Genomic DNA, 144,179 nt, shown 5'->3' with positions numbered 1-144,179 from the left:
GGCTTTCTTTCATTATAATGTTTCTTGAACAAAATGAGAAATTAATTAATCAGTCCACTCTTCACCCAATAAATTCACAATTCACATTGGAGTTATTAGTTGTTTATGACTGATTCGTCTGTTTTTTCCTTTTCAGTTTCTTTTTTAACTCTTTATTAATCTACTGCTGAGTTTTTTTAATTTCCTACTAACTCCAAATTTAGGTATGTATCTGTCCCGCATTACATGTAAAACATTTTTAAACCTGTTCCACTGCTCCTCGACTCTCTCCACACTTAAAAGCTTATCCCAGTCTATCCTCTTTAGACTTTGCCACATCTGCTCAAAATTTGATCTATCAAAGTTAAACTTAACAGCTTTTGTCTTTGCATTCACACTCTTACAAAATACTTAGAACTGTATTATATTATAGTCACTTGACATTAGTGGCTCAATCACCTCTATACCCTCCCTCAATTCTATCCTGATTATTACAAAATACTAAATCTAGACAAACTTCATTCTATGTTGGTGCTTTAACATATTGTGTTAAGAATCAAAAACTCCTGTTCTTGTACTCTGTTATTTGCAAATATATCCCAGTTAATATTGGGGTAATTAAAGTCCCCCATGACTGTACTATCTCCATGTAACTTTTTAATATTACACAAAAGAAATTGCTGTCTGCATTGGGTGGTCTATATAACACACTCCTAAAATAAGACCTCTTTCCCTAATAAATATTCCAGGCGAAGCCACACGTCCTCACTAAGATGGGGCTCATCATCCAACTAAAGAGGACTTACATTTAAATTCTGTTTGACATAAACAGGAACCCCACCTCCTTTTCTGTTCTGTCTATCCTTCCTAAAAATGTTCATCCCTCTATGTTATAGTAATAGATCATTTTCTATTGTCTTGTTTGGTCCTACAGAGGCTTGTGCCTAATTGGTGTCTTAATACTTTGAAGTCAAGTGCTGCTTTTCTTTGTTTCCCCCACTAAGGAATCTCTGTTTCTGTTACTTATAACTATTCGCTGCTACAACGCTAGTTATTTGCTTACAGAGATGCCAGTGTCAGCTACTGATGCTTACTGCTCTGCCTGAAAACAAATAATGAGAACAAGTACACTTAACATGTGACAAGTAACTTTTCCAAATATTCCCCCAAACACTCGGCTGCTTTTGCTCCTGTGTGGGCATCAGAAAAACAAAAAACCCTTCAAAACAAAAAAAAAGCTTTAAAAATTCCCACATGGCTCCTTAGAGGCAACCAAAACAGAGGTTTTTGGGAGCAAAATGTATTTTTTAAATAACTCTCACACCACTGGAAACAACTCTCAGCTGCTTCTCTCTCGTTTGCAAAGATGGCATCAGCACTCACTGGGCATGAATGCAATTCTGCCTTGTCAAATTGTTTTATATATTTGTGTTTTTGTGCACTATATTATTTTTCACAACTAGTTATGTAATGAGGCAATGGTATCAAGTGTTTTATACTATGCAATTAATTGTATTTACTTTTGTTATACGTATGATGTAACATCAGAAGAAATTCCTAGGAACTATGCTATCTGGAAATAAAGTTCAATTCAATTCAATTCAAAATATATTAGCTGGAAATAAAATGTTGTTCACTCCTTTCATTTAATTTTTTCAAAACTACATAATCAACAAAACAAGCAAACAATTTACTGAGTGACTACACTTGAATAAAACTGTTTAGGTTTGAACAATCTTCAGAAAAAGACATTTAATAAAATCATTTAATTTAATTAAAATATCCAGTGTATTGCAATAGGAATAAACTAATCATGTCATCTTCCCATCTGCTTTCCCTGGTGATGGTCACGGTAGCAGCAGGCCAAGCATGTCATCTCAGACTTCCCAGTACTCAGCTACATATTCCAGCTCTTCCTGGTGAATTCCAAGGCTTTCCCAAGCCAGCCGAGACATAAAATCCCTCAAGCGAGTCCTGGATCTGCTGCAGTGCCTCAAACCTGTGGGACATGCCTGGAGAATCTCTAATGGGAGCTGCCTGGGGGACATTCTTACAGCAGCCCCAAAACATTTTTACTGGCTTTTCTTGATCTGGAGAAGCAGGAACTCCTGAACTGCAGAGCTTCTCAACCTATTAAGGAATTTCAGACCAACCACCCTGCTAAGAAACCACTTTTTTGCCACTTGTACATAAGATCTCATTATTCTGGTCATTATCCACACCTCATGACCATAGGGTGAGGACAGGGATGTAGATCATCTGGTAATCTGAGAGCTTTGTTTTTAGAATCAGCTTCACCTTCACCACCACAGACCAATACAGCAACTGCAAAGGAGCTCCAGTCTGCATGTCAGTCTCACATTTCCTTTTTCCACCAATCTTGAATAAGATCCCAAGATACTCCTCCACTAAGGGCATTTGTTCCCCCTCAATTGGAGAGAGCAATCCACTTTTTTCAGAGAAAGAATGATGACCTAACACTTGAAGGTGCTGATCCACATCCCTTCCACTTCACACTGGGCAGCAAATTGCATGAGTGTACTCCGAAAGTCACACTCAGATGAGGCAATGAAGATAACACCATCTGCATCAAACAACAATGCTACCCCTAGCCTTGTCAACTGGACACTCTCACATCCTCAGCTGAGCCTTGATATGCTGTCCATGAAAACCACAAACAGGAGCGATGATAAGATACAGACTTGATGGAGTCCGACACCCCAGTGAATGAATTTGACTTAACGACACATTTTCCGGACACAACTCTCATTGCGTTTATAGAAGGAATAAATAGCATGGAAAAGTGGCCCTGTTTCCACATATTCCTGCAGCATCTCTCACAGCACATGCTGAGGGATACGATCATATGCTTTTTCCAAATCTGCAAAACACATGTAGACTGCGTTATCATACTCCCATGCACCTTCCAGCAACTGTTCCAGGGAGCAGAGCAGGTCTACTGTTCTACAACCAGGACAGAGTTGCTCCTATATCTTTGGCTTATCCACCAGATGACTTTTTTTCTCTAGTACCCTTGCCATTGCGGAGGACTGTGATCCCTCTGTAGTTGGAACATGCCCTCTGGTCCCCTTGTTAAATATGGAGACCACCACATCAGTCCGTCATTCCAAGGGTGCTTTAATCGTCTCCCATATAACATTGACTAGATGTGCTAACTACACTATACCAACATTGCTGAATGTTTTCAAAAACTCCGGATGGATGTCATCCATTCCAGCAGTCTTACCACTACAAAGTCTTCAGACTACCACAGTGACTTCAATAACAGTGATGAGATCCCACCCACTGATAGGAGGGCATGTCCACCAAATAATTCCTCAAAGTGTTCCTTCCACCACCTGACAATTTCCCCAGAAGAGGTCAGCACCTCCCCATTCATGCTTAATAGAGTTTGGACAAGGTCACGCCTTCCTCTAATAAGGCGTTGAATAGTTTGCCAGAACAATTTCAAGGCCATCTGATAGTCTTTCTCCACAACCTCACCAAATTCCTCCTGTGCTCAAGTGGTTGGTACTTCGCAAATGAGTAAAGAGATCCCACAGACAGCATTTCCCAGAAGGCAACCTTCTTCGGTCTGACAACTTCCCTCCACTCTGGTGTCCACCATCAGGTCCTATGCAACGGAGGCTGGCTTTGGGAATTTGGATCAATGCCCTTTACAAAATAAAATTGGTCACCAAGGCATAAATAAACAAAAATGTTATTATTTTATAATGTAAAGAAAATGATAAAGAATAAGGCAAAGCGGTAAAAAAATGCAAACTTTAATGACAGAAATCTCCCAGTCATGACTCCAGTACAGTATGATTTATTTCTAATTTTCAGACATTTTATTTTTGTTTCAGTTTTAGTTTATAGAATTATTATTTTGTAATTAATAACATATTTCACTTTAGTTTTTTGTTAGCGAGAAAAAGTCTGACTTTAAACATGTAAATGTCTCCAGATGAGCAGTGTGCAGGTAAAGACACTTCTCAAAATGTCTTCATTGCTGTTGAATTCGAACAGTTGTACATGTCGTGTCCATGACTGAGGTCTTCGCTCTTTCTTTGTGTTTGTTTTTTTGCTTTACAAAATTCACAGTAGCGTAATTCAAGCCATGTGGCTGCAAGAGAAGCAATAATTCATTGAAACATTTAGAATGTTATCCATTTATGAGCTTTAGCTTTTTTGACACCTGTCCAGCTTTTCCATATTGTTTTCCTATTGGAGCTTTAAGAATAAATACCTATCTTTAAAAATGCATTAAACATTAATTGTCCTTGGTCTTGCTAGTGCGCATATGAGGCAGCTTACAAGCTCTAGTAAATGTACTTACCCACTGAGCCAAGGGTTGGCACTGTTTTCTGATCCTTTCTGTCTTTCTCCCTGTGCATACTGGGTAATTGACAACCCTACCATTACTGACATCATCTCCAGTGTCCGCCTTCCTAGACCCGCCCCTTCCTACCATCTTCCTTCATAAACCAGCCAACCAGTTACCTACTTGGGTTCTTTTGTACTTGTGTCTGTAAAGACATCACCGCAACTGATTGTGTGTTTAATCTACTCAACTTTCAAATTATGTGGGGTTACCAAGGTGGAACCCCAAATCTTTATCTGTGTTCTTTGTGTCATTTCAGACCTTATATAATTGCTTTTTTTTATATAGCATCCCTTAAATAGCAGAGAACAATACCAATGTCAATAACATTTTGAGGCATTTCACTTTCCAGTCTGTGTCAATTAAATCTGTTTATGTGAGGAAGCCCCTGAAGTGATAGTTTGTCTTTAATGCACACTACCTGAACATAGTCTGGCCCATCAGTCAGAGATGTTTCTTCAGTTTTCTGTGTACCATTTCCTAAAATGAAAATTAGACAAATAGAATCAATTGTAAACAAAGTGTACTTGTGCAGAGGTTTACTTTTGTCACTCATAATATTCAAATTCGGCACTGATAGTATTTAAATGATTTCACTTTTAATATCCATCCATCCATCCATTATCCAACCCTAACTACAGGGTCACGGGGGTCTGCTGGAGCCAATCCCAGCCAACAGAGGGCGCAAGGCAGGAAACATACCCCGGGAAGGGCGCCAGCCCACCTCAGGGCACACACACACACACACACCAAGCACGCACTAGGGACAATTTAGAATCGGCAATGCGCCTAACCTGCAAGTCTTTGGACTGTGGGAGGAAACCAGAGTACCCAGAGGAAACCCACACAGACACGGGGAGAACATGCAAACTCTACGCAGGGAGGACCCAGGAAGCGAACCCGGGTCTCCTAACTGTGAGGCAGCAGCGCTACCCACTGCGCCACCATGCCACCCCACTTTTAATATGTAAAAGTTTAATACTTATCTACTGTCCATATGAAGGCTACTGCATATCTAGTCATTGTCCCGTACTCTCACTCTCATTGGTTTTGTCCCCTTTAACTCTTTGAGGGCTGAATATTTTTGGGCTGTCTTCATGCAGGCGCCGGCCGCCTGAGTTAAAGGAGGATCTGATAAGACAGCGCAGTGAATGTGCAAAGCAAAATACTCCGTAGACAACGTTTTGCATATTATTGTTGAATTGGACTCAGACGTACCACACTCCGATTTTGATACAAGTGATCAGGAGATCAAAAACGTAAGTGATGTACTAGCATCAGCTGATCGGTCCTTAGCTAATCGTTGTGCTGAACACTTTTCAATACTACTGTACGTCATTATATGTTGACACCAGCCTCGAAAGAGTTAATATCCCTTACAAGCAGTACAGCCAGTATGGAGATTCCAATTACCATATGTGCTATAGAAGAGACTATTGTAGGCTGAAGGTGAGAACCTAGTGGGGTTCACAATGTTTTCTGTGGCCTCATATGCACAGTTATAGCTGAAGAAGGATCACTGATGAAATATACGGTATTGTATATTGAATACTGCAGCAAATGATCTTAAAATATCCATCAGTTTAATGACCAGCTAGCTACAGTTTTGTTTTTTTCTATCCTCCTGGCCATCAGAATTTACTTTATTCTTTGTTACTTAGTATTGCCTAATGTTATTTTTATATTTTTCTTTCCTCATCTTGTTAAGTACATCATTTGTATGAAAACATGCTATAGAAATAAATACAAATGTTATACACTTTGTTTAATGAAGATACAGGTATACGAGAGATGGATTTATTGACAAGTCAAGTCAATTGGCTTCATTGTCATCCATACACCATATTGCAGCGTACAGTGGCATGAAATAACGTTCACCATGATCACATTTCAATATTTACATAAACACAGGACAAATGCAAGACAGGTAAAGAGCTATGCTATGTTATAAAAAGATACATAAATAAATAATAAGTAAGTGAATAGATAGCAATAATTTGAAATAGACAGTAATAAATAAATAAATACCAACAACAGCAGTACTACATATAAACAAGCTACTGGTAGGAGATCTGAGGGCAGGGGAGCAACACAGAGTTCAGAATCCAGACAGTCAAAGGGCAGCAGCTGTTTCAGGGCTTGCTAAAACTGGTTTGGATGCTGCAGTGCCTTCTGTCAGATGGAAGTGGGACAAAGAGACCTTGGGGGATAATGGGAGTGTTTTTTTTTTTGCAATGCTAAGGCCTCTGCAGATGGTTCACTTTATAAAGATTTTTTAATGGAGGGGTGAGAGATCCCAGCGTTCTCTTCTGCAATGTGCACTTATCTATTGTAAGAACTTACGGTCAGAAACACTGCAGCTCCCAAACCAGACAAGGGTGCAGCTAGCCAGGATACTCTCATTAGTGCCCCTGTAGAATGTGGTGAGAATAGTGGGAGGTAGAAGGAGCTGCAGAATGAAGAAGAGATGCTGCTGTGCCTTTTTGGTTATGAAGGTGGTGTTAATTGATCAAGTTGGGTCAGCGCCAGCGCTGGAATTTGGAGCTCTTGACCAATTCAACAGTACAGCCCTCAATGTTCAATGGATTGTGGACAGTATGGGCCTTTCTGAAGTCAACAATCATCTCTTTCGTTTTGTCCACATTAAGAGACAGATTGTTGCACTTGTACCAGTCCACCATTCGTTGTATTTCCATTCTGTAAGCTGACTCATTTCCATTGCTGATGAAATCCACGGCCATTGTGTCATCTGCAAACTTAATGATGGTGTTAGAGCTGTATGGAACTATACAATAGTGAGTCAGCAGAGTGAACAGAAGCATGCTGACTACACGGCCATGGGGGGAACCAGTGCTCAGCGTGATGGTACTGGACATGATGTTTATGACGCCGACTGTCTGGGTTCACTTTGTCAGGAAGTCCAGGATCCAGTAGCATATATCAGACTCAACTTCTTTATGAGTTTCTGAGGGGGACTGACTAGAAAATGTAGTATAATTCATTGTTGTCCATGTGCATCCCTTTACGGTCACAGTATGCCATACTCCAAAAGGATAATGTGTAATCTGACAAAGTACACATTACCAAGTGACTTCAGTTTACTCCAATGGCCTAACGTTTCACAGATCGCAAGCCAATAGAGCACCTTTGCAATGATGTGGAATGAGAGGTTTGCAGCATGAACATGTGGCTGAGAAATCTGCTATCAAGTCAGCTTGGATCATAACTTCTAAAAATCATTTTTTTAAAGAATAAAGGCAGTTCTTAAGGCAACATTGGTGTGTGTGTGTGTGTGTCATACCCTGTACAAGGTAGGTGAACCTAATAAAGTGACCGCAGAGTGTATGTTGTTTAGCTGAGAAGCTACATCACATTGACTTTATAATAATACAAGCACAGACAAAATGTAGAACACAATTATAGAATGTTACCAATGATGTCCTTTGGTGCGGTGACCCCCTAGATTGCATGTCCTCAGTCTGGCTACTGAAGTCAGAGTGCAGACTACAGCTATCTTAGTCAGATGAGCTAAATAAGAACTTCCCCAAATTAACTCATCAAGATGGCTCTACTCAGCAATCTGAATCCAGCAGTCCAAGTTTAGGTCCCAGTGAGCACACACAACTGACAGTGGTGAAGTTTTTGCCAGTGACTTTTAGGGGCTCAGACACAGAAGGGCAAGCACTGTGATGCTAAAATGGACAAGTATAATAAATACTTTTCTTGTCAATGCCACCATCTCCATCCGATACAACAAAGCTGGTCTCATTACCATCCTGTAGACCTTCCCTTTCACTCTTTCTGATATCTGTCTGTCACAAATTACTCCTGACACTCTTCTCCACATTTTCCATCCTGCCTGCACTGTCTTTTTCACCTCTCTTCCACAATCACTGTTACTTTGTACTGTTGATCCCAAGTATTTAAACTCATCCACCTTCGCCAACTCTACTCCCTGCATCCTCACCATTCCACTGGCCTCCCTCTCATTTACACACATGTATTCTGTCTTGTTCCTACTGACCTTCATTCCTCTCCTCTCTAGAGCATATCTCCACCTCTCCAGGGTCTCCTCAACCTGCTCCCTACTATCGCTACACATCACAATGTCATCAGCAAACATCATAGTCCACGGGGACTCCTGTCTAATCTCGTCTGTCTACCTGTCCATCACCATTGCAAATAAAAAAGGGCTCAGAACCGATCCCTGATGTAATCCCACCTCGACTTTGAATGCATCCGTCACTCCTACCGCAGACCTCACCACAGTCACACTTCCCTCGTACATATCCTGCACAATTCTTACGTACTTCTCTGCTACTCCCAACATCCTCATACAATACCACAGCTGCTCTTGAGGCACCCTGTCATATGCTTTCTCCAGGTCCACAAAGACGCAATGCAACTCTTTCTGGCCTTCTCTATACTTTTCCATCAACACAATCAGTGCAAACACTGCATCTGTGGTGCTCTTTCCTAGCATGAGACCATACTGCTGCTCATTAATCATTACCTCACTTCTTAACCTAGCTTCCACTACTCTTTCCCATAACTTCATGCTGTGGCTCATCAATTTTATCCCCCTGTAGTTACTGCAGTCCTGCACATCCCCCTTATTCTTAAACATCGGTACCAGTACACTTCTTCTCCACTCCTCAGGCATTCTCTCACTTTCCAAGATTGCATTAAACAATCTGGTTAAAAACTCCACTGCCATCTCTCCTAAACACCTCCATGCTTCCATAGGTATGTCATCTGGACCAACAGCCTTTCCATTTATCATCCTCTTCAAAGCTGTCCTTACTTCCTCCTTGCTAATCCGTTGCACTTCCGGATTCACTATATCATCCAACCTCTTCTCTCTCTTGTTCTCTTCATTCATCAGCCTCTCAAAGTACTCTTTCCATCTGCTCGACACACTCTCCTCGCTTGTGAGTACATTTCCATCTTTATCCTTTATTACCCTAACCTGCTGCACATCTTTCCCTTCTCGGTTCCTCTGTCTAGCTAATCGGTCCTTTTCTCCCTCCTTAGTGTCCAACCTCTCATACAACTCATCATATGCTTTTTCTTTAGGCTTTGCCACCTCTCTCTTCACCGTGCGCCTTATCTCCTTATACTTGTACAAGTACAAGGAGATGAAAAAAAAAAAAAAAAAAAAAAAATATATATATATGTTATAAATTTGTGTCAATGGTGTGATGTTCGCTTCTGGTGAAACACCATTGATGTTCAAATTCACTTCTGTTTGGCGTGAATCATTTCACTTGTCAGTTCAGTTTATGCTAATGTAACACGTATGAATGAGTGAAAACAATTATAAAGGGTAATTAAATGTCAGACCTTCAGCACATACTCAAGTGATTTGTGTGAAGTGGCTGGGGTGAGTATCAGCACCTCCAAGGATGAGGTCATGGTTGTCTTTCAGAAAAGAGGGGATTGCTTTCTTCAGAAGATGCAAGAACAACTGCCCTTAGTGGAGAAGTTCAAGAATCTTGGGATTTTTTTCATGAGTGTTGGAAAAAGTGAATGTGGTACAGACAAATGGATGTGGGCAATGTGTCAGTCTGTGGTGGTGAAGCGATAGCTGAGTTTAAAGACAAACCTCTGAGACAGATCACAAGTACAAGCAGCAGAAATAAGGTTTCTCTGCAGAATGGCTGGGCTGATACTCTAATAGGGTGAGAAGCTCAGTGATCTGGGAGAGCCTCAGAGCAGAGTCGGTGCTCCTCCAGATCGAATGGAGCCAATTCTGATGGTAAGGAAGCCTTCCCAGGATGCTCGTCTTACAGCTGCTCCAGATACATCCCACTGTGTGGGGACCCTCCTGCAGATCCAGGACATGCAGACAAGATTACATCTTTCATTTGGCTTGGAAACACTTGGAGAACAGTTATAATGTGTAGCTGGGAACAGGGAAGTCTGAGCTTCTTTGGCTGCTGTCACTGCAACCTCACTAGAAAAAGTGGTTTTAGAAAATTAGGTGAGAAAATTTAGAAACATATCAAACATTTTGTGAGAAATATTGCTTATTTTATTTACTTTTCCTGTTTTGGTAGCATAGATTAATTCCATTCAATTAGGCATTTCCTTGCCTATTTAATACAAATTCAGAGCCACTAGGAGCTGGATTGTTTTCTGGAAACATCTGGTAGAATATAAGAAACTGACCAATCTGGTATCGCCAGTAAACCTAAATTTCAGGTGTTTTGGATGTGGGCTGAACTCTGAGTAACTCGGGAAACACGGACATGAGGTAACATTGAATATCAAATCTTGTCCAGTGGAGCAATGCTGACCATTATGTTATCATAATGACCTCCTATGTAGAAATGAAATAAATAATTAAGCAATCTTATTACGCAACTGAGAATCCTGTGGCCTTATAGACTGTTTCAAGAACAAATAAAAATCACAGCTTACTTTGTAAATAAACATTACAGTCAAAATAAGGTCAGTCATTGTCAAACTCCCCTAGTTCTAACAGGGTCATGTTTTATCAGCGCTGGAGCCTATCGCAGCTAGAATAAGGAGGGCACAAGTTAAGAACAAATCCTGGACAGGGTGCCAGTCTATTGTAGGGCAAACACACACACATACACACACACACACCCACACCAAACACACATTAGGGCCAATTTAGTATCACCGATCCACCTAACCTGCATGTCTTTGGACTGTGGGAGGAAACCGGAGCACCTGAAGGAAATCCACAGGGAGAACATGCAAAGTCCACACAGAGAGGTCCCAGGGCACAAACCCTGGTCTCCTTACTGCGTGGCAACAGTGCTACAACCGCACCATCATACCACCTCAACAAAAGGGGGTGAATTTAATAACAGAAAAAGTAAACTGTATTCAAAAATTGAAGTGCTGACAAAAAAAAAATATTATATTTTATGGTAGCATTGTATCCTGTAGCCTAGGGCAGTAGTCTGACCCATGTTGTTGCGGAGTTTGTGAATTTTCCCCATGTCTGTGCTGGTTTTCCTCCATCATCCTGAAAGACGTGCATTAGGTTGACTGCAGATTCAAAACTGGCCCTATGTGTGTGAGAGTGGTTTCTGACTTGTGCCTAGTGCTGCCAACATAGACTCTGTGTCCTTAGCACCCTGAATTGGACTGAGAGTGTTTGACATTAGTTATAGTTTTGTGAAGGAAAAAGATCACAAGTCCAGGTGTTGAAATAAAGAAGCGTACACAGTACGGTCAAACTCACTGGGATACTTGAGAGTTGTTACAAAATGGCCTTATCTTGAATCAAAATTACTCACTTTTACTTTTCCATTGGGATCTCATCTTCTTAGTGACACACACAATTAGTAAAATCACGAGGAGAATGTTGGTCATGCCCAGTACCAAGACCACAGGGTCAAGTTCAAAAAGATTGCTTTGATCTGTCAAAAACATTAAAAACCGATACTAATATTTCAGACATGTTGATAATGACAAAACTCTTGCTCTGCATAACTGATTTTCCCAAGAGGATATGCATTTTGGTAACCCTTTCTTTCAGTCAACTGGTCTATCAATTCATTCTGGATGGTTACCTACCAGGTAATGCTTGTGGTTGGTCGGCTAGTCAGCAAACATCTGCCACACAGACTATGAATGTAATAATCTGATCTTCACTGTGTCAAGTAAGTGAAGAAGCCGCCATGGCGAGCGTCAGAGGCTTTGCCTCAGGTGCTGATGTCAGAGATTTGATCCCTGTAAGGGAAAGCAAAAGTGCATAGGTCCAGTGAGCTCCAATTAAGGCGAAACATGTGTTGTGTACTCTTTGTGTTATTTGGCAGGTGCTGTAACACATATGTATGATCTGCTTCTCACAACTAAGGGGATATGCTGACTGACCGGCCAACCAACCACAAGCATCCAGACAATCAGAATCTGATTCAAACCTAGGAAAGTCTCTGTTTTCTTCTCCAGCCCATTGATCACTTCTCGCATCAAGCGCAGGACCTGGAATAGCAACTGCACGGGCTGAAGGCCTTCCTCCAGCTCCCGTACAGCCACCAGTATAACCAAAACATCAGCCGGCGGTGGACTTACAGTTCGTTCGGTCCTCACATCTGGCTATGAGCCGTGGAGCTCCTGCGCATTCTCTGTTGGGTCCTTGTCCGTCTCAGGATTGACATTTGTTAGTCCCGCCCTCGGCCAATCTTCATCTGCTGTGTGGGCTGCCTCCACAAAATTATTTTTTGTTAAATTATTTTTAACACAGGGTCCTCACCTTTTAGCAGGTGGGGCCCCACGTTGGGCGCCATTGTGGAAAGCCAGCCCCCAGACACAGACAGACAGACAGACACCAGAATGTCCAAAACACTTATGTTTATTATTTTCACAGTCCACACAATGCCCTATCACCAACAACTCTTCTCTCTCTCTCTTTCTGTCTTTATTTCCTTGACCTCCACTCTCCTCCTCACAAGCTCCATCTCCGTCCCTCCCAAAGCCAGCTCATCTACTGGAAGGAGGCAGCCCCTTTTATAATAACCCGGATGGGCTCCAGGTGCTCGGTCTGACGACACTTCCTGGTGTGGCGGAAGTGTCAGATGAGCACCTGTAAGCACTCTGGGTGCCCCTGGGATTTCTTCCAGCAGCACTTCCTGGTGTGGTGGAAGTGCTGCCATCCAGAGTTCTATAGCTGTCAGGGCGCCCCCTGGCGGTGGCCACGTCCTCCCATAGGGATGAGCTTCCCAGCTTTGTTCCAGTGGCCCCCAAGCAGACCAGGTTGGCTGCCCTCTCGTGGCCCAGGGAAGGTACCGTCCCTCTCATGGACTGTCCAGGCGTTCCGGCTGGGTACGGTCTCCAACTGCCTGGCACAATATACTTTATATATTAACCTCTTGATATTTGAGTTCCTGGGTCAGGGCCTGATTGGCCCATTCAGAGATTGATGAGTGACCTTTACATGGTTTTTAAGATGAATTGGATAAAAGCAATTGTTAAATGAGACTCTAAATAAGTAATAGTAATGTAATAATGAATCTGTTTACAATCTTCTTTATCAGATATATTTACCTGTAAATTCAGTTCCATTGCCAAAAATGACTTCTCCACATGACACTACAGCACAGTAGTACATTCCGTAATCTTCAGAGCTAAAGTTCTGCCTTTGAAGACTGTAGACACACTCCTGGGAGTCTTCAGCACAGGTTATTTTATTTCCATGAGTATTTCTTATGCTGTGGTAGGTCCCTTCAACAGTCCAGTGAAGCCAGTATATCAGATGCACATTTCCAAACACAGCTTGGTTTACTACACACTCCAATGTAATGCTGTCTCCGTACTGTACAGGTTTCAAAACTGGTCTCTGAAAGATTCTTTTTACATTTTTGTTGCCTAATTGGAAATACACAAACATTTAACATTTTAATGACATCCATAAGATGATATAATATATATACAATGAATGGCCAAAATTTATACATTCAAAACACTAAACCGTGCTTTGCAATTGACCAAGTAAACTGATATACAGTACTTAAGCAGATGTTCATCCATCCACCTCACGTCATGTTTAAGAAAGGTGACCAGAGGGTGTGTCCCAACTACAGTGAAATCACATTCTTCTGCCTCTGAAGAGGGGACTCCATCTGATGGTTGAGGCTAAGAGACAGGAGGAAAAATGTGGGCACCGTTCTGGCCATGGAGCATTAGACCGGTTCTTCTCCCTAGGACAGTTCCTGAAGGGTGCGTGATAGTATTATTTCCCACTACACAAGTGTTTTGTAGATTTGGAAAAAGTATATCTGTGTCTCTCAGCATGTGTTGACTGAGGTGCTGCAGGAAAATGGGGGAAAGAGGTTGGTTTTGCTTGCTATTCAATCCCTATATGAAAACAGAGAGAGCTATGACTGAAAACCCAAATTCATTCACTGTGGGTCAACACCGTGTCTTGCCATTGCCCCTGTTGTTGATTTTCATAGACAGGATACCAAGGCGCACCTGAGGATATAACCAATATTGTTGCTTCATACACATGATGTTCTCCTCTTTGATTTATCTGGCTGTGACCTTCGGCACTCATTCGAGAGATTCATTGCTGAGTGTGAAGTGGCAGGGATGAGAATCAGCTCTTCCAAGTCTGAAGTTATGGTTCTCTCTAAGAAAAGAAAGGCCATATAGGACCAAAAGTGATCCTTGGGACAACTCCTGAAAAGGCTTCTAGTGAACAGCATCTAAATCCACTGCTGAAAAGGTTTTGCCCACAACTTCTCTTCCTAAAAACATGCCCTCAATTTCCTCCAGTCTGTATATTTCAAATGTTTGGGGCTGCATTGTTCCATTATAACTAATATATTAGACAGATTTGTAAAATAACTATGTAAGGACAGGGACAGAGAAAAAGAAACTGAAAAAAGACTTGATGCTGAAAGTAAATTAAAATCTAAAATTGCTGTTGTCTCATTCAAGGGCTCACTACATGGCATAACAACAGCAAATTAATAAAATATTGTGGACCATGTATTGCACATACTACATCTTAAAACAGTGCAATTATGTTCTTGTGTGGCATATTTGGTATTTCCAATTAGACATTCATTTTATTATACTTTAATTATTCATTTAGATGTGCAGTCAGAAGGTGGGTTATGCGCAGCCTCGCCTGTGGTAAGTAGTTCTGCTGGTGCCAGAATTTACAGTGGTGATGGACAGGTTGACAGACGAGATTAGACAGGAGTCCCTGTGGACTATGATGTTGGCTGATGACATTGTGATCTGTAGCGATAGTAGGGAGCAGGTTGAGGAGACCCTGGAGAGGTGGATATATGCTCTAGAGAGGAGAGGAATGAAGGTCAGTAGGAACAAGACAGAATACATGTGTGTAAATGAGAGGGAGGTCAGTGGAATGGTGAGGATGCAGGAAGTAGAGTTGGCGAAGGTGGATGAGTTTAAATACTAGGGATCAACAGTACAGAGTAATGGGGAGTGTGGAAGAGAGGTGAAGAAGAGAGTGCAGGCAGGGTGGAGTGGGTGGAGAAGAGTGTCAGGAGTAATTTGTGACAGACGGATATCAGCAAGAGTGAAAGGGAAGATCTACAGGACGATAGTGAGACCAGCTATGTTATATGGGTTAGAGACGATAGCACTGACCAGAAAGCAGGAGACAGAGCTGGAGGTGGCAGAGTTAAAGATGCTAAGATTTGCACTGGGTGTGACGAGGATGGACAAGATCAGGATTAGAAATGAGGACATCAGAGGGTCAGCTCAAGTTGGTCGGTTGGGAGACAAAGTCAGAGAGGCGAAATTGTGTTGGTTTGGACGTGTGCAGAGGAGAGATGCTGGGTATATTGGGAGAAGGATATTAAGAATAGAGCTGTCAGGGAAGAGGAAAAGAGGAAGGCCTAAGAGAAGGTTTATGGATGTGGTGAGAGAGGACATGAAGGCGATGGGCGTGACAGAACAAGATGATATGGACATGAAGAGATGGAAAAAGATAATCCACTGTGGTGACTCCTAACGGGAGCAGCCAGAAGAAGAAGAAAAAGACTGTTTCAGGTGTATTCAGTTTAGTGTGACAGCATGCATAGTTTGAATGCACATTTTACTTTTAATTTTTTCATGAATGTAAGCAGCCAATCCACTGAACTCTGACTGTATCATAACAGTCAGCAGCAGACACCACATACCGCAGGGGACAATGCAGTGATGGCTTTGCATTTCAAAGTATAATCTGGTTTTACAGAAAGATTTACAGGTTATGCTTTTTTATAGAGTTCTCTGCACAGAAGTCACACTTTTATATGTTTACCAGGGGCCCTTTTAGTAGTCTCTTCAGAGTGGCCTTTGTTTTTATCACCTATTATTTTATTTCTCTTATTAATTGTTTCTGCACATTACTAAAATTATGTTGTGGTGTTCAATATAAACCCCTAAATCCTTTTCAGAGGGGTCTTCTTGTAAGACAGTGTCTCCCATCTTGTATTTTTAATTCACGTTTATATTGCCTACATGTAGCACGATGCACTTTAAACTGCATTTTCCAGACATTCACCCACTTCTGAAGATTGTACAGGTTTTTTAAAAATAGTTTTGTGTCTGTTATCCCTTCAATTTTAGTATCATGTTTTAATTTGGAAAGTTTGCTAATCATCATCATTAATATTAATTAGAAAAAAATAACAATCCAATAATAGACCCCAAGTGATGATTTTACTCTACATGGAGAATTCACCTTTTATCTGAATTCCAGTTTTGTTAGTTACCCTTAACCCAATAGCTTTCAGTTTCTTAGTATTCTCTACAGCTTATGGCCTTTTACCCTGATTTACAATCACATGTGAAGTAAAAAGAAAATTTACAAAATGCCAGATCATCCTATTCAGAGAAAAATAATTAGGTTGATTTCTGGCCTGAATGATTCAGATGGAAACTTAAGGGTACCTTTCACACAAAGGTTACAAAGTTTTCCTTCACACCGAGAACCATAGATACAGTATATGTATATATATATATATATATATATATATATATATATATATATATATATATATATATATATATATATATATACACCGGGGTATTGAACATGCTTACTGAAATTTATTTAATACTTAGTAGAAAAGCCTTTGTTGGTAATGACAGCCTCAAGATGCCTCCTGTATGGAGAAACTAATTGCATGCATTGCTCAGATGTGATTTTGGTCCATTCTTCCATACCAACTGTCTTGAAATCTTCATGTGTTCAATACTTATTCCATGTGTCATTCCACTTTATTACACATAACTTAATTTATAGACTTATTTGTTTTGATTTCTTTGTAAGTGTGGATTACTCATTTTACTCGATTACTTGTTACCGACATGTGGTGAAACTTTCATGTCTATAGCCCCATTATTTTCCCCACTATATATATATATATAATATATATATATATATATATATATATATATACACATATATATAATCACTAATGCTGCTCTTCATTGAAAGTGAATCAAGCCATCAATCTGTTTAATTTTTTTTTATGACATATCTTTCTATGATATTCTATGTATTTTCATTAACTACATTTTTCTCAACTTCATTCCTATTACTTGACCCTTATTCCTCGATTAGAACATGTCCAGCCTGTTTCTTGTTTTGATGTAAATTTACACCTAGTAAAGGCTCTCCAATACACACACTAATAGTGTAATTTACATTAATTTATTAAAAGCTCCTATTACTGTATTCTATTAGTAAAAATTCTACTGTCACCCTCCTAGAAAGAACAGCACTGATTGAGTAGAGTCTATTGCACTTTATATTATTATCAACACAATAGAGGGAGTTTCTATTATGATCACGTAGTACTGATGGGGGATTTTAAGGTACACATTGATGTGGAAACTGACACTTTTAGCAAATGTTCTACTTATTTGTTAAATTCAGTAGGATTTTGTCAGAATGTCAAAGGTCCAACTCATAATCATAACCACACATTAGATTTAATTATAACTTACAAAGCTGAAATTCAAAATTTAATTATTACTCCATTAAATGAAGTTATTTCCGATCACTACTTAATTACATTTGATTTAGTCCTGCCCTTGCCAACACACTCCTAGATTAAAACAAAGACAGTGCGACATCTAGATTGTAATTCTGCTTCAAAATTTATAGATACTTTGAGTAAGTCGAGTGTAATTGTGGAAAACCATTTAGATCAGTTAACATCAAATGTAAACACGGAAAACAATTTAGATCAGCTAACATCACATTATAATGTGACCTTGAGAGATGCTCTGGACACAGTGGCTCCCCTTAAAACAAAAGTGATCAAAGCACACAGAAACTCTCCCTGGTTTAATGAAAACACTCGAGCTCTTAAATTAGAGTGTCGAAAACTGGAGCGCAGATGGAGAACAACAAAGCTACATGTCTTTTTAAATTGCATGGACAGAGGGTGTTAATAAATATAAAAAAGCCTTCTTTAAAGCTCGGTCAGAATATTATTCTACATTAACAGATAGCAATAATAAAAATCCTGTTTAGAACAGTGGCTAAATTAACAAATGGAAATTCAGATCAACAGTGCAAAATACCAACAGACATTAGCAGTACAGACTTTATGAACTTCTTCAATGAGAAAATTAAAAATATAAGATCCCAGATCTCTGCATCACAGTACAAACCAAATACTAGCTTAGCAGACCCTGTCTCACATTGCACTCAGCACTTTAGTAATTTTAATCCTGTAACTGAGCAGGAAGTATTAAGTTTAATTTCTAAAATGAAGCCCACTACTTGTTCCCTAGATCCAGTGCCAACAAAACTAGTAAAAAGTGCAATGGATGTTTTTGCAGCGCCTATCCTAAACATTATCAATAGTTCATTATTGCATGGCACAGTACCTGATACACTAAAAGTGTCAGTCATTAAACCATTACTTAAAAAGTCAGACCTTGACCCACATATACTAAATAATTATAGGCCTATTTCAAATTTAGCGTTTCTCTCTAAAATACTAGAAAAAGTAGTCGCCAGTCAGCTTCAGACACACCTTATGCATTACAATTTATTTGAGAAATTCCAGTCTGTTTTTCGCACTGGTCATAGTACAGAAACGGCACTAACACGGGTTGTAAATAACATTCTGATATCCTCTGATGACGGAAACTCCACTGTAATTATGTTGTTGGACTTAAGTGCAGCATTTGACACCATTGACCATTCTATTTTACTGCACAGGCTAGAAAATGATGTTGGGCTTACAGGCACCGTTCTCGCTTGGTTTAGTTCTTACTTATCAAATCGATTCCAATATGTACAGAAATGTGCTGACAGTAGTACTCCTTCATTATACACAGAGGTTCAATATGGTGTCCCGCAGGGCTCAGTACTGGGACCTTTACTGTTTTCACTGTACATGCTTCCACTGGGATCTCTCATTAGGAAACATAATGTTAATTTTCATTCGTATGCAGATGACACCCAGTTATACCTTTCATTTAAATCAAATGAAGTTTCTCCAATGTTGTCTTTAATTAGTTGTGTTAGCGAAATAAAGGAGTGGATGAATGAGAACTACTTGTGTTTAAATACAGATAAAACAGAGATGTTAATTGTTGCAGGGAATGATGCTGATCACAACAATATTTTGTCATCATTTAACTCAGTAGGAATCCCAGTCAATTTTACTGAATCAGCCCGCAATCTAGGAGTTATCTTTGACTCTAGCATGTCATTTAAAGCGCATATTACAAAGTTGTCCAAAACATGTTTCTTCCATCTTAAAAATGTTAGGAAATTAAGGCGCTTTTTAAATAAACAGGATTCTGAGAAACTAATTCATGCATTTATCTCTAGTAGGATTGACTACTGCAATGCGGTGTTCACTGGATGTTCAAACTGTTCTTTATACAGCCTCCAGTTAATCCAAAATGCGGCTGCAAGAATTATTACAAGAAAATACGAACACATAACTCCAGTTCTTAAATCCTTACACTGGCTCCCGGTTAAGTTTAGGGCAGATTTCAAAATCCTTCTTTTAACATATAAAGCATTAAATGGTCGAGGTCCGGCTTACTTGTCTGAACTTATCATGACTTACAAACCAGAGCGCACATTAAGATCTCAAGGTGCCGGTCTGCTTATGATTCCAAGGATTAATAAAATAACAGTGGGAGGTCGAGCTTTTAGTTACAGGGCCTCTAAACTGTGGAATGGTCTGCCTGCTACTATAAGAGATACCCCTTAGGTCTCAGCTTTTAAATCCCGGCTGAAGACTCACTACTTCAGTTTAGCATATCCTGACTAGAGCTGCTGATTAACTGTACAGACTGCATCTCTGTTGTTAGTCATTAGCACTTAAACATAAGTAACATGACAGTTATAATTGTATAATAACCCTCACTTATTCTGTTTTTCTTCTCGGTACTCAAATGTGGCACTTGGTGCCATGGCCCACCTGCCAAGTTGTTTTGCCTGCCTAAGGAAAAGTCATCCCAGATGGAGGATCGCAGGAATCGTGGGAAAGAGGGGTCCTTTCATCGGATTGGCTGGCCCAGCACTGTTTCAGCCATGGAATGGCCAAATGGGGGAGGCAGCTTGAAGGATGAGGTCTCCAGGACTCTACACAAATCCAAATCTTATTATGGGATATATCATCTACTGTTAAATTCTGCTCTGTACTTCTAAAATTTATATTTTTTATTTCTTACTATATTGAGGAATTGTTCTGTTCTGTGTACTGCATTGTATTGTATTTTATTGACCCCCTTCTTTTGACACCCACTGCACGCCCAACCTACCTAGAAAGGGATCTCTCTTTGAACTGCCTTTTCAAAGGTTTCTTCCATTTTTTCCCTACAAGATTTTTTTTTGGGAGTTTTTCCTTGTCTTCTTAGAGAGTCAAGGCTGGGGGGCTGTCAAGAGGCAGGGCCTGTTAAAGCCCATTGCGGCACTTCCTGTGTGATTTTGGGCTATACAAAAATAAACTGTATTGTATTGTATTGTATTTATGGCTGAAATATACAGAAATATTTTTAAAAATTATTAATTGAACTTCAAAATAACCAATATAATTTTAGTCATTGTCTCATGCATAAGCAACACATACAATGTATTTAACAACTAAAACCAGTAACAAGCTCCCCTTCACTTTCCTATGCTTTGGCCACCAGGCACCCCATTTGTTAACAATTCCCCAAGTAAAATCTCATGTAATGCTTACTTTTTAAGCAGATCTCAGTTCCATTACCAAAGAGTATGTTCCGCTGTCTCACGACTCCACAGTAATAGGTTCCCATATCTGTGATCTCAAGGCTTATGATGGATAGACTGAAGAAGTTGATGCTTTTCTTCACTTGATAGCGTTCACTCCGATTAAATTTATCATCATAATGGATATCATCATTGAAGTTACCTGACCAGAAGGCAATGTTTTGAGGTGCTTCTCCAGGAGATTGTTTAAACCAAAATAAAGTGTACTGATAAGATGGCTTTATGGAACACTCAAGGCTTAAAGAATCCCCTAGCTGGGCTCTAACTGTCTGAAGGTGAAGGAAATCTGCAAGAATTACATCTGTAAAAAAAAAAATCACAAGGAACATTTAAGGTGGGTGAAAGATACTGTGCAAAGCTTTGAAGTAATTAAAAAAGAGCCACCATCGTAATATTTACAATATTATATCAGTAATCAACATTCAAATCTGTTATGATAAAGGCAGGCAGCCACTAAACCCCTATTGTGTCCACTACACTATGCTTATGTTATTGTGCCATGTACTGTATTTTCACTACACTTTATATTTTGTGTGCCTGTGCATTGCTTTCTGAAATCTATGACCAGCTCCTTAGTTTTGCTGATATTAAGAATCGGGGTGTTGTTCTGGCCCCACAAAGACAGCCATCTCATCATTGTTAGTGATCAGGTTTGTTGGTGTCATCAGCCAATGCACACATGCAAAAGACAGTCGGTTAAGAAAATCCATAATCAAGCTGAAGGCACTGAGTTCAAAACTGAGAAGTTTTGAAGTCAACCTTGACTGTACAACAGTGTTAAATGCTAAGCAGTGGAATATAAACTGGCATTACAGGCTGTCGTGTTTCAGGGTCACACTCCAGACATTCTAATAATCGTAGACCATTACAACATATACTCACGATGATCGATTTACAAAGCTAGACATCCAGTCATTTATTATAAAGAAGATCAAGATTTTGTTAAATGGAGGTTCACTCTCAGAAAGTAAAGATTACACACTAATGAAGCTCTGTCGGTATTAAAGCTAATTTATTTTCAATTGTTTGTCCTTAATCTAATTAAGCTTTAAATTAATAATAAAAACCCCATACCATAAAATCACTTAGCCAGTGTATGTTCAATGGACAATAATATTATAGTAATACTTTAGTTTAGGCATCCATTTAACAGTGCCTAATTAACAGTGTTAATGTTATAAAACATATTACACATATTTTAACATGATAAAAAAATTTTTGTATGGAAAAGAAAAGTAAAATGTGAACAGTATTATTTATATAAAATATAAATATTAAATAGATACATATAAATATTAAATGCAAAATATTATTTTTGCAGGTTGTGCTATAAATCTGATTTCATGCAGAACGTTTGTACCAGAATTATAAAAGTGTTACTATGTACAACCCTCAAATGAAAGTTAATAAGAATTATATAAAGATAACAAAATTTATTGCATATTTTTTATAGTTCTTGAATCGAAAAAACAGGAAATATCTTGAAACAGGTTTCCCCAATGAATACGTAATGAAAAGTAAGCTGATACTTACAGTGTCTGCAACACAGCATCAAGAAGATGGAGTACACAATCATCTTAGCTCCTCGTCTGATCTCAAGTGATCTCAAATCACAAAAAGAGACGATGGAGCTCCTCACTTCTAACATAAATGATTACAAAAAAAAAAAAAAAGTGGGTGGCCAATAAGCATTGAGCTTTTTTGTTGTTTACTGTACAGGAAGTTGTATTCAACCAATATATAAATTAATCCATAGTAAGCCTACTTACCTATTACTTCAGTACGATTAACAAGCTCAATTAAAGCCTATGTAGCACAGGATCAAGAGGATTAAAAAATAGAACTAAAAATAAACCGCTTTAGTTAACAAAATTTCTATAATAGGAACTGTTTCAATACACTTTTTTATTGAAACACTGGAAAAACTTTAAGTATTGAAGGGAGGTCCTAGTAGCAGTTTCCAATCTTCTCGTCCTCTGTTGCCTAGTAGCATACAAAACATGCATTATGTTTACTAGTTTGAGAAATTGTTGAAGGATGGAAAAATGACGAAAAAAACATGTGAACTTTATAAGCAGCAGTTAACAGTCTGTTCATATTTTCTTAGTCATGCCATTAAAATGAACAATAAAAATAAAATATAATATGACAGTAAATACAGGGTGATTCAAAATTATGTTAACATTTGAATGGCAGAAACAATTAATTCACAAAACATATTTCATATGTGCAAGATGATTTACAGCAATGTTCTCAGCCTGTTCGCCATCATGTTCAACACACAAAAACCAGTGAGCAACAGTACCATTTAAAGCCTGGTCACACATCACGCGGGAAATAGATGATACCACAGTCCGTATTCTGTCCTTCAGGTCATTGTTATCACAAACTTTCCTGCTATACACGCACTCCTTCACCATACCCATCTGGTGTAGCGGGTCCACAGCTCAAGTCAACAGGGACACTTTTTAAATAAATAATCGCCACAGTCGCGGCTTAGTGAGGGGGTGTGGTAGTGTGACCGGAGCAGGTTCCTGGGTGAATTTGTGATTGGACGGTCCTCACTTAAGTGCACAGGTGAGTCGTCCGCATCCGAAATTAATGCCGGGTGCTGCTGATTGACACACCTGATCCACGTCCCCGTGATAAACAATAGAAGCGCAAGGTGGCTAAGGGAAAAAAAAGAAGGAATGAAAAAAGAACGTGAAGGGAGGTTAAGGGAGAAGGAAGCAAAAAGGAGAGAGGCGGTGCAGGAGAGCGGGAGTGAGTGAGCGTGCACAGACTCGCGTTGTTTGCAAGCAGCTGGGGAGAGGTGAGCCCGAGTGGGGTGTTTGGCTGGCACCCGAGGGCCGACGCTCCTGCTGAGCGCTTGTTTGGAGCAGGAGTGACCGGGGGAAGGTTGGCTCACCACAGCAAAGGCAGCAGGAGTCAGGGAACTTGGGAAGTCGAAGCCCCAGCGTGAGCATCCTGGTCGCTGTGGAGCCCAAGTCTCGGTTTGGGTGAGCAGAACCGGAGCCAGGGATCGGAAAGGCCACTAGACCAGAGAAGTGAAGAAGGTCAGCTGCAGGTAGGGTGACTCTCCTGGCGCATACCTCCAACAACCCAGTAGAGCTGATTTGGAAAAGAAGACTATGCTGGTTTGGCCAGGTGTGCAGAATTCATGAAAACTGACTCCCTTATCGAGTTCTATGGAGAAACTGACAAACAACCTGAAAGGTACAACGAAATGCACCCAATTAAACTTGGGCACGTCAAGTTGAGGATGACCTCAAACAAAATCAACTCAGCCTAACGGAGGCCTGCTGGAAGCAAATCGTGTGGGATGTCCAAAACCCATCAGCAGTTATCGTAGCATACTGGATCCGAGGACAGCCTCGACTGGGTGCCCGCTAAAGGATTGATGAGGCTACCAAGCTGGGCACTAATAGATTGAGGAAAGCCTGAACTTAGCTTGTGTTATTGCATATGGCAAAAATCATGAGCCATTGGTATTTTACAGATCTGTTACCATCAATTCCTGTTTATTTACTGTACAGATCAAAAAAACTAAAGGTTCTTTCTAGGACTTTTGGGAACCAAAAATGGTTCCCCTATGGTATTACTCTGAAAAACCGTTCTGGCACTTTTATTTTAGTTTTAAGAGTACAGCTTGGTGTTGGTCACAAGTCTGGATAAATAAAGAGAGTTAGCGTCAGGAATGGCATCTGGCTGTAAAGCTTTAGCCAAAACCATCATGATGGGATCAATCCAGAAATTATTGCATGTTTAGAAGACATAATTCTCAAACCAACTATTTCCAGCTTACACCAACAGAACTGAGAACAAGACAGGAACGTACTCTGGACAGAGTGCCAGTCCTTCGTACAGCCCATTCACATGCCCACAGGGCCAATCCTTCACATCTTCTACAACTCTGTGATGGCCAGTGGGATTTTCTGTGCTGTGGTGTGCTGAGCTGGTAACATCACTTCAGTAGAGGCCCATCAAATTAACAAACTAATTAAAAGGGCAGGCTCATTATAGGACACACTCTGGACTCCATCGAAGTGGTAGAGGAGAAGAGATTGAAGATAAAACTCAATGCCATTATCCATTATGAAGAATGCTGCTCCTCATCTCTCTGACACACCAACACTGAGGACTTTCAGACGACAAATTATTCAGCAGACGTGTGTCAAGAAACGTGACTGGGGGTCCTTTATAGCAACAGGAATACGACTGAATAATGTCTCACTGCCAAGTCAGAACTTTTTTTTTCTTACTTTGAGTCATTATGATGTATGTTTAGACCAAAGTGTGTGTGTGTTTAATTATTCATTACTTACTTATGTATGAGTTTATGTATGTACTAGGGGGGCAAGCCCCCCTGGCATCTTGGGCGCCCAACTCCCAGTTTCAGCCAGAATATTAGTAAAATCTGTAAATGTACAAAAGAAAAATGATTATTTATTGGAGTCAAAAATCATGAAATTCTATAAATATGTAAAAGAAAAATGTATTATTTAACGGAGTAAAAATCATGAAATGAGAATAAAATATTTACTCTCTTACCGACTGGAGTATCCCCGTTAAACTGAGGTCCACTATGCTCAATGAGTATTTATAAGAGACTAAATAAATGATCCATTTGTTTTAACTGACATTCTTATAGATAAAAAACTTTTTTAAAAAAATGACTCATTTAAATAACAGGAAAAATCAGGTGAAAACTAAAGTGGTATGCAATGGGTCATCGTAACTTGACCTTCAGCTAACTACATCACCTAAATACAAACATTGGTGTTATGAATAGATACATTTTTTTAATAGTTTGTTCCTGTGAAAGAAGATTTATTCGATCAAAAATCGAATTTCTTGATATTTTAGTTTATAATTTAAAAATGGAATAAGGGTCTGAAAATCTGAATAAAAGGTTTTAAAATAAGTCTGATTTAAAGCATGACAAAAAACGTCACATAAAAATGTGACATAAAATTGTTGCACTTTTAGGCTTAGGATTTTATATAGAAAGAGTAGATTTGTTTAAAGAGCTTCTGTAAAAACCCAAATTGCCCTCTAGGGATAAATAAAGTTTGATCTATCTATCTATCTATCTATCTATCTATCTATCTATCTATCTATCTATCTATCTATCTATCTATCTATCTATCTATCTATCTATCTATCTATCTATCTATCTATCTATCTATCTATCTATCTATCTATCTGTCTATCTATCTATCTATCTATCTATCTATCTATCTATCTATCTATCTCACAGCTAGGTGTGTCATGTACTCTAAATAGCACTAAATCTTCCATACCACAAATAATGATAATTTATACTTTTAATAAGTTTCTTTTTAGTCAAATAGGGCACAGATAACTTTTAATGAATCCAACTTACTTAGAAGTTCTGTCATGGCTGCTGTCTACTAAATTGTAACTTGAAGGGGCGTCATACTTAAGCAATTCACTATTTTCTAATCATTTTACACCACATTGCAGAAACCTGTTTCCACCTTGATATTAAAGGGAGTTTTTTATCATGGAAATTAATCTGTACTTTAGTATAGCTGCTTTATAGTAACCCACGTGGAGAGCCTTATCTTCGCATGGACAGCTGCTTCAAATAAACAGACTTACTAGCTCGGCACAAACACACCTTTCTACTGAAGACGTCTCTTCTCAGCTGCACACTCTGCGAATATGGCAGCCACCCACAGTAGGTGAGTTTTAAACAATATACCGTACTGTGCCTTGCTCCAATTACACAATACAAAGTCCATATTACTATAAAGCAAAATTAATAAAACAAGTAAACCAATGGTAGCAAACATAGTATTTGACAAGAGTCTGAAATAGTTAGGAAATGTATTTGAAAAGAGTGTTTTCATGTCTGGGATCGGAGCTGCTTCAGATTTTTGTTCAGTCTGCAGACGTTTCGTCAGGGTGATGATCTTCTCTCTTCTCTTTTCTTCTTTCTTTTTTGTTGTTCAGAACTTACCCCACTTAAAAAGATCTGTCTTAACATAGATTTAAACACTATTACATGATTAATCAATAATCTTAGAACCATTGACATGTTTACATTACAGCAATGTTCTAATCCTAATTACTCTGGGTTAATAAATTCCAATAATATATATCATCAAGCTTTGCATATTTAACTTTAGCGACTTCTTTTATTGAATTTATTAAAAGCAAGTAACATTGCATACAAACAAGTAAAACTTAACAAAGCTAAATTTAATTCAAATTCCACCCATGAGAAAGAGAGGAAAGCCAACAGCGAGAGCAAAAATTTAAGAGTAGAAAAGAGGGAAGAGAATCCTTCTCCGCAATTTAAATGCTTAATCTAACATGTTATTAATCAGATCCTGTCACATTTTAAAAATGTTTTGCACAGATCCTCTAAGTGAGAATTTGATTTTTTCCAATTTCAAATAGTATAAAACATCAGTAGCCCGCTGATTTAACAGAGGATGGACTAGAATTCTTCCAGTTGAGCAAAATAAGTCTACGTGCCAATAGTGAAGTAAAGGCAATCAAAGTTTGTTTGTCCTTCTCCACTTTAAGCCCCTCTGTGAGCCCACCAGACACAGCTGTTAATGGGTTAGGAGGGATTGTGGTATTAAGGCTGTGTGAAAGGCATTTAAAGATTTTGGTCCAGAATGATGCTAATTTGGTGCAGGCCCTAAACATTTTTGCCTTTGCATTGACAACTGCACACATTCACAGGGTACACAGCAATGTGCAGTAAGAAGAAAAATGAGAGGCGCGATGTGCACAAATTTGGAAAGCTCTTACCATCCTATTGGGGCTTCACCGGTTTTGTTCACCGTATATTTGTAAAGAGCTCCAACGCATTCATTGCATATTGTCATTGTTTGCTTAAAAAAGTCAAACTTTGTGTTGCAATTACACTCCCAAAATGCAGTGTAAGTCATTCGGGATCTAAACCCAAGCTTGCTAAGTAAGTGATAAAGCTTAGTGGGAAAAGTTGCTAGATAAAGTTCCATGCTGGAATGTTGGCAGCCACTGTCAGCCATGAGTTTGGTGTTAATGAATCAACAGTTCATCATATCCACAAAAGGAGGAAAGTAGAAAGTCAACTCGCGTCTGCTAAGCTCCCCTACACTGAGACCCTGAAAGATCTCCAGTGGTGAATGGAGCAGACATCATTGATGGATTATTTCAAGCCATTGTTTCCTTCACAATATCCAATGTCATCCTCTAGCTGTGAAATACAGAGTGTTGAAGGTGATGTCAAGATCTCACCAGTCCTTACGTCTTCCAAAAGATTGTTTTTTTTTTTTTATTGAGATGTTAGCACAAAACATCACAGAATTCTAGGAAATGACTAGCAGGAAAAAATGTTTTTTCATTTTACCAATTTTATTTTATGTACTGCTCTGTATGGGATATTTCAAGTGTACTGTGTAAAGAAAAGTGCACATAATCAGAAATAATGTTTTGTTATAAAGAAGTCTATACAGAAAAGTGGATTTTGAGCAATCTCTAGCAAACGATTACAGTTTTTGGTGGTCACAGGAACCTATCCCCCTGTTTCCTATAAGTCTAATGTATTAACACTGACGTTTTTGACTTTCATGCCATTTTCTAGCAAACGCACGCCCGTGAAAGCTGAGGATTGACTTTCTGTCTTGCAAGCTGTTTTTTAGGATCCTAAAAGAATAAGCTGAAAGATACCAGCTTCAAATCTGTAAAGATACACAGTTTAAATCAATACAAAGCAGTCATTTAAGAGATATCTAAACAAAAGAGTTTGTTTGAGATAAGATTCGGAGTCGTGAGTTCAGTGTGGAGTGTTTGAGAAAAGCTCAGACAAGCTTTGTTGAATGGTCCGAGACGTTTAGTCAGTGTTACATTTCATCACACAGTTCACATTTGATTTGTTTGCAATCTTAAAGTGTTTTTTTTAAATTCGTAGTTCAGTAATGTGAGTTTAAACATTTATTTTTCATATGACTTACTTACTCAATGTCAAATGTCAATGTCAAAAAAGTCAAATTAAATCCACTGTAATTCAATTTTTTACAATAAAATGGGAAAACTTCCAAGGGAGTTAACACTTTTTATGGGCACTGTGTCTCTGGAAATATTTATTATATAAATAACTTCCAGTGTCCATCCACCTAGACCCGCTTCTCCCATCCTGAAGCAGTTACACTTGCACCTGTGAAGACATTTCTTTTTTTTTGTTTTGTTTTTTTGTTTCTTTATAACCTGCATTTTATTTTCTAATCACATGGAGTTTGCCTAATATTTATGATTGTTTGTGGTGTTTTATTACACAAAAAATATATATAGTCATGGGTGTGTGCATGGGAGACAGATGAAGGGTTCTGATGATAGCAATTACCCACCAAGGGGTTGGTGCTGCATTCTAATTCCTTTTATCTTCCTCCTTTTGCAGAAAGGAAGACTGACAGCCATTTCACCACTGACATCACTTCTATTATCGGCCCTCCTGGATTTGCCTGGAACACAGATGACCAGATGTTCGGCCATTTCAAATTCAGTTTAATTCTGCGCTCCCACTCGAAAGGACATTATCTGCAACTTGTTGAGTGGTTTTTCATTACTTTCTTACTTCAGTTATACGGGGTCACCATACTGGTGCCCAAACACTTTAACATTATTTTGTTTATTCCTTAGAATATATATTGTATATATATGAAACATCTTTGTGGAGAAGATAATATGTAGAAAGCCCAGATCACTGAACACATCATTATAAATTATTTTTAAAAGTCAGCATGATGGCAACATTTGTCAGGCAGTCACTCTTCTGGGAGATATCTAACACAAGTGTAGGTTGTGCTGGTGTCATCTTTGTCTATCATTCTTCTTGGCTTCCTTTTTCTTTGACCAAAATCCAAGACAGAATAGTTGACTTCCTGACACTGCAAACAAAAATGAAGGCACTTTGAAACAATTGCTGTTTTTTCCATTTCTTAGGATAGCTATTTCTTTACTAAGCAAATGCATTCCTTATCATAGTATTCAATTATAATGGAGCCTTTGTGTTCCTATTTAATTACTTTATTAGTCTATCACATTAAGATGTTAGTTGTGTAAAATATAGAGGAACTATAAAACATTTCCTTAAAGTACTTATTTTAAAATGTCACTGAATGTGCATGCCAGTAGTGGCCAAAGATAGATAGATAGATAGATAGATAGATAGATAGATAGATAGATAGATAGATAGATAGATAGATAGATAGATAGATAGATAGATAGATAGATAGATAGATAGATAGATAGATAGATCTGCGGTGGGTTGGCGCCCTGCCCGGGATTGGTTCCTGCCTTGCGCCCTGTGTTGGCTGGGATTGGCTCCAGCAGACCCCCGTGACCCTGTGTTCAGATTCAGCGGGTTGGACAATGGATAGATAGATAGATAGATAGATAGATAGATAGATAGATAGATAGATAGATAGATAGATAGATAGATAGATAGATAGATAGATAGATAGATAGATAGATAGATAGATAGATAGATAACAGAAGTGCAAATTGAGCAATATATCAGCAAGCAGGCAAAAATTCCAAGCCAAATACTAAAACCAAATGTATTTGCTGAAGATACTGGTTTTCTTTCACCAACAAGTACTACAGTAGATGAAATGGTCAGATGAGAACAAACAACGCAATTTGAGCTTACATGCACCACATGCACTTTCACATGAATTGAAACTACAGTCCCATGGCAACGACGACAACTGAATAGCCACCCTGGTGATGTTACCAAAATAAAAAATAAAACAACAACTATCTATCCTTTTTCTTATCTAATTTTCTGATTACAAATGTGGTTTACATTTTGACAGATCCGGATTTCTCTACTTGCTCCTGACAATTTACTTCTCTCCACTTTCGGTATCAACATCACCATTGTCACTTTTCCTCTAACAACATCATCCAGTTTTTTTTATTCTTACTGAATCGTCTGATTAAGATATCTATAGGCCTATCGAAGTCACTACTGTAAGTACTTAGAATTTGAGTTTGAGAACATTCTTGTGCATTATTATACCTCGTTAGTTATGTTATTAGTATGATTTAACTTTATTTTGTTGTTATTCTGAAATGCTGTTTTTTTTCTTATTGCTATATACTGCCTGTGTAAGACAAGTTGAAATCTAAGAAATCAATGCAGACCTCATTGTTCACATTTGCAGTGCACCATGTATTTAGAATGTATTTTGTAATTCATGTACTAATAAAGTGCATTGCATTTATCATTCCAACAGATGGCACATCAGAAGCATTAGTAGTAATAAAATGCATTGCTACTAATATTGTAATGCGCCATCTGTTGCACTGCCAAATGCAATGCACATGTCTCTGTTATATACCATTTGATATGCTATTTATAAAAGCTGTGTTAATATTTGTGATGTGCCATCTGTTGAAATGACAGAGACATGGAACTGGATGGACACTCTGAGATATAGGCTCACAGAACTTATCCTTTAATTAAGGTGGTTATTTGGATGTTGCCATTTAGTAGCACACATTTCACAGTGACGGCCGTTTTGTTTACAATAATGAAGTCTACTGCTCTGCGGTGGGTTGGCACCCTGCCCGGGATTGGTTCCCTGCCTTGTGCCCTGTGTTGGCTGGGAATGGCTCCAGCAGACCCCCGTGACCCTGTGTTCGGATTCAGCGGGTTGGAAAATGGATGGATGGATGGATGGAAGTCTACTGCTAGATGTGTTAAGCAGATGTTGTCACTGTGCATGATGTCATCATGAAGAGACTATTTAAAATGGTGACATGAATTTTAAGGAAAAATAAAAACTGGATTTTTTTTTGAGCTGCTTTAGGAATTACCTGAGGATTGTCTGAGACTTCATTAGAACTTTGGTGACATGATGAAACATTCAAGTCATCTTTACCTGGAAACATAAGAGAAAGAAGATGAGCATGAAGGTAGTTCTATACCATACGCTGAGAGTTTAAGGCCCATTTTGATCATCTAAAGAGCAATTTATATTCAAAGGATCTCATACTCTGTAATTGGAATTACCACAACAAATGGCCAAGATTTGAAATCAACAACAACAACATTTATTTATATAGCAAATTTTCATACAAAAAAGTAGCTCAAAGTGGTAAACGCTGGCATGTGGCACTGCTTGCCCCTGTGTTAGTGTGCCATATTTGGATGTTGGCAAAGCCAAAAACATTTTACAGTTTTTCCAAAAAATGTCCTACCAGGAGTAGCAAATGACCATTTTCTAAAATCTTTGTTAACAGATAGCTTCTTTAGGGTCTGAAACTTGAAGCAATTCTCTTTCATGGAATGAAGTAGGAAAAAGAAACAGGAGTGAAGTAACATGGGTGAGTGTCAGTAGGTAAGACTGCCTGCCTGCCATCTTAGATTCTATCAGCTCGATGTCATTACACGTCATAACTTCAGTTAACATGGGGTAGCAACAGGGTGTCAACCCCAACATCAAGATGGCAGCCATTCAAAATAAACCAAATGCTTACACCAACAATATAACAAAACAAATTTTACTTAAAATGACAAAATAAATGACAAATATATTTGAAAATGAGATGTACACATTCCAAAAGACTTCAGTAATAACAGTGGTAGGTCTGTGTGAGTTTTCCTCAAAGTCAGTCTTTCTTCCACATCGAGAAGAAATGCAGATGAAGTTACTTGTTAACTGTGTGTATGTGTGCCCTGCAATGGCCTAGCACTCCATCCAGGATTGTATCCCAGCTTGTGCTTAGTGCTGCAGTAATAATCTCTGCCTTCCTCACAGCCCTAAATTGGATTAAGCATGGTTTTCTACACGGTCCTCCCATTTTAGGGCACCATAATGTTTGGGATGATTGGTGTCACAGATGTTTGTGATTCCTCAGGTGGGTTTCATTGCTTCATAAGATACCTTGGCTTGCTTCTACCCTTTGGAGTCTGTAGTTGTCATTGTTCCACATTAAGGAAAAAAATTTGGCCAATGTAAGCCAAAGAAGCCATTATGAGGCTCAAATACAAGAATAAAACAATTAGAGACGTCAGTAAAACCTTAGGATTCACTAAATCAGCTGTCTGGAATATCACAAAGAAGAATAAATGCACTGGTGAGCTCAGTAATCACAAAGGGACTGGTAGGCCAAAGAAGTCCTCCACTGCTGATGACAGAAGAATCCTCACTATGGTCAAGAAAAAGCCTCAAACACCTGTCTGACAGACCAGAAACAGTCTTCAGGAGGCAGATGTGTGTGTGTCAGAGATGACCATCTACAAAAGACTTCGTGAACAGGAATATAGAAAGCACACTGCAAGATGAAAACAACTAGTTAGCCACAGAAAAGGATGGCCTCACTACAAAGTGATAAAACCGACTTTAAAGAGCCTGAAGAATTCTTAAATAAGGTCTTGTGGACAGACGAAACAAAGATGAACCTGATCAGAGTGATGGCAAGAGCAAAGTGTGGAGACCAAAAGGAACTGCCCAAGATCCAAAGCAGACCACCTCATCTGTTAAACATGGTGCTGGTGGGGTTATGGCTTGGGCATTCATGGCTTCCACAGGTCCTGGCACACTTTTCTTCATTGATGATGAACTGCTGACGGCAGTGGCACAGTGAATTCTGAGGTATGTAGAAATGTTTGATCTGCTCAAGTTCCAATAAATGACTCCAAACTCATTGTATGGAGCGTTGTCCTACAACAAGATGACAATCCAAACATACTGCTAAGGCAACACATGAGGTTTCAAAGCTAAAAAATGGCCAAGCCAATCGCCTAATTTAAATCCAACTGAGCAGGCCTTCCCTATGTTGAAGAGAAAACTTAAGGGGACAAGCCCCCCAAACAAGCAGGAGCTAAAGATGGCTGCATTAGAGGTTTGGCAGAGCATCACCAGAGAAGATCCTCAGCATCTGGTGATGTTTGTGAATCTCAGACTTCAAGCAGGCATTGCATGCACGACAAAAGTCTTAATATGATGGCTTTAATAGATCTGCCATTGCTGTTTCATTATGGTACCCTGAAAAAAAGAGGGCCATGTAGAAAAAGAGTTGTCATTTCCACAAGGTGTGACAGAAATGTATGCAAATCCCCTTAATTTAAAATCTTCAATGTGTACTTCAATCACATCTGAATTGTTTGATTTGTAATTTTAAACTGTGGGGCAAAGGGGGAAATCAAGGAAAAATGTGCCTTTTCCCCAAACATTTTAGAGGACATTGTATGTTAAAAGTTGTGTGATTTGTCTACAAATGTATATTTCAAGCAATTAAATATCATCAATATGCAGTATTATAATAACCAATCAGCAAACATTTTACTGAACTACTTACAGAATTTCAGAGTCGCTGGAGCTCAACCAGCAGAGTGGAGCACACAGTAAGGACCAACCCTTTGATTGGGTGCCCATCCGCCACAGAAACAATTTAGACTTGTAAATCAGCCTAACGTGTGAGAAGAAAACAAACGTAAACCTGCACAAATGGTGGCTATGATCTCAATGCTGTCTCTTGGACCTGTGAGACATTAGTACCAATCTACAGTGCCACCTTATCAAATGTTACATGAAAAAAATATATAAATATAAGGATGTACACTATTATAACATATTTAACAGTGCTTGTTGCTGACATGCTTTATAAATATCCAACATTAGCACTTAAAGTATTTTGTGAGTTAATACAACGTTTAAATATTCATGTTACAAAGATATATTTTTAGGTGAGAACTCACTTTTGCTGTACCCACAGGGGCATCCTTTCTTCACGGCCAAATACACAACTGACACCACCAAGATGGCGTTAATTAGACCCAATATAAGGACAGCCGGATTCATTCTCAAGCGGTAATCATTTCCTGGGAAAAATCACATTTGGGAATAACAGCATGTATCATAAAACAGAAAATCTGTATAACAGACTTAACTACTAAGATGTTTTCTGGGTTTATAAAGTTTTTTTAGGTAGGTAGAAATGAAGTCAGTTGGTAGGCAAGGAACCTGGTAGGTTTTTAGGCGTTCTTTCCTTCCTTTGATCTAAAGAGGTTGGAGATGAGATATTAGTACACTTTGCCACCCTCTGAGTCAACTCTTTACCCTTAGTTAACACTAGAATTCCTAAAGTCAATGAACAAACTCATAATACAGCTTTTTTTTGTAAATGTGCTGATCAGCACAAGCAGCAAGGAACCTTCTATCCCATCCCCTGCCTTGATGGAGCTCAACTCGGGGGAAAAGTTCTCCCAGCTCAAACCAAGGCTCCTTATCTGCGTGTGAGGTCAGGTGCCCGGAGTCGTATAGGGTAAATAATACAGTGTATCGTTATTTGGAACACATGCATTTCATGTGTGTTCTGTGTCTACAAAGATGTGGGTAAGTTTAGGATGAAGGGAAATGCCAGACAAGAAATGCTGAACACATACCTAAAACAGAAAGTTTTTCCATGTTATACTAATAATGATGTGAAGTGTATAATGTGTGAAGACTTTAGTCCAAATATCAAATAAACACATGCGCTTTTATTCAAGAATGTGACCTAAGGAAAAATAAATTCAATTTACATGTTTGTGTCAATGGTCCAATGATATACTGTATTATTTACCCTGTACAACTTCAGGCACCTCACAAGCAGAAAAAGAGCCTTGGCTTGAGCTGCGAGAACGTTTTTGCCTGAGTTGAGATCCGTCAAGGGGGGTGGATGAGATAGTAGGCTACTTGCTGCTTCTGCTGATAAACACATTTACAAAACAAAAACTGCTGATGGAGAGGTGCAAACAGATTTAAGGTGGGCCGGGATTACAAGTTTTTTCATTGGCTTCAGGGATTCCAGTGTTAAGCCCCTTGAATGCCTCCCATACATACGTGTGTGACAACTTAATATCCCAAGATGGATCTGCACTGGTATCTGGAAGGCTGCCAGTTCAATTCCTGTTACTGCATACTCCGTTGAACCCTTGAACAAGACCCTTAACCTGAAAATTGCTCCAGGGGCACAGTACAATGGCTCACTCAGTGCTCTGACCTCCAAAAGGTCATGCAGAAAAACAATTTCCCCTCAGGGATTAACAAAGTGTATCCAATAAACTAAGTATATCCAAGACCAACTACCGGTAAGGAGCTCATACTGTTTACATGTGTGCAGGAGCACAAGTACAAGGGGCCTTTCATGGACTGATTCTTTGTAACGAGTTTGGAGTTTCATGCTATTTTGTTAGTGTCTGGTCAATATCAGAATAAGCGGGTTTAGAAAATGAATGAATGCCTGCAAAGACAAAAAAAACAGATGTACGAATTTTTTTTAGGGGTTGCCAAGTTTAATAAGCGTACTGAAGTTTGTTGCAAGTCTATGCACTATTGAAGGAAGGATCTATTTTATGATGGCACTGCCAAAGGCACTGAATATAATATAAATCATCTACAACTCACATTCCAGGAGAGCCACAGTGGGTGCAGAGTTTTTTGTTTAACCATTTTGTAATTAGAAACCAATTATTGTTGAAGAAGAAGTGAGATGTGGCAGAAATTAGAATGTGGAGATGGATGTGTGGAGTTACAAAAAAAGATAGAATAAGAAATTAGACAATCAGAGGTACAACAAAAGTGGGAGAGATATCTAAGAAAGAACATGAAAACAGGTTGAAGTTGTATGGACTTGTGATGAGGAGAAACAATGACTACTGTATGTGGGCAAAAGAGTGAGGGGAATGGTAATACAGGGGAAAAGAAAGTAAGGGAGGCCAAAGCAGAGATGGATTGATAAAGAAAAAGAAGATCTGAAGGAAAAGGGTCTCACTGACGAGTAGGGGCAGGATCAAGCTGTACGTAGAAGGAAAGTCCAGGAAAGTAGGGAGCTGAATGAAGAAGGAAAGTAGGTTGAAGTGGTATGGAGAAGTGACGAAGAGTGTCAAGAAACATGTGGGCAAATGAACGATGGGAATTGAAGTACAGGGAAGAGAACGTGAGGGAAGCCAAAGTGGAGATGAATGGATAAAGTAAAAGAAGATCTGAAGGAAAAGGGTCTCACTGGTGAGTAGGGGTAGAATCAAGCTGTTCATAGAGGGAAAGTCCAGGAAAGTGGGTAGCTGAATGGAGAAGGAAAGTAGGTTGAAGTGGTATGGACATGTCATGAAAAAACCCTATGAATATGAGGGTAAAACTATGATAGGAATAGGGAAAAGCAAGTGATGGAGGATGGGTAAAGTAAGAGAAGATCTGAAGGAAAAGAATCTGACTGTGGAGGTGGTGGTATAGGATCGAGCTGAATGGAAAAGGTTGATCAAGCACATCTACACCCCATAGAAGTGGGAAAAGATGAAGAGGAAGAAGAAGCTTCCAATTAAGAAGTTATTTGTTTCTACAGAAACTGTTTAAATTTTAGACCACCAAGATACCTGGTCATCATTTACCATGATTAACATCACCTTATTGTTAAGAAAATGAGAAGAAATAAGGTCTCTGAAGTCAATTAAAAATAAGTAAAAAGAAATGTGCTCATTAGCTCCGGTAACTGGATACTAATTAAGAAAATGGCTGGAATGAAAACCTGCAACCGCTTGTGGCCCCTAAAGGATCTGAGTTCTACACCCCTGACCTTCAGTGTTTTTAAAAAAAAAAATCAAAAATACCCAATAAATCACTCAGTCAGAGCCACAGAGGAATGTTAAATGAAACAACATGGCCTATGATGACTGAAGATTAACATTTAAGAAAAACGTGAGAAATCAAGGGAGAATTAATGGATATAAATAAATATATACAAATAAAATGAAAATAACAAAATGGATGGTGATTTACTCAGTCACCATACAAACCTCTACAAATAAATCAAACTAAATGTCATTAATTCCCCAAAAAAGAAAAAGTAAAACACTTGCAAAAATACTTTGCTTTATGAAAAGTAACTACAAATATATTAGTATATTTAATATGTTGCATTATTAAGTGCATCAGTTCATGTCATGCATGTGAATCCCTGTCCGTGTGTCATGTGGTCAGCTGAGAGCTCTTCTAGGGATCATCAAGTAAGCAGTCACAAATTAAGGGTACACATAGTATAGTGTTGGAAAATTACTTTTGTAAATAAATGACATTATATAAACATGCATGCATTGTATTCATGTATATTTATGATAAAATATTTTGCTGTTTTTTTAGATATTTAATATTTGTTTTGTTACCTGTGAGTTCTGTTCCGTTTCCTAGTAGGATTTCTCCACACTGCACTAAAGCACAGTAGTAGGTTCCAGCATCCTCAGAGCTGTAGTTCAGCTTTTGCAAACTGTAAATGCATTCTTGAGAACTAGTATCACATTTTATTAGACTTTTTTCTTTCGGGTTTATGATGCCTTGATAAGATCCTCCCAAGGTATGATGAAACCAGTAAACGTTGTATCTTTCTTTGAGACCACCGCTCTTTATTACACACTCTAAAGTAACATTGTCTCCTTCCTGGATTGGTTTCAAAACAGGTGGCTGACGAATTCTTCTTCTCAACACACTATCTGCTTGGAGATATATTGGTTATTTAGTATTTTTACAAGGTGGTAACAATAGGCTTATATTTAAAGAGGTACAAGGAAATGAAAGGAATTAACATTTTCAGTTTTCTTTTGATATTGTTCTACTGTCATTAGACATGCACATAAGAATGTCACTGTACACATAAAACAAAACATGAACTTGAACCTCAAGATTATAGAAACCCAAAAAATCTCCTTTTATAAAGTCACCAGACAAGCCCCCTCTAATCTTGGGTAAATATACAAAGTATACACTAAATTGTTCACTTTCTGTCTGTTTTTCCTGATAAAGGTCAGAGTGGCAATATACTAATCTGGAAGATCCAGGCTTCCCTATCCTCAGCAACTAATTCCCGCTTCTTTTTGGGAATTCCCAGGCAATCCTAAGAAAGCATGACCCTACCCGCATGTTCTGGGTTTACTCTTGGTCTTCTCACAGTGGGTTTTCACTGGTAAACCCACCATTGGAGGACATTCATGTCCATACCACTTCAACTGACTTCACTTGAACTAGAAAAACAGAGTTTCTACTACATTGCTAAGATTCTGAACCCATAAAGAGTGAGTTAGCATCTTTGCATAGCAATATAATTTTGGTTTCCCCTGAAAATCTCTTTCTTTTTGGACCTGGCACAGAGAAGGAGAAGATAGAAAAGCAGACTGAGTCACAGATCAAAGGTTTAGCTTGAGGACTTAGTTCTCCTTCACCACCATTGACTGTGTGGCGAGCGGCTGGGGGTGGTACCCAGCCGGGACGCCCGGAAGGACCAGAGGAGGCATTACGCCTCCTCCAGACCACGAGAGGGCGACCACCCTGGTGGCTATGGGGACCACGGGAAAGAAGCTTGGAAGCTCAACCCTATAGGGAGGCGTGGTCACTGTTAGAGGGTGCCTGGATGCCTGAGGAGCCCTGGCCCTCAGCACTTCCGCCACACCTGGAAGTGCTGGGGTGGCGAAGACCAGGGACACCCAGAGCGCTTCTGGGTGCACAGCTGGCACTTCTGCCACACCAAGGATTGCCAGCAGTAGCTCGTTGGGAGGCACCTGGAGCATAAAAGGGGCTGCCTCCCTCCATTCGATGGCTGGAGTCGGGAGGAAGAAGGACAGAGCTCGGGAGGAGAGAAGTGGAGACGGACCTGAAGAGAGGCATTGCTGAGAGGCCTGGACTTTGTGGGTGAGAGTACAGAAGTACTGAGTTGTGTGCTGTTTCGATGTAAATATGTTCAATAAACGTGTGTTGGTGTTCGAACCATCGGTGACCACCTGTCTGTGTCCAGGCTGCTTTCCACAACTGGTACAGTGTCCATTTAGCTTATAAGGCTCTTGATTTACATGTAAATGCAGACAGTGTAACAGAATATTAGGCCATGTAGCACGATATATAGAGTACATGTAATGGGAAGTTATAATTAAGGTTTATGACACACTAGCGAGGCTTTGTGTACAGGTTTGGTCTCCATATGACATAAAAGGTACAGAAGTGCAAGAGAAAGTCAACTTCAATAGCATTTTAGAATAAGCATTCATTTCACGGAAAGGATACCCTTCTTTTCTTGCTCCTTTTATAAAGCAGCTTCAGTTGCTGGCTCTTTTCTCTTTCTCTTGGGTGGGGATTGAATTTTGCTTTGATTTGTTAAATCTGACTTGACTGTATGGAATGTTATCTGTTTCTAATTAAAACCAATAAAAATATAAAAAAAGAGAAAGTTCAAAGAAGAGCGACTAGGCTGATTCCACTCCTGAGAGGTATGAGCAATAAGGGAATGAAACTTTTCAATTTAAGCAAACAGAGATTAAGAAGTAACATGACTGAAGTGTTTCAATCTATGAAAGATATTATTACTCCAGTAGATTCCACTTGTTACTTTAAAATAAATTCTGCAACAAGAACATGAAGACTCAGTTGTAAACTTGCTGAGGGCAGATTTTGCACACAAGTTAAGAAGAGTTTGCCTTAGTCAAAGAATTATTGACACGTGGAATTAATTACCTAGCCGTGTGGTGGAGAGTAGGATTTTGGGGACATTCAGATTACGACTTCATGTTATTTTAGTGAATGTAGTTGAAGAGGATAGACAGACTTGTTTGGGTAAATGGCCTGTTGTCACAATTTTTGTAACGTTCTAATGATCACCCCTAGCAACACTTGTAAATGTCAAACACAGGAACTTGAAATCCTCTCCTCTTGCTTGTGAAAAAGAAGCCACTCTCATCTAGGAATGGACCATGGCATACAGTTTGGTGGTGCTAATCCTCATTTCGACCACATCACACTTAGCCACAACATCTATCAAACGGACACCAGAAATCACAGATGAGACTAAAAGAGCATTCATTATCCACAAAATGCAGCAATGTAACCTTTAAATACCCTTCCTGTAGAAATTATCAAGAAATTATATTACATTTGGGTGGGCTGTCCTCAATGGGTGGCTCTCCAGCAACTTTTTTCAAGTCAGATTTAGATTAGTAAGTGCGCATTTTGTAAAAGCATGGAATACTTAAGCGCGCTTCACACTTGCCACTTTGCATATTTGCCGCTTGCGTTGTGAAGGGGGGTGCTGAACACACGCTAAGGAGATGCGGATGGATCAGCTGCTGTTACCAAGCTGAGTGATCTGCATGTCGCACTGCACGTTGATCATTTAAAAGCCTGTACAGCAGCTGTCCTTTTGTCTCACTTCCTTGTCTCATGGAACGTTAAAGTGTCTCAGAGAAATTGTTTGTAAGTAGGGCATGACGTGCAAGTAGTCTCGCGGGACTTCAAAGTGTCTCTCCAAGATGATCACGTCTCAATCCAAGATTTTTTTATATAATAGATAGATATATACTGTATGTGTGTGTTTATAGTACCTATAACAAATATTATATACATATATATTTATACATGTGTATGTATGAGGGGCTGTTTAGGAAAAAAGATTGTATATATTCAAACTAATTTTTCTGAACCACTACTGTATATACAGTATATCTGAACCCATTTATATTTTTATGAACCTGTATTTTTTCTCGTCCATTCATATGTGTGTATATATATTATATTATATTATATTATATTATATTATATTATATTATATTATATTATATTATATTATATTATATTATGTTCTAAGTCCAATTCTCTTTAACATCTATATGCACCCATTAGGTGAGATTATTCGCCAGCATGATCTAAGCTTCCACTGCTATGCATTACGATCATCGGACGCTAACTTACTCACTGTACCTAAATACAGGTTAGTAACTATGGGTGGCAGAGCTTTCAGTGTGATAGTCCCTAAAATTTGGAATGCTCTTCCTCTCAGCCTTCGCAAGGAAAATCTATTATTCATTTCAAACTCCTGTTAAAAACACATCTCATCAACAAGTATTATTCATTTTCTTGTATGTAATTTCTACCCTCTTGTTAATGTGTGTATTGAATTGTAAAGTGTCCTTGAGTATATTAAAGGTTCTATGTAGATAAAACAACTTATTATTATTATTATTATTATTATATTATATTATATTATATTATATTATATTATATTATATTATATTATATTATACTGTATTATATACACACACATACTGAGTAAATTGTTCAGTCTATTTACTTCATATGTGTTATCAAATAATTTTGATTGGTTGAGATGGTAGACCATTGCTGAGCTGGTACAGTTCAGTATGTTCTCAAACCAGGTCCTTTTACAGACAGCCATAAGCATGTCTTTGAAATAACACTGGAGCACCAGTAAAAATTCACGGAAGTCGCATTAAATATTTAACAAAATACTACATTAATAAACATTAAATATATAATCCATGACAAAGTAAAAGTTATTCAATTTTCCTGTTACTAAAACATCCCGACAATGACATTTGTTACATTTTTAGTAGAGAGCTAACAATTTCAATTTCTATAAATTCTATCTGCAAAGCTCAACCGACATATCATCTAACTACTTTGAAAAGAAAAGGGCCCCTGATATACTTGCATTTAATTACCTGTGAGGCACAGTTCAGTTCCATTACCAAAGATGACATTTCCATATTTTACTACTCCACAGGAATAGATTCCCGTATCTGATAGCTCAAGGTCAGCAATTATCAGGTTGAACGTAGTGTTGTTTTTTACGATGTGATGACGAGAGCTCCCAAGAAATTCATTATGAAACAAAACCTCATCTAAAAAGCCAAAAGATGAAACTATGTATCGAGGAGACTGGCCAAACTCCTGCTTAAGCCAAATAAAGTTATACCGATGACTTGGGTTTATAAAACACTCCAAAGTTACCGATCCCCCCACTTGGGCAGTAAGAGACTGATGAGGCTGCACAACGATACTTGCAAGAGTTACACCTAGAAAATAAAAAGATCATGAAAGTGCAACAATTCTTCTTGCACATCTGAACTAGTTCCTAAATTATTACTTTAATTCTAAAGAAATGTCTGAAAAAAATAAAATGAGTCTTAAAAGTTATCAGAAACCTTCCATTTGTTTTATTTATATTAATGTGCATTTTAATTTAGAGAAAATAATAGAGTGATATGTTTAGCTTCAAAAGGTTATTATATGAAATTTAAAGTAGTCATTTCAGTATTGAGGAATTAAATGCTGTTTGGAAACGTATTACTGAAATGCACATAAAAATATATATTTTAGTTTGTATAGGAATATATAAAGAAAAGGCAGCTATGATGCCAACAATTTTCTAAACCAGCTTAGGGCTGTAGAGAAAAAGAGTTTTAAATGGGGATTACTTAGCACATGGCAAGAGCCTTCTCTGGAAAGGTCAGTATTATTAAACAAACAGTAATCAAAAAATCATACAACGTTAATACTAGGTTAAAAGAAATAGCAACTAGACAATTACAAAGCATAAATGATATTTTTTAACATGTTCATTTACATAAAAAAGGTTTCATCAAACATCTGCAGCAAGGCAGCTCTAAATTATTAAGGAAAGTATCAACTTACCACTTATAATGAAAAGGTTGCAGAGAATTTTCATGTTTTCGGTCCTCTAATATCAGGTCTCTTATGAGAAAAGGATCATTTTAAAAAATGTTACATCCTGTCTGTAGCATGAATGTCTTTTATATTACATTTGGGTGGGCTGTCCTCAATGGGTGGCTCTCCTGCAACTTTTTTCAAGTCAGATTTAGATTAGTAAGTGCGTATTTTGTAAAAGCATGGAGTACTTAAGTAGAACATTATGTAAAGAATCAGATATTGGGGGGGGGCAGGTTGATTGCATTCATTCTGTTGTTCTAAACTTTAGAAGATAGATAGATAGATAGATAGATAGATAGATAGATAGATAGATAGATAGATAGATAGATAGATAGATAGATAGATAGATAGATAGATAGATAGATAGATAGATAGATAGATAGATAGATAGATAGATAGATAGATACTTTATTAATTCCAAGGGGAAATTCACACAGAAGCTAGTGACAGTACAGTAAAACACCTGACTAATTTTCATTTTTCATGTTTATGTGTATATCCATAAGTAATACAGACTGATAAAGGAGAACTGCAGTATTTAGACATCATGTCACTCTTTTAAATATCATCAAATGCAAAATGTAGCACTACAGAAAGCAATGCTATAAAATCTTACAAATAAATTGTGCAATGAATGAAGAATTCAATTTTAGAACAGTAGAACAACCTAGACAAGAACAAGCTATTCAGCCCAACAAAGCCAACCACTTCACAACTGAGGAGAATTTCTGTGGACAGAAACACCTTCTTAATGTGAAAGGTCAGTGGACATTTTAATTGTCCTACACAGACAACTTTCGGTTTGTTCCTGCCTAGAAAACTATGACTAGGCTGTATCCATGGTTGAGTCATTTAAAGCGTTAGGGACCACCATTACCAACAGTCTAAAGTGGGAAAAGAATATCAGCTTCATAATTAGAAAGGCACAGCAGAGATTCTTAATCCTACAAAAGCTTAGGAAGATTGCCAATTCTCTATCTATCCAGCAGAATTTTTTCATTTGGCTATCATCATCGCTGTAAACTTTTCTGTCACAGAGTGGTTTTATTCCACCTTGTCCCTTTTCTAGACAAGACCACAACAGTTAGTTTGAGATGTCAAGAAGACCATTGGCTGTCAACTTCCATCAATACATGAGTCTACTGCTATTGTTAAGATTAAGAATAGAGCGAGGAAGACTGCAGCAGATCCCACTAACATGGGGTGCCTCTTAGATATCTCTGTAGTTTCCTTCCTATATCTATCCGTCCGTCCGTCCGTCCGTCCGTCCGTCCATCATCTATCTATCTATCTATCTATCTATCTATCTATCTATCTATCTATCTATCTATCTATCTATCTATCTATCTATCTATCTATCTATCTATCTATCTATCTATCTATCTATTATATAGTGACTTTCACATATCTATCTATCTATCTATCTATCTATCTATCTATCTATCTATCTATCTATCTATCTATCTATCTATCTATCTATCTATCTATCTATCTATCTATCTATCTATCTATCCAACCCGCTATATCCTAACTACAGGATCAAAGGGATCTGCTGGAGCCAATACCAGCCAACACAGGGCACAAGGCAGGAAACAAACCCCGGGCAGGGCGCCAGCCCACCGCAGGGCATGCACACACACACACACACACACACACACACACACACACACACACACCCCCTAGGGACAATCTAGAATCGCCAATGCAGTGTCTGGTCTCACCATAGCTGCCCATTCCAGGAGAAGCTTTGTTATCTCCATTCCAGATAAAAATCACACAAGGTAAGTACCATTTTAAAAAATAAAATAACAGTTTTGGGTGGTAAATTTGACAAATCCCAGTGGCACCTTTTTACCACATTACTTGGGAATTAGTGCCACATGTCATATTTAGAAATAACTTATTTTCTTTACTGTATATAGTATTAAAATATATGGGAAGACCCCATAGAAAAAATAAGCAATTTTACAGGATGTCATTTTGAGTTATCTTGAATTGCATTTAGGGATATCTCGTAAGGGAAAAGAAAGTGTTTGAATCTGCCTGACTGTTTCCAATATAACATTTAACTTTCTGTTTTGATAACACTTTTCACATAAAAAGTACTTCTTTCTTATACTTAGGACTAACTAGTTTGGGACTTCTGTGGTGGGCTGGTGCCCTGCCCGGGGTTTATTCCCTGCCTTGCACCCTAAGTTGGCTGGGATTGACTCCAGCAGACCCCCGTGACCCTGTAGTTAGGATATAGCGGGTTGGATAATGGATGGATGGATGGATAGTTTAGGACTTTACAAAATACTTAATTCAGCGATGTATTTCTGGAGTATACCATTTATCTAAAGCTGATTGGTGAAAATTAATATATTCAAATATGTTATGTAAATAAACCTAAAAGTAAAAAGGAAGTGCTCCATATGATTTCTTCATTCTGCAATGCTGCATTAGCAAGAGCACGTGGGACACCACCTGTAGGTGAAAAATAAAGGATGTCCATGTTTGGAGTTCATTTATAACAATGGCTCAACACTTTTCATTCATCTAAAGTTTTTTTTTATGCAAAAATCTTAAAATTTGCACAGGGTCATTCTAAGATGCTGCAAAGAAAATTTGAGATCTCCTAAAGTACATTTTGGACATCTTCTAATAGATATAGCTTCTCATATCCATAATTCATTTAAAGAAATCTTAAAGTTAATTTTGAGATGTCTTTAAACCTGGGGTAGGGTCCTAAATGACCATTGTGGCTGCAAGTTGTTGTCTAAAATGACTGTTTAATTAGAAACCAATCCTTGTTAAAAACAGTTCTTACTTCATTTTATTGGTTGCCAGTGTTTTAATTCTGCCATGTTAATCAATTCTTATTTTGTAAACAAGGGGGCTCTGCTCGCCAACCCCCTGGCCGGTGCTACACATGTATGTACAATTTAAACAGATTGTTATTTTCATGGGAATTGTTAAATATGCATAATCGAACTAACTATTTTACATTACAGCGATGTAATTAACCATATTAAAAAGTAGTAAAACGTAATAATTTGAAAGTAAATTATGTTTCATGTTGCGTTAGAGATATTCATTGTGTTATACCAGGGGTGGCAAACTCCAGTCCTGGAGTGCCGCAGTGGCTGCAGGTTTTCATTCTAGCCCTTTTCCTAATCAGTGACCAGTTTTAATTGCTAATTAACTTCTTTTTCCCTTCGTTTTAATAGCCCTGTTTTTAAGGATTCTTTGATCTGAATTAATTATTTTCTTCATTAAATGACAGCCAAACAGAAATCAAATGTGAAACAAGTCAACAGTTGACCAGCTAAATTGGGGCTTCAAACTCCAACTCATTTCACTCCAACTAGTTTCTAAATGAGAAGCCAATTCTTGCTGTTAATTAAACTCGTCATTTAATTCCATGGCTTGTTGCTGCTCTCATTCTGACACAGCAGACATTTCCATAACTATTGATTTTCTGTTTTTTCTAAGAACATTGTCAGAATGGTTTGGTGACCTGAGTGATCAACCTTACTGAGACCTTCACCTTTCTTTATTTTCAGATATTGTGTGATGGGCACGGGTGAGCTGGTCATGTGGTGCCTTGTATTGTGTCTCATTGTTGTTTGGCAGTTAATTAAAGAAAAAGAAACAACTAAGGTGCCTGAATCAAGTTAGTCAAAATTAAGGCAAAAGAAGTTAGTTAGCAACAAAAACTAATGAAGAAGACCTGCAGCCACTGCGGCACTCCAGGACTGGAGTTTGCCACCCCTGCGTTATATGATTTTGTTCTGTTTGACCTCAAAATTAACTTCACTTTTACTGTAAAACTTCAGTAAAAACAATTTTTATTAAATTTTACTCAATATTACATTGAATTTTGTTTCTGTGTTTGGACTTATCGCGTGACAACACAACATATGACTGCCCGTGAGTGAATTTCGTTTCTTTCTCTCTAATAAATAAATGAACTTATTCGAATGTTTGTCTCCATGATTTGTTAATTGTCTTTGCCAAAGCTATTCAAACCGGAAACTGTTAACTTTTGGCATATCAAGATCTCCTTTGTTATCTAATGTTATCCCTGAAGATGTACTGCATTACCTTTCTTGGATATATCTGTTTTTCAACAGTAATTCAGGAGGTGGAAGAACGGACGGTGTTAATGGTTGTAGATATTCTTCGTGATATTGTAAGTTGATATTTCCATCTTTCACACCATCACCACCAGCTGTTTCAGCAGTCTGTTGATACGCATTTAACCAATTTGCTGTGTAACCGATCGACAATTTTTGCAGTAATTCATTTGATTTCATTTTGTTTCTCGGTGCTAGGATTGCCCGTGTACTCATTTTTTCTGTTGCTAACCCTTCGTGATGAAATTCTTCAATAAGATTTGGACATAATAAGTCTTCTTTTATTGGAGCTGAGAGCGCAGGAACTATGTCTGACAACAGCATTCACACGAATGAGAGGGGAGAGAACCGTGTGTGTGGTTGAATATGGTTGAGAGGAGTGTCTCGTCTTGTCTCGTCTCAGGATATTCTTTTAAAATAGAGAGATTTGCTTACTATTTAAAAATATGATCCAAATGATTTGTAGCTTGAAGTGGACTATTAATTCACAGTCCTTCAAATTTTCTCTTTAGTTTCCTTTCAAATATTTTATTAAACCATACAGCTCATGATGAATACACACAGGTGAAAACAGAAACAAGTTAGATGGAAAAATGCTGGTTTCTTTGTCACTTGCATCTTATTGCTGATCAGTCACAGTTAAAACTGTGAATTCAGCCATTTAAGGCTAAAATAAGCAATCAGAGATGGTCAATCTTCTAAAATACAACTAAAAGACAACTAAAATAAAGCCTAAAAATGCTCTTCAATAGAAAATATTGACTACTCATTAAGACATTGAGATGAAACAAAAACCTGCCGGCACTTTGACCCTGCAGGACGATAAGAAAAGGTTTGTCAGTGTTAAGAGGTGGTGGCTGGAGCAGTTTGTTCCAAGATCAATTATATTTTCTATTCTCTAGAAATATTTGCTCATAAAATTAAACCTGTGAATGTGTTTGCATGCTCAGTCAACAACATCAACAACATTTATTTATATAGCTATATACCTAACATAAATGAAACAGTCCTTTTTGTATTTAGGGTTCTCATGGAAGGACTTGATGATGATGGTCATGCAGACTTCTGGCTTTTAATCCATCAATGTAGGAACATCACGGTGCTTTGATTAGGTGGTAGTGGCGCAGGTCGCCACCACAGAAAACCACAGAAAACCGGGAAAAAAAAACAGAAGAGAGAGTAGGGGTTAGTATGGATTTTGGAGCCACTATGAATAGTTATGATAATTAATGAAATATACAGAGTATCAGGATTAAACTAAAATGAAGTTAAGAGAAAGCCATGTTAAAGTAAAGTAGTGCATTTTTAGCAGTTTTTTAAAGTGCTCCACTGTATTAGCCTGGCAAATTCCTATTGGCAGGCTGTTCCAGATTTTAGGTGCATAACAGCAGAAGGCCGCGTCACCACTTCTTTTAAGTTTTGCTCTTGGAATTCTAAGCAGACACTCATTTGAGGATCTAAAGTTCCGATTTAGAATATAAGGTGTCAGACATTCCGACATTCCGATATATAAGATGGAGCGAGATTATTTAAGGCTTTGTAAACCATAAGCAGTAAAGTCAATTCTGAATGACACAGGTAACCAGTGTAGTGACATCAAAACTGGAGAAATGTGTTCGGATTTTCTTTTCCTAGTTAGGATTCTAGCAGCTGCGTTCTGCACTAGTTGCAAATGATTGATGTCTTTTTTGGGTGGTCCTGAGAGGAGTGCGTTACAGTAATCTAGTCAACTGAAAACAAAAGCGTGAACTAATTTCTCAGCATCTTTCAATGATATAAGAGGTCTAACTTTTGCTATATTTCTTAAGTGAAAAAATGCTGTCCCAGTGATCTGATAAATATGCGATTTAAAATTCAGGTCACAGTCAACAGTTACCCCTAAATTCTTTACCTCCATCTTGACTTTTAATCCTAATGCATCAAGTTTATTTTTAATAACCTCATTATATCCATTATTGCCAATCACTAAAATTTCTGTTTTCTCTTTATTTAGCTTGAGAAAATTACTATTCATCCATTTAGAAACACAAGTAAGACATTGTGTTAGTGAGACAACAGAGTCAGGGTCATCAGGTGCTATTGATAAATACAGCTGTGTGTCATCAGCATAGCTGTGGTAGCTCACGTTATGCCCCGAGATAATCTGACCTAATGGAAGCATGTAGATCGAATAGAGCAGCGGACCCAGGATAGATCCTTGTGGAACACCATATAGAATATCATTTGTCTTTGAGTTATACGTACCACAACTAACAAAGAATTTTTTACCTGCCAGGTAGGACTCAAACCAATTTAAGATGCTGCCAGAGAGGCCCACCCATTGACTAAGGCGATTTCTAAGAATATTGTGATCAATGGTATCAAATGCGGCACTCAGATTTAAGAGGATGAGAACAGTTAAATGACCTCTGTCTGCATTTACCCACAAGTCATTTACTACTTTAACGAGTGCAGTTTCTGTGCTGTGATTCTGAAACCCAACTGAAACTTATCAAGAATAGCATGTTTATTGAGGTGGTCATTTAGCTGCATAATGACTGCCTTTTCTAGAATTTTACTTAAGAAAGGCAGGTTAGAAATTGGTCCAAACTTTTCAAAAGCAGAGGGTTCAAGATTATTTTTCTTGAGTAGGGGTTTAACTACAGCAGTCTTAAGACAGTCTGGGAAGACCCCCGCATCTAATGACAAGTTTACTATGTCAAGAATATTATCAATTAGCATGCCCGATACTACTTTGAAAAAACTCGTTGGTATTGGGTCAAGGATGCAGGTGGTGGGTCTCAGTTGAGAAATTATTTTATGTAAATCAGGTAAATCTTTCCTGGTGAAAGAGTTTAATTTGTTTATAATGGAGTACTGGGGCTTAAGAGGATCCGCAGTGTTGGGGAGATATACTATATTATTTCTAATATTATTAATTTTTTGATTGAAAAATACAGCAATAGTCTCAAAAGTTTTACTGGTAGTATTTTGGAGGCATTCCTTTGAGTTACCTGGGTTTAGCAGACGATCAATCGTAGAGAATAAGACTCTGGGATTACTAGCATTGTTATTTATAATTCTAGAGAAATAGCAGCGCCTCTCAAGATGGACTGTGTTATTGTATTCTGTTATTTTAACCTTCAATATCAATACATTCAATATCAGTCAAGATGCTTCATTTCCAAAAGGCTTTATTAAAGCCCACGTAATTACAGGATAGGATGTATTTGGCAATTAAAGGGTTGCATACCACAATATATGGTATATCCATGTTAATACATCTAGCCAATGTTACTTTGATTGCATCAGACTTTTCTTTTATATTGAGGCTCAAGTTTTATATAAATTAAATGTCAATTGGATTTGTCTCCAGACTCTCATTAATTTCTGTTGTGGGTGCTGCCCTGCATCGAGTTACTTACCTGAGATACAATGCTACAAGAACACTTGTAATATACTTCATCTTCTTCTAAAGCTTTTTCCACTGTCGTGTGGTGTTACTTTATTTGACCAGCCTCCTCCCACCCTCACCTGTTATACACTTCCTTACCAGATACCCCTATTCCCCTTAGATCCCCTTTCACACAGTCCACTCACTTTCTGCTTGGTCATCCTCTTTTACTCCATCCTCCATGTTCATAGTTATTCTCCCCCCATCGTTTCCCTCTCTTCTCATTACATGTCCATTCCACTATAAACTTCTTTCTTGTAGTTTCTTTGAGATTCCCCCAACTTTAATAGTATGTCTGACTCATCATTCCTGTTCTTATTCAAGCTCTGTTACTCTACACATCTCTCTCAATATCCTCATTTCTGTAGCCTCCAGGTTCCTTTCTTGCACATTTTTAATTTATGTTTCTGATCCATGCAACAATGGATCACTGTTTTATACACTTTAACCATCACTCTGGCACTGATGCAATGGTCACATAACACGTTCAATACCTTTTTCTAATTTTTCCAACATGATTGCATTCTATGGTTTATTTCTAGATCTGTCTCTCCATCCTCTGTTATTGTTGATCCTAAATATTTGGATTTTTCCACCATTTTAAGCATTTCTCCTTGGAGCTTGTCTTCTCCATCTTGTTCTTGTCCCTTTAAACTTAAATATTCTGTCTTTTTCCTACTAACCTTAAGGCCTCTATCCTATAAAAAGGTCTTTTTCACAGCTCCAGTTTTCTTTCCATAATATTCGTAGAGGTGCCACATTGCATGATGTTATCTGCAAATAGCATGCCCATGGGGCTTGACTTACTGTTACCCTAGCAATAACATCCATAACTAGAGTAAAAAGATATGGGTTTAATGATGATCCTTTATATAACCCAACCTTAACTGCAAATCCATCTGTAATTCCTACACTATATCTCACTTGTGCACAGGCCTCCTCAAACATCCTTAATTATCCCTACATACTTTTCTTTTTCCTACATCTTCATGTTTCTCACTGTGGAACTCAATCATATGCCTTCTCTAAATCTACAAATGTCAAATGCAGTCTGTTCTGCTTCTCTCTATACTTTCCATTATATTGTCTTGTAGTGATAAAAATCAAATCTGTTATATCTTTTTCTGGCATAAATACAAACTATTCTTTGCTCATCATCATCTCTCTCAGTCATTCTCAGTCTTTTATCCTTTCTACTTTCCCATATTTTCATTGTAAGTAACGGCAGCTTTAAATCCCTAAAATTTTCACAATCCTCGATGTCACCCTTCTCCTTATATATAGACACAATAATGCTAGTGTTCCACTGATCTTTCATCTTCTGTTCTTAATAGACCTTCAACATCAGCTCCAATAACAAATCCACTCCTTCCTCACTCAGACCCTTCCATGATTCTGGCAGTATCACATCTAGTCCAGTTGTCTTCCCATTCTTTCCAATGCCTGTTTGACTTCTTCCATAATTATACCCGTTGTCACACCCTCGTTTGGTACTCCATCTTTGAATACTACCCTTGGATTTTCCTCTTTTAACAGTTTCTCAAAGTATTCATTCCTATTTCCTTAATTTTATCCACATTACTTAGTACAATTCCCCATTCATTCTTTATCTGCTTGATTTGGGTAAAGATTTTTGTTGCTTTGTCTCAAGCCTTCACAATTCTGAGTTTCCTTTTCTCTCCTTCTGGAGTTTCCATTTCCTTCCATACCTCATCTAGTGCCTCCACTTTTGCCCCTGCCACTGCTCTCTTTGCATCCTTTTTGGCCTGCATTGCTGCTTGCGCCTCTCCATTCCACCATCACATTTCCTTATCTCCCCATTGACTTTCCTAACACTTCTAGTACCACTACTTTATATAAAACTATTTCCTTCCTATCATTCATTTATAAACCCCTTTGGCCATTTTTCTCTCCATAACCTTTTCCTAAACCACTTTCTAAGTTCTCCTTCTCTGAGTCGCCACCATTGGATCATTTGTGTTACCAGATCTGGACTTCCTTTTACACCCCCTTACAACTCTGCAATCCATTATCATCAACGTATACAGTAATCCTTCGCTATATTGCACTTCGACTTTCGCGGCTTCACTCTATAGTGGATTTTATATGTAAGCATATTTAAATATATATCGCGGATTTTTTGCTGGTTCACAGGTTTCTGCGGACAATGGGTCTTTTTATTTCTGGTACACGCTTCCTCAGTTGGTTTGCCCAGTTGATTTCATACAAGGGACGCTATTGGCGGATGGCTGAGAAGCTACCCAATCAGAGCATGCGGTTATGTTCATGGGTGCTGATTGGCTCAGTGATGGAGCGCAGAATTCATTTCTGCTTTGCGTTAATCAGGAAATCTTGTCTCGCTCATTCAGCATCAACATGTTTCGCTGTGTAAAGAGTTAACTTATGTGCTCTTTTGTGTTTATCTTTGTGCAAAGTCAAGCCCTTCTTTATGGCTCTAAAATGATCTGCTCCAGCTACTGCTTCAGGGGCCGTGCCCAAGCTAATGATTACCAAAAAGAAAAAATGTTTTGGATATATTGAAGGAAGGGAACAGCTACATCATTGTAGGACACCATTATGGCATCAACGAGTCCACGGTTCGTTATATTAAAAAGGAGGAAAAGAATACAAGATCTACGTGTCCTTTAACCAGGGCACAAAATGAGTTGTAAGTGGATGTAATAAGGCGGTAGTCCGGATGGAATCTGCTTTAGGGATTTGGATTGAAGACTGCCGGAAGAAGAGCACTCCCTTGGACACCAATATCATCCGAGAGAAGAACAAGCAAGTTCATGATAAGTTTGCGGATGCTGGAGATGCTCTAGATGACGACCCTCATCCTGGAACTACTGTTGAATCCCCCTGGAAGAAAAGTGAATTTACTGCCAGCAATAGTTGGTTTAAAAAATTCAAGAAAAGGTTTAACTTGGCCAGCGTGAACCTGCATGGAGAGGCTGCCTCCACAGATAAAGCCGCAGCTGAGAAATATGTCGCTGACACGTTCATGGTGATCATTGAGGAAGGCGGATATCGGCCTGAACAAGTGTTTAATATGGATGAGACAGCCCTATTTTGGAAGCTGATGCCATCTCATACTTTTATCATGAAGGAAGAGGCAAAAGCCCCGGGGTTTAAGGCTCACAAAGATTGTATCACACTGGTCATGTGCGGCACATTTATAAGTCCAAAAACCCCTGGGCCCTGAAAACAAGAATAAAAACCTGCTGCCTGTGTACTGGATGCACAACCCGAAAGCCTGGATTACAAAACTCCTGACGTTGGATTGGTTTCACTAATGTTTCATCCCAGAGGTAAAGATCTTTCTGGCAGAGAAAGGGCTGGAGTTCAAAGTTCTTTTACTTCTGGACAACGCTGGCGGTCATCCCTTGGATCTATCCTACCAAGGCGTAAAAATAGAGTTCTTGCCGCCGAATACGATGTCACTGATTCAGCCAATGGATCAGGGAGTTATCTGGGCTTTCAAGGCGTTGTACACCAGGAACACCCTGCAACGCATGGTCGAGGCAATGGACACGGATGATGACATTTCCCTGAAGGAGTACTGGCATAAGTACATGATCACATCGTGTCTGGTGAATGTGCAGAAGGCCCTTATTGATATGAAGAAAGAGAGGGTTAATGCCTGCTGGAAGAAATTGTGGCCAGAAGTCGTGCATGACTATAAGGGCTTTTCTGCAGATACTGCTAGGAGGAGAAGGATTCAATGACATGACTTTTGATGACGTCAATGAGCTGCTTGATCTCCACTCCGAGACGCTGAGTGACGAAGATTTGGCCGAGATGACCAAGTCAGCGAGCGAGGAAGATAAGGAACAAGAGGACCCAGCACAGGAAGAAGACGCCGGCCTAACTCTTGAGCGTCTCACGACCATTCTACGAATGGCAAAAGATCCCCAGACATCGGTTGAAGAATGTGACCCGCAAATGATTCGTTCTTTGCAATTTAGAAATGCTCTTGACAACACCACAGAAGTGTATAAAAACCTCCTTACACAAATGAAAAAGCAGTGCCAGCAACTGGCCATCACGATATTCCTTACCCGCAAAACACTGCCTAGTACGCCATCAGTGGAAGAAGAAACTCCAGACAACAACGGCGGTGCTACACAGTCGCCTGAAGAGGCTACTTTAGAAGAGCTGTAACGCTCTCATTTGTTAAAATTAAACTCATTGTTATCGGTCAAGTCGTCGTGTCATTGTTGGTGAGTACCCATAACTAATTTTCTACGTACTTAGTACATGTATGTACGTTTAGTGTAATTGTACGTACATTTTACTGTATACAGTTTTTCTTTCATTGTATATATTTATTGCTGGTGGCCTGTCTATCGTAATGGCTGTAACATATGTGATATCGGAGATGCTCGATATCTTTAAAATAACATTTAGGTTTTACTGTATATAAACAGTATGTTTACATACATAATATTAACAAATCTTACCTAATATCTAAGAGAATATAAAGGGTTTATGCTGTATACTGTACTGTGCTGTTATGATCTCTCCTTGTATAACCATACACTTCTTGACTTCCCTTGTGGTCTCCTACACAACAGACAATCGGTTTGGGTCTTTCTGCCTCCACTCCTCCTCCTCATACACTTACCAGGTTGTCCAAAAAAGATATTGACTATGCAAGACTTGAATATGAATCCTAATCTGATGTGCATCTAGCATGTGCTGAGTCTCATATTCTTTTGAGCTTATGCTTAAAGGCTGAAGTTGTTATTTTATTATTCACTATGATAAATGCATTTTAGTTATTCTGTAGCAAAAAGAATGACATATTTTAAGGTCTAACATTGTTCTATTGTTATGTGCTAAGTTTCCTGTTGATGGCAAACTTAGAAAACATATGGTTCAGAACATAAAATGAACGTGCTCGGAGTGTACTTTTAACCCTCCTGCAAAGTCGCATATTCTTAAGAACTATCAATCAACCTAGTTGTCGGGGTTGATTGTAGTTATTTAAGGCATCATCCCATTAGCAACTGGGTGTAACCAATCATGTTAAAAGTTTTCTGATTATGTAATGAATTCCTTGGTATTGTGACCTAATCAATGAATTGTATAAATATAGCGCAGAGGATATTTTTTCCTTTGTAACACTTGCTAATAAGATATACTATTGCCTCTTGCAAGATTTAGATAAAGAAAAATGATTGATGCTTTCTCCTGCATGTGGGTTATTGCTTAAACTGAGACATTCCAGTAGATGGTGTCCGTTAAAAAAAATTTCTTCCACAGCTACTGTATTACCATATTAAAAGCTATTGCATAATTGCATACTCTAGATAGATAGATAGATAGATAGATAGATAGATAGATAGATAGATAGATAGATAGATAGATAGATAGATAGATAGATAGATAGATAGAGTGCATCCGGAAAGTATTCCCAGCGCATCACTTTTTCCACATTTTGTTATGTTACAGCCTTATTTCAAAATGGATTAAATTCATTTTTTTCCTCAGAATTCTACACACAACACCCCATAATGACAACATGAAAAAAGTTTACTTGAGATTTTTGCAAATTTATTAAAAAATTGAGAAAGCACATGTACATAAGTATTCACCGCCTTTGCCATGAAGCTCAAAATTGAGCTCAGGTGCAACCTATTTCCCCTGATCATCCTTGAGATGTTTCTGCAGCTTAACTGGAGTCCACCTGTGGTAAATTCAGTTGATTGGATATGATTTGGAAAGGCACACACCTGTCTATATAAGGTCCCATAGTTGACAGTTCATGTCAGAGCACAAACCAAGCATGAAGTCAAAGGAATTGTCTGTAGACCTCCAAGACAGGATTGTCTCGAGGCACAAATCTGGGGAAGGTTACAGAAAAATTTCTGCTGCTTTGAAGGTCCCAATGAGCACAGTGGCCTCCATCATCCATAAGTGCAAGAAGTTTGAAACCACCAGGACTCTTCCTAGAGCTGGCCGGCCATCTAAACTGAGCGATCGGGGGAGAAGGGCCTTAGTCAGGGAGGTGACCAAGAACCCGATGATCACTCTGTCAGAGCTCCAGCGGTCCTCTGTGGAGAGAGGAGAATCTTCCAGAAGGACAACCATCTCTGCAGCAATCCACCAATCAGGCCTGTATGGTAGAGTGGCCAGACGGAAGCCACTCCTTAGTAAAAGGCACATGGCAGCCCTCCTGGAGTTTGCCAAAAGGCACCTGAAGGACTCTCAGAGCATGAGAAAGAAAATTCCCTGGTCTGATGAGACAAAGATTGAACTCTTTGGTGTGAATGCCAGGCGTCACATTTGGAGGAAACCAGGCACCGCTCATCACCAGGCCAATACCATCCCTACAGGGAAGCATGGTGGATGTTTTTCAGCGGCAGGAACTGGGAGACTAGTCAGGATAAAAGGAAAGATGACTGCAGCAATGTACAGAGATATCCTGGATGAAAACCTGCTCCAGAGTGCTCTTGACCTCAGACTGGGGCAACGGTTCATCTTTCAGCAGGACAACGACCCTAAGCACACAGCCAAGATATCAAAGGAGTGGCTTCAGGACAACTCTGTGAATGTCCTTGAGTGGCCCACCCAGAGCCCAGACTTGAATCCGATTGAACATCTCTGGAGAGATCTTAAAATGGCTGTGCACTGACTCTTCCCATCCAACCTGATGGAGCTTGAGAGGTGCAGCAAAGAGGAATGGGCCAAACTGGCCAAGGATAGGTGTGCCAAGCTTGTGGCATCATATTCAAAAAGACTTGAGGCTGTAATTGCTGCCAAAGGTGCATCGACAAAGTATTGAGCAAAGGCTGTGAATACTTATGTACATGAGATTTCTCAGTTTTTTTATTTTTAATAAATTTGCAAAAACCTCAAGTAAACTTTTTTCAGGTTATCATTATGGGTCGTTGCGTGTAGAATTCTGAGGAAAAAAATGAATTTAATCCATTTTGGAATAAGGCTATAACATAACAAAATGTGGAAAAAGTGATGCGCTGTGAATACTTTATTAATCCCAAGGGGAAATTCACATACTCCAACAGCAGCATACTGATAAAAAATATTAAATTAAAGAGTGGTAAAAATGCAGGTATAACAGTCAATAACTTTGTATAATGTTAACGTTTACTCCTCCAGGTGGAATTGAAGAGTTGCATAGTGTGGGGGAGGAACGATCTCCTCAGTCTATCAGTGGAGCAGGACGGTGACAGCAGTCTGTCGCTGAAGCTGCTCCTCTGTCTGGAGATGATCCTGTTTAGTGGATGCAGTGGACTCTCCATGATTGACAGGAGCCTGCTCAGCGCCCGTCGCTCTACCACAGATGTCAAACTGTCCAGCTCCATGCCTACAATAGAGCCTGCCTTCCTCACCAGTTTGTCCAGGCGTGAGGCGTCCCTCTTCATTATGCTGCCTCCCCAGCACACCACCGCGTAGAAGAGGGCGTTTGCCACAACCATCTGATAGAACATCTGCATCATCTTATTGCATATGTTGAAGGACGCCAGCCTTCTAAGGAAGTATAGTCGGCTCTGTCCTCTCTTGTACAGAGCATCAGTATTGGCAGTCCAGTCCAATTTATCATCCAGCTGTACTCCCAGGTATTTATAGGTCTGCACCCTCTGCACATAGTCACCTCTGATGATCACGGGGTCCATGAGGGGACTGATTAGATCTATCACTTACAGCTTTGGCAGACCAGATTTAGAAAAATGAAGTGCCCTGCAGTCATTGTGTCAGCTTGTCGCTTCTACTGTAGATTCAGGTGTCTCCGTATTCAATACTCAAAACAGATGAAACAATGTAGCTTGGCACCGGTAACTTAAATGATGAGTCAAAGGGAAAAAAAGCAATGGGCGGGCAATATGCATATTTATTCTTTGGTGTTTACTGCAAGAGAAGATACATTAAAACAACATCATTTTTCTATTAACTGAATATAATTTTGTTTTGTTTTTTTTTAATTATGGTCAGTCATTTAAGTACAAATTAGTAAAATCAAATGTATCTGTTAATTAGAATTAACTACTCTTACAGGAACCACTGGGTGTTACAGTGGCAGGTGCTTCTGCCTCATGGATCCCCCCTCCTAAACTCAGTATTTCTGCTCTTTAGGTACTCCTGGTTTCCTACCACCATCCAATGTGTTAGGTGAACTGATGATCTTTTACTGACCCTATCGGTGAACATGTAAGTTCTGTGATGGTCAAGTTGGATCCTATCAGAATAGGCCGCATTCCTCCCACGACTCACACAGTTTCTTCTTGTATGCTATTTAAAATATTACATGGATTATCTCATAACAACAACACATTTCAGGGTCAACGATGTACTAGACAGTAAAATTAATTTAGGTACATGTTTAATGCTGAAGGTACAGACAGGTGCAAAAATTCACGTGACTCTGATAAGGGCCAAATCTTTATGGCTAGACAACTAGGTTAGGGCATTTTATGAAACAGTATGGATTGTGGGCTGCTCATTGTCAGACGTCACAAGTACTTACCAACAGTGGTGTGGGGAGTGAAGAGCCATGAATTGCCAACAGAGTGTTGGATAGGAAAGGCTCATCAGTGCAAGAGGTCTATGAAGGTTGCCCCATCTGGTACAAACCACTAGAAGGGCTACTGTGGCACACATTGCAGATAATTTTAATGATGGTTATGGGAGTAATGTGTCACAACTAACAGTACATTGAACTCTGCTGCCTGTGCAACTGCATAGTCGGACAATACAATACAATTGAACTTATTTTTTAGTATAGCGCTCTCCACTGAGTGCTGGCGCAGAGTACTGTGAAAAATTCTCAATTAAAATGAATTATACTAATTACCAAATAAAGAACTAGTGCATATATAAAAGCAGATTTGCTAAAACCCACAAAAAACAAGGTAGAATTGATTAAACATAAATGGAAACCAACAATATCTGTCCATTAATTGACTGATGAACTATAGCCAGTTGACAATGGTGGAGATTAAAATCGTACAAAAAGCATTGAATTGCCTGATAGCAGAGGGCAAAAAAGACCCCGAGATCCGCTTCTTAGCACACCGTAGTAGAATCACCCTGTGGCTGAAATTGCTTCAAGCGAGCTCCTATTGGAAGGGATTGAAGGGTATTTTTCATGATGGCATCAAATTTTGCCACCATCCTCTTTTCCACAACAGCTTCCAGTGTGTCCAGGGTACAAGAGATGCCTCTTCAGTCTCAGCATTTAAATTCAAGTTGATTCACAACGTTAGTGTTGCCTACCCTGACAAGAGCTGCTGATTAACTGTGCATATTGCATCGTCATCTGTTAATCATTTGTAATACAATAATTAGGAACCATTGCTAATTTCCTCTATTCTGTTTCTCTTCTTGGTGTCCTCCTGTGGTGCTACTGCTTTACTTTCAAGCTGTTTTTCCAGCTTATGGAAAAGTAATCTAAGATACGAGAGCACTGGAATCATGAGATGGAAAGAATCTGTCATCAGATTGAACAGTCAACTACAGACTCCGCTATACTGTAGAATGACAAGGAGGAGGTGGGCGACCAGTTGGCCGAGGTCTTCAGGACTATGACTGTGTCTGACATTGTCTGTTATAAGTAGTAGTAGACTCCAAAGAGGTTTCATTTTCCAGGGATGCTGACTGGAGAATTGTTGTCAACTGACCATACTCCATTGTTCTACTCTTAATAGACAGACATTGTCATGTTCTATTTATGTTAATAAGTTTCAAACTATTTTGTTTTACTGGTTGTTTGAACAAATCTTTATGTGTGTTCATTATGTAATTCAAAATCTGCAAAGTTTGTAATTGCTGTTACCCGTGAACTTATTACGGCAATGTGAGCCGACACTCAGGGAAAGGTGCTATACAAAAATAAACTGAATTGAACTGAAAAACTGAAGCATTAAACAGAACTTTCAAGGCTTCCATTGCATTACATATAATTCTTTTAGAAATATATAATTACCAACTGTTGTACAGAGCCTATTCAAAACAGTAATTCTGGAAGATACTTTGACAAAAAATGAAGTTAAAGGTATTGAAATTATATTGGCAATAACCAGTTTTATTCGTTTTAATTTAAGTTTACATTGAATACATACAGTGGATTCAGAAAGCATGCAGACCCCTTCCATTTCTGCACAGTTTATTTTGATGTACATTTAATTTTAAACTGATTTATTTGCCATTGTTGTTGTCATTCTCCACTCAATATCACATAATGACAAAGGGAAAACATGTTTTCAGAAAGGTTTGCAAATTCATTGAAAATCAAAATTCTGTCATTTCTCCTTTCTATAAGTATTCAAACCCTTGGCTGTGGCACTCCAAAGTGTGGTCAGGTGCATCATGTTTGCTTTAATTATCCCTGAGATGTGTTGAGAACTTGATTGGACTTCACCTTTGGCCAACTGAGTTGATTGAACATCATTTAGAAAGGCACACAATTGCATATACAGTATAACGTCCACAATTCACACTGCATGTCACGACAAACACTAAGCCATGAAGTCCAAGGAGTTCTCTGTGGACTTCTGCAATCAAAATATGATAAGGAATAGGTTATAAAACCATTTGCAAAACTTTGAGTGTTTCAGGGAACACATTGGCTTCAATAATTGTGAGATGGAAGAAGTTCGGAATCAATAGGGGCCTCATGTATAAACAGTGTCTACACAAAAATATAGTGTACACCCGTTTCCATTCTCGCTTCGAGATGTATAAAAACTAAACTTGGCATAATGCCATGCATATTTTCACAGTAGCCTCACACAATGAATATGCACTTTTCTGCTCAGTTTTACAAATGGGTGGCATCCAGCGTCAGAGCAGTGCTACAATTTCTATGGTCTTTTTTAGATTCACATCCATTACACGGACTTTATCAAATACTCTAAAATTAATTGCATATTGTTTACAAATTTAAAGCACTTGATTGTAATCATTCTGTAACAATATAATGGTACACGGAATATATCATAGTTGCTTTAGTGTTGTTACTCTCAGTACACCAAAAAGAGTATTTTAGCCTGTTTATTATATTTGTGTGTGGTATCACAGCTGTACAAGCTGTGGACAGAATGCAGAGTATTACAGCTTACAGCAGAGGATACAGCTTCCCTGGAAGACTTTTTTAGCACACGCTGCCTCAGGAGAGCCATCAGCATCTGCATGGATTCCACTCAGCCATTTGTCACAGCCACAGTCTATTTGAACTTCCTCCCATCCGGCAAATGCTTCAGAACGTTACCTGTAGGGACCTTGAGGGTCAGAAACAGTTTCATCCCAAGAGCTATAAACGCACTCAATCAGTTCATCAAGTGCTCCCGGTAGAACTGTTTGTACTTATTAGTACAATACCTCACTGTAAATTTGCATTTCAACTATAATATTGTACAACCTGAGCCACTTTATGAACCATTTACACTATCTGCACTATATGTACATGTTGTCACACACGTGCGATTGGGAGTCAGCTAGAGGGCCTGAATAATAGTAGTACCATGCCAGACCAGGGGGTGGCGAGCTGCACTGACTTTCTCTCTCAATCCTCTGCAGACCATCCATGGGAAATCCCACTAGATCCCGGTGGCTTTGATGGCTTCACTTCCTGAACTGGCACCCTTGATGATGTCACTTCCGGTCCTCGAAGATGTCACTGCTGATGACGTCACTTCTGGTCACAGTGACATCAATTTCTGTTCAGACTTCCTGTCCCGGCCTTTAAAGCCGCCATATTTTCCCTCTCAATTCAGTTCTGTTTTGGACTCAAACCTGTAAACATCTCTTCAAAATTACCCAATTGCAACCAAGGCACAATATACAGGTGGCTGCCCCAAACCTTTTTCAATGTCCTCGATCTGTTATTGTACTTATGCTTTCATATTTTATATTTATAATTTTTTTCATTGTATTATTATTATTATTATATAGGAAAATAAGTGGAGTTGCATATTGAATCACACTGTACCATACAATGACAATAAAGGTATTCAATTCAATTCAATAAATGAGTGCATATTAACAAATGATGACTGTCTTCTAAGTTGATTTAGATTTCTAAGAGCTATCCTCTTGGAGGTGTGTGCTGTTATGATGAAATGCATTAAAATATGTATATTGCAGATAAATTATCCATCATCCAACCCGCTATATCCTAACTACAGGGTCACGAGGGTATGCTGGAGCCAGTCCCAGCCAACACAGGGCGCAAGGCAGGAAACAAACCTCGGGCAGTGCGTCAGCCCACCGCAGGGCACACACTCACACAAATAAACACACACTAGGGACAATTTAGAATCACCAATCCACCTAACCTGCATGTCTTTGGACTGTGGGAGGAAACCGGAGCACCCAGAGGAAACCCACGCAGACACGAGGAGAACATGCAAACTCCACTCAGGGAGGACCAAGGAAGCGAACCCAGGTCTCCTAACTGCGAGGCAGCAGTGCTACCCACTGCACCACCGTGTCGCCCACAGATAAATTAACTTAATTTAAATAATCAATACTGTTATTAATAAATATGTGGGGGCATGGTGTTGCAGCGGTAGTAATAAGCTGGTGCCTCATCCAGGGATTGTTCCTTCCTTGCAGTCTATGCTTGCTGGAACTGGCACGACCCTAGATGGATGGATGGATGGATGGATGGAATAATTAAACATTTAAAATGAAAATTTTTCAATGTTCCTTAAAAGTTTTGAAGAATTGGCGTTCTAAGGTTGCAGCTGGTTTTACATTTATTACAGATGCTTATTGTGTAGTGATTGGTTATGTGGAGAGAGAAAATAGAGGAACAGGAACTGGGAGTTGGTATGTTAGACAGACAAAGTATTAATGCAATAAATTATAATAAATTATTCCATCCAGGGTCGCGCACATCACAGCAGGCATCAAGTGCGGGACAGGAACATTTCTGTTTTTGTCCACACGCCATGCTTTAGTGTGCATTCTACACACAGCGTAATACACAAGGCCCCAGGACTCTTCCTAGATTTGGCCGTACAGTCAAACTGAGTAACCAAGAAGGGCCTTGGTCAACACGGTGACCCAATGGTCTCTTGACAACAACAATAATTCGGCAGGCTAATACAATGGAGCACTTTAAAAAACTACTGAAAACACATTATTTTAACATGGCCTTCTCATAACTTCACTGTAATTTAATCCTGATACTCTGTATATCTAATTCATTATAATAACTATTCATTCAAAATCTGTACTAACCCCTACTCTCTCTTCTGTTTCCTTTTCCGGTGTCCTGTTGGTGGTGGCATGCGCCACCACCATCTACCCAAAGCACCATGATGTTCCAACAATGATGGATGGATTAAAAGCCAGAAGTCTGTATGACCATCAGCATCAAGTGACTCCGTGAGAACCCTAACTACAAAGAGGACTATTTCATTTATGTTAGGTAGAATGCCCAGAGGGGACTGGGTGGTCTCGTGGCCTGGAACCCCTACAGATTTTATTTTTTTCTCCAGCTTTCTGGAGTTTTTTTTTGTTTTTTCTGTCCACCCTGGCCATCGGACCTTACTCCTTTCTATGTTAACTAATGTTGCCTTATTTTAATTTCTTATTTTGTTTTTTATTTTTCTTTTCTTCATTATGTAAAGCACTTTGAGCTACTTTTTGTATGAAAATGTGCTATATAAATAAATGTTGTTGTTATTTCTTGTATAGCCCAAAATCACACAAGGAATGTCTCAATTAGATTTAACAGGCCCTGTTTTTTGACAGCCCCCAAGACTTGATTCCCTTAAGAAAAAAACTCCCAAGAAAAAAACCTTTGTAGGAATAAAAAATTGAAGAAATCATGGGGAGGCAATTCAGAGAGAGAGACCTTCTTCCTGGCAAGCTGGACATGCAGTAGGTGTCAAACATGGGATAAATACAACACACAAAACAGAACACAAGTAATCCTCTTCAAAGAGCTACAGTAAATAGCCAATCTATCATGACCACCTCAGACATACAATACAACAGTACAAACTACTGTACTTTGTTCTAGCATAGCACTCCTCACCAAATGCAGACACAGAGTGCCTCGACAAAATGGAGGAATAGATTATACCACTCACTAAATACAGAACAATCACTCCAACACTCCAAAAGAGCTTCAGCCCTCTACTGAGATGGTAGAACATCTCAGCAGCACTCTAACAATCAAGCGTTTCTGATAGACTGCTTAAACATCACTTGAGGAAAAAGATTCTCAGGTGTGATGAGACAAAAATTAAACTTTTTTGGGCAGAACTCCAAGTACCTTATTTGAGTAAGACCAGGCCTTTCTTATCACCTGCCTAATACCTTTCCTACAGTGAAGCATGGTGGTGGTGGTAGTAACATCATGCTATGGGAGTGTTGATCAAGAGCAGGGACAGAGAGACTGGTTATAATTGAGGGGAGGATGAATCCGTAAAATAGAGCAAGGTCCTTGAAGAAAACCTGTTCTAGAGTTCACACCACCTAAGACTGGCCCTACAGTTCACCTAAAAGCATGACATACAGCCAAGACAACAGTGGAGTGGCTTTGGGACAAGTCTTGGTCTGTCCATGAGAGACCCAAGCAAAGCCCAAACTTTAACAACTATGAAGAGGCCGTTTTACAGGCAGTTTACAGACACTCCTCATCTAATGTAATGGAGCTTGAGAGGATCTGCCAAGAAGAATGGGATAAAGTGCCCAACTCCTGGTGTGCAAACCTTGTGCAGACTTACCTAAGATGACTTGAAGCTGGAATTTCTGGAAATGGGTCTTCTACAATGTACAGTATTAAGGGGCTGAAACTTATATAAATGAGAAATTTCAGTTTTTGATATATAATAATTTTACAAAACTTTCTAAAAACATGATTTCACTTTGTCATGATGGGTTACTGAGTGTAGATGGGCAAATGTATCCATGTAAAAAGAAATTTAATAGATAGATAGATAGATAGATAGATAGATAGATAGATAGATAGATAGATAGATAGATAGATAGATAGATAGATAGATAGATAGATAGATAGATAGATAGATACTTTATTAATCCCAATGGGAAATTCACATTAACACACAGTAAAGTGTGCAGAAATTTAAATGGTCTGAATATTTTGTGAATGCACTTATAATTTGATGTATGAGACTAGACTGGATGTTAGTGAAAAATAGAAAATATTCAGGCATTTGAATAAATATTTGATAATGAAACCTAACTTAACTGGCCACTCACCTGTGTGCACACAACTGTTCAAAAAAAGAATATATCAGCTTGCTAATTATATTAATAGGATAGTGAACAAATAAAATACACATGAAATTTGCAACAAAGAAAATCTTAAATAAATGAACATTTTCCAAAGGACACAGTAGGCACACAGATACAGAAAGGAAAGAAAAAGAAACAAAATGGCAAATGTACAGAGAGCACAGGGGGGTATTTCGCAAGGCAGGAAACAAGCCTTGAAAGGATGCTACTCTGGCGTAGTGCACATTCACGCTTACACCCACGCTCAGTATGACAGATCAAAAAGATATTTTGTAAGTTTTCATTTTTATTGATTGGAACACAATGGAAACAACAGACCACTGCATAAAATGCATAATCATATTATGTTAGTTGATTGAGCAAAGTTTTGCACAAAGCAGGAAGGTTAACAATTATGTCCATATCTTAAATTCATTAAAGAATTACTGTACTTGAAACACAATATATTTTGAAATTTTATCTATTAAAAACATTACTTTTCAATGATTAATTTTACTACGTTTTGCTAGCCTCAGGAAATCCCACATTCCTATTTGGAAAAGTAAGTTAAGAAGACAGTGACATGGAGATATAACACTGTTTTGTTTGTGTTTTTTTCACATTTGAAATGTCCATTTTATAAAGAGGTCAGTAGTCTTTATTAAAGTCTTCCTTAAAAGAGTGACAGACACACATAAATGGAAACAGAGATGGAAAACCGAGACACACTGAATGAGAGGTATAAGCCCAATAATGGGCGTGTTTATTCCACAATAAATGATTTACAGTTGTTTTCTTGCAAAATCAAACTGTGCCATAAAAACCATGTAAGATGCCCTGTAGAAATAACAGTCACTTCCCTAGATAGTCTATTCCATGCTCGAAGTGTTCCCAGTTGCCATCCAGTGTCTCGTGTGGTGTCCCTTTCTCCATCTCCTGTTATCATTTGCAAGGCTGTATTTTTAATGCCCTAGAATGTCCCCAACTGCCTTCCTGAGCCTTCTCAGACTTGTAAGGTGTAATGAAAAAGATCCAGGGGTTCCTGAAACGCAGAGCTTAGCACATCTGTGAATACTCAGCTGTCAATCACCTGCCCAACTCTATGGAGACAATGCTACTACAATAACATAGTCGATCATTTTAAAAGACGCTCATCCTCCCAATGTCTAGAAATCTAACATCCATGTATGCAGAATAGAAGATGAAAAGATGTGCACAAGAGTGCCTCTGAGGAAACAAAACAGTTAAAAAAATCGGGAGTGGTCTCCCCTCAACTTTCTCTTATACTCAGATATGGGGATGGATATTTGAGGAGTAAACCGCAAGACAATGATTATATTTTTATATTCTGTACATTAAAGAACCATCACCAACAAATCAAATTAATAATATTTTGAACAATTATTATAAAAGTAAAGTTGAATAAATCGGATGCAGCTGCATGAATAAAAAAGTACCACTTTGGTTAGAAGAAATAGCTCTACATTTTATACCTAATACTTGTATGCAAAATTTGGTTGACCTAAGTGAAAGCGTACTCAAGTTATCATGTTTACACACACACACACACACACACACGCACACAGACAGACACACAGACATAATTCCAAAAATGATATTTTCAGACTCAGGGTAGTCTAAAACTTCGAGATTTCATCAAAATCGAATTTTTGGACGATTATAATACTTTCCGTACGAGAAAGTAAATCAGACTCAGGGAGGTCTAAAATGTTGAGATTCATCAAAATCTCGAGGTTGAATTTATAGACGAGTACAATATTTTCCATACACTTCGTATATGAGAAAGTAAAAAGCAAGATGGCTGCATGCAGGAGGCAGGGCCAGCTCTCACACTTTCAAGATTTTACAGGGACTGATACCAGAGCAGCAATGAATGTACAAGGCAGGAACCGACTCGGCATGGCACATCACTAAATCAAAAGTTTGAAATAACTTTTACTGGAGCTGGGGATCATTTCACTTAACTCTAATGCCACTTTTTTATTTTTTATGTTAGACAGAGTAAGCATAGTCACCCTACTCAGAAACAGCAAACTTAGAAAACGAATGTTTGTATAATAAAGACACAACTGGTTGGGTTTGGTTGACTTCCTGAAATAGATAGATAGATAGATAGATAGATAGATAGATAGATAGATAGATAGATAGATAGATAGATAGATAGATAGATAGATAGATAGATACTTTATTAATCCCAATGGGAAATTCACAATAAGCCAATTCTGTTAAAAAGTGTATAAGATACCATACTGTATATTGTCTTTTTATCTTTTGTGGCCGATGAGCTTGATCAGCTTTCTCCAAACAGCCTGGTCCTGCCCCTCTTCGCCAGTCAAACCTTTTCCTTCAAATCTTGTTTTATTTTATCCATTCACCTCCTCTTTGGTCTCCCTCACTTTCTCTTCCCCTGTACTTCCATTCCCATTACTCTTTTGCCCACATTTTCCTTGTCTCTCTTTGTCATATGTCCATACCACTCCAACCTACTTTCCTGTACTCTTTCAGACTTTTCAGACTGTCTCATTTTTTATTCTGTCATTCTTTGTAACTCCACACATTCATCTCAAAATTCTTACTTCTGTCACATCTAACTTCTTCTCCAGTGCTCCCTTTACTGTCCATATCTCAACTCCATACATCTTCGCTGGTCTTACCACTATCTTAAAAACCTTACCATTAACATTCTTCAATCATACAATACTCCTGATAGCTTCTTCCGATTGTTAAATCCACACTGCACTATGTCGGCTACTTCTCCATCTATATTTCAAACTCAGGCTACCACTGGTCCTAAATATTTACATTTTTCCATTGTTTTCAATTCCTCTCCCTGCAGGTTAACTTCTGAATCCTGATCACCATTAAACCTCATATATTCTGTCTCCTTCCTATTTATCTTCAGCCCTCTATCTTCCAAAACTCTTCTCTGTTTTTTCTCTCCACTAACTCTTTTCTGGTGCTACACAATGTCATCAGCAAAAAGCCTTCACCAGGAGGATTGGTCTTTTATCCCATGACTCAACACATCCATAGCCATTTCAAACAGGTAAGGACTTCAAGAAGATCCCTGGTGCAGACCCACTCTAACTGGGGTCTCATTTGTTACCTCAACACTGCTTTTAACCAAAGTTGTCACTCCCTCATACATATCCTGGACAATCCTCACATACAGTACGTCTTTCTCTCTCATGCAACTCCAGATCTTCTATCATAAGCCTTCTCCAGTGCAGTGACGGGGACGCTGTGCTGTAAAATTGGCGCTGTTCTTCAGATGAGACATACAATTGACATTTGACTCTCTGTGGTCATTAAAAAGATCCCTTGCTATCCTATGTAAAGAGCAGTGTATATCTTGATGTCCAGGCTAAATTGCCCACCATGGCCTAGTCATTCTGGCAACATAATCTTCCCCTGTCTCTAATTCTCTCTCTCACCCCTTAACCACCTAACAGCTAATGTGTGGGGAGTGTACTGGCACAAAATGGCTGCCACCACATCGTCCAGGTGGATGCTGCACATTAGAGATGGTTAAACTGTCCACTCTCTATGTACATGTAAAGTGCTTTAAGTAGTGGAAAAAGCACCATATAAATGAAATAATTATTAGTATTATTATTGTCACCAGCCTCTCTTCTTTCAACAGCCATGTTTTGCTTAATATTAGCTAGAATATTATTGCTTAGTAAACATGGCATCATGATGGTTTACACCAGTGTTTCTTAAACTGTGGGTTACACAGAGTCATAAATTACAATAGTACTAAATGGGAAAGGGTAGCACACAGTTTGTGGAATGCCTTGCGATGGATTGCCACAGGGGCAAGGGAAACCCCCTCATAATGGGACAATGATTGGCAGTCATTCAACAGTGAGGAAACAAATGACAATTGGTGGCAATTTTCCAGGGGGTAATGCCCTCATCCCGGGACTATGATGGGTGGCGATTCTATAAAGGGGAGTGACAACAAATGGTGGTGATTCTCCAAGGTAGTCCACCACTTGAAGGAATGACAATGGACAGCAATTCTACAAGGGAGATGGATCCCCTGGATGATACTCCGTGGCACCTGTGTGTCACGAAGACACAAAAAGGCAAGAAAAAAAGTTTAAGAACAACTAGTCTACAACAGTGGAGTCCCAGTCCGAGTGGGACCCCTGTGGCTGCATGTTTTTGGTCCAACCAGTTTCACAATTAATGAAGCATGTTACCTTGAACTGATCTCATTGTTTAATTAATTGGTCTTTTGTTTCTTCTCTTATTCTGCATTTTGATGACAGAAGTAGTGTAGGATGTACATTCATAACAAATTAACCATTATTGTATTATTAACATTGTTTTCAAGATTTTAATCCAGTTTTTCTATTTTCCTATTAATTCATATTTTTCTGTGGAGTTTACACTCTTAATTTTATCATAAAAATGTCAATTACTGAAGAGCAGGGTACACGCCTGGGAAAATGCCTTTCTCTTGTGTATTGGATACTATACTTAGTTCTGTGTTTAATCTTCTTCTTCTTCTTTCGCTCCATCTTATATATCGGAATGTCTGACGTCTTATATTCCAAATCGCAACCTCAGATCCTCAACTGAGTGTCTCCTTAGAATTCCAAGAGCAAAACTTAAAAGAAGTGGTGAGGCGGCCTTCTGCTGTTATGCACCTAAAATCTGGAATAGCCTGCCAGTAGGAATTCGCCAGGCTAATACAGTGGAGCACTTTAAAAAACTGCTGAAAACACATTACTTTAACATGGCCTTCTCATAACTTCACTGTAATTTAATCCTGATACTCTGTATATCTAATTCATTATAATAACTATTCATTCAAAATCTGTACTAACCCCTACTCTCTCTTCTGTTTCCTTTTCAGGTGTCCTTTTGGTGGTGGAGCAACCACCATCTACCCAAAGCAGCATGATGTTCCAACAATGATGGATGGATTAAAAGCCAGAAGTGACCATCAGCATCAAGTGACTCCGTGAGAACCCTAACTACAAAGAGGACTATTTCATTTATGTTAGGTAGAATGCCCAGGGGGGACTGGGCGGTCTCGTGGCCTGGAACCCCTACAGATTTTATTTTTTTCTCCAGCCGTCTGGAGTTTTTTTTTGTTTTTTCTGTCCACCCTGGTCATCGGACCTTACTCCTTTCTATGTTAACTAATGTTGTCTTATTTTAATATTGTATTTTGTCTTTTATTTTTCTTTTCTTCATTATGTAAAGCACTTTGAGATACTTTTTATGAAAATGTGCTATATAAATAAATGTTGTTGTTGTTGTTGTTTCAGCTGCTCCCATTAGGGGTTGCCATAGCGGATCATCTTTTTCCATATCTTCCTGTCCTCGTCATCTTGTTCTGTCACACCCATCACCTGCATGTCCTCTCTCACCACATCCATAAACCTTCTCTTAGGCCTTCCTCTTTACCTCTTCCCTAGCAGCTCTATCCGTAGCATCCTTCTCCCAATATACTCAGCATCTCTCCTCTGCACATGTCCAAACCAATGCAATCTCGCCTCTCTGACTTTGTCTCCCAACCCTCTAATGTCCTCATTTCTAATCCTATCCATCCTCGTCACACCCAATGCAAATCTTAGCATCTTTAACTCTGCCACCTCCAGCTCAGTCTCCTGCTTTCTGGTCAGTGTCACCGTCTCCAACCCATATAACATAGATGGTCTAACTACCGTCCAGTAGACCTCCCCTTTCACTCTTGCTGATACCCGTCTGTCACAAATCACTCCTGACACTCTTCTCCACTCTTTCCTCCCTGCCTGCACTCTCTTTTTCACCTCTCTTCCATAATCCCCGTTACTCTGTTGTTCTGTGTTTAATACAGTAAGGATATTTAAACAATATAATACATCTTGTTTGCTTACAAAATTTTGTAATTGATTAATACCACACTTACACAATTTTTTAAATACTTCACTATTAAGGTCTTCATGTTACTGACATGTCAGTAGCTTGTTCCAGATTCCCATGTCTTTACTTTTGACAAACATCTTCTTGGTGTCTGCCTTGAGTGCTTTGCCCAAGAGTTTCCACTAGAGGCCATGAATACTTTAAGTGACTCACTGTTTGTTTTGGACAGCCTTGCTGGATTTACTTTAATAATGTTTTTGAGAACGCTTGACTTGGATTACATCAGAGATCTTCACTGGGGGCCCACTGTGGCTCAGAGTTTTTGTACCAATCAATTCCCTAATCATTTTTCGGACCAATAGATCTCACTATTTAATTAGCTCCTCTTAATCCCTATTTAGTAAAGCAAAGTGGTGCAAGAGTTACATTTATAAGTAACTAGCCATTCCCAGCGGCTTCGCCCACATAGTAGTGAAACAGGACAAACTTTAAAAATCAATAAACAAATTCTGTTAAGTAGTTCTAAATCTATTAAGTAGTTCTCTTGTTTGCTAGCTAAGCGGATGTAAGATATGCCCGAGGCTGCAGCGTGAGTGAGGAGGGCCCCACCTCCCTCCCCTCGGTTCACTGCATGTCTGCCGCATTCGCGCAAATAAATCGGTACCACAAGCGAACTATGATACATAACGCAATGAGAGAAGTCGCAAAATCAAACGGAATGTTCAAGAAAATTATATAAAAAAAACGATCTAAATCTATTAAGTAGTTCTCTCATGAAAAGTGGACAGACATACAGACGTTGAATTTTATATATATAGAGATTTAGAATCATCTGTATTTTTGTCAAAGCCTTAAATGCTTAGCTGTCATTTGTCATTTTCCTATTAATTCACTATGCACTTTGCTCCCTTAATTATAAACGACAAGCCAAGTAAACAGGTGGGCAAATGACACTGAATGCTGAAAAGCAGCTGTGACTTCAGACCCACCACCTTGATTATTAGGAAATGTCAGGTTAAATAACCAGAACACCAGGGGCCTGATGTTTATAGCTTGCTTACATATGTAAACCATTTCTTATTCAAAAGTCGGAATTTATAAAATCATGAACTTGGCATGAAAATTGGCATAATATTATGGCAAATGTGTATGTGTATCTGTTGACTTCTCTGGCCTCTGAGGCATCTAGGAAGGACCATCACACAGTGGAAATGTGTATTGTAGTCCATCGAATCAGTATTCCAATTCTTTTTTGGAAGAAATGGACTCTGTGTCTTCTGGACCAAAGATGGAAAAGGACTATTCAGACTGTTATCAATAACAAGTCCAAAAGCCACGGTCTGTCATGTTATGGGGTTGTGTCAGTGCCCTTGGCAAACATCCTTTATACTTTTGCAATGGCAGCATTAATGCAGAAAAGTATATTGAGAATTCAGAGCAACATAACCTGACGTCAAGATGACATAATTTCCAGGGATGTCCATGCATTTTTCAACAAGACAATGCAAAACCACATTCTGCACACATGACAAAGGCATGTATGTGAACGAAGAGGGTACAGGTTGTGATGGATGGCTCAACCCGGCCAGGACGCCCCTGGAATGGAAGGATGGGGGAAGGCAGCTATTTGCCAACACTGCCTCCCCCCTAAACGCTACATGACAGCTCCCCCTGGAGGCACCCGCGGCACCCAACAGGGTTGAGAAACCAAACTCCAGGTCTCAGGATGCCCTGCAGGAATCATGGGGCATCTCAACACTCCAGGGGAGCTGCCATCTAGTGTTTTGGGGGTAGGCAGTATTGGGTTGAGTCCAGGGTTGAGCTGCTGGCTGTCCATCACAGGGTACTGGACTGGCCTGCCTCCAGACCTGTGTGGAGAATTTTGAAACAAGAAATGCAACAACGATGACCACTGTACTGTTGCACACCTTAAGATGTGTTTGCAGGAAGAATGGGACTCCTGAAATGCTCTATCGCTTGGTATCCTGAGTGCCAAAATGTCTTTTAAGTGTTGTGAGAAGGAATGGTGACATTAAAAAGTGGGGAATGCCTCACCATCTCAACTCTTTTTGGAATTTTTTGCAAGCCTGAACTGCAGGAATGAATGTGTATTAACAAATGAAATGAAATCTTGGGTGATTCCCTCATGCCAGGTGTACGTGGATATTTTGGTAACACTTAAGAATGGGAATTTTAACAGTTTCGCCCCCTGCTTACTTCGCTCTCCAACCTCCCTTTTCTGTGCTACATGCCAGCCACTTTGCGTTTCTGCAACTCGTGTTGTGAAGAGGGGGCTGAACGCACCCCAAGAAGACGTGGTCGCTCCTCCGAAACCCTCTCTTAAACGGTGATACAATGGGAAACAAATACAGTTTTTTTTACCTCCTCTTTGCTCAATCAGCTGCTGGTTGCTGCCATGTCACGTGATCTGCATCTCGCACGGCGCTTTGAACATTTAAAAGCCTGTACAGCAGCTGTCCTACTCTTTGTCTTTTATTTCTGGCCCCAGATGTGGTTAAATCTCTTGGCACAAAGTCACGTCTCACGGTACATGAGTTCTTGATATTTTAGTTTATAATTTAAAAACAGAATAAGAATCTGAAAGTGTAACAGCATCACATTAAAGTTCGATAAATTCTGAAAAAAATGATACCAAACATATATATGTAGGTTTTAAAATAAGCCCGATTTAAAGCGTGACAAAAAATGTGACATACAATCGTTGCACTTTTAGGCTTAGGATTTTATATATATATATATATATATATATATATATATATATATATATATATATATACAGTATATATATATATATATATATAGTAGACTACAGTATTTAACACAAACAAAGCCTTTTTAACGTCTTATTTAAATAGCAGTAAGTGACTAACAGATGCACAACATTTATCTCCTTTATTAAAATGTTGCTGGTGCTTTGTAGGTTGTATTATAGCCAAACAAAGTGCTATGGTCTTGTTACTTAGCCATGACTGATTACCAGATGGATAAGGTAAGCTTTTCCAAACTTTCTTTTTCAATTTAAAAAGGTAAACAATAAGCTCTATTTATAACTGAACGATAGAAATAAAACACCACCACATGCCAGCACTTTATGTAGAAGAACTACAGGAGCTACTGGAGGGTGTGAGGTGTTTCTGTAAGAGAAGTTAGATGGGTTTTCATGTTCTATGGGTTTCTCTGTAGTGCTGAGGGTGTAAATTAAGCTTATTACAAGCTTATTATTATAGAAATACATTTTTTAGGGTATTAGCAATTGGCCTAACTTGACTTATAATCATGATGTGATGATGGCACTGCACCAATAGTTCTAAAGATGTTTTTGTCAGCATGTGTCTTCTTCCCTGGATGCTCATTTTTTCCCTCGGCCAAAACGCAGAGCAGCATAATATACCTCGGGATTCTGCAAGGAAAATAAAAACAAAAAAAAAATTTCTATGAAGCACTTTTCAAAATCTGTATGTTTGTTTATGGTAAAATGTAATTTCAACCCTAATGAAATTTTGTTATGTTGTCATTACTTATGGCTAGAAAGTCTCCTAAGGAAGTTAACTCAAAGGAAGCACAAACAAATAAATTGATCAGGAAAGTGTGCTCTATCACACCCTGGACTCACTGGATGCTGTTGTGGAAAAGAGGATGCAGGCAAAATTGGAAGCCTGCATTGAAAAATCCCCTCCAGGTGGCGCTGTCTGGCACTTTTAGCCACAGGCTCGTTCCACCACCGAGTGCCTCTGGGGGTCTTTTCTCCCCACTGCTATCAGGCAATTCAGAGCTTCCTCCTGATGTAGTCATTAAGTTCATTTTGAAATATCTGCACAATATACAATTATTATTAATTTATTTATCGATCGATTGATTCATTGATTGTACGATTTGTCCTTTGAGTTTGTATCTTTGTTTTTTTATGTTTCTGCTGTTGTATGCATCTGAGTTAACCCCTTTGATTTCTAGTCTTATCTAACCCATCCATCCATCCATTATCCAACCTGCTATATCCTAACTACAGGGTCACGGGGGTCTGCCGGAGCCAATCCCAGCCAACACAGGGCGCAAGGCAGGAAACAAACCCCGGGCAGGACGCCAGCCTACCGCAGGGCGTGCAGTCTTATGTAACTCTTTCTAAAAAAGAAAATTCTTTGAAATATTCAAAGACTAGCAAAGTAATGAATGAGGGCATCACAATCTCATTTATAAGTTTGTGAAACAGAAATGGTGGAGTTGTTACATTTAAAAACGGAAGAAACCAAAGGTGGAATTTGACATTTGGGCTGGTTGGAGGATGCCACACAAACCATAAAAAATAGCCGCATATTTTTTATAGTCCTAAAAACATGGCTACATACTGTATTTATATCTCAAATCAAATTTCATAAATTGTTCATAATATAAAGTTGCAATTTACAGCAAATTGAATCTCACTTACATTAATATGTTTAAAACTTTGAAATTAGAAAAAAGTGCACAAGTACAGTTAACGATATTTAAATGACAGAAAATAAATTTATGTGAAGATACAAATTTGAAACTTGGGCTGGTAAATTTTTACAACTATTTTTACAAAAATATTCATAAAATATTTTATAGTTCATAACCTGCAGTACTATTCTTGCTGAATCAAATACAAAATGAATACTAATATTGTAATGAGAAATGAAGAGAAGTTTTTACAGGAGTACAGGGAGATTTGTGTTTTATATAATGCATCAATAGAGAATTCTTTGTCACTTTGATGTAGTACAGGGGTCTCAAACTCCGGTCCTGGAGGGCTGCAGTGGCTGCAGGGTTTCATTCTAACCCTTTTGTTAATTAGTGACCTGTTTTTGCTACTAATTAACTTCTTTTGAATGAATTTTAATTGGCTTGTTTTTTAAGATTTGTTCCCCCTGAATTATTTAATTTCTTTCCTTTAATGGCACCAAAACAGAAACGAAATGTGAAATGAGGGAGCCAACAGAAGACCAACTAAGTCAGGGCTTCAAACTCCAACCAATTTCACTCCAACCAGTTGCTTAATTAGGCGCCGAGTCTTGTCGTTAATTAAACCCGTTCTTTAATTCCACGGCTTGTTGCTGCTCTAATTGTGCAATAGCAGACATTTCAGAAATTGTTGATTTTCTCTTTTCTAAGAGTTCCGTTAAAATGTTTAGGGGACCTGAGCAGATCAACATTCCTGAGACCTTCATCTTTCTTTATTTTCAGATATTGTATGATGGACTTAGTTTGCTTGTCATGTTTTGGTTCATTTTATATCTCATTATTATTAGGCTGTTAATTAAGGAAAAGGAAACAATTCAGGGGCCTGAGTCTTCAAGAGCAACTCAAATAAAATTAACTCAAAATAAGCTAATTAGGAGCAAACACAGTTCACTAATTAAGAAAAGGGTTAGAATGAAAACCTGCAGCCACTGGGAACCTCCAGGACCAGAGTTTGAGACCTCTGGTGTAGTAGTTACTTTAAAACAGTGGAAGACTCATCCTGTTTAATTAGGGAGTTTGCATATAAACATTCTCAGTATGATCATTATTTCTTATTTCTTATGTATGATTATTATTATTATTTTTCAGTCTTGATTGAAAACTCTATTAAGTGCTCTTGTCTCTTAGTTTGTTTAGCACCCCACAGCGGTCATATTTAAATAAAATATTTCACAGTGGTATCTTTATTTACCTGAGAGCTTATTCCATCATCACTTGTATGGTACAGGGTAGGTTGGGCAGCATTCTGATTGACTTTACCTGGAAACAAAACACATAAGAATCACCATAAACGTGCATGCTGAGCAGACGGTTGAGGATTTGATAATAAGGCCATGTATTTTTGGTTGTTAGCCACAATGGCATATATTCAGTAGATTGTATGTTAAATACTGAGGCTTAAATGCCAATGATGATGCCTACCTAACTTCTTAAGTACACAAGGTATTACAGCTGAGTACTGAAATGGAGTGTTGAAGTTTGAGAGATGATAATGTGTAGAAGAGGGGTGTGATGACTGTCAAACATTTAGTTCCGTTCTAAATCATGCCATGTGAGCTGAAAAATGCTACTGCAACATTTCAGTGGCCAAAACGTGCAAGTCATTTTTTAGGTTGTTGAGAAAATCCTGCTATGTCTAAAGAAATCATAATAATAATAAGTCACATTTATTGAGTGCCTTTCACAAACCCAAGGTTGCTTTAGATACAGAGTAAAAAAAAAATTACACAGATGACAAAAGTTCATAGAAAAGGAAAGTTTTCAGTTGAGATTTAAAGGTGCAGAAAGAGAAGCAATCTCGGAGAGACTAAGGAAGAGAGTTCCAGAGATGAGGGGCTATAGTACTGAAGGACCTGCCTCCCAAAGTGGAGAGTCTGGTGCGTGGGACAGTAAGGAGATTACTGCTTGAGAACCTGAGAGAGTGACAATGAGTGTAAGGAGCTACTAGCTGAGTAAGTTAGAGGAGGGCAAGGTTATGTAGGGCTTTGAAGGTGAGAAGCAGAATCCTGAATTTAATCTTTGATGGAACCAGCAACCAATGAAGCTGGGAGATAACAGGGGAGATGTGAGCAAAACGCTTTGTGTGGGTGAGTACTCTCGCTGCGGAGTTCTGAATATACTGTAGCTTCTGTATAGATTTTGCAGGGAGGCCAATGAAGAGGGAATTACAGTAATCAATACGAGACATTATGAAACAATGAACCAGAGTTTGAGCATCAGACAAGGACAGAAATGGATGGAGGCGGGCAATGTTACAGAGATGATAGAATGAAATTTTGGAAAGAGACCTAATGTGTAGCTCAAAGTTAAATGATGAATCAAACAAAACACCAAGATTTCTGACAACAGGAGCAGGTTTGACAAGTGGACCATCAACAGAAACAGAGAAGTTGGATGCCTTAGAAAGTTGGAATTTTGGACCTACCAGTAACACTTCAGTTTTATTGGCATTAAGTTTGAGAAAGTTATTTTCCACCCATAGCTTAAGATCAGTGATTCATTCAGTGAGTGTGCTGGGAGGTGAATCTGTAGGGGAGTCTGTACTAAGGTATAACTGTATATACAGAAAGGAAGGATATAAAGTAGAAAAAGTAATGGCCCAAGGACTGAACCCTGAGGGACACCATGCAACACAGGTGAGGTGGAGGATTTATATAGGCCGAGTGTGATAAACTGTTGCCTATTAGAAAGATATAATGTGAGCCATTGAAGGGCTAAGCCAGAGATGCCTACAGCAGAGAGACATGACAGGAGGATTTCATGGTTAACAGTGTCAAATGCTGCACTTAAGTCAAGAAGGAGGAGAATATTAAGTGAACCGCAATCTGCAGACCAGAGAAGATCATTGACTATACGGAGAAGAGCTGTCTTAATGCTGTGCTGTGTACGAAAGCCAGACTGAAAAGGCCCATAGAGTGTATTGCCTAGAAGAAAAGCATGGAGTTGTGTAGCAACCACGCGTTCCATCACCTTAGCCAAAAAAGGGAGATTAGAGATAGGCCTGTAACTGGAGAGAAAGGAAGGATAAATAATGTCATTGTCTCCTCTACTTGCACCAAACAACATCTCCAGGCATTTTCATTGGACAAGACAAATCTAACTCCATTTAAAACTACATCAAGCCCTCTGACCCAAGATTGGATTGATGTCGTGGTATCAGAAATGTATTCCTCATTTTACTGACATTATGGACTTACAGCAACTTGCATCTGAAGAAAAAGGGAATTTCCAAAGATATGGAAATTACATTGACATGATACACTTGACCAAGGAAAGGCAAGTCTAACAAATGCACAGGCAGATCTGTTCCCCACCTATTAAGTCCAAACTAATTGGGCAACATGGTGATCCAACATAAGGTTAGTAAAAAGAGAATTGTCGAAACTTCAAAAGGTCTGCACAAGGTACTGTATGTTTAGAAGTGGTATGGGCTGTTGAGAAATGGAACCATTACACGGACAGAACATGTTTTAACTCTCAAAAGACATCTTTCCAGCTGATCAGGTGTATTTTTTGGTTGTAGGCTTTTGATGTAAAGGGAGATAACAGCATCGTCCCATACGTGTTTTCCATGATAGACAGTCACCTGGTGAAGTTTGCATTACTGTCGTTCAATTTCTGTTGACTAACAAGCTGATGGACTGTGACATACAGCTGAAGTTCAAAACATAAGACAAGCTTGAATGTAGCTGAAAGATGACTACGGTGTGTCAAGATCTGGCCATGTATACTTTGAGGAGCCACAGTACCACTCTACAAGACTGTGACATCAAAAACCAGAGGCTCTAAATTTAGGAAGTAGTTCTTGAGGAATGTTTTCCCAAGCTCCTCTTCTACTTTCATGACTGTCTTTTTGGACAAATAAAAAACCTAATCAAAATGCTGGGCATTGATTGGAGGTCATCTACAAGGAACAAAAATGTGAACAATACAAAATTCCATTTGGCAAACCCACTTACCTTCTACAATCAAATACTGTAAATCCACAATATAATATCAGAAACAGCTAAAAAATAGTAAAATGATCAGCTGTAAGTCCACATACGCCTGGTATTATTAAAACAGCCTTCAACAAGATACTGCATTATTTTTAGTCTTCATAACGGCTCACTGATATGGATGAGTGAAACAGCCAAAATGGGAAATGCAACGCTCACTAAAGAGTTTTTTTGGATTTTAAAAGTATCTTTTGGTTGGAAATCAAGGTACACTGCTCTCTGAAGTCCCATTCACACTCCAGTGTTCACCTCATCCTTTCTTCTGCCATGGAAAGTATGTAATCCATACCACAGCAGCAAAATTAATTCTTGATTATGCCTCTCATTCATATCACAAAGATATCCTTGTGGAGCAGTGCAGTACATTTTTAAAAATGTCACATGCTGTATATGTGCTACACAAAGACACTGTAAAATGCACCATTGAGCACATTACTGTGTTTTATCCCTAGGAGAACTCAGTAGACGCTGCTAAACCCCCTCACGCCATTACCTAGCAATTGCCTTGTCCCAGTTGACTATACACATACATACCTCTGGCAATTTTTTTGTCACTGGCAATCTTTATTTAAATACTAAATTATAGGTAGATGCATGGAGAATTAATCTATGAAAACGCTTAGTGACAGGAACTAAACAGCATTCAGCTTATGTGAATAGATAGATAGATAGATAGATAGATAGATAGATAGATAGATAGATAGATAGATAGATAGATAGATAGATAGATAGATAGATAGATAGATAGATAGATAGATAGATAGATAGATAGATAGATAGATCACAGCCAGTTGACGCATGACCACACTCCCACAGACGTCCCAAGTCACACCCTTTTGGGCTCAAAAATATATAAACTCCCAGCAGGACTGATGTTGTCTCCCTATTTGAGGAAGAGAGAGAGATAAGACAGGTTTCTCTCTAGTCATTCCAACCCTGTTTACTCATTGTTACTGACAGAAACCAGTTCTTTGATTTGTACCGTATGTTACTTTAGTTTGTGCCATTTAAACGAGATACAAGGGTGGTACCCCAAATGATAAACCTGTTCACAATAGATAGGTAGATACTATAGCTAAGCACTATGCATTAGATTGTGTAACTACCATATGGAACGAACAGGCATCTCGGCTAAGAGAGGTAAAGAATCCTTACCCGAATAGGGAGGCCCAGGTGGAATGACAGGTGTCCCAACCGAGAGAGAGAGGGAAAGGTTCCTTACCTGAACGGTGGCCTCAGGTGGATGGATGGGTGTCCCAAATGGTTATACTTGCAGTACCTTTCCTGGCCAGGATAAAAGGGTAATAAAGGAAACGACCATCTCTGGGGGCCATTTAAACCCCTAGGATGCTAGATGGCAGCAGCCATGGATAACGGTGCCCGTTTGGACACCAGCAGGGAATGCTGGGAATTGTAGTCTAGTAATGCATCCCTGCTGGAGTCTGGGGGTGCCACAAGAGGGCACTGCAGGGAGATACACTCCCTACTATTTGGGACTGCTATATGATCCGGAAGTGCTACCAACGGACAAACCCCTGGCACCAGAAGTACTCAGAGGGGCCTAGGAAAAGGGACTGCTCTGCCTTGTCCAGCGGAGTCAGAGGTGGGAGTGGAGATGGGCAGCACTCGACTGGAGGAGTAGTAGTGCAGTGGAGAGAGGGTGAGAGAAGGAAGAAGAAACACTGTTTCATTGTTATACACACAATAGATAGATAGATAGATAGATAGATAGATAGATAGATAGATAGATAGATAGATAGATAGATAGATAGATAGATAGATAGATAGATAGATAGATAGATAGACACTATACAATAGATAGATAGATAATCCATCCATCCATTGTCCAACCCGCTGAATCCGAACACAGGGTCACGGGGGTCTGCTGGAGCCAATCCCAGCCAACACAGGGCACAAGGCAGGAACCAATCCTGGGCAAGGTGCCAACCCACCGCAGATAGATAGATAATGTTCCCAGAAATTTGGATTTTTTAATAGATAGACAGATAGAACTTTATTTACTGAAATGGACAGGCCTAGCAATTATAAATTAAAAACTGAGCCTGGTCAGTTATAAAACTAATAAAGATAATGAGACAAACATTCATGTAGAGTGTACAGTAATTATGTATTCAACATTAAGCCCTACTATGGTTAAAATGTGATTAGTTGAGTGATGGGTTCTGTGCTTGAAACTGTTTGACTGTTAAGATAGGATATCCTGATTTCATTTGTTTCTAGCACATTTTAGATTAGAGAAATGAGATCATAGATAACATTTTATTTGGTGTTTTGATCTCTGATGACAACGTACATATGAGGATATTTCTTATAGCCAGCATTTTTAAGATGTTGAACTACTTTGGGACTTTACATACTGGTTAATTCTTCTGGAATTTTTATAGAAAGGTCATGGGTAATAATTCAAATATAGTAAAATGTGTTATGTAAATAAACCTAACTAAAAAAAGGGAAGCTTTCTGATAGATTTCTTTAGTCTGCTGTGATGCTTTGAAGAAAGCACACAGGGCTCCACCTATGGGCCATGTTTGAATTTCAGATAAACTGTAACAAAGGCTCAAGGCTCTTCTTTATTTTATTTATTATTGTATGCAACATGACTATCTAGCACTATTACACATTTTATTATTTATGTCTTTGCCTTCACTTTTCTGTCCAAACTGTGTTTTATAAAGTCTAACATGTGAGATATAAAGATTTGCAGATCAAATAATCAGTGAAGTCTTCTGAGCCAGTGAGACTTCTGTAATTCTCTGGAGTTGCAATAAAAAATCTCAATTTAAATTAGAAAAGGAAGGAGAGATTTAGTGCGTGTCTGCTGTGACCATTAAATCAGAATAATGTTATATTGTGGGATTCCAGCATATGAAGATAGATGAAGAGACTGGTGAGAAATAAGTTAATTTAATTAGGACAGTCCTGTTCGCTTTTGCAGTCATATTTCACCCCATTCTTCACTTGTTACCTTCTCTTTGCTAGCTTGTGTGATTTCCAAACAAAGCAGTGAGTGTAGTTTACATTAATGGTTTTTTTAGAATTGTATAAGAAACAGGTTCTTATTTATATATTTCTGTTTTTTTTGTGGATATCAGTGTTTGGTGTTTTGGGGAAGTGCTCAAAGTGTTTTTTATTTGTGAATATCCATTTTTTGTCTCTTGTTTTCCTTGCTAGGTTCATTACCATGGTTTAATTTCTATAGTCCTGTTTCTCATCAGGAGTCGATTTCTGATTGGGACAGAACAGGACCTTCAGTGTTGGCAGTTAAGCAGGGCCAGACTTCATCAACAGTGATGGTCTCACATAACACTCACCTTCTAAAAGTTCATAGAGGGACATGTTTGAGGCAAGGCATATTATTGACCCCCACCATAGATATACGTCTTTATTAATCAGGAGTTGTTATACTTAATCCACATTATTTATAAAAGAAAAAATAAAAAGGGTTAGCTTGAAATCAGTAAAACACCCAAAATAGACATCAAAAATGATATACATATATACATTCTTCATGGCTTTACTTGACACTAATATAGATAGATAGATAGATAGATAGATAGATAGATAGATAGATAGATAGATAGATAGATAGATAGATAGATAGATAGATAGATAGATAGATACTTTATTAATCCCCAAGGGGAAATTCACATACTCCAGCAGCAGCATCCTGATAAAAACAACATTAATTAAAGAGTGATAAAAATGCAGTGCAAGTTAAAAAAATGTAAAGTGGAGAGTGCGAGGCAGGTATAACAGTCAATAACTTTGTATAATGTTGACATTTTCCCCCCTGAGTGGAATTGAAGAGTCGCATAGTGTGGGGGAGGAACGATCTCCTCAGTCTGTCGCTGAAGCTGCTCCTCTGTCTGGAGATGATACTGTTCAGTGGATGCAGTGGATCCTCCATGATTGACAGGAGCCTGCTCAGCAGCCGCTCCATGGTCTTCATCACATGTGACGTCAGGTCGACAGGCTGGAAGTCGTTCAGCTCACTAGGACGTGATACCTTTGGGACTGGGGTGATGTAAGATGTTTTCCAAAGCCTCGGGACTCTCCCCTGTTCCAGGCTCAGGTTGAAGATGCGCTGTAGAGGACTCCCCAGCTCCAACGCACAGGCTTTCAGTAGTCATGGCGATACTCCATCTGGACCCACTGCTTTGCTGGCACGAAGTCTCCTCAGCTCTCTGCTTACCTGGGATGCTGTAATTGTGGGTGGAGGAAAACTCTCTCCTATGCTGGTATCAGCAGAAGGATGGGTGGAGGGTGCAGTACTCTGAGGTGAGAGTGGGTTAGGGTGATCAAACCTGCTAAAAAAGTTGTTCATCAGGTTTGCTTTCTTCCTGTCTCTCTTGATAGGGGCACCTCACTTCGAGTTGCAGCCAGTGATGATCTTCATCCCATTCCACACTTCCTTCATTCTGTTATTCTGCAACTTTTACTCCAGCTTTCTCCTGTACTGCTCCTTCGCCGTCCTGAGCTGGACTCTGAGTTCCTTCTGCACACGCTTGAGCTCATGCTGATCACCGCCTTTAAAAGCCCTTTTCTTCTGGTTCAAAAGGCCCTTGATGTCTGTCACTTGTAATCCATGGCTTGTTGTAAGCATAGCAGCGTACTGTTCTTACTGGAATTACAATGTCCATACAGAAGTTAATGTAGTCAGTAGTGCAGTCAACAACCTCTTCAATGTTCTCACTATGTGATCCCTGCAGGATATCCCAGTCTGTAGTTCCAAAGCAGTCTCTCAGAGCCTTCTCTGCCTCCGGGGACCACTTCCTGAATGAGAGTGTGGTTGTAGGTAGCTCCCTCACTCTTGGTTTGTAGTGAGGCTGAAGCAGAACCAGGTTATGATCTGCTTTCCCAAGCGCAAGCAGAGGCGTGGCACTGTATGCGTCTTTAACGTTTGCATACAGCAGATCAATAGTCCTATTTCCCCCGGTGTTACAATCCACATACTGGGAGAAGGCAGGTAATGTTTTGTCCAGCATCACATGGTTAAAATCTCCAGAGATTAGCACAAGCACCTCGGGGTGCTGTGTTTGTAGTTTAGCAACAGCAGAGTGGGGTGCTGTAGCTGTTGCTGAGCCCTTGGTGGCAGCACTTCCATCACACACAAAAAGTGTTACCAGAAGATGGTCAATGAGCACCTGGAGCACTTCTGGGTGCCTTATAAAAGAAACCAGCAGCAGCAGCACCCCCTGGTGGTGCCCATGGAACCCAACAGGGCTAGACTAAACTCCAACTCCCATGGAGCTCTGCGGAGTCCGAGACACTGCTGCAACCCATGGGGGGCTGCCACCTAGCGCTCCAGGATATGCTCCTTCCCCCGGTCCTGTTCATATGCCACACTGTATAGTTTTCCCCACGCACATGTGGAAACTTTACCATTGTGACCACAGACACACTTTTCCACACTTTTTTTTTGGTGCACTGGAAACCGCTTATCTTGCCCCAACAAAACTATCATGAAAGTGTGGATAATTCTTGACGTATCCTTGTAGTAAGCAAGGAAGTCGCATTTCAGGCAGGGTTGGCTCCTGTTTTTTGTCATTGTTATTAAAGCTGCACATATCATTAACTATGCAGGGATAAACAGATGAAGATGATGATAATAATGATGATGAAAATGAAACAGATTATTTTAAGATGTAGCATATTGTACAAAATTAATATGAGGAGGACGCTTTTCATGAACTCAAAAATGAAAATACATATATGGTCTCAGATCTTCTAAACTGCTGTGCATATTTCTGTGAGATTCTGTGTATATTTCTTTTAATTCATTGTATATTTTACATTTTTTCACTTATTAAATTAGTAATTGTCATCACATTTATGGACAATGCCAATTATATCGACTATTTGCACAATTCCCTGCAAAAATACTGTTTATTCATAACAGTGTAGTCCTTCAGTTTTGCATGTTATTTCTTTGAATGTTGGATTTTAATTTTTAAATTAAAATTTTTAATCTTAAAAATCAGTTTAACACCAATAATGTGTTTCTCTGTTTCTATCCAAATTAGGAAATTAGGAAAACTCCTAGGATTTACTATTTAAACGTGTAAAGTTTAGTGCATTCAAGAAACATGCTGAATGGTAGAATACCAAAAAAATTGTTACTTAACAGTAGAACCCTAACAGTTTCACACATTTACTAATGACTTACTTGCACATGGACACCTTTGTCGCATTTTTTTGACTGCACATAAAATAAGTAAAACCACCAGCAGTGCGCTGCCTCCACATAGTACACCAAGGACAGTGCGATTTTGCCCTAAAAAGAAAATACATAAATATTAACTTTTTGTAGTGCTGTCAACTCAACAACTTAAAAGGCAGTAGGACCACTTTACCTTTTACAAGCCTTCCCTTTCTTTTTTTGCTATAGTCAAAAAATACACTTAAATACATTTAAAACTTGAGAAGAGAATTAAAATACTTTACAATTGAGAATATGGAGGAATATTTTGCACAACATTAAATAAATAAATCCATCCATCCATCCATTATCTAACCCGCTATATCCTAACTACGGGGTCACGGGAATCTGCTGGAGCCAATCCCAGCCAACACATGGCGCAAGGCAGGAAACAAATCCTGGGCAGGGTGCCAGCCCACCACAGTAAATAAATAAATAAATCTAAGTACTGTAAAATGTGAAAATAAATAATAATAAGAAATGTGAGTAGGAACACTTAAAATGTGTCACAGAATGTATATTTTTCTTCCCTACATCTTTACTCATTTATTTATTTTAGTGATGCACACACAAAAAAAGCATGAAATAGCCCTGAAATGAAAACTGTCAAATTTCTTTTTCAAAGCTAAGAGGGTGGGTGTGACAGTCCGGATCAGCTCCACCTTCCCTGTTGCATCCTGGGAGCCATTCACCCCGTAACCATTGATAGTCCGAGATAAGCCAGGCCAATGAGGACACACACTTACACCAAGGGGTAGCTGCAAAGGTGCTCAGTGGTTTTATTAAAATCAATCAAAATAAATAGTGTTCAAATACATCCAAAATCGTCTTATAAATAAACAATCCATAAAAACAGTGAAATCTTTGTGGAGGTTAAAACGGTACAAATCCATAATCTATAAATGACGTTTACCAAAGACCAAATACCAAAGACAATCCTTTTCTTCCTTTAAAGCACGAGCCCCCAATTCTTCCCTCTAAAAGCGAACATTACCCTTTAAGGATCCCTCAGCACCAGGAGACGTCCAATCGACAGGTGCAATCTATCTACAAATAACCGGCCACACCTGCTCCCCGGCATAGTTCAGTAGGAGCGATACCTCCTCAGCCCTAGGCTGCTTGGCTATAGGCTCAATCACAACCATCTGCCTCCATCCATCTTTAACATAGGCTCTCCATCTTCTGTCTCTCACTCCTTCTTTCTTTTTTCATTCTCTCCTTTACCTCTTTTATTCTCCCTCCCTTCTTTTGCTGTTTTTTTTGTCCCTTCTGCTGTGTGGGCTCCCTTTTTATCTGCCCAATTGGGTGCAGACGTGACCCTCCTCTAACTCCTAGGCACAAATGAAGAACTTGACTGATCCACTTGCATTTGAACGTGAGTGCCCAGTCAGCCAAGCACCGTCATGCAACCACCTGTAGTCCAATATGAGCCCACACGCTCTTGGGACTTGATTATTTAAGTAAAAATGCCACTGCGCCATGGTCCTCTATTCATAGTTGGCTCTAGCAAGTGCTGTTTTTTGATTGGTGAGATGTCAGCAGAGTGGACATATGCCCTTTGCTTAATTTGCTCAAACTTGGGACTACATGTGTCAGATATGAGTACAAGAAAATGTTACCCAGAATGAGTGTGTGAAGCAGCTACTTAATTTCAAGAGACTCCAAATTCCTTATGAGGAGTTTGGATCTGAAGTGTCTACTGTAAGTGTGGGCCTTGATGCTTGAAAGTGTATGTCCGCTTTACCGACGTTTCACCAATCAAAAAACAGTACTTGCTAGAGTCCATCCACTCAGCTTTGATGAGTTTACATTTCAGGGTTTATTTCAAGTAAATGAAGAAATAATATTTAAGTAAGTAAATAAATAAGCAATAAAAACATTTTGTGACATGTTTAATTATTAATACTCACATTTCATGTTATTATATATTGTTGTGACATTTCACAATTCTTTTATTTGTTTGCATATTAATGTTGTGGAGTTCCAAACATTGTGTAAGGCCTCAACCCAATGTGGCTAAATCTCAGCTCCATTAGCCTGCCTCAGGTATTGCAGGCCCAAAGGGGATTAAAGCTTTTCCAAGAAATGTAACAATCCTAAAAATATATCAAAAAGCCCCAGAAGTAGGAGGTTCACCATAAACCTCGGCTTGTGAACATAAGGGCCTCAACAGGATCTTTTTAAAAAGAAGTGCTTATTAACAAAAAATAGAAAAATGAAAAATAAGGTGCCACAGAGACAATGAGACAAAGAGACAAAAAACAAGTTGCCTGAAAGGCAATGCTAATAAACAAAGCCTCCAAATGAAATCTAGACTATAATCCATAGACGCAAATGATTGGCTGCTGAATTCTGCCTCTCGCTCAAATATAAAGCCAGAAGGAGAATTCAGCAGCTATGACATCATGGTGGCCCCGCCTCTTGGGAGATCACCCACAAAGCACAGGGAGCATGTATAATCTTAAAGAGACAGCACACAATTAACCAGTAAGCGTCAATAGGATTTGCGCCCAAGGAACCAAGTTACCAGAACTATTCTATAACATTTCAGTAATTATTTACCACTCAGATGTTGATCTTTCTGATCATACAATAGGTCATTACAATAGCAATTTATGAGAAGAATTCATAATTAATTGCAGAATTATGGTATTTGAGGGTTCTTCTAGAGCGCCTCTTTCTCTTGCATGATCAGGCTCAAAAACTAATCAGCGCATCATCAACTCATAATAGGCTTAATTTTCGAGTTTGGTATTTTTCCGTCCATCTGTTTCACCTATAGACTGTCCTCAAGAAACTGTAACACACAGACACACACACACAGACAGATACACGCCCGTCATCAGGATATTTTTGTTCTCGGTATCAGGGGACCCTAAAATGTTGAGATCTGTCAAAAACTGGAGATTTTTGTTGATTCTAAAGCCTTCTCTCCTCCCCCATAGACAATAGGTTACGGAGGGGTAGGGCACAAAACAATAAACAAAATCAACAGAAATAGCATAAAAAATAAGATAAAAATTCACAATTAACAGAAACCATAAAACATTAAAGAATATACATACATTCCCAATAATTTATTTATTTAATTTTGATCCTCCGTTAGAAAAGGCTTTATGGGTAACCCAGGTCTTCAAAGTTGAGAACACCAATTCAGCACAACACAGCTCACCAGTCCGATCCGCCAAAAAAAAAAATAACAAGGTTGATCCAGAAGAATCATTTTAATAAAATCCTGAATGGCATATTGTCGCTCACCAGAAGAATTTAAATGGAAGTGTATTTAAAATAGAAAGCATAAAAACCATGAGTAGTAATGAGTGAAACAGGAGTGTTTCAATTTACAAATAATTTCACGAAAATGTCACTAAAATTTGTTTTGCAGGTGATTTCACAGTTGTGAAATGTGAAACTTTTGAAAGAGTTTTTGGTGGATGTAAAGGTTTTTTGGGAGTTAAAGCCTCATTCATATTTCCCTGTTTATTTGTGTTCTTCTCTGTGGCTGTGTAATGCGTATAGTACATACCGCATCGGTAAAATCAACTCTCTCGTTATGTCTCTCATTCACATCTCTGCGGTACAGTGCAGTATATTTTTAAACATACGATATGCTGCATATTTTCCACAACAAAACACACCATTACTTTGAATTAAAAAGACGTTCTTCTTGTGGAAATGGTAAAAATTGTGCTGGAAGCAAAACGTATTTTATTTGACGAAGAAAAAGCCTGAATTTCAGTGTGAATTCAAATTATTTCACTCGTCATTAACTGTGAGATTATTATAATCTGAAAGACACCACCAAGTCATGGAACTGAAAGGGAAACCTTGACAGCTTTTAACTACTCTCTCGATGACAATTATGGATACCAAAACTATTAGTTAAGCAGATCAGATTGAGTTTCCGAACGATCAGCTCGGTAAAATTACTTATGATGTTACTGTTACTAAAAAAACACTATATATGTGTTGTTCTTGTGATTTAACCTATTCTAATCCTTACGGTTCTCTTTTTATTAATTTGTTCACTTTGCTTGGATTGTACCATCATCCATAGTTATTTGAAGAACACATTCACAATTTGTTTGTAAAAAATAGCTTTCCAATAAAATGTTATATTGATGTAGTGATTGTTGGTCTTGTTTTATACACTACATACTAATTTTATGCATAGACATTTAGCATCATGTCAAAGCTGACTACCGTATGTGAGATTTAAAGTGAACCAGGATAGCAAAGAACATCAGCGCAAGACAGAGGGAATCCCTCCTCACTTATATTTGTTTAGAAGTCCACCTGGCCGTACACTGCAAGTGAAGGTGCGACTAGTATGACTGTGCTGTATATACAATATTATACAAACGCATCCAACAGATATTCAGTTTTTATATACATTGTTATATACAGTATATAATGTTCATAACATTTTATGAATTTTGTGAATTTCCCCTTGGGATTAATAAAGTATCTATCTATCTATCTATCTATCTATCTATCTATCTATCTATCTATCTATCTATCTATCTATCTATCTATCTATCTATCTATCTATCTATCTATATTATTTTTTCTTTTTGTAGTAAGTGACTAACCTGAAGGATTTAGTTCTGCTCCGTTGCCTAGGAAGATTTGCCCACACATTGTTAAGGCACAATAGTAAGTTCCTACATCCCAAGAGCTGAAATTCTGCTTTTGTAGGCTGTAGACACATTCTTCAGAGCTGTTATTACATTGAATTATATTTTCAGATGAGGTTTTAAGACTTTGATGGGTTCCTTCCTTGGTCTTCCAAAACCAGTAAACATGATGGTGATCTCTGTACCTAACTCCAGTTATGATGCATTTCACAGTCACACTGTCGCCATACTGGACTGGTGTCAAAACAGGCGGCTGAAAAACCTTTACCAAAGGTGCATCTGTTGAGATAGTGTCAGATGGTTAGCACACTTGTCACGAAAAACATGTTGTTGTCTTTTGTTTTTGACTGTTGGAAAACACAAAAATGTCAATTTACAATGGGTAAATTATTGCACCCACAGGCAGCGCCTTGTCCAGTTATTATAGAGGATGAACTCCACAAAGACATTGTTGAATCACTGCCTGTTTTATACGTATAGAGCAGAAATTCAATGCTACATTTTTGGAAAAAAATATGCTTTCCTTCACCTCAAAAACAAAACAAACAAACAAACAAAAAAACATTAAAAGCATACCCCTTACAAAAATGAATATTGTAATAAACCAAAGAAACACCTTTCAATATATTTATAGTGAGACTTTTAAGACCTAGACAACCCCTCAACTGTGCTGTGCACCAAAACTCTGTTAACGCAGGCAGGAATTTCTTGTTCGCTGCTGGTGCAACTGCAAGTTCAGAGGCTCGTTGCATAACACGTCTGTCATCTGATTGTTGATGTGGGGAACAGTTTAAAACCGGCCACTCACCTGGCTGTGTGTTCACTTGCTGTTTATTCACTTGTGCATGAAGTCTGTCTACACTTTTGATCTGAGAAGGGAGCAACAGCAGGATGATAACAGTGTCATGGCGTGCATACTGGGGTTTCTGAGAGTACTGAAGAGACAGCTCCCGTTTGGATAAGATGACTAAGATAAAACTGATCTTTTTTTTTTTTTAAATCTAGACGCACCTTCTTTTCTCTTGGGCAAGTCTGTGACCCATACATTACAATATATATTTAGTAGTAGTAGTAGTGACACAGGATAGTGAGGAGGGCCCTAAACTGCTCCCCACTCCTGACGTAACGCTTCCTTCTCCTCTCAGCCTGCAAACTCTGTCTCGGATTAGCACGACTAAATCGCTCCTGCAAGCACACTATGATTCTTAGCATGATGAGAGAAGTCGCAAAATCAACTGGAATGTTCAAGCAAATTATAGAAGAAAAAAAAACCAATCTAAATCCGTTAAGTACCTTTCTCATTTGCTATCTTAGCTGGCGCTTGAGTGAGGAGAGTCCTGACCCCCTCCCCTCAGCCTGCTGCATCTCTCTCAGATTTGCGCAAATAAATCGTTACCGCAAGCGAACTATGATACTTAGCACAATGAGAGAAGTCGCAAAATCAACCGGAATGTTCCAGCAAATTATAGAAAAAAACTTGAGCTAAATCCTAAGTAGTTCTCTCGTGAAAAGCGGACAGACATACAGACAGTCAGTCGTTGGAGTTTATATTTATATACTGTATACATATATATATAGCATACGTAAGGTTATATCTAAAATACAATGAAACATATATTTCCTTTAATGTATAGTAAGAAGCATATTTCTTGCATGTAATACTTTGTGTGTCCAGACCCATGGCACCTAATTCATGGCTTATGTTTTTACTTGGAAAAGGCTAAGTATAGTCATCCCAAAGATTCAAAATTATTTTGAACTCCATTTAACTTCTTTGAAGTCGTTCAAGCTGTTCGTTTTCTCAGCAGACATACAGTAGGTTGGCTTCAATTCACAACCTTAAAACTTACTTTTACTAGGTAAATAATCTTTATAATTTGTGATGTGTCACAGTGTGATTTTATCCGTAATATATCTGAATATGAGCTATCTTTTAGGTGACTTTTCAAATTCAGGTAATTATGTTTTTAAAATATAGTGCAATACACAAAATAGAAAATTATCTGTCTTGAAATGTATAATCTAAAAAACTATATGGCGCAGTATATTATAACAAGCATTTACTGGGTATTTAAGGATATATGGTAATACTTCCTAAAATATATCATACAGCACATTATTCCTAGCATTTTAAAATATATTAAGATAAATATATTTATATTTTTGGAAAATGTATTGCCATATACAAAAATGGCAATAACATATTTTATAATACATCTTAGTATACAACAAGATATTCTCATATAGTTACCTTTAAATTATTTTGTAACATATTTTAAATATACATACACTTTATATTCATTTAGGTAGAAATATATTTATTAAAAATATACCTTACATGTATTTCATTTTTTCAAGGGACAGCTCTTTACCAAGTTTTAATATGAAGATCTATGCTACATGTCAGCAATTACAGTGAATGGAAAGAAGTTTTATTCACAACTACAGTTTTATATAAAACTAGTCATTTAGCCTGTTACAATAACGGGCACTAGAAGAGTAGTGCATAAACATTAGTAGGAACAGTCTATATTAAATGGCAAGGGACTTTGACCTCATTCTTTTTGTTGGTCGTATTTTTCTTTCTTTCAGCCTTTGTTTTGTTGATGTTTACTTACTCAGCTGACCGTTCTTCGTGGGCTGCCGCCGTGTATTGTGTGTCTTTAATTTTCTATGACAGTAATACTGTCTTGTACGGCTCTATTCAATAAAGGCGCGTAGATAATTTAGTTCAAATGGCTCTGGAATATGTGAAGAGCAACAGGTGCAGATCTTTATTTACGCGCGCCTTTATTCGCTGTGCCAAATTGAGGTCGTCCTTTTGAGGCTCGCCTTTTTGTGCGCGCCATTATTGAAGGATACCGTCTTGTACGTCCTCTGGCTTGTACATCCGAAATATACGTCCTTACGTCCGTAATATACCTTTAAATTTCTCTGGCGGTAATACAGGCGTGCGCGTCGGTAATATGCCTTTAATCTCCTCTGACAGTAATACTGGCTTGTATGTGGCTGTAATATGCGTCACTGTATTGTGTACCTTTAATTTCCTCTCGCAGTAATACTGGTTTGTATTTCTGTAAAACGCCTCTAACTTTTTCTGACAGTAATATCGCGCATCGCACCGTGCCCCACGCATGCGCACTTCACCAGAAGACCCACACACGGACGCCTGGATGCACATAGGGATTTTATATATATAGATGGTTTATAACAAAAAAAGGTAAAAGTGGTGTAATTGAAGTACATATTTTCAACATGTTCTATATCCATCATGATAAATTCTAGAAGCAATGTTTCTTTTTAGTCTGATTTCCACCATCTTCTTGTTATCTTCTCCCACTTCTATGTGGGTTTGATGTTTATAGGTTTCTACCTGATTTTTATGACATGATGCCTTTCCTGACACCAACCCTTTCCATTTATCCGGGCTTGGGACCAGTTCCAAAATGGAGGCTGGGTTGGTCATTTTTATTTTCTCGTATACAAAGTATTTAAAAATTTGACCTCAAGATTTTGATGAATTTTGTTGTTTTAGACCTCCCTGAGTCCAATTTACATTGTCATAGGGAAAGTATTGTAATCATCCAAAAATTCAGTTTCGAGATTTTGATGGATCTCAATGTTTTTAGAGCACCCTGAGTCAGAAAATACCGTTTTTGGAATTATGTTTGGGTGTCTGTGTGTGTGTATATAAATATGATAACTTGATTACACTTTCACTTAGGTCAACCAAATTTTGCATACAAGTATTAGGTACAAAACATAGATTTTTGTCAGCTTTTGAGATATTCCCGGCTAACTGGAAGTGGTACTTTTTTATTCATTCAGCTGCAGAGTCCAATTTATTCAACTTTACTTTTAAAATAATTGCTCAATATATTATTAATTTGATTTAATTTGTTGTTGATGGTTCCTTAATGGACATGATATAAAAATACTCTTCAAATATCCATCCCCATATCTGAGTATGCGAGAAAGTCTAATGGAGACCACTCCTGATTTCTTAGTCAGATACTTGCAAAAATTACACAATATACTAAATATTCAGACTTGGTATGTTTTGGTCTTTTACATAGCTATCAATATATCCAAAGCATATGTGCAATATCCCTTATAAAAGTGATAAAACCTGGACAGGGTGAGGCTGACATTTGCTCTTCAGCTTTAACATAATTGAATATTCAAGCAAATGGTGAGAAATGCTAATATGCTGACTGGGCAGTGGATTCAAAGCCTTCTGTGGTATTCTCCATATATACCAAAACTGACCTTACAGTTAGGTGATGGTATTGTTCTAGTAAGGTTGAGCCAGTGACAAACGTTTCTGGAACCATCTACTTGATAGAAAAGTGTGGGTGAAAAATGAGAAATTTCAACTATGAGGAGAGACTGAAGGAGCCAAACCTAATCAATTTAAGCAAACGGAGATGAAGATGTGGCGTGATCAAAATATTTAAATTATGAAAGGAATTAATACAGTGGATCCCAGCTGCTACTTTAAAATACACATTGCTACAAGAACATGATTTTGCACGAATGTTAAACAGTTTTGCTTCATGCAATGAGCCATAGACAGACTAAATAAGTGATCAAATAGTGCGGTGTAGTGTATGAGTTTAAATTGAGGGATGTTATACTCAGACTGTGTAACACACTAGTGAGACTGCACCTGGAGTATTGTGTGCAGTTCTGGTCACCACGTTACAAGGAAGACGTAGCAGCAGTTGAAGCTACTCAGAGGAGAGCAACCAAGTGAATCTCAGGACTTTACGACATGTTCTTCTCTGACAGCTTGTTCAGCCTAGAACACAGTAGACTGCTTGGGGACCTAATTCAGGTACCGTAAAATATTGCATATAATGTATGCAATTTTTCTCTCATTTTAGTTCGCTAAAAATTAGGGGGCACATTATACCTAAGACAATTTTAATGCAGTTGTTTCTCACTTAAATTAACATAAAACATCTGTTGCTGCATGCAGTGCACTGTTGCCACATTTTAGCTGTCTGCAGTACTGGGCTGTTTTCTGAAAACACAACACACATAAATCAGCATAAAATGTCCATTGCTGGATATGTGGCCACTCTAGCTGCCTGTTTGACATCTCTGACTACAAGGGCAAAAGCTGGGCGGGGGCAGTGGTGGCGGAAGGCCACCGTGCGATGCAATCTGGTTTGTACTTCTTGTCATTATGAGTGGAGGTCCCCCCATGTGAACATTGCCGTAGGCACATCAGCTACATGAACGTGTTCATCACCATGATTAGTTGGGGACCAATCAGCTGATGCCAGTACCTCTCTTTCGTCTTTAATCTTGGTCTTCAGACTTGCACCAAAACTGGGATCCAACAAGTCAGGGTCCAATTCAAAATAATAAAATATACTGTATGCAAAAAGTCATCCACTGTGTATTTTGCTTGGTGCATTCATGTCACTCTCTCACCCGATTATATTTTTGCCATTGCCACGTTTGCCATTGTTTGCTCTTCGCTACTCATGCACAGGCAGTGATTAGACGTTACAAGTCAATGATTCTAACATTCCTCCAAGTAAAGAGAGTCTACCTTTACCATAACAGTGAGTTTTGTCAACATTTACAGCTGATTATCACCCTCACCCCTTCTATCAACAATAGCCAACATCCACCCTAAAAATCTTGAAAAGTTAAGGGTATGTATTATATTCTTTTTTTACCTGAAAATTTTGGGCTAAATCAGAATCTGCACTATACATGAATGCACATTATTTTCAAGATTTTACAGTATTCAAAATTCTCAAAAGGTTTTTCTAAAGTAGAGCCAGCAGAATTCTTTCAACTTAATGGTGAATCACGTAAATGAGGACACCAGTAGAAACTAAGGGGAAGTGCTTTTAGGACTGAAGCAAGGAAGCAACTCCTTACCGAATGAGTTTTTGACAACCTTTAAGAAGAATCTGGATGAGATATCGGGACAGCTTAGCTATTAACTAAACAAATGCGCCTGATAGACTGAATGGTTTGTCAAAATTTCTTATGTTCTTTTGTTTTAACAACCTTTAAATTTTGACTTGATATTATTTTGGTGAATAGGATTGGGAAGCCTGTTGGGCAGAATGGCCCGTTATCATCACAATTGTTCTGATGTTCTGATGTTCTAATGTTCTACTTGCAAAGGTAAAGAAGAAATATTCTGTTTATGTTAATGTTTTTGTTTAGAAGCACCATGTTTGACAAAACTACCTAAATAATTGATTAGAAAAATGGGAATAAAATTAAGTGACTGTCTTGTAAAAATAATACATAAACAGTTTTGTGCTTTTCAAATTTATATGGAGCCAAAATTCATCAGTCGTTCCAGCGTCATAATTAGCAAAGCCAAATAAGGGGATGTGGAAATACCATTTTTGACTTGGACATGTACTTTATACCCTAATAATTTTATTTAAGTATTTACCTTAATATGCAAGTGAATGGAAGTGGGAGCTCTCTTATGTGTATAGTAGCAAACTGAGGTGAAATTCTACAGTATCGCTAAGATATTCAGCCCACACCCATCCATTTATCCATTTGTTTTACACCTTTCTAACTCTGGATTATGGTAAGCAAAGTGCACACAGCAAGGATCATGTTAAAGACACGTGAGTTTGGTGACTAAAGTTAACTGATATGAAACTTGAAGCATTTCACATTTTTAGGTTACTTCATCCCAGAGGTAGTTATCACACTTTTGCTGTCATAAAAAAATTGAAAAACAGTAATCTAGTTTATAGTTGTAGTCGCACAGATCATTCCTCCGTTTTAAGACAGATTCTCAAAATGAGATCCTAAATATTTCTGTAATAATGAGTCTTAGTCAAAAATAACAGCAATAATAGAATGCAATTATGTGTTTGTAGACGTTATTAAATCCTTGCTTTTTAAAAGCACTTTCCAATGTCATCTAGTTAACACTGGAGCACAAACAGACTTGTCTTAGCTCAATAGCTTTCACAGACAGGAGAGTCCAATTCAAGTGATGTGTGAAAATGTCATTGATTGACAGGTGTGTGACTAATTGTAGTGTTTTTTTTTTATTTTTAGTAAATAACAAAAGGTATCCCAAAAACACAAAAACCCCAATAACGACCAACACGTATTTAGTGCAGTAAATCTCCTCTTTCCCAACCTTAGTAGCAGTACCACATCACCCAGTTAAATGAACTAAATGCCAACTAGCAGTACATCAACAATAAGGTAAAATTACCAAAGGAAAGATAACTATAAAAAGAAAATGAATAACACTAATATAAATTTACAATCAATATCACTCCATAGAAGAAACTCCAGACCTTCAGCCCGTATATAAACTGCAGTTCCTTTTCTAACCCCATGTTATTTTCATATCATTTAGTGGAGCTGCACCTTCCCTTGTGATTAATTATTTCAAATACCTCTTAGTTACAGCTGATAATGTCTGCTCTTTGCAATAATAAATGAGCAGGTAATTCAGCAGTAGTTTATACTGTAACGTAAAATACTGAGGACATGTTAGGTTACTCTGTGCCTACTGAGCAACACTTACAGAATTTCTTTCCTCTTCCATTCATTTCCAGATACGAGGGACGTTCAAAAAGTTTCTGCACTTTTATATTTTTGTTGGAAACAGTGAAGGCGGGAAGAGTAGTAATGGGGCATTAAAAGGTTGGTACGACGCTGTGAAAATTGCATTGAAAATCAAGGTGACTGTATAGAAAACTGATAAATAGAGTTAAAAAAAGTGAGGAATCTTTTTGAACGTCCCTCGTAGATAGTGTTTGTCATGGATGTGTTTCTCTACAAGCAGCTTGCCTGTGCCCTCGGCGGAGTTTTGGATAACTGGGATCCGAGTTGATGTCAGATGAGTAAAAGAAGAAAATATCCAAATGCAAAAGCTGATGTAACTGCTGTCAAAGAAAAATTGAAACAGTGGACTAGTTTATAGTTGAAGTTGCACAGAACATTCCTCCATTTTAAGACCGACGAGTTCTCAGTTCTACCAATGCTTTTCAAATTCTTAAAGCGAGATTTTACATTTTCAAAACTTTGTTTACTATGATCTGATATCTCCTCAAAAGATGAACTGCCTTGACCAATTTTCACAAAGAATAAGTGTGCAGCATAGTTTCATGTGGACCGATAGACAGACACACATACATGACTATTGGAACCGGTGCTTCTCACATTATATGTGAGAAAACACAACTAAAAATTTGCAAACATGGATATACAATAAAAAATGGCAGATTCTAAACTTGCACTTCAGTTCACTGGTGAAATGTACTTACCGGAAAGACACAACTCAGTCCCATTACCGAAGAGAACATCACTGCGCCGCACTACTCCGCAGTAGTACGTTCCCATATCTGATGGCTCCAGTCTTGAGATCGACAGATTGAATGAGTTTTTTGTTTTCTGGATTTGAAAGCGATTGCTTTTTTGAAATTCATTATAAAATATACTGTCATTTGAATCAGCTTTGGATGACAATACGTATTGTGGAGCTTTCCCAAATGTTTGCTTGAACCAAATATAGTTATTGTGTGGAGAATGGCTTATGAAGCCCTGCAGGGTCACAGAGTCACCAAGCTGGGCTGTAACTGAAAGCTGAGACTGTGTAATGATGTTTGCAGTAAACACCCCTAGAAAATAAAATGATAACTGTGAAATATAATTACAGTATGCTAAAATAGACATAACCTCCACTGCCAGTGTGACATTAGTACAACAGTTCATATTTAATATTTATATTTATTTATTTGACTGGTGCCTTTATCCAAGGCACTTCAAAACATTTATGATACAATTAGTTACATTACTTTTAGTTTTGCAGGCAGGTCACATGACTTACACAGGGTCACACCATGGTGTCAGTAGTGGGATTTGAACTTACAACCTCATTTTACTCATTTATTATATAAACTGCTTGATCCAAAATTAAAGAAAATTACAAAAAATCTACAAGCAGCTGTGCATTAAAAAGGAAAAATAAAGTTTGGCTTAACTTTTATCTAGATGCATACTATAAATATTAAATTAAGGAAAAAGGTTAACTGTAATTTCTTAGTTTAAAACACAGCAAAAGGTTTTGAAATAATAATGTAGAATTAACTTATATTTTTAATATAAATTAATCATCTGGATAAGAATATAAATAACATTCCTGCTAAGTTTATATATACGACACCAAACTAAGTGAGTGGGCAATTAATGAAGAATTAGCAGAAAGGTTACTTAGGGTCTTAGACAGCATGCAGGCTTGAGCAGATTTGTGTTTAATATTAATCGTATGGATAAGTGTTGGCTTAAAATACATTAAAAGTTAAATACATTTTAATTATACTGTAGAATAAACTTATATTTTAATATAAATTAATGATCTGGATAAGAATAGAAATAACATTCCAGCTAAGTTTATATATACGACACCAAACTAGGTGAGTGGGCAGATCATGTAGAATTAGCTACTACTAGGTTACTGAGGGTCTTGGACAGCATGCAGGCTTGAGCAGATTTGTGTTTAATATTAATCTCATGGAAAAGGATTAACTTAAAATAAAGCAAAAGTTAAATAAATTTTAATTGTACTGTTGTATTAAATTATTTTTAATATAAATTAGTGATCTAGAATGGAATAAAAATAACATTCTTGTTAGGTTTACAGACAACAACAAACTAAGTGGTCGGTCAGAAAATGTAGAATTAGCTGAACGGTTACTGATAGTCTTGTGCAGCATGCAGGCTTGAGCAGATTTGTATTTTATATCAATCTCATGGAAAAACATTACCTTAAAAATACAGCAACAAATAAATACATTTTTAAACAATGCTATAGAATTTTTACTTTTTTTGCTTTAGCAATGTGGGTTAATGCTGTCCCACTTTTAACTAATATATATTCAATTCTTTTAAAAGAAATCTAATTATTTTAGCCATTTCTCACATTCATTCTTTTTTTATGATATACATGATATAATTATGCCTATGGAGTGTAACCTGTGGAGTTTTAAAAAATAAATAATAATTAAAGAAAACTTCTTTAGTTGTCCAATAATTTCTTTTTCTACATTTCCACTCCAACAGACAAATTCATGCCAGTAAAATCCTTAATGGAGTTAGGCTAAAGTTCAACATTAGTTTCAAAACAAATATATTCTGGCAAAATAAGAAAAAGATGATACTTACAACTGCTGCCAGCACACATGAGAATGAAGCAGAGTGGTCTCATGTTCTCCTCTAATCTGGTCTGAGATGTTGATATCGGAAAAATGGTATGCAGTACCTTGTAGGCTGTGTCACATGACTGGTGTCTCTGTTTGTCTGAAGCTCACTTTAAACAACTCAGGCTGCTTTTAGATGCTTTAAATAAACCAAACGTAAACTGAAAGACAACAGCTGCATATTTTCTTTGCTATTACCAAACATATTAGCCTTAATTATTTACTTATTTATATATATTTTTAGTCATTCTGTTGTGTGTTCAGACCATAGTGTGTGAGTATATATATTTATTTATCTATGTATTTATGTTTATTAAAGTACAGTATTAAAAGTAAAGTCAAAATATTAAGAAATTACAAAACACAGAAGAAAAACACAGTAACTCACCAAAACTCCTAAGTGCATTTGAAATGAACCACCAGGAACTGTGGGAGACTCTCCAGCTTTACAGAGCAGAGTTCAGTTCCTGGTGGTGATTGGTAGTTTGCCTCACCTCTTGGGGGACCACCTGAAAAACATATGGAGAGTAACACAGGCAGCCTACTGTAACAGGAGGCTGGGGGACAGTCCCAGCCGGGACGCCTGGAAGGACCGGGAGGTGGCGTTTACGTCTTCCGGGCCACGAGGGGGCACCCTCCCTGGATCTGGAGAGGACCACGGGAGATGAGCAAGGAGGCTCAAGCTCTGTTGGGGCCTGTGGCCTCCACCAGGGGGCGCCCCAAGCCTCATGGAGCCCAAGAGACATTCACTTCGGCCACACCCGGGAAGATGGAAGAAGAGCCTTCCAGGGACACCCGGAGTGCTTCTGGAAAAGCATCATTAAGCACCTGGAGCACATCTGGGTGAACATAAAAGGGGCCACCTTCCTACTGTCTGGGAGCTAGAGGCGGGAGTGGGAGCAGAATGAAGCTCCCGTGGAGAGAGGAAAAGGTGGCCCATGGACAGGGAGAGAAAGGCCTGTATTAGGGGTGATTGGTGCTGGGAGCACTGTGTGCTGTGCGAGACTGTATTAATAAAACGTGTGCTTTTTATAAAGATGTGGTCTCAGTCTGGTGGTGTCCGGGCATATCTCACACTACATACATGGTTAAAATCAAAAGGAAAGAATAATATACATAATCAATAAAAGTAACATAAATATGAGTAAATGGCACTCTAGAGAACACAAAGGAAATAAAACAAAAGCTTGAATCCCTGGCTGATACGTAACAGTTTCCAGGCATCAATGGAGTTGATAATTTAAGGCAAAATATTAGTTTTCAGTTTCGTAAGATGGGCAATTTGTAACAAAAAATTGTTGTTTATAACTTTGGAGATCAGATTTGCAAATTCAGTGTAGACTACAGCTATAAATGCCGATAACAAGAGGGCCCAGATCATAATCAAATTTTATACTTGTATCTCCTTTCTAGGAAGTTCTTTGTTGTTTTGTGCACTGGTGCGCTGGTGAGACCTCATCTGGAGTACTGGGTGCAGTTTGGGTCTTCAGGCTACAAAAAGGACATAGCAGCACTGGAAAAGGTCCAGAGAAGAGCGACTAGGCTGATTCCAGGGCTACAGGGGTTGAGTTATGAGGAAAGATTAAAAGAGCTGAGCCTTTACAGTTTAAGAGGTGACATGACTGAAGTGTTTACAATGATGAAGGGAATTAGTCCAGTGGATCGAGACGGTGACTTTAAAATGAGTTCATCAAGAACACGGGGACACAGTTGGAAACTTGTTAAGGGTAAATTTCACACAAACATTAGGAAGTTTTTCTTCAGATAAGGAGCCACAGATATGTGAAATAAGAGACAAGTAGTGTGGTAGACAGTAGGACTTTATGGACTTTCAAAACTCAACTTGATGTTACTTTGGAAGAATTCAGTGGATAGGAATGGCAAGCTTTGTTGGACTGAATGGCCTGTTCTCGTCTTGATTGTTCTGTTTGTTTTTTTCTCTTTTTTAATAAGTATGCATCTTATTCTCTCTCTCTCTCCCTCTCTCTCATTTCATTCATACATTGCATGCTGCAGACTGTATATCTGTTGAGCATTTAGGGAAACATTTTCTCAGATTGTCCAAAATCATTGCATCCATTGACCGAACTCCTGCAATTAAAACTTACAGTCATAGGGATGTGGATTCCACTGTGGCAGTATTAGTCAGAAACCTACCTCACTGCAAGGTAAGTTCCTGTCCTGCAGACACTCAGACCCATATTCGCTCACAGTTGGCCAATTCATAAATCAATTCAAAATCCAGAGAAATAAAAACACTTAGTCACAGAGAGAATGTGCAAACTTCATAAAAGTGAATATGAGTGGGAATCCAGCAAGCTTTGTCATGTAGTGGTTAAGGCTTTGGACTTCAGACCCTCAGGTCAGGGGCTCAAATCCTGCCAACTAGGCCCATGTGTGACCATGAGCAAGTCACTTCACCTGCCAGAGCTCCAATTGGAAAAACAATAGATGTGTACCCAATTGTACCTCAGACATTGTAAGCTGATCTGGATAAGGATGTTGCACAAATAAATAAATGGAATTAGGACCCTAGACTTCGAGGCAGCAGTGATTTTAATTTCGTATTGGCAGGAAAAAACTGACCCATTATTTAAAATGCGTTTGGACAAATTCAAAATTACACAGAGACACATCCTTGGTCACAAACTGATCCATTTTTCATATCATCTTTATTTCCCTCCCATAATTTAAGCAAATAACATATGACACTCTCTGAACTTAAATTTCTCCACAGACTTGACCTAAAATTAACCAAACTGCCATCTCATGGGTTGCATTAGAGGCTCGGCAGAGCATCACCAGAGGAGACTCTCAGCACCTGGTGATGTCTATGAATCACAGACTTTAAGCAGACATTGCATGTAAGGGATACGCGACAAAGGCCTAAATTTGACAACAACTTTAATAGACCTTCCATAGCTGTGTCCCAAACATTATCGTAGCCCTGAAATGGGGGGGGGGCCGTGTAGAAAAAGTATTTTGCGTAACCGCAAGGTATGCAAGACCCCTTAAATGAAAGTCTACAATGTGCACTTTACTCATGTCTGAATGCCTTGTTTTGTAATTTTAATCTGTGGAGCAGAGGGGGGAAATCAAGGAATAATGTGCCTTTGCCCCAAACATTACGGAGTGCACTGTAATTAGTGCCAGATCTACTCTGTCCTTGTTAGTTACTAAACAATTACCGTGACTTTGTGCTCCAGTTCATTAGTAGTTGAGTACATATAAAGTATCTTGCGATGATATTCATTATGAAAATATGCTATATAAAATAAAGGTTGCTTGATGAACAGTGTGTCCACCATCACTGATATAATATTGTGCTACTAATATCCTTATCTCAAGCTCTTGGAAATGTATTTTGTTCATTCATCTTATCCTTTCCTCATAAAACTTACAGTATATTCTACCATATTTACTATATTGTATTTAATGTTTGTATTATACTATTAACAGACATTTTATGTGGAATGGATCATTTTCTTGTTCATCATAATATAAAGCGAATTTCATCTTGAGGCATCACGTGATGACACTTACTGTTTTTCATAATGCATTCCAATTGCCCCTTAGCTACCCCAACTGTCCATCTTGAAATTTTATGTTCCTTTTTGTTGTACCACTCTAGTATTACATCTCCCCTTGCCACACTTCTCCATGTATATTTTGTATATTAACAAAATAAGGAGGTGACACAAATGAGGTGTTGGGATCTGCGCCCATTTAATTCAGAGCTCAGTAACCAAAAAAGATACAAAAGACACCTTTTGAACTTAATAGCAGCTTCCTCAGCCATATTGTACCACTTCCAGGGATTCAACTCCGTGTCTCTTGGATTCAGGTTCAGTACTGATCATTGACTTCTGTTCCATACTGTCCATAAATATCGGAAAGAGAGGAAAGGGCAGGACCCCTGGGACTGTGTCGGAAATTACATCACATCTTCTCCTGGTTTTCTTAAATAATTCTAATAGTAATGAGAGAAATGCTGTTAACACTGGTGTCACAACAATCTCAACCCATCCCCTCATTTCTGTATGATTAGGACCTCCAAGATGCTCCCTGGGCACAAATGTATCATAAAGTTTTCTCCAAGACAAAATTTGTGTGAGCCCTCCAAAAGCTGCTACTCAAGCGGACCAAGACCTCCACTGATCTGTTCACCTTAACCCTAATGGTATCAGCTAGAGCAGGCACAAAAATGGGAAGCTAGCAAATCAACTAAAAATATTGCCAAAAATATAAGAAAAACCCCACAAGAGGAGGGATAACTAAACCCCTGGCTTGTAGTAAAAAGGCAAATGGAGAATCGTTATAAATAAAATGTTTTTTTAAAAAAATACAAAAATATAAAGAAAGGCTGACAAGAGGAAAAAAAGACACAAAAGAGTTGCCCTAAAGGCAGTTCACAGCTAACAAGGCCCAATATGTTAAAAGACTCCTTAAAACAAATTGAGATATAATCAGACATTTAGAAAATACAACAAAGAAAGCATAATACTCACTAAAACTCCAACAAACACGTGGTTCCCAACTCCTGAGCCTTCTCGGCTCACTTAAATAGCCAGTGGGAGGACTCAGGCTACACTCACAAGAAACATAAGTAAACTTAAAAACACAGCACCAAAGTAAAAAATAATAAACAGTGTTGATGGAAATCACATAAAAATATTGTGAGACCCATTAAGACCCACCCAGTGCCGAAACGAGGGTGACAAGTCTGTCAAGTGTTTTTTTTTTTCTGCTGTGAGGCAATGGCAGTTTTGCTGCATCACCGAGGCAACTATGAGTCCAAAGCCTCGCAACGCGTCCGTCATCCAAGGGTTGATATGGCGAGTGCTTTAATCCGGGCCCACTTTTTTTCCATTTCTCCCCTATGGGCGAACCAATTCCAGCTGCTGATCTGCAGCACCAACCTGACAAGGAGGACTATCTGTTCCTGAACTTAAGAAAGAAGCCAAGGCAGGATGACTGATAATGTCACTGCTTCTTTGCTGTGTTTCTGTGTAGTGAAGTGGTAGTTCCCATTTCAATAAATAACCTTGCTGTTCCTGTTATGAACTGAATAAAGCTGGTTTTCCTGAAGCCTGTGGTCTTGTTTTTATCAGGTGCAAGACAGTGACTCACACATCACGATATGAAAAATAGCAATATAAAGACAACAAAAACAACAATAAAAGGTAAAATACACATCATTTTGAATAATTACATAACAACATGAGTGACAATACATACATACACACATAACAGGGGAGCCAAGACAACAGAACTAAACAACATTAGTGTCACCTTCAGCACAATGGTCAAACAACTGACACCATGAAGTTAAGATCAACTGCCTTTATGTTCTGTACACTAGAAGAGGTGAATGATAGGAGGACCAAAGGCAAGTTCACTGTACGTAGTTCTGACTGGCAAATTCCTAGCTGAAGTGGAAAAAGGACAGACACATGAGCTGCTATGCCACCTCCAAATCTATATGTTTGGTATGTTACTCTTTATGTGTGTGTATACAGTACTAGCTGTCTCCCGCGGCTCCACCCGTGTAGTAGTGAAACAGGACAAACTTTAAAAATCAATAAACCAACAGGTATCAGTAGCTAAGCAGAGGCAAGGTTCACTCCAAAAAGGTAAACCGACTCGAACAGAGGCTGGCGCATGAGTGAGGAGGGCTCCACCCGGCTCCCTACTGCAGATGTCACGCTTCCCCCTACCTTGGGCCCGCAGCCTCTGTCTTGGAATTGTGCAAATACTTAGCGCGATGAGAAAAGTTGCAAAATCAACCAAAATGTTCAAGCAAATTATAGAAAAAAACCCGATCTAAATCCGTTAAGTAGTTCTCTTGTGAAAAGTGGACAGACAGACAGACGGATGTTGGATTATATATATATATAGAGAGAGAGAGATATTGTGGTGGACAGCTGGGGCCCTTGCCCAGCCAGGACGCCTGGAGGATGGAAGGACTGGGAGAGGGGCAATACCTTCCCTGGGACACGAGAGGGCAGCCTGGAAGATTCTGGAGCCATGGACTGCAGCAGTTCTGCCTCAACAGGAAGTGCTGCTGGAAGATCGTCAAGGAGCACCTAGAGCACATCCGGGTACAACATTAAAGAGGCCACCTCACTCCATTTGGGGAGCCAGAGTAGGGAGGTGGAGGGCAGATCTTATGAAGGGAGAAGCAGAAGCATCAGAAGAGAAAAAAGGAGAAAGGGAAAATGAAAAGAAAGGAGGGACTGAGCCTATTTGTGGTGATTTGTGCACTGTGCGCTGAAATAGAAGAAAATAATAAGCGTGAGGTTTTACAGGTGTGCCTCTTGTGTCTGTCTGTGTCGGGTTGGGTGGCTGGAATGCCCCCTACAGGTGTCACAATACATAGATTCAGAGAGTGAGGGAGGGGGGATCTACAATAACATCAATGTAGACCTATACCTTTCGAACATTTAAGTTGACAACTTTACCTAACTAATTACCATATTTGTCACACTATAAGACACACCTGACCATAAGACACACCTAGGTTTAGAAAAAGATAACAAGAAAAAAAATATACTGAACCAAATGGTGTACTAATATATTTAATAAAATATAGCAGAATAATATTTCAACAATGTAAAGTCAACAGCGGTATTAAGAACCATCATCACTGTCATTAACAAATGAGGAGAGACTTTAAGGTTCAAGCACTCTTCTAGTTTTCTGGAAACCCCAAGAACTCCTCATCGCTAGTGTCAGAATTTATGAAGCTCACTTGCACACAATCACTGATATCACTTTCTTCGCTATCTTCATATATGATACTATCTTCAGTTCCATCTAAGGCATTGCTAATGGCAGCTTCCACCTGCAGCTATAGACTCTTAAGTACGTGAGCGACTCTCCACATTAAGTGTTGAGATCTGGACAGTGTATGTGCCCAAAACATTAACATTTATATGTTACTTACATAAAAACCAAATTTAATGTTATTTACCTTGATTTATTTATTAATTCCTACAGCGTAAAGTCACAAGTAGACTTCAGAGCTTCCTGTGTTTGATCGACACGGACATGCTCAAAAAATACATGTGTAATGCCATGAATAGTGCACACTGACACTTCAGTTCGTAAGCAATGGTACTAGAATGTAGTCAGACTTCTTTTTTGGGCAGATACATCATCCAGATCTAAACACTAGCGCGGAGAGTCACTCACATACTGAAGAGTCTATAGCTGCAGGTGGAAGCTGCCATCACTGTACTTTGTATATAAGAGGCAGATCAAATGTTATTTACCTATTTACCTTGATTTATTTACTTATCTCTCTACAGCGTAAAGTCACAAGTAGACTGCAGAGCTTCCCATGTACATATACAAAGTACAGCGACGGCAAAAGTGCGATGTAGAACCCTATGTAGAAACTATGTTTCTATTTTACGATGTGTTTACATAGATTGTTGTAGACACAGAACACATATGAAATGCATGTGTTCCAAATAACGATTTAGTATTTATAAAAGGTGTAATTTTGCTTGACTTCTCACTCTATACAACTCTAAGCAACTGACACACAGGTAAACAGACTTGAGCTGAGAAAACTGTGCTGCAGTGGGGGGATGTGATAGCAGGCTGCTTGCTGCTTATTGACACATTTACAAGACAAAAGACGCTGACAGAGAGGTGCAAAGGGATTTAGGTGGGACGGATTTATGAGTTTTTTCGTAGGCTTTGGTAATTCTAGTGTTAAGCGTCCCCAGGGGTTTCTCGTGGGCCTACCACTTCCTCTTCTAACAGCTGTCGCTACTGCTGACAGGTCAGGTAATACACATCACAGTCTGTGATACAATATTTGATCCATAAGACAAACAGACATTTCCACCCACTTTTGGGGAAAAAAAGCGCATCTTATGGAACAAAAAATACGGTAATTACTGCCTACCACCACAACAGGCCTCTTGTTCTTCTGTCATCACTGTGTCAGAAGGTAAATGTTTTGTCTATAAGCCATCGTACCAGGCCTATATAATGCTGGTTTGTTCCACAAAATGTAATTATACATTTGGAGCTGTGTTTTACCATACATTCAAATCCCCAAACCCCAGACACAACTACACTATACAAAGTCCCAGGTTCAAGTAAACCTTTTATAACTCTTTTACCCTCCTCTTAAACAGCCTTCTTTACCACAATATAATAAGATATAATTCACTACCTTTACTTTTCTTTTCTTGCTTTCCTTCCTTTGCCTCCATCCTAGGTAGGCTTCAATTCATTCCCAACTCTGACTCACCTGGCTGAGGAGGAAGGGCTTATTTTAAAGTGGGACCCAGAAGTACTTCCAGTATGCCTTGGAAACACCTTCTGGAGGCCATGGAAGCTGCCCCTATGAGCTCCCTTCAGAGGTCCCAGGCAAGACTCCATACTCCTACTTGTGCAGGAATTCAAACTGGAGAAGCACCAGAGGAATGGTGCCACCAAATGTACTTGAGGAACATGTTACCCTAGCAGGCAATCCCCCACTGCCCATTCTTTGTACCAGCGTCAAGACCAGGAAATGTGCCACCATCCATCCCAGCCAGGTCACCCATTCATCCATGCATAATATTGCAAGAGAAAATGTTTTACTATTGGTTATCTTTTAATGCCTGTTTTTTATATATTTATTAACTATGCACATTTTCCTTTCAGAGGCAAGTGACAGAACATTGTTGCATATTACATTTTTCAGGTAGTATAAAAGACTTTTACCATAGTTTACATTTGAATAGTTCTTCTATATTATTCTATCTAAATTCTACATGTAAGTTTATTACACATTTGTTCTGCATTCTACTGCACATGTGTTTATTCTACACAATAGAAATTTACAAAGTGTTTATCAACAATCAACTTGAATAGCATTTATTATCCATGACAATACTTTTTTTTTAAATATTGTATAATTATATTTGTATACAACAGAATACGCAATGCATATTGCTTGATAAAATGCTATTTGTTTTTCATCTCTATATAGTATATATAAAATCCAGCATCTGTCTGTCCATATGTCTGTTCACTTTTCACGAGAGCTCTACTTAATGGATTTAGATCAGGTTTTTTTCTACAATTTGCTTGAACATTACGGCTGATTTTGCGACTTCTGTCATCATGCTAAGTATCATAGTTCGCTTGCAGTACCGATTTATTTGTGCGAATCCGAGAGACCAAGGGAAAGGGACAGGGCCCTCCTTACTCACACGCTTGCCTCGAGGCGTATCTTACCTCCTCTTAGCTAGCGAATGAGAGAACTACTTAACGGATTTAGATTAGGTTTTTTTCTATAATTTGCTTGAACATTCCGGTTGATTTTGCGACTTCTCTCATTGCGCTAAGTATCATAGTTCACTTGTAGGAGCGATATATTCGCACGAATCTGAGACAGAGGCTGTGGGCCAAGGGGAGGGGGAAGTGTGACATCAGGAGTGGGGAGCCAGGCAGGTCCTCCTTTCTATCATTTTTCAGTTTTACATGGGCAGAGCTGGGGGTTGAGGGGGGATTATATGTAATATAAAAATGGCTCTTTAAATGCTGTATGTGGGTCACCAGTGAACTTAAAAAGGTAAAAATGGGCGTTGAAGCCACAAAAATTGAAAATTATAAATTATATTTGACTGAACAACATGATCAATTTGGAGTAACATACTGATACTTAAGGTGAAAAAGTTTAATATTTATTATAATTTGGAGTAATGTAATTATAGTTAACGTGAAAAAGTTTAATATTATTTATCATGTTACTTGAGTTTTGAAACTCCACGCAGTCTTCTTAGTTTAGAGATTCATGCTTCTTGCATCAGAAATAAAAGAGGAGGACTTTGAGGACGCACCTTGCTTCTCTTCTCATCCTAACTGTCATTAAGAAGGTTTTGTCAGCATCTCTTACTGAATGTCCAATCACCGTGCCATGTGATGTAAATATGTAGAGGCCACACCCTTTAAGTCATAGAATATGAATGAAATGCTATTGTCTACTGATAATCTTCTTCATTTATACTGAACACAAATTCAATGTAAGCACCTTGAGCACGGGAAAGGTGCTGTATAAATAAAATGTACTATCATTATTATTACTTTTAAAAAACTTGATAACCCCTGTCATTGAAATGCACATAAAAACAGGGTTTACATCCCAGGTCCTCGCTGTGTAGGATTCCTCAAGGTCCTCTGGCTTTCAGCCCACAGTCTAAAGACGTGCATGTTAGGTGAATTGACGATGTGTGTGTGTTTGATCTGCGCTGGACTGGCGTCCTGTCCAGTGTTTGTTCCTGCCTTTCGCCCTGTGCTAGCTGGCATGGGCTCTAGCCCACATCCCCCCACCATGACCCTGGTCTGGATTAAGCGGGATAGGAAATGACAAAACATAAAAACAGTTAAATAATAAACAGGTTAGTAGATTACACACAAGCTGACTAATACTGAAAAACCAATAGTACTGCTCTATCTGTCAGTGGCCTGGTTTCAACTCGGTTTGCATTTTGTTCCCTTCTATTAATGAGCTTTTTTTATCTTGTATTATGTTAATTGTTTAATTTCTTTCATTAATTTACCAATTTCTTCCATGAGTTTTGTCAGTTATATACACGTTTAAGAGGCTCATAATAATTCAGCAGGCCTAGGTGCTGCTATTTCTCTTTACGGCAGTATTTGGGCTTTTAAAAGATACAGCTTTTTACTGCAGTGCTTGCAGTGGCCTTGGGTTTCCTTCCTTGTTTATCTGCTCTATTTTGCAGAGACATTTGTGCTTTCTTTGAGGTCTTTAATCTTTTTCTTTTTTTTTTAGGTATCTTTGCATAAAATGCAAAAAGCACCTACTGTTGTTGTCTTGTACAGTGCATCTAGAAAGTATTCACAGCGCATCACTTTTCCACATTTTGTTATGTTACAGCCTTATTCCAAAATGGATTAAATTCATTTTTTTCCTCAGAATTCTACACACAACACCCCATAATGACAACGTGAAAAAAGTTTACTTGAGGTTTTTGCAAATTTATTAAAAATAAAAAAATTGAGAAAGCACATGTACATAAGTATTCACAGCCTTTGCCATGAAGCTCAAAATTGAGCTCAGGTGCATCCTGTTTCCCCTGATCATCCTTGAGATGTTTCTGCAGCTTCATTGGAGTCCACCTGTGGTAAATTCAGTTGACTGGACCTGATTTGGAAAGGCACACACCTGTCTATATAAGGTCCCACAGTTGACAGTTCATGTCAGAGCACAAACCAAGCATGAAGTCAAAGGAATTGTCTGTAGACCTCTGAGACAGGATTGTCTCAAGGCACATATCTGGGGAAGGTTACAGAAAAAGTTCTGCTTCTTTGAAGGTCCCAATGAGCACAGTGGCCTCCATCATCTGTAAGTGGAAAAAGTTCGAAACCACCAGGACTCCTCCTACAGCTGGCCGGCCATCTAAACTGAGCGATCAGGGGAGAAGGGCCTTAGTCAGGGAGGTGACCAAGAACCCGATGGTCACTCTGTCAGAGCTCCAGAGGTCCTCTGTGGAGAGAGGATAACCTTTCAGAAGGACAACCATCTCTGCAGCAATCCACCAATCAGGCCTGTATGGTAGAGTGGCCAGACGGAAGCCACTCCTTAGTAAAAGGCACTTGGCAGCCCGACAGGAGTTTGCCAAAAGGCACCTGAAGGACTCTCAGACCATGAGAAAGAAAATTCTCTGGTCTGATGAGACAAAGATTGAACTATTTGGTGTGAATGCCAGGAGTCACATTTGGTGAAGCATGGTGGTGGTAGCGTCATGCTGTGGGGATCTTTTTCAGCGGCAGGGACTGGGGGACTAGTCAGGATAAAGGGAAAGATGACTGCAGCAATGTACCGAGACATCCTGGATGAAAACCTGCTCCAGAGTGCTCTTGACCTCAGACTGGGGCGACGGTTCATCTTTCAGCAGGACAACGACTATAAGAACACAGCCAAGATATCAAAGGAGTGGCTTCAGGACAACTCTGTGAATGTCCTTTAGTGGCCCAGCCAGAGCCCAGACTTGAATCCGATTGAACATCTCTGGAGAGATCTTAAAATGGCTGTGCACCGACGCTTCCCATCCAACCTGATGGAGCTTGAGAGGTGCTGCAAAGAGGAATGGGTGAAACTGGCCAAGGATAGGTGTGCCAAGCTTGTGGCATCATATTCAAAAAGACCTGAGTCTGTAATTGCTGCCAAAGGTGCATCGACAAAGTATTGAGCAAAGGCTGTGAATACTTATGTACATGGGATTTCTCAGTTTTTTATTTTTTGTATTTGCAAAAACCTCAAGTAAACTTTTTTCACGTTATCATTATGGGGTGTTGTGTGTAGAATTCTGAGGAAAAAAATGAATTTAATCCATTTTGGAATAAGGCTGTAACATAACAAAATGTGGAAAAAGTGATGCGCTGTGAATACTTTCCGGATGCACTGTATGTCTCTTTGTCTACATGAAACAAATCGGTCCACTTACAAATCGGTCCACTGGGCTCCCAGTGGACCGATTTGTTTTTAGCTGGCACACTTATTCTTCAGGGAGATTTGTTGGGATGGTTATATTTTCATTGAATGTTTAAAATTTAAAAAACTCTTTTCTAAAAGCAGTAGTGAGTTTTCAAAATGGTCTATGCCCTATAGTAAAGTAACTTTCTGTGTGACCTCAATTGCTAGTTTCAGTGTGCCTGACCACTTCACTTTCTGTACTCTTTATTGTGTTGTAGATTTCATTTTCAATGGATGAATTTTTCATTTTTGCTCGTCAATCACCCATAATTGCAAAGTGAAAACATGTTAACAGATTTACAAATTTATTAAATCTGAAATCTGTCATAAATCTGACCCTTTGCTGTGGCACTCCAAATTATGGCCAAGTCTCATCCTGTTTGCTTTAATTCTCCTTGAGATGTGTCCAGAACTTCACTGGAGTCCATCTGTGGCCAACTGAATTGATTGGAAATCATTTACAAAGGCACACATGGACCTCTGTGTATCAAGTCCTCGATTCGCATTGCATGTCAGGACAAAAACCAAGCCATGAAGTCCAAGAAACTATCTGCGATCAAATTGTGGTGAGGCATCAATTAGGGCAAGAGGATCAAACCATTTCTAAGGCTCAGAGCATTCAAAGGAGCACAGCAGACTCAATAATTGTGAAATGGAAGGAGTCAGGAACCACCAGGTCTCTTCCTTGAGTTGGCCAAACTGAGTAATCAGCTAATAAGGGCCCTGATTGGAGAGGTACTGTTGCAGCAGACTTGCAGAGCCCCAAAGAAGGCATCCGGAGACTCAGGACAGGCAGCAGAATCAAGATTTATTGTATGGCGCACATACAGACTCATTACAGATGGAACAATGAGCGAGCAGCCATAGGCATCTCTTACATTTATTACAATTCTTATCATACAATTATTCATCCTCATCTGACTCCTATCATTTCACTGCTCTAATCTTGCCTCTAATTAATTCTATCAATATTTCTTAGCTGAGGGGGTGTCAAGCCCCTCTCTGTCCATCGTTTCTGTCTGACCAGGCCTATCCTTACTCCCTACTAGCTCTTCACTTGCTACTATTATTTACAGCCAAAGAGTTCACATTTCATCTCTAAGCGAGGGGCTCATCCTTCTCCAGCTCTCCTGCATGTCTTAACCATTGGCTTGATGAACTATACAGAATAATATAAGTATGTAGACATAAGTCTTTTTAACCCTAACTCTTACATCTTAATGCTTAGTAAAATATAGTGTCTACTTTCTCAAGTGGTTATAATACATTTCTAATATGTAGAGTTCACCAATTTTAAGAATAAGTTTTTCTGCAGTGCCCAAGAACCCAATGATCACTTTGATAGAGCTTTAGAAGTCCTCAGCTGAGATGAGCAAACCTATCAGAAGAACAACCATCTGAGCAGCACCCCACCAATCAGGCATTTCCAGTAGGGTGTCTAACTCCAGCTTGGCATTTAAAGGACTCTGAGAGCAAAATGTTAAAGATTCTCTGGTCTGATGAGACAAAAATGGAGATCCTTGGGCAGAATTGTCAGGTGAAGACAAGGTGCTGCTCATCATCTGTCTAATACCATCTCTACAGTGATCTATGGTGTTGGCTTGGGTGTGCTTCTAAGCAGAAGGGGCAAGGGGACTGGGCAGAATTGAGTGAAAGATAAATGAGAGACAAATACAGAGGGGTCCTTGAAGAAAACCTGCTCCAGACTGCACATGGCCTCAGATTGGGGCAACGGTTCACCTTTCAGCACAACAATAACCCAAATCACGCAGCAAAGACAACACTGGAGTGGCTTTGTGACAAACCTTTGAGTGGCCCGGCCAAAGCCCAGCCTTACACCCTATAAATCATCTGTGGCGAGACCTGGAGATGACAGTTTACAGATGCTTTCTGTCCAGGCTAATAGAGCTTGAGAGTTCCAGGTCGGCTGCCATCATCCCACTCTTGTCTTGAAGCCTCTTGACCCTGACAGTGTTGATAGTCATGACCAGGATGAGCTGAGCAGATGAGGACACCACAGAAAGCAAGGGGAAGATGCAAAGTGCTCAGTGCTTTTATTCCTTTAAAACCTGGCCGTCACCTTGACTTAACCCAGAGTGACTCCTTGCAACCAAGGGGGTGCCTATCCGACAGTTCAGCCCCCCTATCTATCTATCTATCTATCTATCTATCTATCTATCTATCTATCTATCTATCTATCTATCTATCTATCTATCTATCTATCTATCTATCTATCTACTAGATGGTAACTGGCTACCCAGGGCAATGCATCATACTAAGAATGTTTCTTACCTTTACAGTACATTAGAAACAAGGCTATATCATATACACGTTGATGTATATTTGTTGAAAAGGACAATTAAATATTCAAAAGTGACACATATACAAAGTGTCCCGAGGTGATATTTCATGCATCCCCACTCACGTGAGCTTTTTTTTCTGCCCTCACTCCTGTAATTTATAATTATGTATATGAAACTCTTGGGCTCTTCCCCCAGTTACAGAAATGATGTCTTGAAAGTCCCTGTTCTGAGTCACGCCTTTGCAAGGTCAACTGGTTATCTCAGTTTCAGCTCTTTTATGGCAATAAAGTTTTCAGCAAATAGCTCTGGCCAAATCAGCCAGGCTATTAGAAAAGCCACAGATGCCACACAAACAAGCAGCGTCCAGACTTCAGACTACGGCTACAGATAAATGCAAAACCACAGCTTGACTTCTGACTGGGTAAGAGAGAAGAGAGAGAGTTGCAACAAAACAATAATTTTTCCACTCGCAAGTAGCTGCAATGAAATGTGTGACACAATAGCTCATTGTGTTTTTCAATTTATAAAAATGGAAAGGAGTAGGAACAATTGTTTATATTTAAATTTTAGCTAATAATTTTGAGTTGAAATCCATAAAACAACTTCATTAGCTAGTCTTAGTCAATTTTTATTTGATTTACACATAGGGAGCTTGCAATGTTAATATTGGCAATACAAATATAAATGTACAGTTTATATATATTTATTAGTTGCTTGTAGTCTTTCGGACAAAAAAACAACCTGAAGACTCCCTAGCAGTTTTACTATATTGGTGAACTTGCAGAAGCTCAGAGACGAACGTGTAGTCAAGTGCAGCTGTGGCACAAATTGAGCGGGACAGGGTGAAATCTGTCTCAGGCAACGAATGGTAGCTTGTTGTGTGAACGTTGTGGCGGGCGGCCGAGTCCCATGCCCGGCTGCGACGCCCCTTCTACATATGTTCCGGGGGAAGCAACCATGGGTGCCTCACTACCTCCCCCGGGACGCTTGGTGGCAGCATCCCTGGCTGACGATGGTGCCTCAGTTTCCCGCAGAGCTTCATGGGAGATGGATTTCTCCCCAACTCTGTGGAGATCTGGGGTTGCTGCCAGGAGGTGCTGCATGAATCCTGGAACCTTTATGGACACCTCTACAGCCCCGCCCAGAAGTGCAATTAGCCACAGGTGATCAAGCACCTGGAGTACTTCCGGGTGGGCTATAAAAAGGGCCAGCATCCACCACTCAGGAGCCAGAATCGGGAGGAAGAGGACGAGGTTGCCTGGGAGGAGTGGTGGTGCCAGAGGAAAGATTGGTTTGGTTGTGTTTAAGTGCTTTTGGGACTGTGTTAGGCCTGTGGGACACGGGGAAGGTGTGCCCCACGGCTATATAGCGCCTCATTACAATGTATAACATGCACGTTCCACAAAGCTGAGATTGTTTGCTTGTTTTGAATGAGAAATGAGGTGCATGCAACTGCCAAAAAATATAAAAGTGCATGCATGCTCCATCTCACCAAGTGTAAGTCACACTCGAATAAGCTTCTACATCTTCCATAGAATTCACACCAACTCCTGTGGGTGTGGTTGATAGTGAGCAGAGCGGACTGCTCCATACACACGCACACACATACACACATGTTTTTTGTAGTGAGAACTAAGGTGCAAGCAAGCACCGAAAAAATTTAAAAGAGCACGCATACGCCATCTAGTGGCTGTGGTTGAGCGTGAGCACAGTGGACTGCTCAATACACCACACACACGCAGGTCTTTTGTTTATATATGTCCATTTTATATATATATAATATCAAGGCCTGGATTTTATTATATTGTGGGATTTCAGTGTAGGATTTATAAAGAATGATGTGATTATCACAGCCTTCTTAATTTATAACCATATGCATGTACCAAATTTACTCAGTGACATTTCCTGTTTAGTAAATGATAAATATACAAGCTTGGGTCACAAAGTTGCACAGGATAGTTTAGCAAGTCTCTTTCAGAAGTGATCTGGCCTCACAAGGAACAGCTGTCAAACTTTGACTCCTGCTCAAAAGAACACAAAGTCTTCTTCATCAAGGGGTTCCAGTGGCCCGGTAGCAGAGGCTGGAGCAGAGGGAAGAGAAACAGGAGAATGAGAGACCTCAAGATGGCTATGGCTCAGTCTTTTAAATGTTTGTAGCCCCTCAAGAGGAGCATGTCGCACATCAAGCTAGCAAGCCTGCAGCTGATCCCACAAAGAGGAGGTGTGTAAGTGTGAGTTTGTTTCCCATTGAAAAACTGTTTAAGAGGGGGTTTCTGAAGGGTCGCCGAGTCCCCCTGCAGCAGCAGTCACATTATATATAGTGTTTAAAAATTCAATAAAAATTCAAACATTATAGATTGATAGATAGATAGATAAAATATTCACATACACTATGCTCTGAGCATACACCAGAATGACTTTAAAGCAAGAAAATTGAAAAGAAAGAAAACCTCTGACTTAGCAGCCCCAGTCCCAGAGAGTCATCATGCAGACATATTGCTGTTGGACCCCCAGCTGTGTTTCTTGACACACTTCTGCTGAATGATTCATTGGCTGAAAGTCCTCAATGTGAGTGTGTCAGAGAGAGGATGTTCAGTGTTGTTCATAATTGGCACTCAGTTTTGTTTTCATTCTCTCCTTTTCTACGACCTCCAGGGGGTCCAGAGTGGGTCCCATAACTGAGCCTGCTCTTTTAATTAGTTTTTTTAAACCAACTGGGATCTGTAAACAATACTGTAGTTGCTATCCCTGTAACCCTGTGCCAAATTTAAAACATAATATATATTAAAATATATTGAGATATATGAGATATTTTAGTTGTTTTTTATTTTTAATTAATTTGCAAATATTTCTAAAATCTTGTTTTTGCTTTGTCATTATGAGTGTTGTTTGATGATGGAAAAAATCAGTTTAAATGATTTTAACACCTGGCTGCAATATAACAAAATGTGTAAAAAGTGAAGGGTTATGGAAAGTTTTTGAAGGCACTCTATATTACAAAATAATGATATATGATATAAAATTATATGTTATTTACATGTAAACTGTTGTTAGTAGATATGGTATACCAGCAGAGACGTTCACAATTTCTTGACCCAATGAAAGGCATATGAAGGTGAAGCTGTGTGGCTAAAAGTACAACCACCGGAAACAATAGATGAGTAAATAAGATAAAGAACCGAGAAACGTTCCTATTTATAAAATAATTACTGACAGTTAAAGGCACCTCATTGGAAATTATGAGTAGTACATGTAGTCAACTGAAACTCTGCAGTGACAATTTTAGAGATGTTTTAAACTTTATTTTAAATATTTGAAGTTCCGAATGCACATCCATCCATACCCACATTCAATTACAGAACCTACTTATTCAACTTTAGAGATGGAGTTTAAGGTGGGTGTTTAGAAATTACCGATATACTTGAAATAAAACGTTATTATGAATATCATTGCAGATTAAAATAATTAGTGAAAGAACTAAAATGAACCTTACTCTGACACTGTTTTTCAACTCTTACTTGACCCTGTGATTTACAGCTTGCAATGCTGAGATGAACATTACTAATATAAAATTATTTTAAAATCAAGGCCTGAATTTAATTGCATTGGAGGATTTTAATGTAGGGGTCATAAAAAATAATATGATCATTACAGAATCCTTGATTTATCTAACAGTGTGCATTTACTAAACTTATTCAGTGACATTTCCTGTTCAGTAACTGAAAGATATATACTACTAATTAAAATTAAAACAAGATAGATAGATAGATAGATAGATAGATAGATAGATAGATAGATAGATAGATAGATAGATAGAGAACAATATTTATTTCTATAGCACTTTTTATTACAAATGGTGCAGCTCAAAGTCCTTTACACGATGAAGAAAGAAAAGTTTGTGTGAAACCAGGATGGCCAGGAGGACAGAAAAAACAACAAAAAAAATCTGCAGGGGTTCCAAGGCCACGAGACCACCCAGCCCCAACTGGGCATTCTACCTAACATAAATGGTCTAAATCAGTCCTCATGGTTTTCAGGCTTTGATGATGCTGGTCATTTGGACCTCTGGCCTTTAATCCATCAATGTAGGGACTGCTTGGTGCCCTGATCAGGTGGTGGTGTTGGTGCAGTTCACCCCCACAGAAAAAACAGAAAAAGCACAGCAGAGAAAGTAGGGGTTAGTACGGATTGCAGAGCCTTGATGAAAATGATAATTCAAAGCACATATAACTTAACAACTATACACTAAAATGGAGCTATGAGAAAGCCATGTTAAAGTAATGGGTTTTTAGCAGTTTTTTAAAGTGCTCCACTGTATTAGTCTGCCGTGTTTCTATCAGTAAGCTATTCCAGATTTTAGGTCCAGAACAACAGAAGGCCGCCTCACCACTTCTTTTAAGTTTAGCTCTTGGAATTATAAGCAGACCCTCATTGAAGATCTAAGGTTACAATTTGAAATGTAAGGTGAAAGGCATTCTGAAATATAGGATGGTGCAGATAATGTAAGGCTTTGTAAACCATAAGCAGTTTTTAAAAGTCAATTCCTAATGGCACGGGTAACCAATGTAATTACATCAAAACTGGATTTTCTTTTCCTAGTTAAGATTCTGGCAGCTGCATTCTGCAGTTGTTGCAATCGATTGATGTATTTTTTGGGTGGTCCTGAGAGGAGTGCATTACAGTAATCTAGTCGACTAAAAACAAAAGCATGAGCTAATTTTTCAGCATCTTGCAAAGTTATAAGAGGTCTAACTTTTGCTTTAATTCTTAAGCGAGAAAATGCTGTCCTAGTAATCTGATTAATATGTGACTTAAAATGTAGGTTACAGCTATATAAGTACCCCTAAATTAACCCTTTACCTCTGTCTTGACTTTTAATCAAAAGATCAAATTTATTTCTAATACCCTCACTATATCTATTTTTGCTAATCACTAAGATTTCTGTTTTCTCCTTATTTAGTTTGAGAGAAATACTACTTATCCACTCAGAAACACAAGTAAGACATTATGTCAGTGAATCAAGAGAGTCGGGGTCATCAGGCGCTATTGATAAATACAGTTGTGTGCCATCCGCATAGCTGTTGTAGCTCATGTTATGCCCCAAGATAATCTGACCTAATGGAAACATGGAGATCGAAAAGTGCAGTGGACCAGGGAGAGATCCTTGTGGAACACCATATAGAATATCATGTGTCTTTGAAGTATAAACACCCCAACTAACAAAGAATTTTCTACCTGTTAAGTAAGACTCAAACCAATTTAAGACATTGCCAGAGAGGCCCACCCACTGACTAAGGTGATTTATAACAATGCTGTGGTCTATGGTGTCAAATGCTGCACTCAAGTCTAAGAGAAGAAGAACAGACATATGGCTTCTTGTCCGCATTAACCCACAAGTTATTTACTACTTTAACCAGTGGAGTTTCTATACTGTGATTTGTTCTAAAATCTGACTGAAACTTGTCAAGAACAACATGTTTATTCCGTTATTATTCAGATGCGTAATGACTGCCTTTTCTAGAATTCTACTTAAGAAAGGCAGGTTAGAAATGGGTCTAAAATTGTCAAAAATAGAAAAGTCAAGATTATTTTTCTTGAGCAGATAGATAGATAGATAGATAGATAGACCACAGCCAGTTGATGCATGACCACACTCCCACAGACGTCCCAAGTCACACCCTTTTGGGCCCAGAAATATATATACTGCCAGCAGGACTGAAGTTGTCTCCCTATTTGAGCAAGAGAGAGAAATACAACTGGTTTCTCTCTGGTCTTTCCAACCCTATTTACTCATTGTATTGTACCCCAAATGTTAAACCTGTTCACAATAGATAGGTACAGTAGATACTATAGGTAAGCACTATGCATTAGATTGTGTAACTACCATATGGAATGAACAGGCATCTTGGATAAGAGAGGGAAAGAATCCTTACCTGGACGGGGAGGCCCAGGCAGAATGACAGGTGTCCCAACTGAGAGAGAGAGAAAGGTTCCTTACCCGAACAGGTGGCCTCAGGTGTGTCCCAAATGGGTGTCCCAAATGGTTATACTTGCAGTATTAAAGGGTAATAAAGGAAAGGACAGTCTCTGTGGGCCATTTAATCCACTAGGATGCTAGATGGCAGTAGCCATGAATAACGGTGCCTGTTCGGACACCAGCAGGGAATGCTGGGAATTGTAGTTAAGTAATGCAGCCCTGCTGGGTTCTGGGGGTGCCACAAGAGGGGATTGGAGGGAGATACACTCCCTACTATTTGGGACTGCTATATGATCGGAAGTGCTACCAACGAACAAACCCCTGGCACCAGAAGTACTCAGAGGGGCCTAGGAAAAGGGACTGCTCTGCATTGTCCAGCGGAGTCAGAGTTGGGAGTGGAGATGGGCAGCACTCGACTGGAGGAGTAGTAGTGCAGTGGAGAGAGGGTGAGAGAAGGAAGAAGAAACACTGTTTAATTGTTATACACACAATAGATAGATAGATAGATAGATTTTATGTATATACATTTAAGATACTGTATGGTATATACTGTATATAATATATGCATTTTTATAACTATACATAGATTTAATCTATAAAAGTCTAATAAAGGAAATATACAGTTTTGAGCTGTTAAAACGTCATGTTTACAGTAATAAAGCTTCTAGTGGAATTTATGACTGTCCACACAGCCCTCTGCTCGCATTTCTCTGATCAATCGTCTTCACACTTTTAGCTTTTGTTTTTTTCTGTTTAATGATAAACAGGAAACCAGACTATCAAGTATGCATCTGTCCATTAACGCTGCTGCCACCACATTGACCACGCTCGCTATTATTTTTTTCCATACACACATTTCTGACTGTATCTATTTTTTGAAGCTTGTTAAGTTATTTGTTTCTTTTGATATAAACCTCCAATAGCCTGCTGCAGGTTAGAATGATATGTACGTCTCCGAAGGATGCTTTGTGCGTTCTCAGTGTCAGAAAGTGACTTGTCTCTACAGACTGGATGCAGTCCTTTTGTGTGAATTGCATGGAAATGATACAGATCTGTATGATTATGATTTAAAAAATTAAAACACTGTTCTTTGGGTGTACTTTTAAAGTTAGAAAAGATAGATTACTAGATGGGTGGGAAGAAAGGAATTCATTTCTAGCAGGAATCAGCTAACATCGAGAGATTGCAATTTAAACTCCAAAGCCTTTCTGGTAACAAGGGTCAGGTCAAGTCAAATTTATTTATATAGCACTTTTACAACAACTAAAAGTTGACCAAAGTGCTTTACAACTAAATCAACAACACATAAAAAAGAGTAAAAACATAATTTACCAGAATAACAGGATAAAAAAGGCAAACATAACCCACAGCAAAGAGCAATACCTGACAGTTAGCAACCATAGAAATGCATCTTCATTTGGGAATAAAAATAACAGAATAAAAACTACAAAGTGTTTTGGGGTAAAGGATTTTCTGAACTCTCTCACCTTTTATTTCCTTTCTTTTTCTTTTTATTTTTTTGCCCCTGTTCTTAGCTGTCCTCTCTTTCTCTCGGGTTGAGGTTGAATTCTGTTTTGTTGTATAAGTCCGGATTAATTGTACGTAATGTTATCTGTTTTTAGTGAAGGGTATCATTTATTCTTTCATTCTGCCTTGAGAGTTGTTGTGGTGGTCTGTGTCTGCACCTCACGAGGAGTGCTGTTCAAGAACAAAGTAGTCTGTACTGTTGTCTTGTATTTCTGAGGTGGTCATGACAGATTACCCATCTAGCTCTGTGAAGAAGATTACTTGTGTTCGGTATTGTGTGTTGTCTTTAGCCCATTTTTGACACCCATTGCACACACAACATACCCGGAAGGGGGTCTCTGTCTGAAATACTCTTCCCAAGATTTCTTCCATTTTTTTTTTCCCTAAAAGTTTTTTTTTTTATTTTTAAAATTTTTTTTTGTCTTCTTGGAGTGTCACGGCTGGGGGGCTGTCACAAAATAGGGCCTGTTAAAACCCACTGAGGCATTCCTTATATGATCGTGGGCTATACAAGAAATAAATTGTTGTTATTTCTATGAAGGGTGGCACGGTGGCACTGGTAGAACGCTGTTGCCTCGCAGTAAGGAGATCTGGGTTCTCTTCCAGGGTCCTCCCAGTGTGGCGTGGTCCTCTCCCGTGTCTGCGTGGGTTTCCTCCGGGTGCTCCAGATTCCTCCCACAGTCCAAAGACATGCAGGTTAGGTGCATTGGCGATTCTAAATTGTCCCTAGTGTGTGTTTGGTGTGTGTGAGTGTGTGTGTGCCCTTCCCGGGATTTGTTCCTGCCTTGCGCCCTGTGCTGGCTGGGATTGGCTCCAGCAGACCCCCGTGACCCTGTATTGGGATATAGCGGGCTGGATAATGGATGGTTGGATGGATGGATTTCTGTGAAATAAAATTAATAAAAATAAAAAAAAGATGAAAAAAAAGGTTAAACTAGACTGAGAATGCAACATAAACGCAAGTGAATAAAAGTAAGCTTTTAACTGTGACTTAAAATAATCAGTTGTGGGAGCACAGGCAGGCTGTTTCATAGCCGAGGACCCACCACAGCATAAACACCATCATACCTCAGCTTCAAGCGTGTGTGTAATAACTGATCAGAGGGTCCGAGACGCCTGGTGGACAGTGGAGATCAGCAAAGGCCTTGTGATGATGTGGTCCTTTAAAAGCACTATACAAAAAAATGGATAAATGGAAATTACATTGCTTTATTTATATTTGAAATAATTCAACAAGGCACAGGATAAGCAGTTTCTATTTGTACGTAACAAAAAGAGGGGAAATAAGTAAAGAAACTCAGTAAGAAACACTCCAAACACAATTACAGAGAGTGAACTGAAATATTAACTCATCTAAACACTTCTTGAGTTTATGGAACAGCAAATTAACCATGTCTTACTAAGAAAAGATTTAGGGTAAGAGCAGTAACTTAAAACTCTTAAGGAATCCCTGAAAGATAAATTTCAGCCATAGGAAAATACAAAACAAAACACTAAATTCACACACGGAAATCTCAGAGCATCAGCTCATAAAACTACATAAGAACCAAATGGAGAAGGGAGCCACGACCAAAAGCAGGCACATGAGGCAGGACCAGAGAAAGCACCCACCGCATAGGGGGGCTTTAACTCTTTGAGAGCTGCATGTTTATTCCAAAAAACTCAGTTTTCTGAAAAGCACACAAAGCAATGGTTTCACACAGAAATCAACATAAATGTCTGTTGTTGTGTGCTGTGGCTGCAGTCGGTGCCTGTTTGGCATCTCTGGCAGCAGCAGCTACTAATAGGGGAGGCTCGATAGCCAGCAGGATTACGTGGTGGGCTGGCTGCTTGGTTGTCTTCGTGTGGCAGTTGCTGTTTTGTAGCTCTTGTCATTGTAAGTGGTGGTCCTACCAAATGAACATTGCTGCAGGCACATCAGCTGCACAAATTTTTGCAGTACTGTGATCAGCTGGGGGCCGGTCAGCAAATGCTGGTACCCCACTGTTCTTTTCGATCTTCATCTCCAGATCATTTCCATCAAAATCGGGAGTCTGACAAGACTGAGTCCGTTTGAGTGAAAATAGGCTCAAAACGTCATCCACTGAGTATTTGGCTTTGCACATTCTCTTTGGTCTCTCACCAGATGTTGATGCCATTTTAGAGATTGTTTGCTCTTCGCCACTTAATGCACGCAAAATAAATCGAGGTCAAATCAACAAATCTAACTTTCCTTCTAGCAAAGAGAGTCAAACTAAAATGTTGCAGTTTACAGCGGATTACCGTTCTCTACCCACTGAATTTCGACAAAAGTCGACATCCGCCCTGAACGAGATAAACAGGTTAAGCCACATGGCCTCCTTATGATGGGATGCATCTGGAAGTATTCAGCCTTATTGGATAGCTCTTGAGGAAAAACACATAAAATGGGTAATTAGCAAAATAAACCTGTTAGGTTTAAGCCAGAGTGTGCATCCTGTGTGGAAGAATAATTTTAGGGTAGCATAGCATTCATCTAAAAGAAATAGCATTAAGGGTTAATAAATGTCAGAAATATTTGCAGGCATGTCAGGAAACCACATAAAGATCAAGTGAACAACAAAATGTACTGAAAGATGACTAAGAAACCAGCAGATGTCCCGTAGAGAACCAGAATGGACAGTTGTTACAAGGGTGGTGGCTCAACTCAAAAGTATAAGAAGAACCAGAATATAATACAACAGACTTTTATTTTATACTGTATAAGTCATTTGAATGTAAACCAACAAACAAACGAGAGTAAATGTATGCATTGATTGACACTATATGTAAATTCGATATAAAATGAACCTCTCTTCTTTGTTTTCTCTGATCATTCTGACCAGGCTGTAACAGACCGCTCTTGAAGAATGAGCCCTCTAAGGCATTTTGCTGAGGAGTAACTAAAAAATACAATGATCAGTTTTTCTCCTGCCTGATTACTGATTTGTCCTGTGCTTTTGGAGAGGAAAAGTTTCTTTCTTTAATTACAATGTTGATTTCTACCGCACCTGGCCTATGTTTAAATTCCTTTTGTTAATTTTTGTAGTTTTTGGTTATTATTTTGTATGTTAATTATGCTTATTATTTGTATAGCTATGCATTTTATGTCACTTTTGTTTATTGTTAGGCCACTAGGTGTGGATGCTTGTTCTGCCCTGTCCCTTATGTTTTGTTGGTGACTCCCTAAGGGGCGGGGCCACCTACTGCTCCCAGCCCTCATACGACTCATGGAAATTGCAGTCCCACTGTGGCACATTGTATTCACTTTGGAGATGGGTGAGTTAGAATTGATATTTCTTTATCTGATTTTCTGGGTGACCCTGTGTTAGGATATAGCGGGTTGGATAATGGATAGATGGATGTAGTGATGAGCAGATAAAGGCCTGTGAAGCTTTTGAAGTTTCTTCCAGATAGTGCCGAAAAAAGAGCTGAAACTTTCAAAATAGTGACATCTGGTGGTTTATAGAAATCATGGCAGCCATGAGCTCAAGGCAGCCAGCAACTCACAAGCCCTTGTTAGATAGATAGATAGATAGATAGATAGATAGATAGATAGATAGATAGATAGATAGATAGATAGATAGATAGATAGATAGATAGATAGATAGATAGATAGATAGATAGATACTTTATTAATCCCAAGGGGAAATTCACATTGTTGATTATGTAGTTTGCATCAGACAGGTGCACTAAAAGCCTAAGAACACTGAACTTGCTCATTATTCATCTTATGATAATCATGTTGTTTCTAAAATGGTGCAATGAATGGAAGTTTGTATGGGCAACAATTTTCTGCGATAAAATAATGTTTGCGTCTGCTGTTCTAAAGTTGTGATTTGTTGCCATTATGAATTTTGTAGCACCATGCCAATGTTCACCTGCAGCATGTGCCAATGGATTTACATCACTGCTTTATGTGGCTTGCTATCTTTAGAAAGGCAGCTCACTGTTGCCACACTAGTTCTAATTTGTGCGCAGCTTTGTTAGGTTTGCCACTTTTATTGCCCCCCCTGATTCTAACACTAAAGCTGCACATTTGTATGATGGAATGTCAGCTCATTTTGTTGGTGATCTGATACAATAGCAATGTCTATTTCTTCTTCATCTTCTTCTTCTTCTTCTATGTGGGGTTGATGTGCTTGATCAGTCTTCTCCATGCACCTCAGTCCTGTACCTCCTTGCCAGTCAGACCCTTTTCCTTCAGAAATTTGTTTACTTTATCTATCCACCTCAACTTTGGCCTCCCTCACTTTCTCTTTCTCTACCATTCCTCTCACTTTTTTGCCTACATATTCCTTGTCTCTGCTCATCATACCTCCATACCACTACAACCTACTTTCCTTCACTTTCTTAGCCAGCTATCCCACTTTTGTTATTAAAAATCAATTGGCACTCAGAGCTTGCAAGCACCGGTGAGATGCTAAAATACACTCATCCCCCCATATCTGTGGGCTCCACATCCACAGAGTCAACCAATTGCAGACTGAAAATATTTTTAAAAAAGATCCAAAAAGAAAGAACTTGAATTTGCCACACACCGAGCACTGCACTGAATAAACATGAATGAAGAGATTTGTATACCCTGCATACCCTGCTGCTACCATCTTATAGTATGTATTATTAAATTAATTAAAATTAAAATTATTAAAATGTATTATTGTTATTATTATTATTCCCTTTCACTCTTGCAGGTACCCGTCTGTCACAAATCACTCCTGACACTCTTCTCCACCCACTCCACCCTGCCTGCACTCTCTTTTTCAACAGGCTGTAGCCACCCGTCATAGGAGCTGAATAAAATGGCTCATAGGAGTAAACTTGCAGCTGCTAAATTGGCAGCCAATTGCCAAGCCACCACGCTGCTCTTCAGCCAGCTAGCTCTGCTCACATCAAACACCGTTGATCTACTCTGTCATTCTCCGGCAGCTCTTTCTCATTCAACTATGCTGCCTTGGCTTCTGAGAGCTGTCAATTGCCAAGGTGGCAAACGGTTTCCATCTTTACACTTCCTGAAGTACTGCAGCTCATAAACAAAAAACAAAATACATACACATATTCTAGAAGATAAAGACACTCAAACAAAGAAACACTAACCATAAAATTAAACTGAAATTGGACTTCCTTAAACTGTTGCTTCCCCCACCATGCCTATGAAACTGAGTCCATCCATCAACCCGTAGACACCAGTCCAGGGCACCAGCTTTAAATTTTGGTAAAGTTATTTATACACATGCATGGGCGCAAAAAGCTGTGCAGACTATAAACGGCTTGGACACACACAGAGTGCCACTACTAATCAGTACACTGTAACTTAAGTACAAAACCATTAATATTGACAGGGACACATACCCGAGCTGTGGTAGGCACTGCCCTGTGTTTGTTTAAAGCGATGCCCTTCAGTCAGCAATGTTGACTGTAAAGTGCAGTGAAGACCTTGGCACCACATTTTGTGATTGTTTCTGTGGAAAAATGGCTGCTGAAAAGCACTTAAGTGGTCAAAGCAATTCTTCAAAGGCTATGAAGGAGCGTTAAAGTGCTATCTCTCAATGAGAAAATAAAAATGTTAGATCTTTTGAAAAGTGGCGTGTTGCTTGCCAAGGTCTTTATTCCCTGAGCAATAAAGTATAAAAACTATTTACATAGCATTTACATTGTATTAGGTATTATAAGTAATGATATGATATGGGAGGATGTGCGTTTATATAAGTTGCATATAAGTTTATATGCAAATAATTCAATTTTTTATATAAGGGAATTGAACATCCGTGAATTTTGGTATCCAAGGCTTTCCTGGAACCAACCCTCTGTGGATACAGAGTGGTGACTGTACAGTATAAGTAACCGCTGATTCATAATTATTTGACAACTAATTCACATCAGGGAATTTTTGCTGTGAGGCAATGTGCAAGATTAATAGTTTCCCATTAGTGTCTGGAGAATAATTACACTAAGGCAGAGTTTCCTAGCCTGTGGGCTGTGGCAGCATTGCAGGTGGGCCACAGCCAACAGCGGATGATATGCTCACTCCTCACTGCTCCAATGATCGTGCTCAATTCACAGAGCCAACAGGTGGATCACAACCAATCCAGGATGATCTCCTTAAACCCCACTCTGATGGTCTTGCTCAGTTCACCAAGGAGGAAAAGAATTGACCATTGCACTTAGTTCATCTAATGCTCTGACACTCTGGTGATCATGCGGCACTTTGATGATAGTTCTAAATTCTTGAAGGGCTCCACCCCCAGTGGGTCACACTAAATTCACAGAGGGGGAATTGGTATGTTATGGACACATTGGCATGTCAAAAACTGGGTCTTGACACTACAAAATTTGGGAAACACTGCACTAAGAATGTGAATTTCCCATTGGGATTAATAAAGTATCTATCTATCTATCTATCTATCTATCTATCTATCTATCTATCTATCTATCTATCTATCTATCTATCTATCTATCTATCTATCTATCTATCTATCTAAGGGCTTGTGCAACTGTGAACAGATATGGGGTTTAGAAAATGTGGCTATTCCTAATCCTGTCCATCCTCGTCACACCCAATGCAAATCTTAACATCTTTAACTCTTCCACTTCCAGCTCTGTCTCCAGCCACTCCACCCTGCCAGCACTCTCTTCTTCACACACCCCATTACTCTGCACTGTCGATCCCAAGTATTTAAACTTATCCACCTTCGCCAGCTCTACTCCCTCATCCTCACCATTCCACTGACCTCCCTCTCATTTACACACATGTATTCTCTTTGTTCCTACTGACCTTCATTCCTCTTCTCTCTAGAGCATATCTCCACCTCTCCAGGGTCTCCTCAACCTGCTCCCTACCCTCGCTACAGATCACAATGTCATCAGCAAACATCATAGTCCACGGGGACTCCTGTCTAATCTCATCTGTCAACCTGTCCATCACCATTGCAACTAAGAAAGGGCTCAGAGCCGATCCCTGATGTCATCCCACCTCCACGTTGAACGCATCTGTCACTCCTACTGCAGACCTCACCACTGTGACACTTCCCTCATACATATCCTGTACCACTCTTACATACTTCTCTGCTACTCCCAACTTCCTCATACAATACCACAACAGCAGGTCCAGCTCTGGGCCAGTCACACAAGGACTTCCTTAGGGCTTTGTCCTCGGCAGTCTGCTCTTCTGTATCTAAATGTTTCCCCTTGGCCATATTATTTGTAGCTTCGGACTGACTTACCATTTTTATGTGGATGATAATTTTCAATGTTAAAAGTGAAAGTGCATCACCGCTTTCTCAGCTCACAATTTGCTTCTATGAAGTAAAAATCTGGATGGGTCATAACTCTTTAAAATTAAAATGCAACAAAACCAAATTCATGCCAATTGGCACTAAATTTCACTTTCAGAAACTGAGCTCCTTTTCTATCACTCTTGGTGATGCTATCATCAGACCTTCTTTTTTTTCATTAGTGCAACCAGGTGTCTTTTTCGATTCCTTCCTTTCTTAATCTATCCAGATTAACCACATTAATAAATATTCTTACTTCCAGCTTCATAACATATTTCATGGTCGCTCATTCCTGTCGTTTTCTAACACTGAGAAACATGTCCATGCATCGACTACTGGAACGCACAACTGGCAGGTGCCATTTCTAAAATGTTATCTGTTTTTTATATTTATATTTTTTACATTCTGTCTTATCATCTCTTATTCAAATTCAAAGCTTTGTATTTCCTGTATTTATCGTTAGTTTGTGTTTTAAGAAGATATTATTTTATATGCAATGTTATGTATATGATTTTTTTTTTCTGCTTGTGAGAAGTCAAAATGCAATGCAGGGAAGTATTTATACCAGTTGGAGACTCATTCAATCTTCTTCTTCTTCTTTCGGCTGCTCTCATTAGGGGTTGCCACAGCAGATCATCTTCTTCCATCTCTTCCTGTCCTCTCCATCTTGTTCTGTCACCCCCATCACCTGCATGTCCTCTCTAACCACATCCATAAACCTTCTCTTAGGCCTTCCTCTTTTCCTCTTCCCTGCCAGCTCTATCCTTAGTATCCTTCTCCCAATATACTCAGCATCTCTCCTCTGCACAAGTCCAAACCAACGCAATCTCGCCTCTCTGACTTTGTCTCCCAACCTTCCAACTTGACCCTCTAATGTCCTCATTTCTAATCTTGTCCATCCTCGTCACACCCAATGCAGATCTTAGCATCTTTCGGTCCCAGTGCTGTTCATGACGTTATTTCCGGGCCTGATGATGTCACTTCCGGTCCCGATGATGTCACTTCCTGTCCCGGCTTTTAAAGCCGCCACATTTGTCATTTATCTTAAATGAGTTCTGTTTTGAACTCCAACCTGTGAACAACTAAACAAAAATACCCATTTGCAGCCAGGGCATAATATACCGGTGGCTGCCCCAATATAGATAGATAGATAGTTAGATAGTATCTATCTATCTATCTATCTATCTATCTATCTATCTATCTATCTATCTATCTATCTATCTATCTATCTATCTATCTATCGCTTTGTATCCTATACAAGAGTCAGAAACACATGTTGCATATGGGAAGCTGTTGCGTTTGATGTTCAGTTACATCCACTACATCCCATTCTGAACTCTACTATACCTTATGGAAGCACAGGCATACAGTATATGCAGTTGGACGTTGCCCAAATTGAAATTAAGCAACGCATAGCTGTATTTACACTATAATCAGTCAATAGCCCCAGTAAAAATCTAGTGCCCCCTCTTAATTTTGACCTGACACTAATCTTTCTTCCTGGTTGAATTATTTATGTATTTTAATTCTCAAAACCAATAGGTGTCAAAAGAGTTCTGTTTACAGCTGTGGTAAACAGGTAGTGCACAGCTCTCCAAAAACCTGATACAACAGACAGAGGCACAAGTCTCAGCCCAACCCAGGCTTTATTTTAGTGAAGAAGTGCTTTTGCTTCTCTCCCCACAGCAGCATAGTACAAGTAAGCACCAGTAAACCCCAAACACACAGTCCCTTTCTCTCCTTGTCTCTTCTGCTTCCACTCCTCCCTCAAGCTGTGGGAGTTGTGGGGGATAGAGGCCATCCGTCACTTGTTCCACAGGCAAAAATAAGGAGGTTGTTAGTGACAGCACCCACTCCTGGTCCAGGGTGTGAATTACACGTCAAACCAGCGCCCTAAGGATGTTCCCTACTCACATGTGTCTCACGGGGCCTTCAGCTGTTCACTGTTATACAACATAGAAATAGTTTCATACATGTGCAGTAAGAAAGATGCTATACATTATTAAAATAAGTTTTCAAATATCTTGCAGTTTTCTCTGTCTAAACACCCAAGTATGCTAAGCCTAATGTGTATTCTTTAAGCGTCAGTCTGAAAAAAACTGCATGCAATGCTATATTCCTAGTGATGGAGTCATAAATACATGATTTCTTGGAAGCAGTTTTTGTGCAAACAAAGAAATAATTCTATTGACACTGCTGAGACATTGAAAAATAACAGAAACAGTAATCAAAGAAAGAATATTTTAGCCAGTGAGGAAATTAAGTAAGGCATACAAAGTTTTGAGGTTTGCTTGATTCATTTTACACCCAAGGAGCTCAGGTTCTGTTATTATGGATCTCTGTGAAATGTGAACAGCAGCAGGAAGCCTCATTTCACATGCAGCTGGCCAGGCTGCAGTCGACTTTCTGATTTCTTACCCAATTAAGGGATGCAACATCACCAAGCCTAAGAATGGCAAAAAAGACTAGTTGTTTGCTTATTGATGCAACACAGATTGAGCCGTGGATCTCCTTTAATCAAGTACAGGAAGGGAACTGATTCAAATAACATCTTCATTTCAACAACTGCAATCAAACAAACATTGTGTATTTGCCTATTTTATGTTATCTTTTCTAGCTAATAATATCCCCTGGCACTTTACAGGTACAGACCATTATACAACTGTGAAACCTCCTCTAACATACAGCGTACATAATCCAGTACAGGGTCAAAGGAGACCAGAGGCTGTGGTAAGGCATACTGGTCATTCAGTACGTATTCAGACCCCTTCTCTTTCACACATTTTGTGATGTTGCAGTCATATGCTAAAATCATTTAAATTTACTTTTCCCCTGTAAGTGCCGGAGTGGATGGATGGGCATTCCGACTGGGGATGAGGATGAATTCTTACTCATCTGGGAGGCTGTAATAGAGTACCAGAATGGAGGTGTAACCCAGCCTTTGAAGGTCCTCAGTTTTTGTCGCAGTTGGGATGCCCAGATAATGGATGGGAGATGGACAAATGGATATTTTAAACAGTTCACCTCCCAGTAGGAGAGGTGGCAGTGCTCCCACAGGTAGAGCACAGACTGGACTCCAGCAGGGAACTGTAGTATGCGGTCCTTGGGTGCAGCAAGGGGGCACTGTACAGAACCGACCTCCCTATTTTGGGAATTTCCATCTGACATAAAAGGAGGCGTCTTGTCTCATGTGGAGAGTCAGAGTCAGGAGGAAGCTGGACAACACTCACAGAGGAGATACAAAGGGAGAAAGAGATTCTTTATTGGCTATTGATATGGTGCTGGACTGATTTGTTATTGTGATATGATAATGTTAACCAATAAGTAAGACTTTTATTTTATCTTGAACTGGTGTGCGACTGAGTTGTGTCTGGTGTTTGGGTTCTGGGTGTCCCCCTAATGGCCACGGCCCATATCATGCAACACTTAGCACCCTAGAAGGACAAAGCAAAAACAGGATTTTAGGAATTTCTGAAAATGTATTAAAAATAAAAAACTGAAATACTACATTGACACAAGTATTCAGAAATTTTACTGTGGTGTTTGGAATAACCTTTGGATTAACCTTTACAAGTACCATAAATTTACACCAGCTGTTACAGACTCAAATCAAATGTATGTTTTTCTTCTATAACATTACGAATAAGAGCAGCTCACTACTCAAAATGGAGGCTTCCAGGGTCGAACTGCAAACATCATGATTATGAATCAGCAGTTCTTACCACTGCACCACCAAAGCAGTCGCATTAAGGGTGTGTCAATGTCGTACCCTAACACAAGTTCTTTTTCTTCAGTTATATTCTTAAATAAAAGTGCACTTGTTTCGTTATACTTGTACCTTTTGTGAAAGTGTTTATTTGCTATTTGGACTTCAGGCTTCACACATTAAACATTTCATGTGTACATTTTGTCAATTATTACTAAAACATGAAAAACATTTCTGTTTTAATGATGTGTTTACATAGATTTTTGTAGACACAGAACACACATGAAATGCATGTATTCCAAATAACAATATATTATTTACCCTCTACAACTCCAGGCAATTCACATGCAGGTAAACAGACCTGAGCTGAGAGAACTGTCTGCCCTTTCTGCTTTGGTGGTGGGGATGGGATAACAGGCTGCTTGCTGCTTGGTCTTATTGACACATTTACAACACAAAGGACGCTGATGGAGAGGTGCGAAGGGATTTAAGGTGGGCAGGGATTATGAGTTTTTTCATAGGCTTTGGTAGTTCTAGTGTTAAAGAGAAGAAGTCTGGAACAAACTCGATTATTTCTGGGGCCAAACTAAGCAACCATGGGAGAACGGCCTTTGGCAAGAGAGGTGACCCAGAACCCATTGGTTTCTCTGGCTGAGCTCAAGAGAACCTGTGTGGTGATGGCATTAACGTCTAGAAGGATAACCATCACTGTAGCACTCCACTGATCTGGGCTTTGTAACAGAGTCGCCAGAGAAAAGCCTCTTCTCAGCAGAAAGTACACGGAAGCCCACTTGGACTTTGCAGAAAGGAACTTAAAGGACACACAGAGTGTGCGAAACAAGATTTTCTGGTCTGATTACAACCATGATTAGTCTTATGCCTAGTGCTGATCACCTGTGCAATACCATTTCAATAGTGAAGCATGGTGGTGGCAGCATTATACTATGAAGTTGTTTTTCAGCAGAAGGAACAGGGAGACTAAACGGAAAAAAGAAAAGTACTGAGATTTTTTCTCAACCTGCTCTATAGTGCTCTAGAGTTCAGACTGGGCCAAAGGACAACCGGTCAATTACCCTAAATACAAAGTAAGAACAAAGCAGGAGTGGCCTAGGGACAACTCTGTGAATGTCCTTGAGTGGCCTGGCCAAAGCCCAGTCTTAACATAAAACATCTCTGGAGAAACTTGAAAATAGCTGTTCACCAATAGTCTCCATCCAGCCTAACAGAGCTTGTGAGGATCTACTGAGAAGGATGGCAGAAAATCCTTAAATTCAGGGGTGCCAGAGCCAAGAAGACTCCAGTTTTTAATTTTTAATAAATGTACAAAAAATTCAAAGTATTTGTGCCTTGTCATGCTGGGGGTACTGGGTGGAGTCTGATATGTAGAAAAATGAATTTAGATGACTTTAGGACAAGGCTGCAACATAACACAATTTGGAAAAAGTGAAGGGGTCTGAATACATTCTAAATCTAGCTGTACTATACATAAAAGTTTAAAAATAACTAAATAGACATGTAAAGCACTATATACACTAAGGTCCATAAGTATTTGGACAGTGACACAGTTTTCATAATTTTGCCTCTATAAGCCACCACAATGGATTTGAAATAATCTAATTACATGGAAGCTGTCACTGTGAACTCTCAATATGAGGTCCAAAGAGCTGTTCATGCAAGCAATGACATCATTAGGCAGATGAAACAAAGTAAACCCTTTAGAGAGACAGCAGAAACACCAAAAACAGTAGGAGTTCCTAGAAAACCATGGAAGACAACTGTGCTGGATGATTGCAGAATTCTTTCCTTGGTAAGGAAAAACCCCTTCAAAACATTTAGCCAATCCAAGAACACTCTCTGGGAGGTAAGCATATCATTGTCAAAGTCTATAAGCAAGAGAAAACTTCACTAAAGTGAAGACTGAGGGTTTACCACAAGGTGCAAAACACAGATAAGTTTCAAGCATAGGAAGCATAGGACAGATTACACTTTGCCAGAAAATATTTAAAAATTACAGTCCAGTTTTGGATCAGTTTTCTCTGAACAAATAAAATTAAGACCAATATGTACTAGAATGATGGATAGAGAAGAGTATGGTGAAGAGAAGAAATGAGTCATGATACGATGAATACCACATCATCTGAAAAACATGGTGGAGGCCATGTTATGGCATGCACATGCACAACTGCCAATGGAAGAGGGACACTGGTATTTATTGATGATGTGACTGCTGACAAAAGTTGCAGGATGATTTCTGAAGTGTACAGGGTGGCTATACTGTCTGCTTAGATTCAGCCAAATGCTGCAAAATTGATTGGACGACACTTCATAGTACAGATGGACAATGAGCCAAAACATACTGTGACAGCAAACCAAGTGATTTACAAGGCAAAATTGTCAAAAGAAAACTCCCAGAAACACTTGCAAAGCTACTACAGACCCAGAATCTTGGACCATGGTAGATATATGAAGAGGACCTTTGAACCATTGTGCTAATGATATAACATGGTCATGTGGTATCAACTAGGCATAGCAACCACAAGCAATAGAGCTGAAAATGACAGTATTCCTTAAGAAAATAAAATAGCAGCATGGGAAATGCAAAATATTTCAAACCAACAGAAAATGATTGGTTTTGTCATGGTAGGGTCCTAGTGTGACCATATTCCTTGTTTTACTCTTTGTTATGTAGACCTGACCTAAATGCCTCCAATTCCATAGTTACCATACTGTCAGCAGTTCAACACAGAGTACCGGAACATGCACGAGAGAAATGTACACATTTATTCATCATGTATTTAAGGTAATAATCAAAGTAAAATGAGCGTGACAAAAATATGTTTATAACTGAAGGAACAGTTCCTATTGCGTTCACTTGCTTACTACCACATGGGCTGTATTTCTTATGTTTTGGTCCAGCCTGGTTCTTAATCCAGCATGCAATCTTCATAGGGCCAAGCAGGATGGTCTGTCTGAATATGGCAACCAAGATAGATGGTGTTCTCAGGATAGAAAATGACAGACAGAAGGCCTGCAGCCTACAGCCTCCTCTTATTGTGGCTGTGTAGCCTCTGACACACCAATGAAATAGCTCAAGCAAAAACCCCCTCTCCAGCTCAGCTTTCTCAGCATTTTCTCCAATTTCAAAGGTTGCACAAATGTAGTTTCAAATAAACAAGAAAGAAATTACATACAGGTAATTAAGTCGTAAACTGGCCCAGATGACGCTCTTCTAATCCATGAATATCTGAGGGTAGCAACAACTGGCTTATCCAGCTTCTTTAAAATTAGACATTAATAATAGAAAATATTATCATCATATATACAAAATATAATTTTCCATTACAACAAAACCCAGATTCATTATAAAAATAAATTCCACACGTTCAGAAACCTTAAAAAGAAGAAGGCAGCACAGAAATATGTGAATAAAACATAGAGAAGAAATAAAAACAGTTTATATTCATGACAACTTTAGGGTATTAGAGACTTCAAGAGGGCTTTGTAGACAATGACTGCTAGAATCGTAGATTACGAACTTTGCATTTTAATTCTTTTGCAAACAGCACCTGTCATTTGGAGAAGGTGAAGAGGGCCTGGTGTAGTGGTTTTTAATTCTCCTCAGGAACATCTCCAGATTAAATCTGAGTTGAGTAGAACAATCCTGGATTCTAGGTCAGTTCCTTAATAGAGGAGTCATTTATTCAGGAGGTTGTTAAACTGAATGCTTTGCTGAGTGGAGGCAGAGCCTCTGTGTTTTTCCAAGTTGATTCTGGGGTTCGTCAGGAGTGTGTTTTTGCTCCTACTCTGTTCAATGCTTCCATGGACTAGGTGTTGGGCAGCGTCGTGGGGTCCAGTAGCTGTTGGGCATCTGTTGGTGAAGAAAGATTCACTGACCTTGACTTTGCTGACGATGCTGTGATCGGAGGCTCTGATCAGGGCTCTTGAGAGACTGAGCGAGGAGTCTGAGTGTCTGGGCTTGCGAGTATCCTGATAAAAACCAAAATCCAGGCCTTTAATGACCTCTTAGGCACAGCCATCAGCAGTGTACAAGTCTGAGGAGAGAGTGTCGACCTCGTCGAGAGGTTTGCTTATCTCGGCAGTGACATTCATGTCTATGGTGACTTTTCCTATGAAATCAGTAGATGGAAAGGGAGAGCATGGGGGTCATGAGGTCACTGGAAAGGGGTGTGTGGTGCTTCCAATATCTATGCAAAAGGTCCAAGTCTTTAGAGTCCTGGTGCTTCCTGTCTTGCTATATGGTTGCAAGACATGGATGCTATCCAGTAACCTGAGATGAAGACTGGACATCTTTGGTACTGTGTCTCTACGGAAAATCCTTGGATACCGCTGGTTTGACTGTGTTGCTCATGAAGTCCCAAATGAGGCACATTACCTGCACTGTGTCAGTTACGGCACTACGGCCATGTAGCGTGATTCCCCGAGGGTGATCCGGCTCACATGATTGTCATTGTTGAGGACCCGAGTGGCTGGACCAGGCCAAGGGGACATCCATGTAACACCTGGCTGTGGCAGATAGAGGGTGGGACTGGACTGCGTGTCTTCCTGGGGGGGTTGCTATCCGGGATCCAAGCTGTTTCGTCATGTGGTGGGTGCTGCAATGTGCTGTACCAGTGTATGCTCCCCAGCCTGACCTGACCTGACCTGACCTGACCTATTAAACTGTGGCAGAACTGAAAGCCCAATTTATTATTATTTTTTTTAAATTTAATTGTAATCATATGGTACATATAGATCAATTTTACAAAAAATAGGATTGAAAACAAATCAAACCCCACCCCTGAGAAGGAGAGCATGGCCAAAGGAGTAAAACTTAAGGCTTGTAAACATGCCTAAATTATTGAGTGTAATAGGGCAAAAAAAAGATAAATGCAGAAGGAAAAGAAATGCGGAAATAATTATCTCTTCTTATTCTAAAATATTATTGATTAGATCCTGCCAGGTTTTGAAAAAATTCTGTACAGATCCCCTAACTGAGAATTTGATTTTTTCCAATTTCAAATAATATAAAACATCGGTTTCCCACTGACTTATTAGAGGAGAGTTAGGATTCTTCCAATTTAACAAGATCAGTCTGCGTGCCAAAGGTGTAGTGAATGCAATCACAGTTTGCTTGTCCTTATCCATTTCAAATCCATCTGAAAGAACACCGAACACAGCTGTTAGTGGGTTAGGAGGGATTGTGACACCAAGGCTGTCTGAAAGGCACTTAAAAATTTTGGTCCAAAATGTTGTTAATTTGGTGCAGGCCCAAAACATGTGACCCAGTGAGGCAGGAGCTTGATTGCAACGTTCACAGGTTGGATCTTGCCCTGGGAACATTTTGGACAGTTTTAAGCGAGACAGATGAGCTCGATATATAATTTTGAGTTGGATAATTCTATTCTTTGCACATATGGAGCTCGAGTGAATTCTCTGCATTGCTACCTTCCACTCCTTTTCTGATATATTAATTAAGAGATCTTTTTCCCACTGTCCTCTTGGGTCTTTGAAAGGAAGGGACTCTAATAAAATTTTATATATTGCAGAAATGGTGTCTAAGTCCTCGAAGTTGAGCAGTATTTTTTCCAGCATGGTGGAGAGTACGGGATGAGGAAAATCGGGCAGGTTCTGTTTGACAAAGTTTCTAATTTGAAGATAGTGAAAGAAATGTGTAGCTGGAAGGTTAAATTTGGAATGTAATTGTTCAAAGGATGCAAAGATATTGTCTATATAAATATCTCTGAGCAGTTTAATCCCAAATCTTTTCCAGATATTAAAAACTGGATATGTCTTTGCGAGGGTTGAAAGAGGTGGTTCTCTTGCAGGGGTGCCACAGATAGAAGATTTTCCATCTTAAATTGCTTTCTAAATTGGTTCTATGTTCTGAGTGAGTGAAGCACAATTGGTTTATTAGTATATTTGCGATAACTTGCATTTATTGGGGCGCAGAGCAGGGAATATAAAGAAGTGCTGCAGGATTTTAAAGCCCAATTTAGAGGAGTTAACTATGTGGGGCTAGCAAGACTCTTATTGTTGGAAAAGGCATACCTCGAGCAGTTGGTTGGGCTGCCTTGCTTCATTCTGCATGAGTGAGTGTCATTACCTATCTTTCAATTGGCCCACTGTAGACTCCCTGTCTACATGTTTTTGCCTTCTTTAAGAAATGAGACACAGGGGGCCTGGAGGACATCACCACTGCATTTCTCCCTCTGCAACTGAAACCCATGAGTCTCTGAATCTGGGCTTTCATGACTTTAGCTAACAGATACTTTATTGATTACAAATGGAAGTGATAATATTATAGCAGAATACATACATTACACTATAATAACATCTACACATAGCATACTATACTATCAAGTCTCAAAATTAAACAATACATAAAATAAATGGATCAACTTAAAAATAAACATATTCAAATGTCAGAAAAAATGTCCATGCAAAGAACATGCTGAGGTGCACCTTAGCTTGACAAGGGAGACAACGCCTGAAACCCCCTAAAGAAAATTCCAGAAGTGCATTCATTAGAACATAAGAAATGTAAAAAAGTGGAAGAGACCATTCAATCCATCAGTGCCCTTTGTATATCAAATAGCTGTCCCAGTCCAGATACCTCTTAAATATTGCCAAAGATTCTGCTTTTCCTAATAGTTTGCTCCAGATTCCCATAACTGTTTGAGAATAAGTGATTCCTGGCTTCAGTCTTAAATGCACTTCCCCTTAATTTCCAATGGTGTCTTTGAGTATGCGATTCACCCCTAAGATGAAAGAATGTTGCTCAATCTACTTTATAAATGTCTTTGAGGGTTCTGAAGACCTGGATTAGGTCCTCACACAGTCTCCTCTGCTCGGGACTAAACAGGTTTAATTCTCTGAGTTTGTCAGAGTAGGACATGTCCTTACGTCCCATGATGCACTTAGTTGCTCTCCTCTGTATAGCTTCAAGTGCTGCTATGTTTTCCTTGTAGTGTGGTGACCAGAACTGCACACCTCACTCCAGATGTGACCCTGCTACTGCATTACTCTGAGCACAAAATCCACTGATTTATATTCAACATTTTTATGATCTAAACTAACATTTTACCAACCTTTGTTTTTTTTTTTTATCTTGTTTTGAATTTATTAAAAGCACATAACATTCTAAACAATCAAGTCAAACTTAACAACACTAAATTCAATTGAACCCCCGACCATGAGAAAGAGAGGAAGGCCAACAGTCTGAGTAAAACTATCGAGAGTAGTAAAGAGAGAAAGGAGTCTTTCTCCCCAGTTTAAATGTTTATTCTAAAATGTTATTGATTAGGTCCTGCCAGGTTTTATAAAAGTTTTGAACAGATCATCTGAGTGAGAATTAGATTTTTTCCAATTTCAAATAGTATATAACATCAGTTGCCCACTGACTTAAAGGAGGTAGGTTCGAATTCTTCCAGGTGAGCAAGATAAGTCTGCGTGCCAATACTGAAGTAAAGGCAATCACAGTTTGTTTGTCCTTCTCCACTTTAAGCCCATCAGTGAGCCCACCAAACACAACTGTTAATGGATTAGGAGGGATTGTGACGCCAAGGCTGTCTGATAGGCATTTAAAAATTTTTGTCCAGAATGATGTTAATTTGATGCAGGCCCAACACATGTGACACAGTGAGACTGGGGCTCGATTGCAACGTTCACAGGTTGGATCTTGCCCTAGAAACACTTTGGACAATTTTAAGTGAGACAGATGTGCTCGATAGATGATTTAAGTAGAATAACTGATTGTTTTGCACATATGGAGCTCGAGTGAATTCTGTGCATGGCTGCCTTCCGCTCCTTTTCTGAGATGTTGAGTGAGAGATCCTTGTCCTACTGTACTCTGGGATCTTTGAAAGGAAGGCACTGTAAAATGTTTTATATATTACAGAAATGCCGTCTGAGTCACCAAGACTGATCAATATCTGTTCTGGAATAGAAATAGGTGGGAGGTGAGGAAAATTGGTCAGATTTCATTTAGCAAAGTTTCTAATTTGGAGATAGTGGAAAAATTGTGTTGATGGGAGACTACATTTTATTTGCCTTTATAATAGTGTCTCCAAATTGCGTTGATGATGAAAATTTTGGATCAGTATAAACCCCTAAATCCTTTTTGGTGGTTACCTCCGGTATGACAGCATCTCCCATCTTATACTTATAATTCCCTACATGTAGCACTTTGCAGTTTTCTACATCAAATTACACTTTCCAAGAGTTCGCCCAGTCTTGAAGCTTGTTCAGTTCTTTATGAATAGTTTTGGCTGTGTCCTCTGTGTCTACCATTTATCCAATTTTAGCATTGTTTGAAAATTTTACAATTTTATTAACTATAACAAAACATAAGTCCTAGAAATTTGATTCTGTTCATCTGGACAAAGTTTTTAAGTGGGAGAAATATTTCGAGACTTATCCAAGTCTCTTCCTCAGTCTCAATTGACTGCAGGTTTCCCCAACCTTATAAACAGTTCCTTTGCTTAATCACAGAGACTAGCACCATTGACAAAGGGCCAGTTGATCAGTGATATGCAAATTGTCCACTGATTAGTAGACGTGTGAACCATTCATAGAGGGTTGAGGAATGGCTGCAATCACAGCATTGTAAGATGGCGACAGATGTACCCTTAGGCCCCCTCCTCTGTTCAGAGATGGTCGTTCCTTTTTCACGTAAATGGCCTCCTTGATTCCTCTCTCAAACCAGCGCTCCTCCCTGTCCAGGATGTGCACCTCTTCATCTTTAAAGGAAAATATTTCTCCCACTTAAAAACTTTGTCCAGATGAACAGAATCAAATTTCTAGGATTTCCTTACCTGGATTATTGAGCATGCATCGAGACATCGAGAGCCACTTTGGCAAGGACGGCCTAAAGCTTGTACGTGAGTATGAGCAAACAGCATGCAAGATGGCAGACTACAGGAACCATCTGAGATTCAGCCTCAGATGTAGACAGAGCGGGATCACTCCCAAAAGTCTACAGATGAAATCGTCAGTAAAAGGCCTGCAAGCTAACAGAATCCTCCAGAAGGCACAGAGTCAGCTGCTAAATGAACGGGTGAGACAAACTAATTTCACTTTTGATG

General features: G+C 39.0%; 2 protein-coding genes across 2 annotated transcripts; both read right to left on the bottom strand.

Moving 5' to 3' along the window:
* Nucleotides 1–3,794: 3,794 nt before the first annotated feature.
* Nucleotides 3,795–22,676, bottom strand: LOC127527673 (immunoglobulin kappa light chain-like). Its single transcript, XM_051927240.1, has 6 exons — nt 22,611–22,676; nt 21,028–21,378; nt 13,388–13,708; nt 11,638–11,760; nt 4,785–4,843; nt 3,795–4,105 (listed from the first exon to the last, which is right to left on the bottom strand). Exons 1-6 carry the CDS (start codon nt 22,651–22,653, stop codon nt 3,986–3,988), a joined length of 1,017 nt encoding a protein of 338 aa, XP_051783200.1. The 5' UTR covers nt 22,654–22,676; the 3' UTR covers nt 3,795–3,985.
* Nucleotides 22,677–29,863: 7,187 nt separating this feature from the next.
* Nucleotides 29,864–101,885, bottom strand: LOC114651265 (uncharacterized). The gene is made up of 9 exons (XM_051926675.1): nt 101,773–101,885; nt 99,876–100,229; nt 91,549–91,872; nt 86,924–87,031; nt 42,583–42,936; nt 38,251–38,574; nt 34,810–34,932; nt 31,923–31,987; nt 29,864–29,986 (listed from the first exon to the last, which is right to left on the bottom strand). Exons 1-9 carry the CDS (start codon nt 101,813–101,815, stop codon nt 29,864–29,866), a joined length of 1,818 nt encoding a protein of 605 aa, XP_051782635.1. The 5' UTR covers nt 101,816–101,885.
* Nucleotides 101,886–144,179: the final 42,294 nt, after the last annotated feature.

Source organism: Erpetoichthys calabaricus, chromosome 4 (assembly GCF_900747795.2).
Source record: "Erpetoichthys calabaricus chromosome 4, fErpCal1.3, whole genome shotgun sequence".
In the NCBI taxonomy this organism is placed as follows: domain Eukaryota; kingdom Metazoa; phylum Chordata; class Cladistia; order Polypteriformes; family Polypteridae; genus Erpetoichthys; species Erpetoichthys calabaricus.
The sequence above is the reverse complement of the archived record's forward strand: the minus strand, read 5'-3'. Positions and strand labels throughout refer to the sequence as shown.

What these genes read in the sequence shown, in the direction of transcription:
- LOC114651265 (XM_051926675.1), bottom strand. Translation starts at nt 101,815, where the DNA reads ATGAGACCACTCTGCTTCATTCTCATGTGTGCTGGCAGCAGTT. An exon ending in AAACGGAACAGAACTCACAG is followed by an intron (nt 34,933 to 38,250) that starts GTAACAAAACAA and finishes GATTTTTCCCAG; the next exon opens with GAAATGATTACCGCTTGAGA. An exon ending in CCCCTGTGGGTACAGCAAAA is followed by an intron (nt 31,988 to 34,809) that starts GTGAGTTCTCAC and finishes TTATGTTTCCAG; the next exon opens with GTAAAGATGACTTGAATGTT.
- LOC127527673 (XM_051927240.1), bottom strand. Translation starts at nt 22,653, where the DNA reads ATGATTGTGTACTCCATCTTCTTGATGCTGTGTTGCAGACACT. An exon ending in AACTGAGATCTGCTTAAAAA is followed by an intron (nt 13,709 to 21,027) that starts GTAAGCATTACA and finishes ATTTCCAATTAG; the next exon opens with GCAACAAAAATGTAAAAAGA. An exon ending in ATCCCAATGGAAAAGTAAAA is followed by an intron (nt 4,844 to 11,637) that starts GTGAGTAATTTT and finishes TTTTCATTTTAG; the next exon opens with GAAATGGTACACAGAAAACT.